General features: G+C 40.8%; 2 protein-coding genes across 9 annotated transcripts in view; one reads left to right on the top strand and one right to left on the bottom strand.

Annotated features, from left to right (window-relative positions):
• Nucleotides 1-18,495, top strand: part of phc2b (polyhomeotic homolog 2b (Drosophila)) — an 83,217-nt gene extending 64,722 nt beyond the window's left edge. Inside the window, exons 10-16 of one of the 2 annotated variants that reach the window (XR_004559415.1) lie at nucleotides 4,104-4,315; nucleotides 10,059-10,191; nucleotides 15,743-15,854; nucleotides 16,352-16,466; nucleotides 17,644-17,968; nucleotides 18,048-18,304; nucleotides 18,355-18,495. Coding sequence is in view for 1 of the 2 variants with exons in the window: in XM_034165757.1 (XP_034021648.1) it covers nucleotides 4,104-4,315; nucleotides 10,059-10,191; nucleotides 15,743-15,854; nucleotides 16,352-16,466; nucleotides 17,644-17,968; nucleotides 18,048-18,202 (1,052 nt within the window). In the remaining variant the exon portion in view is untranslated. Of the gene's footprint in view, nucleotides 1-4,103; nucleotides 4,316-10,058; nucleotides 10,192-15,742; nucleotides 15,855-16,351; nucleotides 16,467-17,643; nucleotides 17,969-18,047 lie in introns of both variants that reach the window. The other variant, XM_034165757.1, reaches the window with a different exon arrangement.
• A 26,570-nt stretch (nucleotides 18,496-45,065) lies between these two features.
• On the bottom strand, nucleotides 45,066-126,457 carry LOC117506208 (ankyrin repeat and SAM domain-containing protein 1A-like). Of its 7 annotated transcripts, XM_034165731.1 has the most exons (13): nucleotides 126,316-126,457; nucleotides 125,282-125,397; nucleotides 89,439-89,537; nucleotides 87,828-87,974; nucleotides 78,171-78,278; nucleotides 73,745-73,918; nucleotides 71,235-71,375; nucleotides 70,979-71,050; nucleotides 69,099-69,182; nucleotides 68,828-68,965; nucleotides 55,815-55,991; nucleotides 50,149-50,264; nucleotides 45,066-45,457 (listed from the first exon to the last, which is right to left on the bottom strand). In XM_034165731.1, the coding sequence occupies exons 2-13, from the start codon at nucleotides 125,282-125,284 to the stop codon at nucleotides 45,160-45,162; spliced, it is 1,557 nt and encodes a 518-aa protein (XP_034021622.1). In that variant the 5' UTR covers nucleotides 125,285-125,397; nucleotides 126,316-126,457; the 3' UTR covers nucleotides 45,066-45,159. The 7 variants fall into 7 exon arrangements, with proteins under 7 accessions (XP_034021622.1, XP_034021600.1, XP_034021631.1 ...); XM_034165709.1 differs by lacking the exon at nucleotides 126,316-126,457 and having other exon boundaries at nucleotides 125,282-125,614; XM_034165740.1 differs by lacking the exon at nucleotides 126,316-126,457 and having other exon boundaries at nucleotides 45,281-45,457; nucleotides 50,149-50,247; nucleotides 125,282-125,611.
• Between the last annotated feature and the right edge of the window lie 17,722 nt (nucleotides 126,458-144,179).

The raw sequence follows: 144,179 nt of genomic DNA, 5'->3' as shown, positions 1-144,179 counted from the left end.
ACTTCTGCACTTTGTCCAGGGACCATCGTGGGTACCCACATACTGTGAGGGCTTTCCAGACACGTTGTTGTTCTTTAGCCCTTCCCTCTGCAGTTGTGGGCACCTGTAGGGCTCGTGTTGAAGAGTCCCGATCAACTCAAGCTTGTGTTCAAGGGGGTGGTTTGAGCCAAAGAGCAGATATTGGTCAGTGTGAGTGGCTTTTCTGTAAACCCCTGTCCGGAACTGCCTGTTCTCTCCAATCGTAACATCACAGTCCAAGAAGGCTAAATGGTTGTTTCTGGCATCCTCACGTGTGAACTTGATATTGGAGTCCACCGAGTTGATGTGTTCTGTAAAGTCCTCGACCTCCTGTTGCTTGATTTTAACCCATGTGTCATCGACATATCTGAACCAGTGACTGGGAGAGATGCTCATGAAAGACGTCAAGGCTGTCTTCTCCACTTGCTCCATGTACAGATTGGCCACAATGGGGGATACCGGAGACCCCATCGCACAACCATGGATCTGCCTGTAGTAATTCCCCCTAAACAGGAAATACGTGGTGTTGAGACACATCTCCAAGAGTTGGCAGATGTGGTCTGGTGTGAGTTTGGTCCTTTCAAGTAGAGACACATCCTCCAGCAGTCTCTGCCTCACCGCTGAGACGGCCTCAGCAGTGGGGATGCAGGTGAACAATGATGTCACATCAAATGACACCATAGTTTCATCTGCCTCCAGCTGCAGGTCCTTGATCTTGTTCACAAAATCTTGTGTGTTGTCCACATGGTGGTCTGAGTTACGCACTAGAGGAGCCAAAATCCACTTGAGGTGCTTGGCCAAATTGTACGTGATGGAATCTGTGCTACATGCAATAGGCCTGAGTGACACATCCTGTTTGTGGATTTTGGGCAGTCCATAGATGCATGGAGTGGCGTCCCCAGGGTACAGTCTGTAGTATGCCTGCCTGTTGAGGAGCTACCTCCAAAACCTGGAGAAAGAGGGACTCATCGACGTGTCACTCAGGCTTATTGCATGTACTCAAGCTGGAGTACCGGTCAGTCATCACAGACTTTGTGGACTGGTGTGAGCGCAACCACTTGTCTCAACACCAGTAAGACGAAGGAGATGATCGACTTCAGGAGGAAACCACCACTGAGGCGCCACTGAAATACTGAGGCACCCTCAGTGCAAGAAGGAACGATACTGCAGGTCGTTCCTCCCTGCTGCTGTCAGACTGTACAATAACACTGTGAAATCACCACATGCAGTATTATGTCCACAAATCATGTGCAATAACAACTCGTTTACAAATCCCAGCACTGTCACCTTATCACATCTAAACTCCATTTCACATATTGTAAACAAGATGCTCCTATCTTTTTTCAATTCCAATCATGTTTATATGTGTGTATGTGTGTGTGTATATGTTCTATTTCTACCTCGTTTTCCTATTTTATTGTATTAAAAGTATTATTGTTATTGCTTATCCTTGCACACGCTGTTTGATGCACATTTTCCTCCACTCGCGCCCATCTTGTGTGTTTTTTAAGAGCTGATGTAAAAAGTGAATTTCTCCACTATGAGATCAATAAAGTCTTATCTTACAAAACGCATACAAAATAATGTATATACATAAAACAACCAAAGAGAGAAAGAGGAACAAAAATTACAATATAAGTAATGTGCTCGGGAGTGGTGGAAGCCAAAAAGGCTTGTAGAGAATCCACTCCTGAACAAAACAAACATAACAGAATACAACAGAATTACACTATAATTACACTACAAGATTATAACAAATCATTGTAAATACTCCTGCAGCATCTTCGCTTTTAGTCCACTTTTATACGTATATAAGGTGATAGATGGATTCACAAGATGTACATTATCATTCCAAGATTTAACACCATGATATCTGATGTGATGCTGATAATGAGTCGCTCTATGCAAAGGTAAATGCAAATGTGCAGCCTGCCTGGTCGGATAATTATGAATTTGATGGTTATGCATAAAATAATATTTAATGAAGGGTAGGCCACTTAATATCATAGAGAGCTCTGAAAACAAATGTACAGGTCAAGAAAATATTTATATGGAAAATAAGAGCTGCAATTTAAAAAAAAAAAAAAACAGAGGTGCACTTGGAGCACAAGGTTTCGAATGAATAGCTATTCGAGCAATTTTTTTTCTGTAGAAGAAATATTTTGTTTATATAAGTTGCAAAGCTTATATAAAGTTGCTGCACCCTTCATCCACGATAACAGCTGTTGGGTTACAAACTAACATGTCAGCACCTGATCATCACTGGGGACTTCTTATTTCACCAGACCCTATTAGCCATCTCCTGTTCAGGGTTCCTGTTGGGCTTTCATGGTTACCGTAGTGGCCATGGGCCAGCCAAGGTCCTCACTGTATTTCACCCCATCAGGCAATCCCCTACTTGATCCGTTGCCCAGGTGTTATGACTCGCATGACGGGTTGGATTTTGACACCCACTGCTTTACCATTAATAAAATGAGCTGTAATTTAGTGATCTACCACAGAATTGAAGGTGCTTTATAATAACTAGATTGCAACAAGCTATAAACAACAAAGCAGACTGGACTCGTGGAAGAACAAACAAGAATTCCACATTCAGCTGCACATCATGTTGGTCAGTTGGGGCAAAAATATTAGACTTCAATGCTTTTTTTATTTCCCCAAATCCATCTTGGACCAGTTAATAGATGATTGGTGTGAACTGAACTTAGTGACACTGAAAACACTTCACTGTTCCAGTTGCATGCTTTTTAAACGGTTGCCTATTGTATGTGTGCACATTGTTTGTGTTGGTCTGAAACGTTTTCCTTCTCTGACCAAAAACAGATTCTGACCGTTTAGAACAGCCCCCTCTATGGATCAAAATGTGCTCAGTTGGAGAACCAACTCCCGTGTCAAGCCGTCCCAGAGTAGTGTAAATGTAGATTAATGGGGACGTATTAAATTTGGTGCGAACGCAGAACACTAATTTTAGCAGGGAATTTGTTTAATCCAGGTTTGGCGTTGAAACGACGTGCAGCAGCAGAGAGATGCTAACGGTAGCTAGCCGTGGGAGGAAGCGGAGGCGGCTCCTCCCTGGAGGAGTTTTTAGTTTGAGCCCGTGAAGCGGCGTAAAGCCGCTCAAACAGCAGGAGCTCCTCGGTGTCTGTGGACCATGATACGTGCGTGTGAAACGAGCTGAAGGTAAGAAAGTGTCGTTAGCCTCGACGTACCGGTGCTAGCAGCAGCGCTAACTGTGCTGCTGTTATTTAGCGGCAGGCTGGCGCTAATGTTTGTAGCTAACTGATTTTGCTATTTCTGACTAATTTGTTCGATTTGTTCTATTTTGTTTGTAATCTGTTGCGTTTGTAGTTCATCTCGCTGATTCATGAGGATCGCATTGGAAATAAGTTTCCTCTATTACGATTTAATGTTGGTGATTATGCCTAAATAAATCGAACTATTCTTTTCATTATTTGTCGATTGTTTGACAGTTTTTTTTTTTTTTTATCGATGTGACTTTTTAAACGTCTCGTTTTTGTTCAGTCGCTAAACTAACATTTGTTTTGTTTTTTACATTACCAACAACTTAAATGCATTTTGTTTCATATTAACTAATAAAATGCTGCCACTGCCACTAGTTTGGTACTTGAAGTATGTCACTGATTAGAAATTCCAGATGAGTTTTTGGTTGTGGTAAAGTACGTACTTTGAGTCAGATTTTTTTTTCCAGTGATCACGTTAATAATATAAAATGGCTTAACACTTTAAATCAGTTTGGTTCAAAATCTGTTTATATCTAATTTAGCCTATTTAAAGTTGGTTTTGAAGTATTTTTTTCTGCTGGTGGAGAGGCTCCTTACTTAAATGACTAATAGTTTTCAAACAGTTTCACATATTGTTCGTCTTTGAGCTACGACAGATCACCTGTTTACATCAGTTTGTCAAACATAAATCAGAAAATGTACAAGCTACAAAAAACTATAATCAGATTATCACCTTATCAAGAATGCTGTTGTAAATCTGCATTGACTGTTTAATGTTAAGATGTTAGGTGTTGAGCACCTGTGCATTCTAAGTAGGCGGCGCTGTGGTCACTTCTTTATCAGGAGGGAGCTCAACCAAGCTGCTGAGTTCTGCACCTGCAACCCCACCCCCTGCCATGACCTCTGGAAACGAGAGCGAGGCGCCCATCGTGACGGGCAGCACGCCTCAGAACGGCGAGAGCAAGCCACCGCAGGCCATTGTCAAGCCTCAGGTCCTCACGCACGTCATCGAGGGCTTTGTCATCCAGGAAGGAGCCGAGCCGTTCCCTGTTTGTGTAAGTGCTCCCGATCAGCTTTCCCAGCGGATACACAGTAAACAACCCAGAGCTGACATGGTCTCCAGTGTGCACACCCGCAGGGAGCTGTCAGAAGGCAAACACAAACTGCAGTCCTGCTACTACATGTAGTGACAGCTCACAGCTTCTGGCACTCTGTTTGATTCAGTCATTAATTACAGTGAGGTGGGAGTGTAGCTGTGAACAGAATACAGATGGATTCAGTCATTAATTACAGTGAGGTGGGAGTGTAGCTGTGAACAGAATACAGATGGATCAGTGTGTAATGAGCTGCTCATTGTGCTGTCAGGTACAGTGCACTAAAATCCTCTCATATGCTGTGTCGCCTTAGTTATGAATATTGCAGGTGTATACCATGTATATGTCAGTGTGTCTGCAGTTAACATTTGTAAACCCCTGTCTGCACTGATCAGGAAACACAAACGTGTTTCATTTATAGATTTTGCTGTCACTGCCGCCTTCTGGATATCTCCTGTAAATGCTCTGGGACTTTGTCTGCATTAGGCTGAGAGCAGTGTGCTGTTTTGTCTGTCCAGCTGTTCAAAACCCAAACAGTCATTTTAAAATCATATTAAGCAAAGAAAAGCACAACATTCTCACTGTTAAATACAAAAAAGAAATTCTTGAAATTTTAGAGGTACAGTTCTTGAATTTTCCAAAATTGTTTGTAGATTGTCTGTTATTAAATTGTTTTAACTGTTATTAATACCACACGCAAGAAGATTGCATCAGTGTGAATTAAACAATTGATAGTGCTAGAACAATTAATTATTGACTACGGAATTTGACGGTTATTCAGCTCAGTGAACCTTTTATTGTCATTGTATACTGGAAACAGAAGTTGCACGTGTCCCTTGATGTAAAAGAGTGTAAAATTAATGTAAAGGTGCTCAGTGTTGTATGTACAGAGCATCCAGAAAGTATTCAACGCTTCACCCTTCTACATTTTATGTTACAGCCTTATTCCAAAATGCAGTAAATTGTTTTTTTCTCTCAAAATTCTACTAACAATACCCCATAATGACATGAAAAAAGTTATTTTTTTCTTAATTTTTGCAAATTTACTAAAAATAAAAAACTAAGAAATCACATGTACCTACATATTCACACCCTTTCCTCAATACTTTGTTGATGCATCTTTGTCAGAAATTACAGCTTCAGGTCCACAAGCTTGGTGCACCTATCTTTGGGCAGTTTGTCCATTCCTCTTTGCAGCACCTCTCAAGCTTCATCAGGTTGGATGGGGGGCATCAGTGCACAGACATTTTCAGATCTATCCAGAGATGTCCAATCAGATTCAGGTCTGGGCTTTGGCTGTGTCACTCAAGGACATTCACAGAGTTGTCCTAAAGCCACTCTTTTGATATCTTTGCTGTGTTTAGGGTCATTGTCCTGCTGAAAGATGAACTGTCGCCCCAGTCTGAGGTCAAGAGCGCTCTGGAGCAGGTTTTCATCCAGGATGTCTCTGTACATTGCTGCATTCATTTTTCCCTCTATCCTGACTAGTCTCCCAGTTCCTGCTGCTGAAAAACATCCCCACAGCATGATGCTGCCACCACCATGCTTCAGTATAAGGATGGTGCCTGGTTTCCTCCAAACATGACACCTGACATTCACACCAAAGAGTTCAATCTTTGTCTCATTTTGTTTCTTATGGTCTGAGAGTCCTTCAGGTGCCTTTTGGAAAACTCCAGGTGGGCTGCCACGTGCCTTTTACTAAGCAGTGGCTTCTATCTGGCCGCTCTACCATACAGGCCTGATTGGTAGATTGCTGCAGAGATGGTTGTCCTTCTGGAGGGTTCTTCTCTCTCCACAGAGGAATGCTGCAGCTCTGACAGACCGACCATCTGGTTCTTGGTCACCTCCCTGACTAAGGTGTTTCTCCCGCGATTGCTCAGTTTAGACTGGCGGCCAGCTCTAGGAAGAGTCCTGGTGAATCTGAACTTCTTCCATTTAATGATGATGGAGGCCATTGTGCTTAATTTGGACCTTCAGAGCAGCAGAAATATTTCTGTGCCCTTCCCCAGATTTGTGCCTCAAAACAATCCTGTCTGAGGTCTACAGACAATTCCTTTGACTTCATGCTTGGTTTGTGCTCTTACATGCACTGTCAACTGTGGGACCTTATATGTAGACAGGTGTGTGTCTTTCCAAATCAAGTCTGATATACTGAATTTACCCCAGGTGGACTCCAATTAAGCTGTAGAAACATCTCAAGGATGATCAGTGGAAACAGGATGCACCTGAGATCAATTTTGAGCTTCATGGCAAAGGCTGTGAACACGTATGTACATGTGATTTCTTAGTTTGTTACATGAATTTGCAAAAATCTCAAAAAACAAACTTTTTATATTGTTATTATCGGGATTGTGTGTAGAATTTTGAGGGGGAAAAAAATGAATTTCATCCATTTTGGAATAAGGCTGTTACAAAATGTGGAAAAAGGGAAGTGCTGTGAATACTTTCTGGATGCACTGTATGAGTATGCATACTATTTTATATTCATCTGGTCCTACACGGTCATATTGGATATTACAGACAGTCAGGTTTATGTAAGCATTGAGTGCATTTATTGCACTGGGATAAAAATAACCTATTCCTGTTTTATGGAATGATCTTCCAACAGAGATAAAACTGTCTGATTCTGTAGAGATTCAATTCCAGACTTAAGGCGCATTTATTTTCCCTTTTGTATGGCTAGCATACTGACATAGTATGGAATTATGCTTCCTGTTCTTTTAAATTCATGTTATTAGTAATGGAACAGGTCTCGGTTTAAACTTTTTCGAAATTGTGGGTTTGCTAATGAAATTTAGGGGTAGCGGCCGTCAGTCACCTTAGTATTTTCTCTGCTTTCCTGTTGAGTTACTGCTGATGAATTATACCTTAGGTATGGTTTTTCAGGATGACTGATTCTGCTCTTTTTGTCTCTGTCCAAGGTGCGGAAGGCGTCACACGGGATTGGCAGCTACGGATCATGGGATGCTGGCCTGACCACGAGATGCCATTCCTGAAGCTGATGCAGCGGATGTTGTTTTGATTTCCTGTTTTCTGTTTCTTCAGCTTTGTAAAAACCTTGTAACTGTTAGAATGACCAAAGCAGTGGGTCACCCCCCTGAGTCTGGTCTGTTTGAGGTTTCTTTCTCAGTATCATCAGAAGGAGTTTTTCCTTACCACTGTCGCCTGTGTGTTTGCTCTTGGGGTTGGTAAGGTTAGACCTTGCTTGTGTGAAGTGCCTTGAGGCAGCTTTGTTGTGGTTTGGCGCTATATAAAATAAATAAATCAAAATTGAAATGATATATTTTTGAATTCATTTAGGGGAGATGATGGCTTAGTGGTTAAAGTGTTTGGCTTGAGACCAGAGGATCTTCGGTTAGAATCCCAGCCTGACTGGACAATCACTAAGGGCCCTTGGGCAAGGTCCTTAATCCACTAGTTGCTCCCGGTGTGTAGTGAGTAGCTTGTATGGCAGCACCCTGACATCGGAGAGAATGTGAGGCATTATTGTAAAGCATGTTGAGCATGTGATGCAGATGGAAAAACGCTATATAAATGCAGTCCATTTACCATTTGTCCAGGTTTTGATTGTCTTGATCAGTTTGCCCGTTTGTTAATCTTTTAAAAAAAAATTTTCTTTTCTTTTTAAATATCCAAATTCTCTAAACTCTGCTTCTTAAATGTGAATGCTTTCTGTTTTATCTTACTCATTTCTTTACTCCTATCTGGCAGTAAAATTAATGTCTCTGAGTTAGGGGCAGCAAGGTATTCGAAGGAATTATCTTGGCCCTGGAAAACACTGAGGCATTTTCTGACAATTTATGGTTGTAACTACTTTATTAATTTAGAAAATGAGTCGGTTATTAAAATAATAGCGAGTTTCTGTCCTGTATAGCATGCAGAAATGCTTTATTTTCCTGGTAAGAAATGGTAAAATGTAGGGATGTGAATCTTACAACAACTCACGATTCAATTTGATTCCGATTCTTGGGGTGATGCTTCGATTCAGAATTGATTTTTGATTGAAAGAGCTCTGAGAAATAGTTATATTACTTAAAAATGTTTAAGAAAATGCAGCTTTACAAGGTTAATCAGGTGATTCTAGATGTAAATTTACTTATCTGCTTTACTCGTTCAGAGTTGGCTGGCAGTTTAGCGAAGTGCTGGTCAGTAGTCGGCAGAAGCCGCTGCTCCGCTCCTTTTAGCTCCGGGTGATGGCGTAGCATGTGGGCTTGCGGATTTGAAGTGTTTCCGAAGTAGTTGACTTTCATTTTGCAGATTCTGCATAAGTCATGTCAAGCTCCTTCTTACGCAGCAAATAATAAAATCCAAAATGCTCCCAAACATTTGCCTTCAGCAAAGACGGTGCTGGCTGAATTAGCTCTTCGTCCACCATGCTAAGCTGCAGCTCACGGATGTTTGAAGCACGCCGGACCCTCCCCTTGCAGGGACGCTTTAGTACGGAGGCCATTGCCTGACAAACAGTACATACAGCGAGTAAGTAAGAAAATGTTTTTAAAATGCTTTTTAAAAATCGATTCTTGGACATTTTGGCACCCCTAGTAAAATAATAACTTCATAGAATGTGTGCACCACGAGTTATGTTAGTCAATGTTGGGTCATTCCATATTGAATCAACAGACTTAGAAACTTTCCAGGCTGACACGGTTGGATTTGCTTCATATGTCATAAATACTGTCATTGTGTTAACTTGTATGTCAAATATTTGTCTTGTATTTTCTTTAGGTTCTGAGATGTGGAGGCTTTGTTAAAGTGCTCATGACTTAAACAAATTTGGTTATTTATTAGGATCCCCATTAACTTTTGCCTCAGCAGTTGTTAATATTCCTGGGGTCCTTACTCAAAAGAAAATCTCACAACATTGCAATGAAAAACCAAAGTATGGGTGTTGTTTTAAAAAGCGTAGTTCCATAAGTCATTACTTTGGAACTGTTCATGCTTAATTTGTATTTGCTGAACTGTGACTTGTGGAAAACCTTATTTGAAAATTCCATCATGCTTTGGAGACCACTAAACTTTCATACTGAAACACGTCATATCTTTAAAGTTTGTATCTAGTTCTTTTTGTAGCAGTTGGGTGCATGTCTCAAAGAAATCAAAATGGCTGCTTTATGGGGCATTAAAATGGAAAAAATATATTTCAAGTGCATATAATAAAGTGTACCCTAAAAACAATCAAGCCATTGGAAAGAACACATTTTAGTTAAATGCACAATTTTGAAGTTTGTGTCTTGAGCGAAACAAAACATAGATTTCACCATTTTAGGTGTTTTTTGTTTTTTTTTCTTCCTCCTTGGTTGGGTTTTCTTCCTTAATTTTAATTAATTTAGTTTATTATATAGCTCCAAATCACAACATAAGTCACCTCAAGACGTGTCATAAGGATACAAGCTAATGTTGCTCACCCACCTTGAGCAGGTACATGGGCAACCGTGGCAAGGGAAAAAACTACCTCGGGTGGGTTTTGAGGAAGAAACCTCAAGCAGAGCAGACTTGGAGGGGTGACAAACTGCTCTGGCCATTTCCTTGGTTGTTATGATTTTGTTTATGTAGCCATGTTCTTCTGTTCCTCATGTGTCTTGGTATTTATTCTGTTTATTTTGGAGAATTTGCTAAAAATCTGTTGATTTGACATGGAATTTCCTCTTGGTATCTAGTTTTATGTGATAGTATTAAAGCTCTCGCTTCTTCAATCTGTCACCAGGTGGAGCGGCTGCCTATTCTTATCAACAGTCCAAAGAAGCTGGACCATCAGCTGTCCTCAGACCCTGACAAAACTCCGGTCAGCAACCCAGCAAACACTACTGACTCTGAGCCCGAGGACATGAACCAGCCAGGTATAACCAGGGTTCTTTATGCAGTGTGGAAAAGCATGAAAAGGTGTGGAATTAGATTTTACTCATTTCCACGTGTGAATAACTATGGGGGAAAAGGAAATTAGGGTATGGAGAAATATTTGTTTCCAGACTTTTGCCACTATGTTGTGCATTAAAATTTAGCCTAAAATTCAGAGGAAATGTTTGGACCTGAGAAATAATGTTGTATTTTGCCAAGTGAAGACAGGCAGTAATGTGATTTTGGTTCTGTGTTGAATCTGGACAGGCTGTGTAGTGTGTTCATGTAGGTTTCCAATAGTGTTTTTTTTCACTGGCGTTATGTGCGTTGGCTGTATCCACGAACAAAAAAACGGGTGCAGCCGAATGGACAACAACATGTGCGTGACTGAGATGTTTGGCCATCTCGGAAGCATTGCTGAGTAAACAAGACTTCACAGAAGCACACCTTGTACTGTCTCACAGGGTGAAAGTTCGCAAAAGCGTTGCGAAACTTCACACAGCCCTGAGATGGACTAAGTAGAGATAAAGATGAAAGTAATTGGTGGTAAAGATCGGCATGAAATGTCATCATTTGCAGCAGGGAGTGAGTTCACTGCCTAGTGTTAAATACATGACATTGCGACTTATTTTCACCAAGCCCCTATACATTGGAGGAGTTGGAAAAACTACAAAAGCTTGGATGCATGTAACCAGTTTCCAGGCTGGATGCAATATGTAAAATGTACGCAGACTGTGCATCAGACTGTGCAATGCACAGTTGCATGAATCCCGAAACGGATGCCCCACACATTCAAAACGTTCAAGATTTTTTATTTATTTATTTTTTTAAGTAAGCTTCCATTTTGTTTGATTCTGCTCGCTGCTGTCTGGTCCTCTGTCTCCTTTCTGCAGGAGGTGGGGACAACCTGCTGTGTGTTTGAGCAGACATCTGTAAAGACCACTAGGGTGGACAACATGGAACAGTAAAGTAGCATGCATCCCTCTATCCAGAAACTTTGTAAGAATAAATGGAAATGATTAACTTTTTAAAATTACAAACTAGGAACCTAAAAGCCAACGTGTACTGAACCAAATTTGTTTCATCACTGCGCGTTTAAGAAGACACCACTTACTATTACATTACATTACTTATCACCGAATTGTGTCACTGCCTACGATGATTTTAATCTGTGTAGAGTGATGCTTTATGACACAATATCAAATAAAAGTATGTAAAACTAACTAACAAAACAATTAAGGTGGTCTGGAGCAGCACATCTGCGGAGACATGTCACAAGACTAATCAAAGAATAAATAAATAATAAGCAGAGTAAACTCATCCAGTGTGAATGATGAGCTGTAATCCAAAAAAATAAAAATTCTGAAAGTTTACATTTAGTCTGTCTCCCAGTGTTCGTGTCTAACGTAGCTCTCTGCTGCTCACACATTAAAGCTACTGTACGTAGAGTTTTCAACACAGCAGCAAACGCTATGTACATCAAAAGTGTTTTTAACATTGTAAACATTATTTATGACTAATATATAACAGATGACATGAAATATAACAAATTACTGAAATACGAAGTGTGCATCATTTTTAAATTGGCTCAAGTTGTGGCTCTTACATTAGTTAAAAATAGTTGCAAATTTGGAGTTATTTATTTGTTCTGCTTCACTTTACCAAATTTCCAGCTAATTCTGAACACGCAAAAGGAATAGGAAGTGGCTGCATAACCGGTAACTAGTGCAGAGGTCTCAAAGGGCCGAGAGGGTGCAGGATTTCGTTGCGACCACCCACTCCACCGGGTGATTTCACTGATTACCATCACTTTGAGCAGATGGAATCAGTTAATCGGTGAAATCACCTGGTGGAGTGGGTGGTTGCAAAGAAAACATGCACCCTCTTAGCCTTTTCTGGAATCAGTTTGAAACCTTTAATTTAGCTGGTTACTTGTCATGCTGCCTATATGCTGGTGTCGCACACCGCATGGTCATCCCTGCCTTCACTGTGCATGAACCATTTTGGAGCGTTGGCAGAGATTCAGATGATCGCCTTGTTTAAACTGACTTTAGAATGATTTAAGAGGTTTTACTTTGTCATCTGATGGTTCCCTTTGATTGCTTTGAGTGTAAAGAGTCAGACTCCTACATGCTCCTGTGGCACTCTGATCGGTCCCCTGTCTTTTATTATGAAATAATGCTGAATTTATATGGAAATGATTGTTGTACAAAAGCTTCAGATATATGTTGCTGAGATAGATGACTGGTCGTGGATACTGAATCGCTGCTGATGCTCCGAGATGGTGGCGCATGCGAGAGTGAAGGAGGGGCGGACCAATTTTTTTGCGTGAGGCGTTCAGTCAGCAACACCAGCATATGGCTATTTAGCCAGTAAACATAATAGAGGTATGGTATGTTATAATTTCACATTGTGAATTGGTGCATATTTATTTATTTTTTTATTTATTAATAAATACTTAGAAATAAATAAAAAAATGCATATTTATTAGGGAACTCGGTCAAAATTGTCAAATTATTGGATTATTATTCATTATATTATTTGGATATTATACGGTCCATATTATATTGAGTGAAATGGTAAATAATGGTCAAACCCCACACTCGGGTAACAATAGTAAGTGTATGGTGTTAAGACAGGACAGGGGGCACTCCTGTCTTGTAACAAACAAACATGGAGATATAAAGAGGTACTGAGCAGCGCAGTCTCTTTTGAGGTTGGGCACTAAAGGGTTAAAATATGACGCAATAATACTACATCCGGGGACAGCCTTATATGTCCCCAACAGAAACATGGCACTTTCTCTGAGTTTTTGGGCAAATTACACAGCAAACAAAGTGAAAGAGTGACACTGGCGGAAAGCGGACATGTTGCAGTTTGTTTATAACCCGGAGTGCAAACATGTCGAGGCAGTTGTACAGGTGAGAGAACACAGCTACTCTGTCGCGGTGTGTAGGCTAACACTTACCGATACGACCTCTCTCATTTGCCTTGTCTTCCCTTCTCCACTGGAAACCAAAAAAAAAAACAACAAAAAAACGGCACTTTTCGCAACTCCTTTGGTGATTGCATCCGAAAGCAAAACAGTACACCAATCTTTCCGTGTGAAGTGATGCTCCGTTTGTGTTGCATTGATAATTAGGATATAAGATAGTGAATAATAACCCAATAATATTTTACAATTTTGAGTGATTGCCCTTATAAATATGCACCAACTCACAATTTGGCTAAATACCAGCTAAATAGCCATATGTGGCATATAGGCTGCATGATCGGTTCCTGACTACGTAGCCACTTTTAAAAGAATAACTACACTCAACAAAAATATGAACGCAACACTTTTGGTTTTGCTCCCATTTTGTATGAGATGAACTCAAAGATCTAAAACTTTTTCCACATACACAATATCACCATTTCCCTCAATATTGTTCACAAACCAGTCTAAATCTGTGATAGTGAGCACTTCTCCTTTGCTGAGATAATCCATCCCACCTCACAGGTGTGCCGTATCAAGATGCTGATTAGACACCATGATTAGTGCACAGGTGTGCCTTAGACTGTCCACAATAAAAGGCCACTCTGAAAGGTGCAGTTTTATTTTATTGGGGGGGGATACCAGTCAGTATCTGGTGTGACCACAATTTGCCTCATGCAGTGCAACACATCTCCTTCGCATAGAGTTGATCAGGTTGTCAATTGTGGCCTGTGGAATGTTGGTCCACTCCTCTTCAATGGCTGTGCGAAGTTGCTGGATATTGGCAGGAACTGGTACACGCTGTCATATACGCCGGTCCAGAGCATCCCAAACATGCAAAAATAAAACTGCACCTTTCAGAGTGGCCTTTTATTGTGGACAGTCTAAGGCACACCTGTGCACTAATCATGGTGTCTAATCAGCATCTTGATATGGCACACCTGTGAGGTGGGATGGATTAGCTCAGCAAAGGAGAAGTGCTCACAATCACAGATTTAGACTGGTTTGTGAACAATATTTGAGGGAAATGGTGATATTGTGTATGTGGGAAAAAGTTTTAGATCTTTGAGTTCATCTCATACAAAATGGGAGCAAAACCAGAAGTGTTGCGTTTATATTTTTGTTGAGTATAGATCCAACATCAGTTTCATTTCAATAGACCTGCAGTGTCATGGATTTCCTTTTATTTAAATTGCCCTTTTCAAATATAAAACTATATAATTTTGGACACATTTTGCTTTCATGACATTTGCCATCTTTCTTAGCACACTGCAGCACACTTGAATACTTCCTTTATATACTGAATTTTGGCCCTCAGTCCTGGGCTTTCAGACTCACATTTTCAATACTTGGGCCTGGGTTCATAAAGCAGTCTAATCTTGTTTAGTTTTATAAACTCACTTAGTTGACTAATTTTTTGACACTAGTTCATGCACAAAGCACTTAGTTGGCTAAAGTTTCACGTTACCAGACTAAAGTTTTTAGCTTGGTACAGAGGCGGCTAATCTTATTTTAGTCACAGAACTTCAGTGTCTTACCTAAAAATGGCAGCTATCATGTACCACCACGTCATGGAACACTCGAGCACCCCTACGTCACTTGTATTCCTCCAAAAGGAGAGCTTCCTCCGCTTTTGCCCATGGTTGCAGCAGCCGACACAACAGTTCTCACATTAGTTACCGGGTGTCGCTGTTGCGCTGAGCAGCGTTGTGTGCCCTAAAAGGCTTGATGGAAGTGCTTTATGTATGTAGAAGAACTGCTAGGCTAAGAGCCAAGTACATCATTCGTCAGTTTGTATGTGTCCGTAATGTTAATGAAACAAAGGCTGGATAGTTTGTGACAACGACCAACTCGGAAGTAAACAAAACTCTCGCTTATTGGGGGTGTTATTAGCAACAGCATTCGCAAGGGGTGTTATGCCCGTGAAAATCGTCGAGTGAAGTACGACGGTTAATCTACAAGTTTAGCTGTCGATGTGAAATGATTCACTATGATAGCGTTACAGTGCTAAAAAATAGAAGCTGGTAAAGAAAAGGGCTAATGGAGTGGTTAAAACATCGATATGTCAGAGATGGCCAACTTCCAGGTTCGTGAGGTGATGTGAAAACACTTTAATTGATTTGTAAGTGTCGAGTAGCCTACTTAACCGGGGCTGCTGATACAGATTTTGGGCTCTACTAAATATTATGATATGCCATAACTTGACATATTATATGGTCATGTGCCACAATGTGTCACAGAGTACATGTTTGCTGTTGGATGTTGAAATAATTTATTTAAAGAAATGAGTAGTTATTCGTATGGTGAAATCTCTGAAGTTTGAACATTCAGTTTGGAACAAGTCTGGAATTTTTGAAATGAAAATGTATAGGAACCCTGTATGTCGACAACATGGTTTTGTCTAAAGCCGGATTGATTTGTGCAGCTCTGTCCTTATTGATTCACTCACGCTTACTTTCACCTCTAACCATCTGTTTACAGATTATGCAAATTTCTTTCCCAGTGTATTTATAGTATTATCTTCCATGATAGAAACACCGCAAAAACAGAATGTCGCTGTTCATATTTATCTTCTGCAGAAAACGAACAAGAGCAGATTCCAAAGCTGACCTGCGAGTACTGTGGCTGGGTGGACTTTGCTTACACATTCAAGGCCTCTAAAAGATTCTGCTCAGTGGTTTGTGCAAAAAGGTAAGCCAGGTTGACTTTTGTAGTTTGTAGTCATAGTAGTAGGTGGTATAAATGATTTATTAAAAAAAAAAAAAAACTTTTTGCTGGTTCATAGCAGGAAGGAAAAGTCAAGGAGATAGATCTTTCCATCAAACATCAAGAAAAATAAGATGCTGCGCAAACAGGCTGAAAATGCCCTATTGCTTCTTCTGGGGCTTTTCCATTTGCTGTCTGGTACTGTACTCCCCCCAGTGGCAAATGAAAGGCAAGCAACTGTCTGTTCACATTGGTCAAATGACAACACACAGCGGCAACCTGAACTTTCATTTGTTGCCAGTTAGAATTTTTTTTTTCGTCTTTATTTTTAATTGCATATATAGTGGTATGTTGCCAGATGTTTAAAACATGTCCTCCATAAGGATTTTTGAATGTAACACCCACTAATAAGTTCACATACAGTTACTGATGTTCCTCCAGTTATATTAAAGAAAATGTACATGGTGGGCTTCTGTCAACAGGTACAATGTGGGCTGCACAAAACGAGTGGGCCTTTTCCACCCTGACAGGACGAAATCAACAAGCCGGTGGCATAGAAGAGCTCAGGGTCGTCCCAGTGTGGAGGCAAAGAAGCAGGTATGACACATCCAGAAACGCATGCACAGACTCTGCCGTCACTGCTTGACAATCTTCAGCTGCCTTTTAACGGGTTATTACACACTTCATTATTTCAACCGTTATTGCTGAGAAGTGGGAAGGGCAAAGGGTCGGTGAGTCATTGTGCCTCGTGTGAAACTTATCTTAAAGAAGAGATTTTTTCAGTTTTGACCGTGAAGATGTTTCACTGTTCACCTCAGCAGTTTTAATAAGTTCTGATGAACTGTCTTTGACACTAAATGTCATTACACACCAGTAGTGAGATTATTTCTCATGTTAGCCTTGAAGCTCATGAATACAAATGTTTAGAAATGGAAGCATTAGCATAATGAAATTATAACCTGTGAAATTTGTCATCAGTTCACCTCTGTGTCAGCAGTAGATGCGCACAGCACTTTTTCCCCCCACTTTGTTAACGAGGTTATATTATACAAGTCTAACAGCAGGATAGCATAGGTCAGGAGGTCTTTTAAAAACAAATATTAATTCACTCGGTCACGAAAGCAGCAGTCACTAACCCTGCTCTTGAAGGTCACCTTCCCTCTATGTTTTCCAGATCTACCTGTTGTAGCCACACCTGATTAGTTGAGGGTGATGTTTCTTCAATCCTGATTGGTTGAGCTGCCCTGACTTAATTAGCAGTGGGTGGATCAGAGACAGTTAGGGCAGGTGCATGGCTGTCTCCAGTGCTTTCCAATATAACAAGCTGTTCCGATGTCACTTGTGAAGTTGGCGCTGTGATTAGAGCCATGATGCTGTGTATCTGCTGCTTTGATTCAGCCTGCGACAGGCATTCCCTGTTTTTGTTTGTGTTTTAAATTGGTAAATCCAGTTACCTTTAGTGCCGTTATTAACACAAAGAGCATATTTTTGTTTGAGCCAGAAGTCTAAAATCAGTGGGAGGTGTTCTTGCTTCATGTCTACCAGTCAAGTGCGTTTTATAAGCCAGGGGGGATAATCGTTCTTGCCCAGGCATTGGGATTGAGCCAACAACCCTTTCACATCCCTGCAGGCATATTAGGGTCATTTTAAGCCATTGTACGGTACAAATCTTACTAACTGCCTCTTGATATTTTCTGTGGCCAACACAATGTCCCTGCAGGGCTTAACTAATGAGCCATTAATTTGGAAAAATGCTGAACTGTCCTCTTTCCAGAAGGTGTCCCATTCACCACAGCAGACTCAGGGGGGTTCGCTCTCATCGCCCCACCCCTCACAACCCAGCCAGGAAGAGTCCAGCCCGTGCTCCGACATGTCCAGCTACGAAGAGTTGCCGTCACCGCTGTCTGCAGCCAGCTCAGGGCCTCTGGCTCTTGCTCCGGCTCCCGTTCAGCTCCCCATCCACCGGCAGCCCAGCAGGGCATCTGAGCAGGAGGGCTGTGCTGGCAGGGACGCACCATCGATTTGTCAGCGTTTCACGCCAAACGACCCCACCAAGTGGAACGTAGAAGAGGTTTATGAGTTCATCTGTTCATTACCAGGTTGGTAACTTAAACGGAGAAGCCAGCGTTACATCCAGAGTTGGTTTTCCTTTGTGTGATCTTTATTTTCTCGATCCAGGTTGTCAGGAGATAGCAGACGAGTTTCGCTCTCAGGAGATCGACGGTCAGGCTTTGCTCCTCTTAAAGGAGGACCACCTCATGAGCACCATGAACATTAAGTTGGGACCCGCGCTCAAGATCTTTGCACGTATCAACATGCTCAAAGACTCTTAGCAGCATCATTGGTGTGAGAGCAGGAACGCAGCCTGAACCCCAGGACACGATAAAAGATGATGGCACTGACAACATAGTTCTGACTGCACTACGATGGCGCTGATGGAGGAATTCCTCTTGATACAGAATCACAAAGTATTCGGCACCCGTTACTATTCAATAACACTGTGGCTGTGTGCAGCGCCTGCTGTTACTTCAGCAGCGTGGACATTACTGAGCAACATTTTTAAGATCAGTCACATCTACAAAGGAACCACAATTAAAGATGTGCCAAAATCCCCTTTAGCATAAATGGGTGATTCTTAGACTACGGGCACTTATGTCCTTTGATCATATTGTATGAAAAACAGAAAAAAGGGGAAATTTCACACTTTTATAGTTATCTTTACAATTAAAGTGTTTCAAGAAATTTGTTCTAGTAGTCTGATGACTTTTTCACCTTTTTTCAGCATCATTATATGCAGATATTGCCGTTTTGTGCTTGTCCCACACCCAGACTTTTGATCTTCAATGATAAAAATGAATGGTAAAAAAAAAAACATTTTTTCTAATGTTTTAAAATATCTCTGAATAAAATATCAGTAAAATAATCAAAACATAATTGGGGTATTCAATGTCATACAACTGTTGTGATTTTTTTAAACAAACTGTAGTTTCCACACTATTGCCGTAATTTCCACCACAACATTGTAATGTCCCTAAACAGTTTGTATGAAAGATTGTTTGGGTAGTTTCTATGGAGATAAACAGTGACATCAGAGCACATGTATATAGCACCAAATCACAACAAACAGTTGCCCCAAGGCGCTTTATATTGTAAGGCAATGGTGTGGTGGAAATTACATTTACAAGGCCAATAGTGCCCGTAGTTAAAGAATCACCCAATACAATTGTTATACAGTTAGCATCCCCTTTAGCATAAATACAGTTACATCCATATGTACACAGTAAAACCCGCCTAAACCGTCGTCATACAAATCTGATATTCACACTCAGTGGACAAAAGCAAAAGTTACAATGCTATTGTGTGGTTTTCCATGTAATAAACACCTAATATAACAGATTTTGCTCACATTGGACAAAATGTCCCATCCAATAGAAATGCATTTTCTTTAAAAATCCCTCACATACCACACAGAGCAGTCTGGACATGCCCAGTAACAGAGGTATGAAATGAAATTCATCACTGGCACTCGCCGCCAAAGTGGGTACCGTATTTCTGTGATTAAAAGCCCAGCCGTTTATTTTTTTCAGACCGTGCTCAGACCCGCTGCCTAAATGAGGCAGGCTGCAATTCACGGCCAGTGATTATGAACAAAATGCTGCTTGTTGCCTTCACTGTAATAGGGTGTTAATGGTGTTCACACATATCCCTGGGTGTGGTGAACCAAAGGGCTTTAGATCAGAGCCCTCCACGTCACTGCAAACCAGCGCATCTTCTAAATCAGAGGCCGCAAAGGGCTGTGGTTTTTCACTTTTCTGGTTTCACTCCTTCCTCTCTCATCATATTTTAGAAGTTTTGCAGTGCGCACACCAATTACATTTTGATCATGGTCAAAAACATTTGGCATAAAAGTACACAAATGTGACCAACTTCAACACACTGAGTCTGAAAAAGATGCTCAAATGACTTGCAATTCATGGTAGAAAATTGTGCGCCTTACCTTTAGTTTGGAGGTTGAATGATTGTATAAAAGCAGCTCATTGAGGGACAAATTAATCCAGAAAGTCATTGTTCCTGCGGCAGATTGCATACAGACACGACGGAGAACTTCAGGATTAACTCACACGTCACTGTCTTTGCATGGCCACAGAATTATAGAGTTGGAGAAGCATAAATCAGGCTTTAGGATTTTAAAGTACCACTCCGCAGCAGACAGAAAAAAGAGTGACTCAAATGTAATCTTTTAATGCACATAATGCTTATTTAAGGTAGGCATTTTTTGTTTTTCTTTGAGATGATGTTTTGACATGGTTATTGAATGAAGCAGGTCCCAATTCAGGATTGCCCGTAGGTTGTTCAGTGCCTCCTGACTGTAGCTAATGCATTACATACATTGCACGGATTTTGTCTGTTTTATACAACCCCTGGCAATAATTATGGAATCACCGACCTCGGAGGATGTTCATTCAGTTGTTTAATTTTGTAGAAAAAAGCAGATCACAGACATGACACAAAACTAAAGTCATTTCAAAATGGCAACTTTCTGGCTTAAGAAACACTCTAAGAATCAGGAAAAATAATTGTGGCAGTCAGTAACGGTTACTTTTTTAGGACCAAGCAGAGGGGAAAAAAATATGGAATCACTCAATTCTGAGGAATAAATTATGGAATCAACCTGTAAATTTTCATCCCCAAAACTAACACCTGCATCAAATCAGATCTGATCGTTAGTATGCATCTAAAAAGGAGTGACCACACCTTGGAGAGCTGTTGCACCAAGTGGACTGACATGAATCATGGCTCCAACACGAGAGATGTCAGTTGAAACAAAGGAGAGGATTATCAAACTCTTAAGAGAGTAAATCATCGTGCATGTTTGCAGAAGATGTTGGTTGTTCAGATCAGCTGTGTCTAAACTCTGGACCAAATACAAACACATGGAAAGGTTGTTAAAGGCAAACATACTGGTAGACCAAGGAAGACATCAAAGCGTCAAGACAGAAAACTTAAAGCAATATGTCTCAAAAATCGAAAATGCACAACAAAACAAATGAGGAACGAATGGGAAGAAACTGGAGTCAACGTCTGTGACCGAACTGTAAGAAACCGCCTAAAGGAAATGTGATTTCCATACAGAAAAGCTAAACAAAAGCATCATTACACCTAAACAGAAAAAAACAAGGTTACAGTGGCTCAAGGAAAAGCAATCGTGGACTGTGGATGACTGGATGAAAAGTCATATTCAGTGATGATCTCGATCTGCATTGAGCAAGGTGATGATGCTGGAACTTTTGTTTGGTGCCATTCCAATGAGATTTATAAGATGACGCCTGAAGAGAACATGTACATTCCAGTCATTGATGATATGGGGCTGCATGTCAGGTAAAGGCACTGGGGAGATGGCTGTCATTACATCATCAATAAATGCACAAGTTTACGTTGATATTTTGGACACTTTTCTTATCCCATCAATTGAAAGGATGTTGGGGATGATATCATTTTTCAGAGGATAATGCATCTTGCCATAGAGCAAAAACTGTGAAAACATCCTTCAAAAAGACACATAGGGTCAATGTCATGGCCTGCAAATAGTCCGGATCTTAATCCAATTGAAAATCTTTGGAAGTTGAAGAAAATGGTCCATGACAAGGCTCCAACCTGCAAAGCTGATCTGGCAACAGCAATCAGAGGAAGTTGGAGCCAGATTGGATGAAGAGTACTGTTTCACTCATTAAGGTCATGCTCAGAGACTGCAAGCTGTTATAAAAGCCAGAGGGTGGTGCAACAAATACTAGTGATGTGTTGGAGCGTTCTTTTGTTTTCATGATTCCATAATTTATTCCTCAGAATTGAGTGATTCCATATTTTTTCCCTCTGCTTGGTCTAAAAAAGTAACCGTTACAGTCTGCCACAGTTATTTTTCCTGATTTCTTATAGTGTTTCTTAAAGCCAGAAAGTTGCCATTTGAAATGACTTTAGTTTTGTGTCATGTCTGTGATCTGCTTTTTTTCTACAAAATTAAACAACTCAATGAACATCCTCCGAGACCGGTGATTGCTAGGGGTTGTATAACAGATTTGGTCAGTCCAAATTCATTACATGCAAGTTTTGCTGTGCGCGTGTGTGTGTGTGTGTGTGTGTGTGTGTGTGTGTGTGTGTGTGTGTGTGTGTGTCTGCATAAATTTGATTGACTGATGAAATCGCAATGGATCGCATTGCATCGCATGCTTGCATTGTTAGGGTTAACCCTAACCCTTGTATCCAATACAGCTGACTACTTGAGGAATTCTGGTAATGTTTCTGTGTAGGCTCTGTTGTCCAGGTGGTTTCCATAGTAGAGAAGCTTGAATCTTCAAATGGACTGGGTTGCTTGACGCAAGGACGTTTCGCTTCAAATAGCAGAAGCTTCCTCAGTCTGACTTCTGTCTTGACTCTTGTAGAGTCAAGACAGAAGTCAGACTGAGGAAGCCAGACAAGCAGCAAGTCAGACAAGCAGCAAGAATTTTAGCTGAGGAAGCTTCTGCGATTTAAAGCGAAACGTCCTCGCGTCAAGCAACCCAGTCCATTTGAAGATTCAAGCTTCTCTACTATAATTCTGGTAATGTGTACAATCCCTTATTCTTAAGGGACTCCCAAATATTTTGACATGGGACTTTTTTTTTTTGCATTTGTGTTTGCAAAAAACCTGGATCCCGATTTCAAATACGGTGCCGATGATGACTGTAGCTACTGCATATACCAAGTTTATTCAAGACTGTCAAAGATGGATCAAGAAGTTACAATGATGCTTTAAAAGGCACCGTGATGTTATTCAGGATTAAACAGGAAGGAATGGCACTCTGTGGAATAGCGCCATCAACTGGTTTATGGGGCTTTTTCACAGTCCCTTAAACATGGAAAACATCACACAATAGTATGATGCGCTTCAAGAAAATGAATTCAGGTCTGATGTCTTCATGGAGAGAAAATTGGTCTTAAAAAAAAGTCAGTTACATGGGTTCGTGCTCATTTTAATTCTGGTATTCCATCACAAGATTTACTACCACTGATGTATAATGGACGTCTGTAACACTCTTCCATCTGATGCATACTGTGTTTGAGGTGCTAAATTACACATCGGGAGCAATTTTGGTACCTTGTTGGATCTTCAGGTCTCAAGCCCACAGGTTTAACTTTGGGTGTGTTGTGTTAGCAAGCAACAGGCTGGACTTATTTTATGCTCGTCTTCTCCAGTCACAGCTGCTTAAGCTTGTAAATTTTTCCAGAGTCCCCACGGGTGCCTTGGTGGCGTCCTCCACCAGTCTCTTTCATGCACAGTTGTTCGGTCTTTGAGGATGACCTGCTTGCAGCAGATTTGTGGCACTGCAGCTTGAGCTGGTGGGTCTGATAACTTTCTGGTGCTTTAACTATGGCTACGAAGAAGCACAAAGTGTTGCAGTTCTTTTAACGTTTACCTGATTTAGATGTAATTACCCTTAAATGAAATGACGTTACACTCGTTCTTTGATTTCAATCCTCACAAATTGCACTGACACGTAGTGCTGTGCAAATATCTTAGGCATGATTATGGGGGAAATCTTGAAGCAAAGTGAAATATTTTTCTGGGTGCTTGGCTTACAGTGTGTGTGTCTGCCCTTTTAGTTCTAAAACGGACTTCTTTTTGTTTTTTGTTTTTTTTCACAGTGGCAGCAGTTGGTGTGCTTGCCTCAAAAAACAAGAAGGTGCCCCCATTCTATGTTAGTCTGGAGGTGCTTCAGGAAGGGCATCCGGTGTAAAAACCTGTGCGACATGAAATCCTTCAAAGAAAACTATCCACTGGGTTATGACCCAACAGTAATCAATTTTTTAATGACCTGAAAAAAAAATTACAACACTGAGTGAAGAATTTATTTAACAAGATACAGTTTGCTTCAAGGCTAATGCCGGGGGGCAGATCAAAATCCACATTGTAGTAATTCCAAAAGTGTGGGCAGCATCAGTCTGGTGTACTCTGAAGGTACTGCAGGTAGGCAATGAGGTGTCATTAAGCTAAAATAAATAATTCTTTCAATTTTGTAATAAAATTTAAAATGACCCAAAACTACTTATTGTTTTTAATGCAATAAAATAAAGCCATGCATTAAATAGCATTATTAATAATTTATTTGACACAGTTGAATATAAAGCGCCTGTCACACCATGACTGAACGTATGAGGAACTGATGCGAACTTTGGATATGTTTTTGTAATGCAAAAACTCGTTTCTTGTTTGCTAATTGCACTTCTTGTCAGCTGATGTTTGCCAAGTCCATTCTAAAGTTTTGTGCATGCTCAAAACATTGAGCAGACATCAGGTATAGCGCTTTCTTCATGGCTGCACGTTTGTTTACCATTTTATCATCTACTTGTTTATAACTTTTATAATACTCATGCGTTTATATCCTGTGGCTCAGACTGCGTTTCTGAGTGGCCAAAGCTCCAGCGCAGTGTGTGTATTCTGCATGAGTGGAGTGAGGACAGTTCCTGATGGAGCAACATGCAATTGTTCATTTAGCCAAGGTCAGACAGAAAAAAAGACTTTTTTTTGTTTTAAATTTAGACGTTACAGCACCCGGCAGATTCTCCAGATTCTGTACACATTTGCATTCAGACCTCTTCAAATCCAGCGACCCCAGCACGCATATGTCTTGAAACTTGGAAAGTTGTTCTGTTGAATGCATCTCTCTGTGTTGCCAGTGCAAATGTGACATCTGTCTATCAGAGCCCCAAATCCACAGGAGACCAAAGGATTGAGCGATATTTGCCACCGAACAAAATATTTAAATGTGCAACTAATTACTTCACTCAAGACATCATGTGACAACACCATAATATTGCTACTACTATAAGTAAGCATCATGTGGTCAGTGTTTCACAGCAAACTACAATCAAGGTTCTTGAAATGGAGCAATATCTCAAGCTGGTGGACATTTACCATGAATGCTGGTACACTTAGGTTTTGCCAAGAGCTTTACAGTGCACCTGGAAAGTATTCACAGCGCTTCACTTTTTCTGTATTTTGTTACATCCTTATTCCAAAAAAAAAAAACAAAGCTGAATGACATGAAAGTTTATTATTTTTTTTATGCAAAATTATAACAAAAAACCCATAAGAAATCACATGTACATAAGTATTCACACCCTTTGCTCAGTACTTTGTTGATGTTCCTTTCGCAGTAGTTACAGTCTCAAGTTTTCTTGTATATGATGCCACAATCTTAGCATGCCTATCTTTGTGCAGTTTTGTCCATTCCTCTTTGCAGCACCTCTCAAGCTCCATCAGGTTGGATGGGGAGTGTCTGTGCACATACATTTTCAGATCTCCAGAGATGTTCAGTCAGATTCAGGTCTGAGCTCTGGCTGGACCACTCAAGGACATTCACGGAGTTGTCCTGAAGCCACTAATATCTTGGCTGTGTGTTTATAGTCATTGTCCTGCTGAAAGATGAACCATTGCCCCAGTCTGAGGTCGAGTGCTCTGGAGCAGGTTTTCATCCACAATGTCTCTGTACGTCGCTGCATTCATCTTTCCCTCAATCCTGACTAGTCTCCCAGTTCCTGCTGCTGAAGAACATCCTCACAGCATGATGCTGCCACCACCATGCTTCACTGTAGGGATGGTGCCTGGTTTCCTCCAAACATGACACGTGACATTCACATCAAAGAGTTCAATCTTTCTCTCATCCGACCAGAGAACTTTGTTTCTTGTGGTCTGAGAGTCCTTCAGGTGCCTTTTGGCAACCTTCAGGCTGGCCACTCTAAAGTAAAGACCTGATTGGTGGATAGCTGTACAGATGGTTGTCCTTCTGAAAGGTTCTTTTTTTTTTCTCCACAAAGGAATGCTGGAGTTCTGACAGAGTGACCGTCAGGTTCTTGGTCACCTCTCTGACTAAGGCCCTTCTCCCCTGAATGCTCAGTTTAGACATGCAGCCAGCGCAAGGAAGAGTCCTGGTGGATCTGAACTTATTCCATTTATGGATGTTCGGGGCCACTGTGCTCATTGGGACCTTCAAGGCATCAGAAATGTTTCTGTGCCCTTCCCCAGATTTGTGCCTCGAGATAATCCTGTCTCAAAGGTCTACAGACAATTCCTTTGACTTCATGCTTGGTTTGTGCTCTGACATGCACTGTCAACTGTGGGACCTTATATGCAGACAGGTGTGTGACTCCAAATCCTGTCCAGCCAACTGAATTTACCCCAGGTGGACTCCAAATAAGCTGTAGAAACATCTCAAGAATGATTAGTGGAAACATGATACACCTGAGCTTTATTTTGAGCTTCATGGCAAAAAATTCAAATACATGTACATATGATTTCTTAGTCGTTTTGTTGTTTAAAGAAATTTCCAAAAATCTTTTTCGTATTGTCATTATGGGGTATTGTGTGTAGAAGTTTGAGAATAAAAATGAATTTCATCCATTTCAGAATTAGGTTTTAACATAAAGAAAGAAAAAGTCAAGCGCTGTGAATTCTTTGTGGATGCACTGTAGGATGTAAACACTTTGTGATTAAAGATGTTTGCGGATGATTTTCAGTGTGTGCCTCGATGTTCTTTTAAGTTTGGGAATAAATGCTTTGTTTTGCACAGTGCTGCATGTCTGGACTTAACGACTTACAAGAGGGGAGAAAACATGAAATGACTGATTTTTTTTTTTTTTATGTGATGGGGTTTTGTGTGTGTATGTGAGAGAGAAAAGATGTTCATTTTTCTGTCTTTTTTTCCATCTTTATTCAGGAGACACTACTGTTGCTACAATGGCTAAAACACAAAGTGTTTAAGCTTTATATATATATATATATATATATATATATATATATATAGTCCCCACCCTCAAAGTAACTTACTAAAATCTTACATTGATTCCTCCCAGTTTCATAGACACTGAGTCATAAGAGGAAGAATTCAGGTTTGCTCTTCTTCGGGCAGCAGTGTCTTCAGTACTTACAACCCTGGCAAAAATTATGGAATCACCGGCCTCGGAGGATGTTCATTCAGTTGTTTAATTTTGTAGAAAAAAAAAAGCAGATCACAGACATGACACAAAACTAAAGTCATTTCAAATGGCAACTTTCTGGCTTTAAGCAACACTTTAAGAAATAAGGAAAAATAATTGTGGCAGTCAGTAACGGTTACTTTTTTTTAGACCAAGCAGAGGGAAAAAAAATATGGAATCACTCAATTCTGAGGAGAAAATTATGGAATCATGAAAAACAAAAGAACACTCCAACACATCACTAGTATTTTGTTGCACCACCTCTGGCTTTTATAACAGCTTGCAGTCTCTGAGGCATGGACTTGAGTGACAAACAGTACTCTTCATCAATCTGGCTCCAACTTTCTCTGATTGCTGTTGCCAGATCAGCTTTGCAGGTTGGAGCCTTGTCATGGACCATTTTCTTAAACTTCCAAAGATTTTCAATTGGATTAAGATCCGGACTATTTGCAGGCCATGACATTGACCCTATATGTCTTTTTGCAAGGAATGTTTTCACAGTTTTTGCTCTATGGCAAGATGCATGATCATCTTGAAAAATGATTTCATCATCCCCAAACATCCTTTCAATTGATGGGATAAGAAAAGTGTCCAAAATATCAATGTAAACTTGTGCATTTATTGATGATGTAATGACAGCCATCTCCCCAGTGCCTTTACCTGACATGCAGCCCCATATCATCAATGACTGTGGAAATTTACATGTTCTCTTCAGGCAGTCATCTTTATAAATCTCATTGCAACGGCACCAAACAAAAGTTCCAGCATCATCACCTTGCCCAATGCAGATTTAAGATTCATCACTGAATATGACTTTCATCCGGTCATCCACAGTCCACGATTGCTTTTCCTTAGTCCATTGTAACCTTGTTTTTTCTGATTAGGTGTTAATGATGGCTTTCGTTTAGCTTTTCTGTATGTAAATCACATTTCCTTTTGGCGGTTTCTTACAGTTTGGTCACAGACGTTGACTCCAGTTTCCTCCCATTTGTTCCTCATTTGTTTTGTTGTGCACTTTCGATTTTTGAGACATATTGCTTTAAGTTTTCTGTCTTGACACTTTGATGTCTTCCTTGGTCTATCAGTATGTTTGCCTTTAACAACCTTCCCATGTTTGTATTTGGTCCAGAGTTTAGACACAGCTGACTGTGAACAACCAACATCTTTTGCAACATTGCGTGATGATTTACCCTCTTTTAAGAGTTTGATAATCCTCTCCTTTATTTCAATTGACATCTCTCGTGTTGGAGCCATGATTCATGTCAGTCCACTTGGTGCAACAGCTCTCCAAGGTGTGATCACTCCTTTTTAGATGCATACTAACGAGCAGATCTGATTTGATGCAGGTGTTAGTTTTGGGGATGAAAATTTACAGGGTGATTCCATAATTTATTCCTCAGAATTGAGTGAGTCCATATTTTTTTTCCCTCTGCTTGGTCTAAAAAAGTAACCGTTACTGACTGCCACAATTATTTTTCCTGATTTCTTATAGTGTTGCTTAAAGCCAGAAAGTTGCCATTTGAAATGACTTTAGTTTTGTGTCATGTCTGTGATCTGCTTTTTTTCTACAAAATTAAACAACTGAATGAACATCCTCTGAGGCCGGTGATTCCATAATTATTGCCAGGGGTTGTAGTTTTAATTTGAGGTGCTACACCTGAAGTGCAAAGTGGAAATTTGTGCATATTTTTTTCCAGCAATGCAAAAAAATAAAAAATAGCTCCATTGACTGATCGTGTAGAACTTCAGCTATTTTTTATTATTATTTATCCACCTTATTTTACAGCCAGAATTTTGTGGTGAACAAGAGTTGAAATATGCAAATGTAAAATTTCATGCCCCCCCCCCCCTTATTTTTTTGACAATATTGTTTGTGGCTGTGAATTTTTTTTTTTTTTTTGTATGTATATCTATATAAGTTCTTGTTTTTGTCAAATGCTTGTATTTATCAAAATAATCTCTTACACAACCTTTTGGAATTATAAATAATTTCAAGTACCCTCTTTTGTCTTGTGTCGTCTTTGTGATTTTGAAGAGAACGTAGTGAATCTGACTGGCTGAAGGTGTTGATTCATTTAAAATCTGTAAAATGCTCATGTCACGATGCACATGCTTACTTGTAATAGTTGGTCATTTGGAATTCATAATTGGCAATCACCAGGTTGAATTTATGAAAGCGTTTCACAGGTGCCGTTTTGCTATTGGCTTCTTCAGAAGCGTGACCTCGGACAGCGTGCAAGAGGAGTGTGAAGAGTTCGCAAAGTGAGTCAATGCCTCCAAAGCAGAGGTCACGTTTTACTGCAGGGATTAATCTGAGAGGCTCCTCTTCTTTCTGCTGCTCTGTTCCTCACAGCAGGTCATCAGTCTCCATCTTCCTCTGTCACATCAAGATTCATGATTCTTTTTTTGTCCCCAAGTGGAAATTTGTCTTGGACACACAGCCAGCCACATAAAATACACTAATCAAGTACAGACATGAGACAAGACGGACCCAGACAACACAATACACTCACAATGACGCATTAGCGACCTGCTCTTTGGTTTGAGTTCAGGATGTTCATGTGATGTAGGGAGGAATGCATTTTTATACCCGTTTATCTGTTTTTAGATGGAACTCGGTAGCGGCGTCCAGATGGAAGCAAGAACATGGGAGGGGTCAGAGGTTATTTTCCTCATCTGTTTAATAACCGCCTCCTCAAATATCTGCTGTAATCATGGATACTCTTAATGGGCCGTGCACACCAGCCGCATCAGTTCTGATTTAGTTTTGACTGACAGATTACTGAGCCACGCAGACATTCTATACCTAATAACACTTTCAACAACAGCCTGATTAAAAAAAAAAAAAAAGCGTGACTTTCTGTTCAACACCAAATCAACCATCTGCACCTCCTCCCTCACCACATCATAAAACCTCCTTTTCAGCTCCATCTTCTGCATCATTTTCCATATACACACTGCTTCTCTGCTCACTCAGTGGGATAAGACACCGGGCTACCATTATGTGGATTTCAACAAACCACTTTGCATCGTCCCAGTCCACCCAGCTGCAAATGGGTACCGACTGGGAAAGTCACCTGCGTCGAGGGGAGTTGTAGACTCATCCATTTCACACCACAGAAGCACCAGTGGTGTTCAGCGCATAAACCGTATTAATGACTTCTTCCTTCCACATAAATGAGCCGTCTCAGTCTCACTTATGCTGGAGGCAGAGCCTTCAGCGGGGTAAAACCATCTTTGACTACCTTCACATTATAGCTTGGAGTGGCCCAGATCACCCTGACACAATATTTTCTGACTTGCAATGTGACCAGAGGGAGGACAGTCTGTTAAGAGCTTCATTTGGGTTGGGCTGGCTGAATTCAGTTGGGTCCCAGAACATACTGGAGGGATTTTACACTACATTGGATTTGGTACGGGAAGAGCTTCACATCCACCAGGAGTCGCTGGATAATAGTGAAGCAGATAACAGAATATTTACAGAGGAGTCTTTCAAAGGGAGAAACAAGCACCAAATTTTTCACAAATACTCTTTAGACCAGGGGTGGGAAACTTGTTCCGGAAAGGGCCAAGAGGGTGCAGGTTTTCTTTGCAGCCACTGATTCCACCAGGTGATTTCACTCATTAAAGAAAACCTGCACCGTCTTGGCTCTTTCTGGAACAAGTTGCCCACCCCTGCCTTAGACATTACTCTTTTGTAAAAGCACATTAGCCACATAAATTTTCAGTAGGCAGTCAGGTGCAGTTGTATGTGAAAGTTTGGGCACCCCTGATGATTTCCATGATTTTCCTTTCCTTCATTGGTTGTTTGGATCAGCAATTTCAGTTAAATATACAGCCAACAGTTATATTTGAGAAGTGAAATGAAGTTTATAGGATTTACAGAAAGTGTGCAATAATAATTTAAACAAAATTAGGCAGGTGCATACATTTGGGCACCCTTGCAATTTTATTGATTTGAATACATTTAACACTAATTATTGGATCACGAAATTGGTACGCTCATTGACCCTGCATACAACTGTAGGGGTCAACTGAAGAATTACACGGGGTCAAAATGTAAAAATGCTCCACTCATATTGAAAACTATACCACATCATTTGTCTGATCACAAAGATTCCAAAAAGGTATAGTTTGGACTATCTGTGACAGAATATTATGGAGTTATGGGGAAAAACAGTAAGAATGGTGATTGTACAGGGGTCAAAAGTTTAAATTGCTCCAATTTTGATTTATTTATTTATTTTTAAGTGGTGCAGATTATTGGTTGTGCTAATAGGATTAAATTGAATAGTTTTGACAGTGTTGAATGCTTGGGCTCCAAAGTAAAGGTTAAACAAGATCAATGTCCATTGTATGATGTGACATATGTTATAACATGATAACTAAGCATCACACATGGTGCAAACTATTCCTTTGATTATGAGACATTTCAACCCCCCTTAAACTATAACATAGTTCACTTGTGGGTTTATCACCAGCCCTACCTGCCATGACAAAAAAAAATTATCTAAAGTGTACCACTTATTTGCTATAAACCAATTAAATGATTAAATTTTATACTCAATTTCATTATAATGAAATTGAGTATAAAATTCTATATATGTTCTATATAACATTCACTGGCAGTCTGCTTTTCCAGTACTTGCTAGCATCTTAGCAGGGTTGCATCATGCTAAATGTCTTTAAAACTCTACATCTGTAATCCTACAGTGGCTTAATTTATCTGGTAAAGGATGTGGACATTTGACGTTGCTGTACTATTTAAAAATTTTTAAGTGGTTCCTCAAAAGCACAGCAAATAATGAAACAAAACCCACAGAATTTTAGCATTTAGCTGACAGTATCACAAGTATACATTCTGACACAATTTTGAAGAAATTATATTTGTTGTACATGTTTTTGTTTTAAAAATCTACTGTTGATTGCCTAAATAAGTTTATTTTCCAAAATACATTGTTTGAAAATCTGTTCACATTGCTATGTTCTGTCTTTTATGGCAGTGAGATAAAGCTACCTTAGCTCCTGTGTTAACATGCTAACTTAAAGCTAAAGTGCAGCTGTTTGCTAGCAAAAAAAAAAAAATGAATGCGCCAAGTTACACAGAGTGCCGCTGTAGTTGATTCTGTGGAAATCTGTATAATGCATAATGAATTCTGTACTGATTTGTTCTTCTGCCCACGTGTCACTCATACACTTTGTTTGCAGAATTTCCTTCAGGCTGTGTTGCGGGCTGGTGCCACTAGAAGCAGCACAGAGATGCCCGCGATGTTGCAGTTGCTCTGTGCTGAATTCACAGTCTGGGGATGGCCTTTAGGTGAATCTTCCACCCTGACCTATCTGTCTCTGGTCCCTCATATATTAGAGCTGTTGGTGAAATTCTATTGTACCTGCATTAATGGTAAATGTCCACTAGGTGGATCTATTGCTCCATTTCAAGAACCATGGGACATGACGATGACCAACCTGTTGCTTATAGTAGTAGATACCAGCCCAACCTCAAGATCCCGGAGAGTCAACACACTAAAAGTGCAAGGAAGAAAATTAAATAACTTTATCATTAATGATACTTTATCATTATTATTAACAACTAAAGTGTTGCAGTTCATATTCAGAGAAAATGAGTGTTTGTGCGTCACCTTGAGTCAGAATCATTTACCAATACAGGAGCCGTGTGAAATGAGAATTTGCTTTGAACATTTTTGCACCATTTTAATATGTAGCTCCAGGTTCCATTAGCAAATGTGTGTAAAATTCATTGTGTGTTTTTTGAAAAATTAAATATATAAATATATTCAGTGTTGCATAAGTTGCTACAGACTGAGTGCCAGTTCTGGATAAATGAGGAGGGTTCCAATGGATTGCAAATCAAATTTCTGTACTGGATCTGTGGGTGCTCGGGATAATGATGACTGCCACGGGCGCTGGCATCCTGCAGGGTGCCAGTGGACACTGTCCGACTGTTGGACAAAGATGGTCTCGATGTTTCAGTCGAAAACTTTAAATTTAGACAATATGACTGCTGAAGGACAGACCTGATATGATGGAGATAAGACAGGTAGACATGTTGAAGGAGAGCAAGGCCAGGTGTGTCAGAGGTGGGTTACAACTGTTGTATCATTGCGTGAAAATGTTGTACACCAAGCAATTGTTCCGTTATCCAGAATCTATGTACGATTGTAGGATGTAGGTTTGATGATACAACTGGACCTGGAAATGAACCTGGTCTAGACGCATCTGAAATAGCAGACCCAGTGAGACAGAGAAGACTGACTGTGTCTGGCTGTACCCGGTCATCATGGCAATCCCTCAGTGCCAAGGATGATTGGTTGCACACTGGTAAACACACGCCTGGTCCGATAGCTGGGAAACCCCAGATGACTGGGGTCTGAGGATCTGTTGCTGTCACAGCTGTTGGGTTACAAGCCAACACCTCCTCTGCCTGATCTGCCGTTGAAGACTTCTTGTTTCACCAGAGCTCCATTAGTCGTCTCGTGTTCAGGGTTACTGTTGGGCCTTCTTGGCTACCATAGCAGCCGCGGGGCATACAAGATCCCCACCGTATTTCACCCCAACAGGCAATCCCCTGCTTGATCCATTACCCAGGTGTCACGACAAGGGTGAGGGTTTGGATTTTGACACCTGTCTGTACCCAATGATCCACTTCTGTCAGTTTTACCAAAATAAAAGCAAAGGACCACACCAACTGATTTGCATATTATATTACGGTTGACCATCTCCCACCATTTACAGCTGAAATGTGGACATTTATATTCAGTGTTGATTTAAATACCGTTGGTTTTGACGCCATTTGGTTTAAGCTTTAAGTGTAACTGAAACGTCATACTTGTGGAAAACTGTTAGGTTTTTTCTTTAACTTGTTCAGCATAACATTTAATAAAGGTTCGTCAGTAAACCTGTTTTTACCTACACCATATGACAACTTGCAGAACATCTTTTTGGCCTTCTAGGTCCTTATGCTGTTATATATATATATATATATATATATATGTCTTCGAATTGCTCAGGTAACATCAAAGCTCAGTCATAGGGTCAATATAATTTGGGTCAAAGGTCTAAATTTGAATTTCCACTTCAGTTTGAACCAAACATGGCACACAAATAAAGGTGAGTTGTAGAATTTCCCAAGTCAAAATTGTCAAAGATCAGTGATTGGGGTCAAAGTGATATCTGGCCTACTTCTACCAGGTCCTTCAGTGGATATCTACCCAACTGGTGATATGGGGATGATTGTTAGACTACGGGCACTTATGTCCTTTGATCATATTGTATGAAAAACAGAAAAAAGGGGAAATTTCACACTTTTATAGTTATCTTTACAATGAAAGTGTGTTAAGAAAGTTGTTCTAGTAGTCTATGATGACTTTTTCAGCATCATTATATGCAAATACTGCTGTTTTGTGCTTGTCCCACACCCAGACTTTTGATCTTCAATGATAAAAATGAATGGTAAAGAAACGTTTTTTCTAATGTTTTAAAATATCTCTGAATAAAATATCAGTAAAATAATCAAAACATAATTGGGGTATTCAATGTCATACAACCGTTGTGATTTTTTTTAAACAAAATGTAGTTGTCCCACACTATTGCCGTAATTTCCACCACAACACTGTAATGTCCCTTTAAACAGTTTGTATGAAAGATTGTTTGGGTAGTTTCTATGGAGATAAACAGTGACATCAGAGCACATGTATATAGCGCCAAATCACAACAAACAGTTGCCCCAAGGCGCTTTATATTGTAAGGCAATGGTGTGGTGGAAATTACATTTACAAGGCCAATAGTGCCCGTAGTTAAAGAGTCACCCATGGATGGAGGGTGACCCTTAAATTACCCTTTAGGTTTAATTTGGGTGAAAGTCGAGGCCACTGGGGTAACATCAAGAAATTTTTACCTCCGTCAGTGAAGTTGGGCGGAGGTTATGTTTTCACCCGTTTGTCTCTGTTTGTGAATAGACTGTATATCATTATTAAACTTTTACAGAGGATTCATATCCTGATAGGCAACAAGTGATTCAGTTTTCAAGGTCAAAGTCAGAAAAAATCTTGGAAAATTGAAAAAAATCCCGTCTACAACATTGAATGAACTTTCAAAAATTCATAGCTCTGTCAGAAAAGATCTGATTGCTTTCATATTTAAGAGTTTTATGTAGGATGGTATGCTTTATTGGCTGGCAAAGTTTTATCTGGATCTGATCTGGATTCCAGATTTTGTGACCATTTAAATTTAACATTGAAAACTGCATTTAATGTATATTTTACATTATATCTTAATCAAACATGCCCCAATCACTCTCATATTTGAAAGTGAGGTGCAGACTGGCACTCACTATCACTTGACAAAGTTTGATCTGGATCTGATCCGGTTTGTGGATTTTGCGTAAATTTGAATTTAATATTGAAAAGCCCATTTGGTGTACATTTGACATTATATCTCAATCAAAAGTGCCTCAATCACTCTCATTTTTCTGTTATGGATTTACCTACACCACCAAAATTGGATGGAGGTTCCAATTTTATGCCTGTTTGTCAAAAAGCAACGACAAATTGTGCATAGCAGAGATAACCAGTGTTCTGTGAAAATTATCTGAAAAAGAACTCAGAATCCAAAAAAGTTGGTTTAAAAAAAACCTGACAACCACAACCACAAAAAACTTTGATTCAAGTGCATAAACTGACATTTGATCACAACCTATTTTAGCTTATGAAAAGTCACTTCTAACAGGACTTTGACCTTGAAAATTTGTGGAATTGGAAACTAGTGTTGGCGGAGGTTTGTGCTCTATGAGAGGTTAACAAATCCATTTTTAGACAAAGCTTAGCACACACTCTCGCTATCTTCCCCAGTGGTCACTCAGTGTCTTCACACCCGCGGTTACTGTTGCTGAGTACAGCAGCTTGTGATGACAAATAAAAACAAAAGCAATCTGAGATTTCGGATGTCTGTCAATCCGGATCTGGATCACCTCCAAAACTCAGTGGAGTCTTTCATGCCTTAATATTGATCTGTGGTGCAAATTTGGTGAGGAGGAATAGTAGTAGACAGTAAATTGATCAGTATGTCCGGCATTTATATTTGTGTATTTATATATTTATATTTGCAAACTGTTTTTCTTTTTACTTGCACTTTGGATACTCTGTGTGCTTCTTACCCTGTGTGCTGCTATACAACGCTGCTTGCAACCTCAATTTCCCTGAAGGAATCTTCCCAAGGGATCAATAAAGTTCTATCTAATCTAATCAAATCTATGAAATAGTTTTGACATAATCCTTCAAAGGCTATGTAAAGTGAAATCCTGAGCCAGAATCCTGAGTCTTCCATGTCCTAATATCTATCTGTGGTGCAAATTTCATCAAAAGCTGTGCAGTAGATGTAGCAGGCAGACAGACAAATAAATAAATAAACACTGATGATTTTATTACGTCCGCCAAGGACGTAATAATCAAAAAATCTTTTAAACTTTCAACTGGTTCCTTTCTTAAATTTTAGTGACCACTGCAGTGTTTCATTAAAATCATTTATTTAAAATTCCCATGGTCACCCTGTGCCTGTTCCTCATTTTCAGCACGTCTGGAGTGTTTTTGAAGGGTTTAATGTCCTTTCTATCAAAACACCCCAAAGTCGCTTTACTTTGTCTTGTTCAACTAAAACATCCACAATTGCCTTTGACCTCCTGTGTGTGTGTGTGTGTGTGTGTGTGTGTGCGCGCGTGTGTGCGTGCACCATGCACTCTGTACTGGCACAAACCGGTACAAATCTGCAAAGCAGACTGCAGAATCACCTGGTTGGTAACACGTATGATTTGTTTCTCGTCCCACTTCTTCAGCAGCTGAAGTATTTTGCTTTCTGCCTCTGCAAAATATCTTTTAAACGTACTTTCTGACAACAGACTTGAGAGGGATTCTTTTATCATTGTATGATTTAATTTCATGTATATATTGCTTTGAAATTTGAAACAGTGTCACATTTTCATTGAGAAACCATAATCTGTCCAAAAACATGGGCAAAGCTTTGCTTGCTGGTACAGTTTAGTGTTTTTTGTTGTTGTCGTCTCTAGACTTTGTTCAATTTCTCTTTATGCTTCTTAATTCCAACAGTTACAATCTGCAATCAACTCAGTATCAGCAGAAATCATAAATGGTCTACAGTGCTGTAAACATGACAGTACCTGCTTTCTGGTCCAGAAGTATGTGCACAGTGACACAATCGTTGTCGTGTTGCCTCTGTGCACCACCACAGTGGAGTTACAATGAAACAACCAAGACATTCTTATTGGGTAGAATTTCAGCTTTAATTCAAGAGGTTTAACATAAATATTGCATTAACCATTTAGGAATTATAGCTATTTTTGTACATACAGGGCTCCTGTATTCAGAGGCCAGACGTAATTGGACAAAATAAATCTATATATATTAGTTAATACAGATCATCAGACAGTTTTCTTTAGACAAGTCAGGGGCGCGTACGTGAACATTTCCAGCTCACCGAATATGCACTTGAATTTTATTTCCATCAGTCATGAAGAAAAGCAAACTGTGTGGTAAAATTTGTCTGGAGTGGAACGTTCTCAAAAGATGGAAAATGGTGAGGGAAGCCAACAAGACACCTGTGACAAGTCTGACGGAGTTATACAGCTGTGACTGGAGGAACTGTGCAACCTTTGTCCGATGTATCGGCAGTTATGCAGTTTCATGATGGAGTGGAACAAAGGAGTTTCTTAAAAATAAGACGTGAAATTCGGCTACAGTTTGCCAGAAGGCACATGGGAGACTCAAGCCTCCATTTCATCTCTTTTCTTGCCTTATCATCTTTCCCTCAGTGCCCCGCTCTCTTGCCTCACAGCAAGGACATCTTGGTTTTGATTCCATCCATGCTCGGTTCCTGTCTGTGTGTTGACTGAGTATTTTCCCGTCTCTGTGTGGGTTTCTTCCAGACACTCTTGTTTGCTCCCACCATCAAAATGTGTACATCAGGTTCATTGTCCTTTCTCTACTCTTGACCAAAGCACTGTCTGCACATCTGGAGTTATACTTGCATGCTGGACATTGGCTGTTCTCTGCTCCCAGTGGTTGGATTGTGTCTAACTATAATTAGGATGGGTTAAATGCAGAAGACCACTTTTGTTGTACGTAATGTTATGTACCATGATCACAAATGCCCTTCTTCTTTAACTCTGTTCCACTTCACTGAGTATGTATCTCTGGTCTATCGCAATTGACCTTCTAATATGTAAAACCAGGCTTCTCCCTACCTGTCTGCATCCAAGACACATCAGGCCTGATTTACTAAAGGATTGCATCTGTAAAAAATATGTGCAAACTTTGTAGCACCCGCAAACAATTGTGTATTAAGAGTTACTAAGGATTATGTCTTACAAATAAGCAAAATAGAACATATTGACCATTTAACACATTTGTTTTCATGAATATGCAATTTGAGGTTATCTACCCGAGTGCACAAAACTGTGCTAGAAGGTTAATGTAGCACACACAGTGCAATCTATCACACTCAAATGTAAATTTAGTGTGTTCTGATAGCGTTTATATTTTCTGCATCTGAAATCTGGGTGGTGACCATGTTAAGAGATTGCAGACATGCATAAATCTGATTCAAAGTCATTCCCTGTGAACTGTTTGGGGTATACATTTCTTTGTTTTCATTCAGTAATCTTTAATGTAGAAAACACCATGGTTAAACAGTTTATAGTGGCCTGTTCATACTGAAATAAAATTAAATATGACATTTATCATATCTTTCTTTTCCTCCTTTTCCCCAGTCTTCCACACTTCCACTGGAATTTTATCTTTTCAGGTTCTCTATGACAGGAAGATGCATTTGAAGATCGCTGCTTTAAGCCAACATAATAATAAATTACCAGCGTATTGCCTGTGGGGATCCACGGGCTCTAGATTGGGTAGTGTTTATCAAATAGGTAGCTGACACTTTTCAAGGCTGGTAATAAATTAAGCAAAGGTTGTATAATGAGTTGGAACGGTGTGTGAGTCCAGAATGTTTTTAGAACATTAGACCTCAACAATTTCTAAAGAGGAACTCAACCCTTTTATTTTCTGTTACTTATATATTTTTTAACATTAATATACTGTCTTATTTATAAATTGTTTAGATTCTTGTTATCACATACACACTATAATAATAATAATAATTATTATTATTATTACTACTACTTCTATTTTGTCATTTGATTTTTAAATGGACCACAATGGAAATAAGTGTTTTCACTTTCTTGTATTTTTAACATTTAAAATTTCAAATTCAAAATTCAAATTTATTAATTCAGATAGTGCCAATTCACGATGAGATTGTCTCAAGGTGTTTCACACAACATAATAATATGTACAATTATATTATGTGCTTACATTGAACTTACTAAATAAAATCACACACGCACGCACTCACACTTTTAATATAATCTACCGCCCTCTGCTGGAATGACGTATGAGTCCAGATTGTAGTTAGCAACACCCATTGTTCAGTGTTTCTTGTGAAGCACTTTGTGATTTTTATCTGTGATAGATGCTGTATAAACACTTACTTACATACTATACTTACATACTAAAATCCTCTTTATTCAGCCTTTATTAAGCCTTCAGTTAATTCAAAATGCTGCAGCTAGAGTACTGACAGGGACTAGAAGGAGAGAGCATATCTCACCCATATTGGCCTCTTTTCATTGGCTTCCTGTTAATTCTAGAATAGAATTTAAAATTCTTCTTCTTACTTATAAGGTTTTGAATAATCAGGTCCCATCTTATCTTAGGGACCTCATAGTACCATATCACCCCAATAGAGCGCTTCGCTCTCAGACTGCAGGCTTACTTGTAGTTCCTAGGGTTTGTAAGAGTAGAATGGGAGGCAGAGCCTTCAGCTTTCAGGCTCCTCTCCTGTGGAACCAGCTCCCAATTCAGATCAGGGAGACAGACACCCTCTCTACTTTTAAGATTAGGCTTAAAACTTTCCTTTTTGCTAAAGCTTATAGTTAGGGCTGGATCAGGTGACCCTGAACCATCCCTTAGTTATGCTGCTATAGACTTAGACTGCTGGGGGGTTCCCATAATGCACTGAGTGTTTCTTTCTCTTTTTGCTCTGTATGCACCACTCTGCATTTAATCATTAGTGATTGATCTCTGCTCTCCTCCACAGCATGTCTTTTTCCTGGTTCTCTCCCTCAGCCCCAACCAGTCCCAGCAGAAGACTGCCCCTTCCTGAGCCTGGTTCTGCTGGAGGTTTCTTCCTGTTAAAAGGGAGTTTTTCCTTCCCACTGTAGCCAAGTGCTTGCTCACAGGGGGTCGTTTTGACCGTTGGGGTTTTTACGTAATTATTGTATGGCTTTGCCTTACAATATAAAGCGCCTTGGGGCAACTGTTTGTTGTGATTTGGCGCTATATAAATAAAATTGATTTGATTTGATTCATACAGGTAGGTGATTTTCCCAGCAGCGGTGTTGAATCCGGTGTAACAGTATATCTTCCCCCACCCTGGAAATCTCCCCCACCGCTGAAAGGCAACATTCCTACAGAGCAGCACTGATTAAAGCTAACCCAAACCTTGACAAGGCCCAATCAGGATAGAGCAGCCTTTAAACATTATTTATCATGGATGAAGCACAGTTTGATTAACAGTGAACAATACTGGTATTCTTTCTGTATCCATCAATAACTATCTACAATAGTAATATTTCCTTAACCCCCTTACAAATATACGCTACAAATATATGGACCTGATTGACACCCTGAAATATTATACAACATCTATCTATGATGGGGTGGGGGGGTAAGATAATGTGACCTGGATATCTAACCCCCCACTCCCACCCTGACAGAAAGAACTCTCTACAATATAAAGTTGTGCTCAGACGGTTACATACCTTGCCAAAGTTTTTGGCGTTTTGCCCATTTTTCAGAAAATATGACAATTTTTGTGCACAGTGCAAATTTTGCATTTTGCATCATCGCTCTTGGCCTCATAGTGGAGTAGAGCAGAGAAGGATATTCTTTTAACAAAACAGATCAAATCCAGGCTTGCATCTCAGATGTAGCTGAACCTTCAGGTCTTTCTTTTTAAGAAAATCCTCCTCTGTACCTCTTCATCATGAAGACAGATAACTGGTGATACAAAATGCAAAGCTTTCACTGTGCATAATTTCTCCAATCACAGCCACATAAGCCCATAACTTCTTTTGAGTTGTCTGGGTGGCTTGGTGGCTTTCCTCATTCTTCTTCTTGCACAGTCACTCAGTTTTTGAGAACTGTCTACTCCATGCAGATTTACCATAGAGTACCATACTGTTTGTATTTCTTCATAATTGATGTAACTAAAGTCTGAAACATATTTAGTGGCAGCTTCACCATCAGAGAGCCTCGTCTAAAAATAACACAAAAGACTCCGAGCTGTCACTGATGTTAAAGGGGGCAACACACGGTATTAAGAACAGGAGTATGTAAACTTTTGATCAGGGTCATTTGGTAGTTTCTGTTGTCATTATGATTCAAAAAGAGTAAACACAGTTGTTTGACAATAAATGACTTCACCCAACCACAAACCATGAGTGACAAAAAGAGTTTCTGTGTTATTATTCATAGTCTCTGAAAAATGGCCAAAAAACAACAATTCTGCCAGGGTATGTAAACTTTTGAGCACAACTGTCACGAGGATGAAATGGGTGATAACAGACGTTCTTTACGGGGGGGGGTGGGAAGATATCTGGCGGGGCGGGGGAGCTAAACTGGGACACCGGGCTTGTGCTCCACACCTCGCACCTCCCATATCGGTGCAGTTCAGCTAAAATTTCCATAAAAATTGTTCATTTTGTGATAAAAGCATGGAATTTTGCACACATATTCTAAATCAACTAATGTTTGTTTTCAGATATGGAGCCATCCTGGAGCTGACCTCTAATGAGCTACAGGGGTCAATAAAGAATTACACAGGGGTCAAAATTTAAAAATGCTCCAATCACATTGAAAACTACATCACATTTTTTGTCTAATCATAATGATTCCAAAAAGGTATAGTTTGGACTGTCTATGACTGAATTCTATGGAGTTATGCGGTAACAACAAAAATTGTGACAAAGGTCAGTTTCAGTTTGTACAGGGGTCAAACGTTAAAGTTGCTCCAGTTTTGGTAAAAATGATGCAAAATATTGGTTGAAATAAAAGGATTGATACATGGAATAGTTTTGACTGTGCTGAATGCTTGATCTTCAAAGTAAAGGTCAAACAAGGTCAACGTCCATTGGATTATATGACATGTGACATATGTTACCCCGTAACATGATAACTAAGCATGACAGTTGGTGCAAACTATACCTTTTTCAATTGCTATTAGCTCAACCAATAATGTGCATCACTTTTTACCAGAATTGGAGCAACTTTAACTTTTGACCCCTGTACAAACTGAAACTGACCTTTGTCACCATTTTTGCTGTTTTTACCCCATAACTCCAGAACATTCAGTCATAGATAGTCCAAACTATACCTTTTTGGAATTGGTATGATCAGACAAATGTGGTATAGTTTTCAACATGATTGAAGCCTTTTTAAATTTTGACCCCTGTGTAATTCTTTATTGACCCCTGTATAGCTCATTGGAGGTCAGCTCCAGGATGACTCCATATCTGAAAACAAATATTAGTTAATTTAGAATAAGTGTGCCAAATTCCATGCTTTTATCACAAAATGAACAATTGTTTTGCTATGCCGCCCCACTACCATGAAACAGTAGCAAAATCATTCAATAAATGACATTTTCAGTTAAAAGGTGTTTGCGTTAGTTTGCGCATAACTGATAGTGGCATTTTGCACTTACGACCATTAACAATCGCAAAATTCTTTTACATACTGCTGTCAACATCCTGTTACCACCTGCTGTCATGTGCAGAGTTACTCTCAGTAAATCACCTCCACTGTTCAGCATTCATTATGGGATCTTGGTAAATCAGGCCCTTAGTCTGCATTGTCCCAGTTCATCCAGCTGGATCTGGGAAGCAGCAGCAGCAGCCTTGGCTGGGGAAGTAACCTGTAATGAACTGATGTCCTGTCCAGGGGAAGTTATAGACTCTACAGCAGGTAACTTTAAGAATAGTTCAAATCCGGTTACAAGCACCAAAAGTTGACTGTGCATACCTTTTGGTACATATTGTAGAAAAATAACTTTAGCCATTTGATTTTTCAATAGGGGGCCAAGTAGGGGTCAATTGAAGAACTGCACAGGGGTCAAAATTTAAAAAAAATGTTCCAATCATATTGAAAGTGATACCACATTATGTGTCTGATGATGATGATTCCAAAAAGGTATAGTTTGGACTATCTATGACTGAATGTTCTGGAGTTATGGGGTAAAAACAGCAAGAATGGTGACAAAGGTCAGTTTCAGTTTGTACAGGGGTCAAAAGTTAAAGTTGCTCCAGTTTTGGTAAAATGTGGTGCAAATTATTGGTTGAACTAATAGGATTAACAAATGGAATAGATCTGACTGTGTAGAATGTTTGGTTTCCAAAGTAAAGGTCAAACAATATCGACGTCCATTGGATTCTAAGACATGTCAATCAATCAATCAATTTTATTTATATAGTGCCAAATCACAACAAACAGTTGCCCCAAGGCGCTTTATATTGTAAGGCAAGGCCATACAATAATTACGTAAAAACCCCAACGGTCAAAACGACCCCCTGTGAGCAAGCACTTGGTGACAGTGGGAAGAAAAACTCCCTTTTAACAGGAAGAAACCTCCAGCAGAACCAGGCTCAGGGAGGGGCAGTCTTCTGCTGGGACTGGTTGGGGCTGAAGGAGAGAACCAGGAAAAAGACATGCTGTGGAGGGGAGCAGAGATCAATCACTAATGATTAAATGCAGAGTGGTGCATACATGTGACATATCTCACCTATATTGGCCTCTCTTCATTGGCTTCCTGTTAATTCTAGAATAGAATTTAAAATTCTTCTTCTTACTTATAAGGTTTTGAATAATCAGGTCCCATCTTATCTTAGGGACCTCGTAGTACCATATCACCCCAATAGAGCGCTTCGCTCTCAGACTGCAGGCTTACTTGTAGTTCCTAGGGTTTGTAAGAGTAGAATGGGAGGCAGAGCCTTCAGCTTTCAGGCTCCTCTCCTGTGGAACCAGCTCCCAATTCAGATCAGGGAGACAGACACCCTCTCTACTTTTAAGATTAGGCTTAAAACTTTCCTTTTTGCTAAAGCTTATAGTTAGGGCTGGATCAGGTGACCCTGAACCATCCCTTAGTTATGCTGCTATAGACGTAGACTGCTGGGGGGTTCCCATGATGCACTGTTTCTTTCTCTTTTTGCTCTGTATGCACCACTCTGCATTTAATCATTAGTGATCGATCTCTGCTCCCCTCCACAGCATGTCTTTTTCCTGGTTCTCTCCCTCAGCCCCAACCAGTCCCAGCAGAAGACTGCCCCTCCCTGAGCCTGGTTCTGCTGGAGGTTTCTTCCTGTTAAAAGGGAAGTTTTCCTTCCCACTGTAGCCAAGTGCTTGCTCACAGGGGGTCGTTTGACCGTTGGGGTTTTACATAATTATTGTATGGCCTTGCCTTACAATATAAAGCGCCTTGGGGCAACTGTTTGTTGTGATTTGGCGCTATATAAAAAAAAAATTGATTGATTGATTGATTGATAACATGATAACTAAGCATGACACATGGTATAAACTATTCCTTTTTAAAATCCTACTAACTCAACCAATAATTTGCATCATGTTTTACCATAATTGGAGCAACTTTAACTTTAGCCCCCTGTACAAACTGAAACTGACCTTTGTCACCATTCTTGCTGTTTTTACCCAATAACTCCAGAACATTCAGTCATACATAGTCCAAACTATACCTTTTTGGAATCTTTGTGATCAGACACATAATGTGGTATAGCTTTCAATATGATTGGAACTTTTTTTTTACCCCTATGCAGTTCTTCAGTTGACCTCTACTTGGCCCCCTGTTGAAAATTCAAATGGCTAAAGTTATTTTTCTAAAATATGTACCAAAAGGTAAACACAGTCAAACTTTGGTGCTTGTAACCGGATTTGAAGGATTCCTCTGCAAATATTCTGTTATCTGCTGCACTATTACTTGAATTAAAGCTGAAAGGATACCCTCCAAACACATCTTGATGGCTTCATTTCAACATCATTGTGGTGGTGTACAGAGGCAAATTTACCCAAAAAAAAAGTTTGGCTGTCAAACCATTTCTGGACCAGACTATACAAGATCAGAAAAATCACATCCGAGGCCAGGAAAAAGACTTGACCTTTGTTAAGACAGGAGTGATACACAAGTCCTGTTGAGCCAGTGATGTGGCACAGCAGGTTCGTCTTCCTCCGTGTGTTGGGGTTCTTATCAGGAGCAGAGGACATACAGAATGAGATCGAAATAATAAAGTAGCTCTGGGTGGCCCTGCGCGGTTCGTATGGCTTACCTCTCCATTTCTATCTCTTTCCACTAACTTAACACACTCACTTTGGCTGCTCCCCTTCAACTCACAGCTTGGTATCCGGAAACTTGAACGCTGGGGTGAGCTACACAAGGAAAACACCAATGTTAAAAGAGCGCATCATGCACAGCCGTATCATGCCACCAAAAGTTGCGTTTGCTTTAAGACAGTAATGCTTTTGATAATATTACGTATCCATACTGGAGCAGGCTCAAAGAATCTCTGTGAGACAGAGAATGGACATGAGGAGATGTGGTGAGCGTGGAGGCGTGGATGGGTGGGATGTAGTGGTGCGACGACATGAGGGAACATAAAAATAAAAAAAAAAGCAAAGTGAGCGAGAAGAGACGAGACACTGCTACAGTACATACAAAGACTGCTCAGGCCAAGTGCAATCAAGGGTACGAGACACAGGACACACTGCTGCCATGCACCGTCGGCGGAAGCTAACGGTTAACAGTCGGAACGGCGTGGCGGTGACGGAGCCACAGTACCGCACACAGACCAGTACGACCAAACACTTGCTCTCCAAAGAGCAGAGAGGACAAAACAGGGACAACGGCCAAAGATGGAACACTTACAGTCCAAAACCCCACGAGGACAGACAAACATACAGGAGACGAGAAGGGGGAGGGGGGGGGGCCCACACACGAGCATTCTGAGCCACAGCGCAGCAGCAACAGCAGCACTTTTTTTTTTTTTTAACAAAACACTGCCTTAGCTTTGCAAATCCCACTCTTATCAAAACCAGAGCAACTCTTAGACTCGGGAATACCTACCCGCGCGGTCGTGACAATATGAATACGCCTTTGGAAAACAGTCACCACTTTGTGCTTTAAATTTGCAAATAAACCAGCATTGGAGAGGTTTTTGTGTAAGTGAATCTAGTGTCTGTGCACTTTTATTGTGATCATTTTTGCCTTCTGGTTGACTCGGGATTCTTCGCGATACCTCTTCACGTTCCATCCCAAAGCGTTGCAGTCAGCCCGCGTCTATAAAAGTGTCACAAAATGTTACAGATTTGCACCTTAAGGGCAAAAGTGAAGGTATTAAAAGGGATAGTGCCTTATGTTTTTGTTGTTGTTGTTGTTCTTAAAACACAGTGTATTTTGACAGAAGATGCTGATTTGCCGTTTCTCAGTGCTACCGTGAAGGCTGAGAGGCACAGGGCAGTACGAGGCCACAGCTAAGACCCTTTCAGTCAAAACTCCGCCATCATCTCTCAGTCACAGTCGGTTTAACATAATGGTGGTGGTGATTGGGGAGGTGGGGGGGGGATCACAAATGATGTCAGTCTTCTAGAAGAGCGGGAAGGAGGCGTGCAATCGGTGGGTGGTGTTCAGGAAAATCAGGAGAGTAGGGATTTAGTTGATTATAGATAACCGAATTGAAGTAAGCCTGCCGTCCTCGGTAAACCGTAGGAAAGTTGTCCTCTTATTTGCGCCCCCCTGGTTCAGGTCTTGGTCCGTTTGAGTTCAGACATCAGTGCTCGATCCGTCGTGTTATATGACTATTGTACATATGTGTAGAAAAACAAAAAGCAAAGGTTGTTTGCTGCATGTTGCTGTTTTGTCTTTCTTCGATTTAAGTGTCCGTCTTGCATCCCATGCTAGCAAAGCAGCCTCCACATAGCGCCTCACAGTGGTAGATGCCTGGTAAGACAGGACAGGCTACAGATGAAGAAAAGAAAAAAACAAAACAAAAACAAAACTGTCTTCAGGCGAAACAACCAAAACATTAAATAATTCAGTAAATTATAAACAAACTGATAGTAAAAAGTAGCTTAAAAAAATCTGATATCAAAATAGCCTTGTGGTATTATTACATGAAGGCTTTATCGTAAAAATGATCAACCTAACTGTTCTTTATTTAAATAGTCTAAAGTTGATGTTCGGGGGTCAAGCCAACATAGATGTTTAGATACAGTGTTAAAATAAAAATGAACATGCTTGCATCTTTTTTTTTTTTTTTTTTTCTTGCCAAAAATAAATTCAAAGTGTCCTGAATGAGGAAGAATAACAGAGTTGCAACCTCTGGGGGCTATCGGGGGGGCTGGAAGCAGATGCAAGTTGTCATGATGAGGAAGAGGCAGTTTGGTTGACAGAGCAGGACCACTGCAAATATGAGATCAGTCCAGGATCATCTGTTCCAGGGATCCACATCCACCGTCGGATGCAGCAGCAACAGGTCAGGGAGGCTGCCAGGGGTGTCGGGAGGCACGGGAGGACTGCGGGAGTGTCGGAGCGGGGTGCTGGGCAGGGCAAAGGAGGGTGCAGGAGTAGGCAGCCCTGAGGGATGCTATACCATCACAGTGAGAAGGCACGGGGCTTGTGTGTATGCATGTGTATATGTATGTGTGTGTGTTTCAGTGTGTGCAAAGAGGAGTAGGAGGAGGCCCAACGATGCAAAGGGGAAAGTAGAGCGGAGTGATGCACAGGGGCGACTGTAGGGGATCCGGCCTCAGAATATGGTGGTCTCATACTTGGTGCTGACGGGGCGTCTTTTGGAGTCCCGCTGGTCCAAAAGCCAGGTGGTGCTGCCCAGGGAGTGCATGTCTGCGTCCATCTCCAGGGGGTCGATCTGCCGGAAGGGGGGTGGGGGAGGGAGGAAGGGAGGAGGGACGAGAGGAGGGCGTGAGACGAGTGGCAGTGGAGGCCATCGCTCCACACTGACAAGTTCTCAGCTCACACACGTGCATGTGGATTAGAGGTCAAGTCCAGTGATCATGTTGTAATCACAGACACTCAGGGCTCAATCCACAGCATGAATGATGCTTGACAGAAAAAATACAAACCAACCTGATACACTGCGGTAGTACACCAAAGCTACGCCTCCCCCCACCCCGCCCACAGTTAAAAAAATATGCTAATTAGCAGCAATCGTCCTGCACAGGTACTATAGTAACACAAGCAATCAACTGACATATTCATACTTAAGAACATTAAAGACTAAGTTATGAGCATAGACCATACATAAAAATACACTGTTCAAACACTCCATGGCGTCACCCATAGGTTTTCTGAAGACCAGGTTTGAAGCTCAAATGGGGCGGTTCCAAATCTCGTCATCTTGGCAGTGTGTGACTCCGCCTAACACCCAGCCACCAACCCATTAAATGGGTAAGGAGGTAGAGTTTGGGCAAGACTGACATGACCTGGGTAGGACAAATGAAGCCTAAACACACACCCCATCTCACAGTGAGCAAACAAGCTAACAGGCTAACAGGCTGACTTCGGTTTGGCTGTCTGGCTAACACATATTTTAGTGAACTGGGTGGTGAATTTCAGAACAAGTGGTTCAGGTGTGCGTATTACAAAGTATCTCCAGCATATCACCCGAGTAACCGTGGAGCTAACATGACTAAGCTATTAATACCTGCTAATGAGTGCTAATGGTGTTAACATGCAAATTGAAGAATAATAAAATTTTCACTCAATGGAAATACTGGCGCACAGACTTCTTAGATAGTCAGTTAGTACAGTTAACCACAAAATAAGGCATATTATGATGCTACGCGCACTCTGATTGGCAGATTTCCGGTCTGATAGTTTCCCATTTCAGACCGTTACCATGATAATCGGTCCAGCTCGCGTATCATGTTTGTTACAAACCACAAAGCTAAAAAGACGATTAGAAAAACCAAGTCGGACATGAACATACTCCGTAAATATCTAAACAGCATCAGAAAAACCACACAGATTGAAAGCTTACCAGCTAACGACTGGACCATCTGTTAAGCTAGTGGATGTGAAGAAAGCCAGCAAACCCAACACGGTCAGCAACACATTTGGGCAATACTGTAAGTTTGCATGTTTATATATATATATATATATATAAAATAAATGAATTATTAACCTTGCTTGCTCGGTCTGTATAGGGATGGACCTCGCGCTCAGTTAATAATCCTTTATTATCTCAGATATTTGTAATAAAATACTTACAAAGGACAAATGGTCCAGTCCACAGTAGCGAGCAGCCACTGTTAGCAGGGTTCTGGACTCACTCGGACATTAACTGTCTCTCAGAGCAACTCCCTCATTAATTATTCATAACTTTTTTGTTTAAATAGCTTCAACTGATAACTTATTATTTGTTCTTTTCAATTACTACCTGTACAGTTGTCAAGAATGGGGAAACTAACTGCAGAAACCAAAAGATTTATGCTATAAACGTTGGACATTTTAATGGGGATTAACCTCAAATGGCTATTCAAAGAACTGCAAGTTTTGATACTTCCCCACGGGCTTCATTTTTTAGCACCAGAAGTTGTGGCTTTGTTACGAGCGCTTAAAGCTTTGTATGTTTTGAAATAAATAAGAAACCTTTTGAGGTAGAGGGAAAATGTATAACTTATGGGTGATGTCTTGATCTCAACATGTCTTAAAAAGGTGGACAAGAAAAATGAGAATTAAATCCATCAGTCAGAGACCATTTAACTATCTTGTTACTAACAACTATGCAGTAAACACTCACTAAAAGCCAAAAGTCTGCATTGAATCACATCTAGAAACCTTCTCTTCCACAAACTGGTTTAAGCCCAGACCTAAAAAAAAAGTAATGGCATCTTCAACTCTGAAATGTAAGGTGAAGATGGCACATGGGAATATAAAGGGATGAAGTTTATGGTTGAAATATTAGGGCTGCAAAACGGGGAGGCAACGTGAGTTGCGGCACCCCGGCACCAAAGATGATGGGCGGAGAAGACAGAGGGGAGCGTGGTCTGTAATCAGATGGCTGATGACTGAGGTTTGAATAGAGGAAAGGAAAGAAAAGGACCTGGACTCCGGGGCTAACAGAGTGCAACGGGAGGAAGGAAGGACGGTGGGTAGTACACGTGTGACAGTGACAGCAGCGGCATTCGAGCAGAGGTGCACCCTGGGAAGTAGGAGGACCAAGAAGACAAGAACAAAGACATGTTAAATAAAGGATATTAAAAAAGAGAGACAGTCAACAAACAAGAAAAAAAGAAATAACCCCCCGATAGAATATAATCTACTTGGTAGTGGCAGATTTGACTTTTCCACATTTATTTTTTAATTCATGTAATATATCTCTTTTAATCTGTTCCGACGTATTTCAGGTATAAAGCAATGTCAGACCAGGATTACGATCTCCCTGGATTGATACTAGCCCGACAACCGGCACTGAACTGGCCTCTCTCTCCTAGCCTGTGAACGGTTGGCGGCTGAGACGCTGACGTCAGCCTCACTTTGGTGTTGCGCGAGCGCTGCTCTCCTATTGGTTGTTTAGGAGTGGGAAATCTCACTCCATGATGGAGGCCAGTATCTGACCTAACTCATAGCCGGGCCGGTTGTCAGGCTAGATTGATAAGTCCAATCTGATGTACAGAAATCAGAAACATTCAGACCTGATATAAAATACCATTGAACGGAACGACACAGATTAATTCCATTTTCTGATTATTTTCATGCTCATGTTGCAGCTTCTCCATACCCTGCATCTTTGCCAAAACAACCAATCTAAAAACTGTCAGAATGGCACATATTTGTAAAATTATTAATGTATAATTAAGTGCATGTGGAGACCAGACAGATTAATACAGTTTTGTCCCATTTTCTGATCATTTTCTTGCTTGTGTCATGTTGCAGCTTCTCCATATCCCGTATTTCTTTGCCAAAACAAGCAATTTAAAAACTGTCAGAATGGCACATATTTGTAAAATCATTAATGTATAATTAAGTGCATGTGGAGACCAGACAGAATAATACAGTTTTGTCCCATTTTCTGATCATTTTCTTGCTTGTGTCATGTTGCAGCTTCTCCATATCCCGTATTTCTTTGCCAAAACAAGCAATTTAAAAACTGTCAGAATGGCACATATTTGTAAAATCATTAATGTATAATTAAGTGCATGTGGAGACTAGACAGATTAATACAGTTTTGTCCCATTTTCTGATCATTTTCTTGCTTGTGTCATGTTGCAGCTTCTCCATATCCCGTATTTCTTTGCCAAAACAAGCAATTTAAAAACTGTCAGAATGGCACATATTTGTAAAATCATTAATGTATAATTAAGTGCATGTGGAGACTAGACAGATTAATACAGTTTTGTCCCATTTTCTGATCATTTTCTTGCTTGTGTCATGTTGCAGCTTCTCCATATCCCGTATTTCTTTGCCAAAACAAGCAATTTAAAAACTGTCAGAATGGCACATATTTGTAAAATCATTAATGTATAATTAAGTGCATGTGGAGACTAGACAGATTAATACAGTTTTGTCCCATTTTCTGATCATTTTCTTGCTTGTGTCATGTTGCAGCTTCTCCATATCCCGTATTTCTTTGCCAAAACAAGCAATTTAAAAACTGTCAGAATGGCACATATTTGTAAAATCATTAATGTATAATTAAGTGCATGTGGAGACTAGACAGATTAATACAGTTTTGTCCCATTTTCTGATCATTTTCTTGCTTGTGTCATGTTGCAGCTTCTCCACACCCAGCATCTTTGCCAAAAAACAAAAAAACAAAAAAAAACAATTTAAAAACTGTCAGAATGGCACATATTTGTAAAATCATTAATGTATAATTAAGTGCATGGGGAGACTAGACAGATTAATACAGTTTTGTCCCATTTTCTGATCATTTTCTTGCTTGTGTCATGTTGCAGCTTCTCCATATCCCGTATTTCTTTGCCAAAACAAGCAATTTAAAAACTGTCAGAATGGCACATATTTGTAAAATCATTAATGTATAATTAAGTGCATGTGGAGACTAGACAGATTAATACAGTTTTGTCCCATTTTCTGATCATTTTCTTGCTTGTGTCATGTTGCAGCTTCTCCACACCCAGCATCTTTGCCAAAAAACAAAAAAAACAAAAAAAAAACAATTTAAAAACTGTCAGAATGGCACATATTTGTAAAATCATTAATGTATAATTAAGTGCATGGGGAGACTAGACAGATTAATACAGTTTTGTCCCATTTTCTGATCATTTTCTTGCTCGTGTCATGTTGCAGCTTCTCCATACCCTGCATCTTTGCCAAAACAAGCAATATAAAAACTGTCAGAATGGCACATATTTGTAAAATCATTTATGTATAATTAAGTGCATGGGGAGACTAGACTGAACCATCCCTTAGTTATGCTGCTATAGACTTAGACTGCTGGGGGGTTCCCATGATGCACTGAGTGTTTCTTTCTCTTTTTGCTCTGTATGCACCACTCTGCATTTAATCATTAGTGATTGATCTCTGCTCCCCTCCACAGCATGTCTTTTTCCTGGTTCTCTCCCTCAGCCCCAACCAGTCCCAGCAGAAGACTGCCCCTCCCTGAGCCTGGTTCTGCTGGAGGTTTCTTCCTGTTAAAAGGGAGTTTTTCCTTCCCACTGTCGCCAAGTGCTTGCTCACAGGGGGTCGTTTTGACCGTTGGGGTTTTTACGTAATTATTGTATGGCTTTGCCTTACAATATAAAGCGCCTTGGGGCAACTGTTTGTTGTGATTTGGTGCTATATAAATAAAATTGATTTGATTTGATTTGACTAGACAGATTAATACAGTTTTGTCCCATTTTCTGATCATTTTCTTGCTCGTGTCATGTTGCAGCTTCTCCATATCGCGTATTTCTTTGCCAAAGCAAGCAATTTAAAAACTGTCAGAGTGGCACATATTTGTAAAATCATTAATGTATAATTAAGTGCATGGGGAGACTAGACAGATTAATACAGTTTTGTCCCATTTTCTGATCATTTTCTTGCCTGTGTCATGTTGCAGCTTCTCCATATCCCATATTTCTTTGCCAAATCAAGCAATTTAAAAACTGTCAGAATGACACAGATTGGTAAAGTCAATAATTTATAATTAAGAGTATTTAGAGACCGGACAGATTAATACAGTTTTGCCCTGTTTTCTGATCATTTTCATGTCATGTTTGTTGATGCCCTTCATGACATGTCATGATGTGTCCTTCATTTCTGTGCCAACCCAGAAATCTGTTGGCATGGAACTAATTTAAAAAGAACATAATGGGTCAGTTGAATAGCTGGAAGGATGGGATGCTTGCATGCATTTGTGTCGGCAGATTAATATAGTATTATATTAACTATCAATGTCATTCATTACATAGCAATAATGAAAGAAACAATCCAATATTTTTATGCACTTGAGCCATAAAAGATGACACCCATGGCTGGTACTAGGACAGATATGTTTTTTCTAAACAAGTGAAACAACACCAAAACATAATATTACAAAACAATATCTGTTGTGTGGGCCGCTGAAGAGGAGGTACTGCTGGCCCACCACCACAAGATGGCGCCCTGCTTGAAGTGCGGGCTTCAAGCACGAGAGGGCGTCGGCTTTGTTGGAGGTGACAGCTGTCATTAATCAACACAAGCTGTCACCCATCACCACCACTACAAAGACCGGACTGCAACTCCACCTCCTCGCCGAGAAATCAACTACCATTCAGGTAATTTCTCTGCTGACTGACACTTTGTGTGTAATAACCTGAACTTCTGTTGCAGCCGTTTTCCTGGAGTGTGTCCTTATCTGAGGGATTGGCGTTTGGTGTGACAGCGACGGCTTCGCCTCACACCCCAACTCAGATAAGTGGTTGACCAGGAGCTGCACGAGTGTGTGTGATTGGAGGTGGAGGTTTTCCCTCCTTTACTTAATACAGACTGTGGGATTACTGAGTGTGCGAACTCACACTCATCTGGACTGTCTCTGTTCTCTGCCAGCAGTACCGGGTCTGACTGCTGAAGACAGCGGCCACCTGGGGCGCAGGGCTTGGCGGCTCCGGTGTTCTTCAGCTCCGTTGGTGGTGGAAGCTGTGTGGGGATCCAGCTCTTCTCTCTCCAGGCGTCTTCTATCGTCGAGCCTGCCCACACGTCACCTGGTGTATGATCGACAGTCCACCATATTGTTATTGTCTGTACGTTGTTGTGCGATTCACAACATTAAATTGTTACTTTTTGGCTTATCCATTGTCCGTTCATTAACGCCCCCTGTTGTGGGTCCGTGTCACGACACTTTCACAACAAATATCAGTGTAAATGGGAATGAGATTGCTACATGTAGTTTTTCACAGGACAAGATGAGACTGGAAAAACTAATCTGAAAGGCTCATTTGGACCCAGTACAGGTGATGGGTAAGAAGAGGATAGTAGCCAAGTTATGATCTTTGCTGGAGAACCAGTCTCACCCATTACAGGACACCGTCACTGCACTGGGTGTTGCACATCCTTCCTTCCTGCTGCTGTTGAACTGGTCAATACTCCCAGTAAGTGTATATATTTGCTTTTGTATATCCCAGGTCAACAACCCGCACAATGCTATTGTTAAATTTGGTGTAGTCACACTCGACTCGTTCTACCCACTGTATATATTATATTTATGTCCTGTGTACAATGTGCATACCATTTCTCTTTGTTTCATTCTCTTGATTTACAATGTGTAGGAATTTGTGTTTGCATCACATTTACTCTGCTTTACTGCTACACAATTACTATTTTATTACTGCTGATGTGACATTGCTAGACTAATAAAGGAGTATCTTTTTTCCTTTTGGAAGGGACCTCAGTTACATTTCGTAGTGTTGCCAAGCTTTCACCAAATTTGCTTTGCCAATTGCTCGTGTGACTGTGCTGCTGTTAATCTACATGTTTGTGTTGCTTTTACTGCTTCTTGAGGTAAACTCAAAGCTGTACACTCCTCTCAGCTCCAGTCAAGAATGACTAGAACTGCAAGAACTTGAAGAGCAATTAAAAAAAAAAAAACTTAAATTAAAAAACATTAAAATAAAGGCAGCATATAAGAGCTTCCCTCTTATCTCCAACCTAAACAACCAGGCAGTTTCATTATGCAGCTCTGTGATTACTTCATATATTACGTGAGCAGGCAGGTAGTAAAACAAAGTGATTTGTGCCTCTGAGTAAGCATGCGGACCAACACTGTGTTTGTGTGTGTGTGCATGTGCATGCACGTGCACACACCGGGCGGTGACAGTGATCACTGAGTGCTCATTATACGCAGCCCGGGAGGATGATGCGTCAGTGCTCAGCTCACGCTATACGTGCACACTTACGCAACACAATCAATAGTGAGGAGGTGGAGGACAGGTCCTACTGGAGCGCTCTGACTCCTCGGTAAACATCTCAGAAGGAATCACGCCAAGACAAGCAGCTGTTTGTCATGTTTTTCCTCAATTGTTTAACATATAAAGAAAAGATCTGCCTGCTTTGAATGACTCACAGAGTCACGGCACCAGCAGGATGAAACTGGTAGTAAAGTACTGACTCATGACTTTCTCCAACACACAGCAAATCTTCTTTTGGAGAATGTACATCGGGGGTTGAGCCACAGAGGGGAAAGTTGGTCACGATGTCTGCGTGCCTTTTTAGTCAGTTGTGTGTACACACATTCAAAGGCGTACGATCATGCCGTGTGTGTCTGCAGAGTTGTACGGTGGTACTCACTGCCGATCTCCGCACGCTGCCCCACGCTTGAGATACGGGACGGCTGGTTTTGGTTTCTATGAACTCCGAGCCCAGAGATGAAGGTTGGATGTAGTGCCTGGCCCTGGACTGGACCGCCATCTGATAGGCCACCTCAAATGCCTGTCCCAGAGTGAGGATGATCTCGTAAGTCTGTGTCTGTGACAATTGGAAAATGGAAGAATAGTTATAGAAAGATCAACAATTATTATTATTCTGAGGTTTTCCTTTGATCTCCACTCTAATGTTCATGCTTTGTAACATCAGTGTTTTCCTCTTCTTGTTTTTCTTTCATTATGAGACAGGCTTTTCTTTGATCTCTGTCTCACCTTTTGACATCATAGACATTTTTCACTTTATCTTTCTTTTTCATTGTGCGATAAACTTCTTTTTACTAATACTGTATCTTTGCCTTATGACAACAGTTTTCTTTTTTAACCTCTTTATAGTGAAATCAATTTCCTTTTGAACGCACATCATAAACATGTAACACTTTCTTCATTATGAGATAGGCTGACTTAGATCAACTGTCAAAACTCTATGCCTAATGACATCGACATTCACCGTTTACCCTGAATTTGAATTTTTTTTTTTTTTGTTGAGCTGTTTCTCTTTGATATCTTCTCTATGTTCTTGCCTTATGACATCATCAACAGTTTCCCCTCATTTTACTTTTTCATTCTGAGACAGTGGCCCCATCCCGATATTCTCCCTCACACTTAGGAGTACGCTCGCGCTAAGTGCGGGAGGGTTGAGGACCACCAAACTGTAAAATTGTGATGTGAACGACGATTCTCATGCAAACATTATGAGCCCTTTTTGCTCACTTACTGTAAGTAATCTCCATAATTTCTGCACACTTTGGCATTGGAAATTACCCACAGTTCATAGCACTGTGATGTCAAACACAGAGTCACTAGTGGACACCAGGAAGTAAACAACCATTATTGCAGACCAACAACAGACCATACTCATAAAAAAAAATGTACAGGTGTGCCCAAATTGAGTAAATAACAATAACAATATAGTAAATAGTAATAAGGCTTACAAATGTTTAAAAACATGAAATCAGTGGAATACAAGCATATTCTTTATTAAACATATACTTAGTTCATCAATCCATTATTTGATTATGTTGTTTTTTTGGGGGGGGGAGTAAATTATTTATTGCATAATTACTTGTAGTTACTTGGTAATTACTAGTTACCAAGAGGCGAGAACATGTTCAAATCGGGGAACTGGGCCCTTAAATGCCTTGGTTGTGAAGAAAGTAATAAAGCTAAAACAAACAAAATCTAAACACGTCTCAAAACCATACTAAAACAAACAAACACAAACAACCACAACAACAATAACAAAAAAACATAATGCCAATGACTAAGACATGCATTTTAATTACATATAAGATTCCTTCCACCAATTTGGATTATATTTCCATTATTAAAATTAACAAACATAGTAAAAGGAATCTGAAGTTAATATGTCAGTTATAGATGATACAAGTAAAACAAAACGATTTATGTAATAGTGGGCTAGTAATCAACTCAATGTCTTTTAAATACATTATATTCATGATGCCATATGTTTATCATGAATAATTCCAATTTGTATTCATAAGAACTGGTTTAACTGATAAATATGCCTTATATTACGTTTATTTAAGTCTGAACTGCAATTCAAACAGATGAACATCTAACATGCAATTAAAATGGGTCAATCTTAAAAGTAGGCCTAAATATTTGTTTTGGTGAGTAATAGTAAGCAAAATGACAGAGTGAATGGAAACGTGGTGTCCCATTCCTACCTTTTTCTTCAAAAAGCTACCTTAAAATCCTTATGTTTCTGTGTAGGCTCTCAGTTGTCCAGGTGGTTTCCATAGTAGAGAAGCTTGAATCTTTGACTGGAGGATGGAGGAGGAGGATGTGGAGGAAGTGTCTCTACTTGAAAGGACCAAACTCACACCAGACCACATCTGCCAACTCTTGGAGATCTGTCTTAACACCACGTATTTCCTGTTTAGGGGGAATTACTACAGGCAGATCCATGGTTGTGTGATGGGGTCTCCGGTATCCCCCATTGTGGCCAATCTGTACATGGAGCTAGTGGAGAAGACAGCCTTGACGTCTTTCACGGGCATCTCTCCCAGTCACTGGTTCAGATATGTTGATGACACATGGGTTAAAATCAAGCAACAGGAAGTTGAGGACTTTACAGAACACATCAATTCGGTGGACTCCAATATCAAGTTCACACGTGAGGATGCCAGAAACAACCATTTAGCCTTCTTGGACTGTGATGTTACGATGGGAGAGAACAGGCAGCTCCAGACAGAGGTTTACAGAAAACCCACTCACACTGACACTTCTCTACTATGGAAACCACCTGGACAACTGAGAGCCTTCACAGAAACATTGTGACCAACTGTGGGCATGAGGCCCTGGCACTGGTACGTAAGCTGGAAAAGACTGCTAAAAAGATAGCTAACTTTAGAAACCACTTAAGATTTAACCTGAGATGGTAAATGGTAAATGGACTGCATTTATATAGCGCTTTTCCATCTGTATCAGACGCGCAAAGCGCTTTACAATAATGCCTCACATTCACCCCGATGTCAGGGTGCTGCCATACAAGGCGCTCACTACACACCGGGCAAACAAAACAATGTTATTCCCAAATGCATGAAGCAAAAGGCACTAGAAGCAGGCCACACAGCATAAAAGATCCAGCACAGTTACCTTAGGAGGATTTTGGGTCTTAGAATTAGAAGGCTTCATTTTAAAATATTAGACCTCCAAAATAATCTTGATAGTCTTTACAAAATGTTAGAAACTTTAGTGGAGGAAGAGGCCCATAATAAGATCACAAAGTTCATAGTTAAAATTTAAATGGCTGAGCATTTAAAAAGTAAGGAGAGGCAAATCAGGAAGTTTCACAACCTTTTAGTGCAGAAAAGGCATACTTTCAGTGGGAGTAGTTTTAAAGATACACCCAGACTAATTAGTGACAACAGGGAAAATTGGGTAAAGAATCTGTCCGACAGGGTTCTTACACAGACAGAAAAGGATGTGCTCACCAAAGGACTAAATTTCTCAGTGACCCCTAAACATATACCGACAGTAGATTACATCACTGCAGTAGAGTCAGCCATTAAACACAACAGTTTGTCAGAGTCAGAAGCTGGGGACCTCCGACTAAGAGTCACAGCAGCGCTTAAAAGTGCTAAGCCTCCTCCGTCCAACATCACAGGAGAAGAACAGAAAGCTTTGGCAGCACTGCAGAAGGACCAAAGCATCCTTATCCTGCCAGCAGATAAAGGCAGATGCACGGTGGTCCTGAACACATCGGACTACGAGGCCAAGATCAACAACTTGCTCAATGACTCCAGTACATACGAACGTCTGAAGAGAGACACCACGAGTGGCTATAAGAAGAAAATCATTAGCTACCTCCAAAACCTGGAGAAAGAGGGACTCATCGACAGGCAGACATACTACAGACTGTACCCGGGGGACGCCACTCCATGCATCTATGGACTGCCCAAAATCCACAAACAGGACGTGCCACTCAGGCCTATTGTATGTAGCACAGATTCCATCACATACAATTTGGCCAAGCACCTCAAGTGGGTAAATCAGACCACCATGTGGAGAACACACAAGATTTTGTGAACAAGATCAAGGACCTGCAGCTGGAGGCAGATGAAACAATCGTGTCATTTGATGTGACTTCGTTGTTCACCTGCATCCCCACCACTGAGCCCATCTCAGCTGTGAGGCAGAGACTGCTGGAAGATGTGTCTCTACCTGAAAGGACCAAACTCACACCAGACCACATCTGCCAACTCTTGGAGATCTGTCTTAACACCACGTATTTCCTGTTTAGGGGGAATTACTACAGGCAGATCCATGGTTGTGCAATGGGGTCTCCGGTATCCCCCATTGTGGCCAATCTGTACATGGAGCAAGTGGAGAAGACAGCCTTGACGTCTTTCACGGGCATCTCTCCCAGTCACTGGTTCAGATATGTTGATGACACATGGGTTAAAATCAAGCAACAGGAAGTTGAGGACTTACAGAACACATCAACTCGGTGGACGCGAATATCAAGTTCACACGTGAGGATGCCAGAAACAACCATTTAGCCTTCTTGGACTGTGATGTTACGATGGGAGAGAACAGGCAGCTCCAGACAGAGGTTTACAGATCAAATTCCTTGTATGTGAGAACTTACTTGGCAATAAACTCGATTTTGATTCTGATTCTGATATAAGACAGATGTGGCAAAATTCAGCATTCTGACCAACTTCCTCATTATTCCGTGAAGGTTTTACTAAATTATTACTGCTATTGGGTGATAACTAATAACCTTAACTGTTAAATCAATACATTTTTTCAGTGACGTCTTGAACCCTTTGAAGTGTTTTTGAGACAGTGATTTTGGCGCTGTTTCAACAAGGAATTGAATACATATACCAATTCAGACCACCAGAGGGTGCTGACAGCAGATTGATTTGAGTGATTTTTAACACTCCTGTGATGTTTGAATTCATTAAAAAAAATTATGCACTGAAAGCCTGGACCTCAACGCTTCCTTAAAAATGTTGCTGTGCTACACCAATGCAGTAGTCGGGGTGATGCATTGCAATCTGTGTTTGTTTGTGTCACGTTATGTTATTGTGAATATCTCATATATATTTTCAGAGAAAAGTCAAAGCAGTTTTTACACGTCAAATAAGTGAGGCTTAAAATAGTGCAGTGCCCTTTTGCAAACTCCGAAAGTTACAGTTCAGTTTCTGCCCCTGCTGTAGCTGCAGAGCCAGTTTGAACAAAGACAGAACATTGTCATCGACCTTTAAAGAATCTGAGACTCAAATTACAGCATCGTCTTTGTCTGTATGTAGAAATGCGACACATAGCAGGAGTCAAACTTCAATCAGCTCTTCAATGATTCAATCAGGCGAGGAAATATCTGTCGGACGCTACATGCACGTTTAGCAGCAGGACACCTGTAATTTTATGAATATCACATGTATATCATCTATTGATTAGTTCACCAGCAGTGGTGCCTTTTGTTCTACCAGATCTGATCTTTTATCTGGATTCACACTGAATTCTACACCTTCATAGATATTATCACTGTAAACACATCTGTGTTTTAAAATAAACACCCATGCAACATTTCCTGACAAAGTAAATAATAATAATAATAATAATAAATAAATAAATAAATTGAATTTATGTGTTCTTTAACATATACTAGAGTAATGAATTTGTAATTTTGCTTGATAATTATTGTATATAGTTGATTAGGATCATTTTAACAGTAATACTTTCATACTTGATGTGCAGAGAACAAATATTATATTTAAACAAGAGCAAAAGGAGATTTCTGACATCCGCCAATCCAGATCTGGATCACCTCCAAAATTCAGCAGAGTCTTCCATACTCGAATATCTATTTGTGGTGAAAACTTCATGAAATTCATAAAATTCATAAATTCATAAAAATTTATCAATAAATTCCTTACGGAGAAGGGTTCGGACTAAATAAGTTCTGCACTTCTCATTCTTTTTTGAATATGCAAACCAAGGCAAGTGTATGATGAATACTTTTGATTTATGCTTGTTACTGTCTGTGAATATTGTTTTTTCTCTCTCTCTCTCTCTCTTTCTCTATGTCCACTCCTTTTTAAGAGTTTATTTATTTCTTAATTTTGCATCAAGTCTGGGAGAATGGGTTGGTGCAGCGCTTTGCCGCATCCACAGCACCTTGGGTACTCGCCTTGGGTACAGGATGACCACCACCCCACATCTCTAAAATAACCATCTATCTGCTGCAGCGAAGTGAAATGCAGGTGTCCCTTGGTTGTCTCCAGCTAATGGGGTCTTCAACACTCAGGCATGTATTTGCTGGATCGTGCATAGGGAAACACGCCAAATGTCAAAGCTGGTGCTCCCTCACAATGCAAGTAGAGACATCCTTATCTTAGTCTCTCCCAGTAACCACTTCCAGCGGTACACAAGGATCCTATAAGAGACCTAACACCAAAGACATCCAGTCATCACCTTAGGTCACTGGTTAGCGTCCCAGTCTCACCTCCATACAACAAAACAAGAAGCACCAGGACCCTTAAATCAAATCAAATCAGTTTTATTTATATAGCGCCAAATCACAACAAACAGTTGCCCCAAGGAGCCTTATATTGTAAGGCAAGGCCATACAATAATTACGGAAAAACCCCAACGGTCAAAACGACCCCCTGTGAGCAAGCACTTGGCGACAGTAGGAAGGAAAAACTCCCTTTTAACAGGAAGAAACCTCCAGCAGAACCAGGCTCAGGGAGGGGCAGTCTTCTGCTGGGACTGGTTGGGGCTGAGGGAGAGAACCAGGAAAAAGACATGCTGTGGAGGGGAGCAGAGATCAATCACTAATGATTAAATGCAGAGTGGTGCATACAGAGCAAAAAGAAGTCGGTTACGACGACAAACTGGAGTCAGGTCGAGATCCCGATGAGGACGACGAGCATGCAGATGAGCTTCCCTGAGACGGTTTCTGACAGTTTGTGCAGAAATTCTTTGGTTATGCAAACCGATTGTTTCAGCAGCTGTCCGAGTGGCTGGTCTCAGACGATCTTGGAGGTGAACATGCTGGATGTGGAGATCCTTGGCTGGTGTGGTTACACGTGGTCTGCGGTTGTGAGGCTGGTTGGATGTACTGCCAAATTCTCTGAAACGCCTTTGGAGATGACTTATGGTAGAGAAATGAACATTCAATACACGAGCAACAGCTCTGGTTGACATTCCTGCTGTCAGTGTTGGGAAGGTGTCGTAACACGGACCCGCAACAGGGGGCGCAAATGAACGGACAATGGATAAGACAAAGAGTAACAATTTAATGTTGTGAAACGCACAACTGGATACAGACAAAAATATAATGCCAATTAAACACAAGGTGACGTGCGGGCAGGCTCGAAGATAGGAGACCTCTGGCGATCGAAGAGCCGGGACCCACACAGCTTCCACCACCAACGGCCTGAAGAACACCAGAGCCGCCAAGTCCTGAGTCCCCAGGTGGTCACCGTCTTCTATTGCAGACCCTGGTACTGCTGGCAGAAGATGAAAACAGTTAATGGTGAGTGTGTATCCACACACCCAGTAATCCTTCACCCACAGGTCTTCAAGGAGGGAAAACCTCCACCTCCAGATACAATGTCACCCGTGCAGCTCCTGTTGGTCTCCTTCCTGGATGGAGTGAGAGACGAAGACCGTCGTCCTCTCACTGTCCGCCAATCCAGCCTTCAATAGACCCCGCAGGAACACGGCTGCACACAGACCTCTGTTTTCAGACAACGAATAATCACAGCAGAGAAAATTACCTTAGACGGTAGCTGATTTCTCGGCGAGGAGGTGGAGTAATAATCCGGCTTTTGTAGGGAAGGTGGTGATTGGTGACAGCTGGTGTAAATGAGTGACAGCTCTCACTCTCTGTTGTCTCGGCGCCCTCTCATGCTTGAAGCCCGCACTCCAAGCAGGGCGCCGACTGGTGGTGGTGGGCCAGCAGTACCTCCTCTTCAGCGGCCCACACAACAGTCAGCATGCCAATTGCACGCTCCCTCAAATCTTGCAACATCTGTGGCATTGTGCAGTGTGATAAAACTGCACCTTTCAGAGTGGCCTTTTATTGTGGGCAGTCTAAGGCACACCTGTGCACTAATCATGGTGTCTAATCAGCATCTTGATATGGCACACCTGTGAGGTGGGATGGATTATCTCAGCAAAGGAGAAGTGCTCACTATCACAGATTTAGACTGGTTTGTGAAGAATATTTGAGGGAAATGGTGATATTGTGTATGTGGAAAAAGTTTTAGATCTTTGAGTTCATCTCATACAAAATGGGAGCAAAACCAAAAGTGTTGTGTTTATATTTTTGTTGAGTGTATATTTAGAAGTGTTTATTAATTGCTAACTTTTACAAAATATATGAGAAACAGATTTATACAGACATAAGCTGTTTTTTGTTTTTTTTTCGAGCAAGCTGCCAGCTGACGTCACCATGCCTCTTTACTCAGATTGGCTGTTGCCATGTGCTTCCCAGCATCTCTTGCACAAGTCGGGGGAAGACTCCATGTGATCTATGACATCACTACGGTCCCTATCATAGAATGTAGGGGTCGCTGCTGAACGTACACAGGAAATTTTGCAGAGTAAAATTTACTCTGCTGGGAAAACATTTGATCCCAGTCCAAATAGAGTGAATTATACTCTATCACAGAAGTAAATCAGGTCAAAACAATGTAAAATCAACTCTTATTGGAGTAAAACCACTTGTATTGAACAGATGTGTTTCAGACTGAACGGTCCTCGTCCGCCCTGCCTCCACTGCGCTTACGTCATCAACCGCAGTTCACTGATAATCACCTCGTTTCTGCTTCAAACTGCACTCCAGTCAGCATCGATCTCAGCGACAGATATCTGAAGCTTTTGTAAAACAATCCTGTCTGCATGAATTCAGCATTATTCCATAATAACAGAAGGAGGAAGCGATCAGAGTGGTGCGGCTGCACAAGCTGTTAGCTGTTGTGTTCACTGCCCGCCGGACATTTCAATGCGTCACCGTTTAAAGCCTCGTTTGTGCTTAAAACTGACTTTAGAATGATTCAAGAGGTTTTACCTTGTCATCTGATGGTTAATAATCCAATTAATCCATTTGATCACTTCGGGTGGAGAGAATCTGTGTCACAGGGGCGGCTGGGCTCCAGCATGACACGTGCACAGTGGAGGCAGGGGGCGGTCCAATGTTTAGGGGGCGGACCGTTCAGTCTGCCACAACTGTCCAGCTGATTCACTCTATGATAGAGTGTAATTCACTCTATTTAGAATGGGATCAAATGCTATCCCAGCAGAGGAAATTTTACTCTGCAAAATTTCCTGTGTATGTTCAAGGCTGTCTGTTCTTTTGAATTACTAATTTTTTTTTCACAAAAATACAAATTTTGATCTTATTGCCAATGTGCTGCAGCCTGTGCGGTTGCAGAGGCAAAAACTCAGGTCTGGGAGTTGTTCGGGGAGGCCATGGAGGAGGATTATCGGTCGGCCTCGAAGAAATTCTGGCAAACCATCTGACACCTGAGGAGGCGGAAGCAGCTCTCCGCCAACACTGTCTATAGTGCGGGTGGAGAGCTGTTGACCCTGACTGGGGATGTTGTCGGGCAGTGGAAGGAATACTTTGAGGATCTCCTCAATCCCATCGTCACGTCTTCCGAAGAGGAAGCAAAGACTGGGGACTCAGAGGCGGACTCGTCCATCACCCAGGCCGAAGTCACCGAGGTGGTCAGAAAGCTCCTTGGTGTCAAGGCTCCTGGGGTGGAAGAAATCTGTCCTGAGTAGCTTAAGTCTCTGAATGTTGTGGGATTGTCTTGGTTAAAAAGCCATCACTTGACCCAGCTATCTTGGCTAATTATAGGCCAATCTCCAACCTTCCTTTTCTCTCAAAAATTCTTGAAGGGTAGTTGTAAAACAGCTAACTGATCATCTGCAGAGGAATGGTCATTTGAAGAGTTTCAGTCAGGTTTTAGAATTCATCATAGTACAGAAACAGCATTAGTGAAGGTTACAAATGATCTTCTTATGGCCTCAGACAGTGGACTCATCTCTGTGCTTGTTCTGTTAGACCTCAGTGCTGCATTTGATACTGTTGACCATAAAATTTTATTACAGAGATTAGAGCATGCCATAGGTATTAAAGGCACTGCGCTGCGGTGGTTTGAATCATATTTATCTAATAGATTACAATTTGTTCATGTAAAAGGGGAATCTTCTTCACAGACTAAGGTTAATTATGGAGTTCCACAAGGTTCTGTGCTAGGACCAATTTTATTCACTTTATACATGCTTCCCTTAGGCAGTATTATTAGACAGCATTGCTTAAATTTTCATTGTTACGCAGATGATACCCAGCTTTATCTATCCATGAAGCCAGAGGACACACACCAATTAGCTAAACTGCAGGATTGTCTTACAGACATAAAGACATGGATGACCTCTAATTTCCTGCTTTTAAACTCAGATAAAACTGAAGTTATTGTACTTGGCCCCACAAATCTTAGAAACATGGTGTCTAACCAGATCCTTACTGTGGATGGCATTACCCTGACCTCTAGTAATACTGTGAGAAATCTTGGAGTCATTTTTGATCAGGATATGTCATTCAAAGTGCATATTAAACAAATATGTAGGACTGCTTTTTTGCATTTACGCAATATCTCTAAAATTAGAAAGGTCTTGACTCAGAGTGATGCTGAAAAACTAATTCATGCATTTATTTCCTCTAGGCTGGACTATTGTAATTCATTATTATCAGGTTGTCCTAAAAGTTCCCTGAAAAGCCTTCAGTTAATTCAAAATGCTGCAGCTAGAGTACTAACGGGGACTAGAAGGAGAGAGCATATCTCACCCATATTGGCCTCTCTTCATTGGCTTTCTGTTAATTCTAGAATAGAATTTAAAATTCTTCTTCTTACTTATAAGGTTTTGAATAATCAGGTCCCATCTTATCTTAGGGACCTCATAGTACCATATCACCCCAATAGAGCGCTTCGCTCTCAGACTGCAGGCTTACTTGTAGTTCCTAGGGTTTGTAAGAGTAGAATGGGAGGCAGAGCCTTCAGCTTTCAGGCTCCTCTCCTGTGGAACCAGCTCCCAATTCAGATCAGGGAGACAGACACCCTCTCTACTTTTAAGATTAGGCTTAAAACTTTCCTTTTTGCTAAAGCTTATAGTTAGGGCTGGATCAGGTGACCCTGAACCATCCCTTAGTTATACTGCTATAGACTTAGACTGCTGGGGGGTTCCCATGATGCACTGAGTGTTTCTTTCTCTTTTTGCTCTGTATGCACCACTCTGCATTTAATCATTAGTGATTGATCTCTGCTCCTCTCCACAGCATGTCTTTTTCTTGGTTCTCTCCCTCAGCCCCAACCAGTCCCAGCAGAAGACTGCCCCTCCCTGAGCCTGGTTCTGCTGGAGGTTTCTTCCTGTTAAAAGGGAGTTTTTCCTTCCCACTGTCGCCAAGTGCTTGCTCACAGGGGGTCGTTTTGACCGTTGGGGTTTTTACGTAATTATTGTATGGCCTTGCCTTACAATATAAAGCGCCTTGGGGCAACTGTTTGTTGTGATTTGGCGCTATATAAATAAAATTGATGATGATGATGATGATTGATACGTCTCTGCAACATCGCCTGGTGGTTGGGGACAGTACCCCTGGATTGGCAGAACGGGGTAGTGGTCCCTCTGTTTAAGAAGGGGGACCGGAGGGTGTGTTCCAACTACAGGAGGATTACCCTCCTCAGCCTCCCCGGTAAGGTCTATTCCAGAGTGCTGGAGAGGAGAATTCGACCGATAGTCCAACCTCGGATTCAAGAGGAGCAGTGTGGTTTTTGTCCTGGACCAGCTTTACACCCTCCATCAGGTGCTCGAGGGTTCATGGGAGTTCGCCCAACCAGTCCACATGTGCTTTGTGGATCTTGAGAAGATGTTTGACTGTGTCCCTCGAGGTGCCCTGTGGGGGGTGCTCCAGGAGTGCAGGGTCCGGGGTCCTTTGCTAAGGGCTATCTGGTCCCTGTACGACTGCAGCAGGAGCTTGCTTTGCATTGCCGGTAGTAAGTCAAACCTGTTTCCAGTGCACGTTGGCCTCCGCCAGGGCTGCCCTTTGTCACCGGTTCTGTTCATTACCTTTCAATCAATTCAATCAATTTTATTTATATAGCGACAAATCACAACAAACAGTTGCCCCAAGGCGCTTTATATTGTAAGGCAAGGCCATACAATAATTACGTAAAAACCCCAACAGTCAAAACGACCCCCTGTGAGCAAGCACTTGGCGATAGTGGAAAGGAAAAACTCCCTTTTAACAGGAAGAAACCTCCAGCAGAACCAGGCTCCGGGCTTTATGGACAAAATTTCTAGGCGCAGCCAGGGTGTAGAGGGGGTCTGGTTTGGGAACCACAGAATCTCATCTCTGCTGTTTGCGGATGATGTGGTCCTGTTGGCTTCGTCAAATCAGGACCTTCAGTGTGCACTGGGGCGGTTTGCAGCCAAGTGTGAAGTGTCCGGGATGAAGATCAGCACCTCCAAATCTGAGGCCATGGTTCTCGACCGGAAAAAGGTGCCTTGCCCTTTTCAGGTCGGTGGGGTGTCTTTGCCTCAGGTGGAGGAGTTTAAGTATCTCAGGGTCTTGGTCACAAGTGAGGGACGGATGGAGCGTGAGATCAACAGACGGATCGGTGCAGTGTCTGCAGTGATGCGGTCGCTGTATCGGACCGTCGTGGTGAAGAGAGAACTGAGTAGGGGGGCAAAGCTCTCGATTTAACGATCAATATACATTGTGACCCTCACCTATGGTCATGAGATTTGGCTCATGACCGAAAGAACAAGATCGCGAGTACAAGCGGCCAAGATGAGTTTCCTCTGCAGGGTGGCTGGGCGCTCCCTTAGAGATAGGGTGAGGAGCTCTGTCACTCGGGAGGAGCTCGGAGTCGAGCCAGCTGAGGTGGCTCCGGCATCTTTTCCAGATGCCCCCTGGACACTTACTGGAGAGGTGTTCCGGGCACGTCCCATCGGGAGGAGGCCCCGGGGAAGACCCAGGACACGCTGGAGGGACTATGTCTCTCAGCTGGCTTGGGAACACCTCGGGGTTCCCCCAGAGGAGCTGGTGGAGGAGTGTGAATCGGGAGGTCTGGGCGGCTTTGCTTGAGCTGCTGCCCCCGCAACCCGACTCCAGATAAGCGGAAGAAAATGGATGGATGGATGGATAAACAAAATTATAGTGCTGCCAAAGAGAATTTTTTTTTATGACTTAAATCTTACAAAAACCCAAAGGCCTTTGAGGTCCACATTAAGGTCATTGAGTCTACAAGCTGTGCCCAAAGTTGTCGGATGGCCATATCTTGCCATCGGGACTCAAGTTTGACATCAGTGGCGTAGCGCCCTATGACTCACCACTTCCACAGTGCTGAAGACATGACAAAAGTGGTGACCGCTCTTCAAATCCTTTGTGATGTAAGCAAAAGTGCAGAGATCATCTGGATCCTGGGCCGCACAAGAGATATTCCTGATCTCGTGTTCTGCGACGATGGTCTAATAGGAGGAAAACGAGAGACAAAGCGAGAGCAGACAAAGTGAGCGCTAACTGGAAACAGCTGCTAATGGATGTTGAAGGAGTCCACCACAGATAAAAGGAGACAGAGTCACACACATACTTTTCCTTTACCTTCATGGCTGCATCGATGAACTTGACCCCTCTGTAGGTGATGGACAGAATGACAACTGGACCTTTTCTTGAATCCTTTGATTTCTGGTGTAAAAAGAATCAGAAGTGTGAGAGGGAAAACATGAAAACAGAATGACTCCTGGCTTCCTCCCATCAAAAAAACACTGAGAGAGTTTTTCCTGGGTTTGCTCATGGGGTGGGGAAGGTTTAAAACCTGCTTGTGTGTTGCACCTTGGAGGGACTTGATTTGGGGCTGTGCAAATAAACTGAACTGAAAAATATGAACAGTGCTTAACAGATGAGATGTTTTGATCTTCATCATGGAGGTGCTGCTTTCACCCATATTGTTTATTTGTTATTATTTGTTTATTTGCCAGAGGAAGTTAATAAACGTTAGTGTGGATGTAGGACAAGAGGCAGCTTTGGGTTTTTTCCTCTCTCACATTAATCTTGTTAGACAGAACAAACAGGATCAAAGTTCAGTGATTAGAATCAACAGTCAGAAATGAGAACAGTTCAACAAGGTCAGCAATCACTATCCAAAGCCAAGACTAGAGCAAAGGTCAGCAATCACACTCAAAGGCAAAGACTAGATCAAAGGTGAGCAATCACTATCAAAAGGTAAGACTAGATCAAAGGTCAGCAATCACACTCAAAGGCAAAGACTAGATCAAAGGTCAGCAATCACTATCCAAAGCCAAGACTAGAGCAAAGGTCAGCAATCACACTCAAAGGCAAAGACTAGATCAAAGGTCAGCAATCACTATCAAAAGGTAAGACTAGATCAAAGGTCAGCAATCACACTCAAAGACAAAGACTAGATCAAAGGTCAGCAATCACTATCAAAAGGCAAGACTAGATCAAAGGTCAGCAATCACACTCAAAGGCAAAGACTAGATCAAAGGTCAGCAATCACTATCCAAAGCCAAGACTAGATCAAAGGTCAGCAGTCACACTCAAAGGCAAACACTAGATCAAAGGTCAGCAATCACTGTCAAAAGCCAAGACTAGACCAAAGGTCAGCAATCACACTCAAAGGCCAAGACTAGATCAAAGGTCAGCAATCACTATCAAAAGCCAAGACTAGATCAAAAGTCAGCAATCACTGTCAGGGGTCAAGACTAGATCAAAGGTCAGCAATCACTATCAAAATCCAAGACTAGATCAAAGGTCAGCAATCACACTCAAAGGCCAAGACTATATCAAAGGTCAGCAATCACTATCAAAGGCCAAGACTAGATCAAAAGTCAGCAATCACTGTCAGGGGTCAAGATTAGTATCAAAGCAGCAATCAGTAACAGAGTTAAGGATCAAAGGTTAATGCTTACAATCAAAAGTCGGGATCAAGTTCAAAGGCCACTGACTACAATCAAAGTTTATCTGTCAGCAGCAGTTTTCATAAATCAGGATCAAAGGTTAGCATGACAAATCAAGGTTCAATTTAAACATCAATGTGTAGCAGTCAGGCTCAAAGACTAACAGTCAGCAACAAAGATCGGAGTTTAATCAAATTTCAGGAACAAAATCAAAGGACACTGATCAGAGCCAAAGTTCAGTAATCAGGATCAAAGGTTAGCATTATGAATCAATGTTGAATGTCAGGATCAAAGATCATATTTTGGATCAAAGATCACAGTAATGCGCAGAAGGAAGGATCACAATTAAAGTTTAGCAATATGAACCCAACGACAAGACCAAGATCATTAGACTTAATGCGCAATAGTCAATGTTTACAATCAAAGGTCATTGATCAGCATCAAAATGCAGCAATCAGCATCAAAGATCAAGTCTAGCTTGATCTTATTCTATTCATTTTCATTAATATTCAAAATTTCAAACGCCACCATGTCCATGACATAAAGATGTTCAGTAGCACTTACTCTAATTTTAGCACAGGCATCTTGTGTGGACTCGATCCCTCGCAGATCCCTGATTATCATTGATCCGAGGTACTAAGAGGAAGAATCATATCACATCAGGGTTGACTCAGTGCAGAACACAGTTCATATTTCACTGGTGCTGCTGTAGAGAAGTCTTTAACACTGAGGATACACTTGGCACAGACAGTTAAACACGTGGGTCTGGTCTATTTCATAGTAAAGTCTCTTTTCTTTGAGGACAATAAAAGTGACTTACAGTTGCCTCATACCCGCAGGAGTCCAGGATGAGTTTCTCAGGCTGGTGATGCCATGCGGACACAGTGGCGTAGGTAGCAGTGTGGTGGCTCGGTGGCCGAAGGTGGAAACGGGACTCTTTGTGTCTTTCGCTATGTCTGTCCTGCACAGGTACAACGTGCATGCAACGTTATAAGGGATGGACAACTTACACCAGCGACACCACCCATAAAACTGCTTCTGTAGTCATGGCAACACAGATTTAAAAAGGTTTTCCATCCACATCTCTGTCTCTGCAGGTCAAACGTGTCCATGAGTGTGAAAGCTTTGTGATCTGCTGCTGAACCCATAAATATACACAAACCGGGTGGTTGGGTCCTCACATGCAGTGTGGACGGTGCTCAGCAGCATCACCTGTTAGGATTCTGATGACCGCCCATACTTAAACTCGAGCTGTGACTAAAGTATATTGACTAAGCTCATGTTGTCCATAATATGTCAGAAATGAGTCAAATAAAATGTCCAGTGCAGTTTCTAGGATCCAAAGACATCTTCAGATGTCTTATTTGTCATCTGGCAGATCGAACTCCAGTATAACTGATGTAAGCCAAAAAATAGTTAAATTATCATTTTTAATCACCTGCTTTTTGGTCTGCTAAACAAATACTTCTTGTCTTCCTTCAAAGATGCTCTGTTCTAATTTGTCTTTGGCCTCTAAGAATCAGCCAATCAGGTTTGACAGTTTGCAGTAATTTGACCTTTAGTAAAGGTTAGCTTTGGATCACGGAGCTGTTCGTGGTTTGTTCTGTCAAAGATGCATTACATAAGTAAAACACGTTTGGAGAGTGCACACCTCTGCCATGACGAGCCACAGACCGGTTCAGTGTGACCTCATTTCTTTACTAACACCGGCTCCAAACTCTAAACATTCAAATTTATATGATCATAACTGCTGCAATTGGGCATCATTTTATAACGCACACTGGCTCGAGAGATTAATTGAAACTAAAGATGGAGCTTAGGCTTAATCTTTCGTACTAGTTTGGACTTTAGTAGTGGTGGATCCAATCTTGGTTGTGTATGAAAATGCTCAGAAGCAAATGCATTTCAGTGTATTTTGCCCTTTTCAAAAAAATTTTCTTTTCTTGAGAAGCGTTGAACAATGCACAAATATACCACTGGTAAGCATAGGCTAGGCTTAGCTCACTTAGTGTAATAATAAAGATGTTTCCAAACCTGATATATAAATATACAACTGGTAAGCATAGGCAAGGTTGTATGGCTTTCTGAAGGGTGTAAAAAGCCATATTCATTGGTAAAACAACTTGATAACGATTTTATCATCCATCCATCCATCCATTTTCTTCCGCTTTATCCGGAGTCGGGTCGCGGGGGCAGCAGCTCAAGCAAAGTCGCCCAGACCTCCCTATCCACACACACCTCCCCCAGCTCCTTCGGGGGAACCCCAAGGCTAATCATGATGGCTTTTAGAACTAACAAATTTAATTTTAATGATCAACCTACGAGGTTGGACACGTAAGAAATTGTTAATAGTGACTCACCAGTATTTCACAGTTCCTCTGACCACACCTCTTCATCGTAGCGCCGCTCCGCTGTCCGGATTGGCTGATTACTCGAGTGGTATGAAAAATACTACCGTCCGCAAAAAGGGTGTATTGCTATTTATTCTTTAGTGTTTTATTCAATCATATTGGCATATCATTTATAGGTATATGATAAACAATTAGACCTTTGGTAAACATCGCTAGGCTTAGCTCACTTAGTGTAATAATAAAGATGTTTCCAAGCTTGATATATAAATATACCACTGGTAAACACAGGCTAGGCTTAGCTGACTCACTGTAAACCCTAAAGCTGGTTAGAGACCTGATATACAATTAGACTGTTGATAAGCATAGGCTAGGCTTAGCTCACTTAGTGTAATAATAAGGATGTTTCCAAGCTTGATATATAAATATACCACTTTAAGCATAGGCTAGGTTTAGCTCACTTTCTGGAAAAATTAATGATGTGTTAAATACCACCACATAGACAGACCACTGATAAACACCACTCACATGCACCACTCACTCGATCGACAAAATAAAGATATTTAGAGGCCCAGTATACAAATAAACCATTGATAAGCAGAGGCTAATCTTAGCGCGTTCACTAGCAATGTAAACCTACTTGCCAGGAATCCTAATAATTTATCTATATTATACGTCACAAAATTCCACTTTAGTTTGTGTTTTGTGTCTGTCTTTAATGTACATATTTGTGATCTTTGTCCAGGCAATCCAAACAACCGAGGTTTGTTCAATAATCAAAATCTGCGAGTCTGCTGCATTACATTAAGTCTGCAGTGTTTCAAAAACATTCACCAAGACTATCGTTGCTAACAGGAAGTGATGTCATGCATTTAAAAAAAAAACACAAGCGCAGCATTTATTCATATATTGCTTTTTTCAGTGAAGAAACATAAAACTGGGCAGCAAGTGAAGATGGAAAGTAAAAGGAGGTGAAACTCACAACAGAGCGTGGCCGCTCACTAAATGAGCGCAGCGATGTGTTACAGTTCTGGTCGAGTCCTCGGCGAGTCCTGCGCTCCAGCTCAGTCAGGGGTAAGAGCATGTCCATGGACCGGCTGGTGTAAGGGTCCGTCTGACCCAGGGGGGACGTAGACTGGGACAGGAGGTCGTGGAACTGCAATTTAAATGTGGGAAATGCAAACAGGAAGGCTTGAAGAGAGCTGTGGAAATGGGCTGATCTTTATCCAAGCTTAATCCTTCAGAAAAGAGCCGGGAAAATGTGTTTTAGCCCGGTTTAATCTTCCTGGGAAATCAGCCTTGAGCATTTTACTATTGTGAATGTAATGACATTGAAGAATCTCATTCCAAAATTAGACATCCACTGCTGAAAGAAATGAATTCATTCGCTCACAAAATGATATCAGCAGGGGACTCTAACTCGTCGTGCAAAGTTGTTTGATATCCATCTATTTTAATTACTGTTTGTTAAGAAAAACCACCGCCTGTCTTTTAACCGAGCAATTTTAGTGACTAATATGGTCGGATAATTATAGCATCAAATATAGAAGAACTGGTGACGAGCATATATGACAATCCTTTAACACAAATCTCAGTGAATCCATCAGTCATCCTCGGTGACAATCATGAGCTATTTTCATCCTCACTCTGGGCATCAAGAATCAGTCTCAGTGCTTGTGCAGTTGTAAATCTTGCTATGCTGGCCATGTTTCTTTGCAAAACAGTAAAATATAATGATTACAGTTGGCAAATTACAAAACCATCTGAAGCTATAATGATGAAAATCTCATAGATCTTCCCGGGGGGTCATAAGTGATCCCACACAAGTTTGGATTATACTTGCCACACAGATCGGCCGATCCTTGCAAAATTCTATGAACAAATGCAGGACAAATAGATTGACAAATTCATGGTAGGAAACTTTTTTCCAATTATAATTAGAAAAATGGTGCACAAAAATAAATGACCCCACTCAGTCGCTTGAGGGTTAATCAACAATATCCTCAGAAATCCAGTACTGCATAGCAAAACGCTGCGTGCAAAACCTGTGAGTTTATTTCAGTGACATTCCAGCCATAGTGAACATATCTTAGACCACTAGCAAAGTCGCAACTAAACCAAACCTTTAACCTACCAGTTTACCAGCATCACATAGAGACTATTTTAGTTCTTGAACTACAGTTACTGAACCGCTTTTAGGTCCTAGACCAGGGTAGGTGCTCTGCCTACTACTAGGTAGTTTGCAGAACAACAGTCTACATTCCTATGATAGGAGGTTCTACCCTAGGAGTCAACAACCCTGCTTTAAGAAGTCACCTGCCACATGTCTTCCAACTCTCCCTCCTCCACCCACTGCTAATTAATTAAAGCTGGTCTACCAGCCAATTTATGGCCATGATTCTTGTCCCAATGTCATAACTGAGGAAATCTGGCCTAATTGTCCAAAAAGTAGGCAGAAATCCTGTTACATCAGACTGTACCAGACTCTTGCGATTCTCTGCACACGACTGTGCAAAATGCTACTTCTACCCACTGGTGCAACAGATATGAGAATATTTACAGAGGGATCCTGCAAATGGTGATACAAGCATCATTACAAGCAACAAGCACGCAACAATCCTCTCTGGAAAAAAGAGGATTGGCCACCTGAATTTTCAATTGGTGGTCAGTTAGGGGTCAATTGAAAAATTACACAGGGGTCAAAATTAAAAGATGCTCCAGTCATATTGAAAACTACACCACATTATTTGCCTGATCATAAAGATTCCAAAAAAAGTATAGTTTGGACAATCTGTGACTAAATGTTACGGAGTTATGAGGGAAAAACAGCAAGAATGGTGACAAAGGTCAGTTTCAGTTTGTACAGGGGTCAAAAGATAAAGTTGCTTCAATTTTGGTAAAAAAAAAAAGAAAAAAAGATGCAATTATTAGTTGAGTTAATAAGGTTTTAAAAAGGAATAGTTGGACGATGTGTCATGCTGTTACGGGGTAACATATGTCACATGTCATATAATCCAATGGACGTTGACCTTGTTTGACCTTTATTTTGGAGACCAAACATTCAATACAGTCAAAACTATTCCATTTATTAATCCTATTAGCTCAACCAATAATTCTTCAATTGACCCCCTACCTGACTGCCTACTGAAAATTCAAGTGGCCAATCGTTTTTGTTTTTCCTTTTTTTTTTTCAAAAGAGGAATGTCGAAGGAGTATTTGTGCTGAATTTCTCAATCTCAATCTCAATTTATTTATAAAGCACTTTAAAATGAATACCAACAACCAAAGCGCTGTACACAACAAGAACAGGCAAGTTAAAATAAAAATAAATAAATAAACAAACCACAGTTAAAACCAGAAACACTAAAAAACCAACGTGTCAAACTGCATTAAAAGCCAAAGAGAAGAAATGTGTTTTAAGAGAAGATTTAAAAGCAGAGAGAGAATCAGCCTGCCTAATGTGCAAAGGAAGATCATTCCACAGTTTTGGGGCAACGACTGAAAAAGATCGGTCACCTCTATGCTTCCTCTTTGACCTTGGGATAACCAACAGTGACAAATTTGATGCTTGTATCGCCATTTGAAGGATTGTTTCAGTCATCTGCTGCACTTCACTCTGCCCAAACAGCTAATGTTTCTGTTGAAATGGCTGTGGAACAGTGTGATATGTGCTCCCTGGTGTACTTGTTGTAGAGGAGGAGCAGGACAGAGGGTCTGCTGGAAGAAATGCAGGAGAAACTCACTATGCAAGAATAAACTAATCAGGATTGTCCCAGTTAATGCATATCACATCAGATTGTCCACTAGCACTTACTTTTCAACAACATTACAGCCAATCAGCACCAACTACGCCAGATTCTTCACTTCTCTGGCATCAAGATTCAGACGTTCAAAATCTTCCAGATTACACACGTTTTCAAGCCCCGATTGGTTGTTTGCACCCAACAAAGTACACAATTGGGTGTCAAATATCAGCAACGAGAGACTGTATTTAGTTAGGTGTCCTCAGCCAGTCAAGAACTAGGAAACACCAGACGTTGATGAATCAGCTGGAACTATAGCAGGTCGACATGGAAAACATGCCAGACAGGTGATCTCTGGGGGTACTGACCCCTGTTCTAACCCTACTTGTTAACATACTATGTTTGAATCAGCACAAAAAGTTCTTTTTGTTCCACTGCATCTAAGGTTTTATCTGGATCCTCTAATTAGTTGGTTAGTTTGTTTGACACTCAGCAGGATTACACAAAAACTACCAGGTTGAATTCCATGAAATACTGTGGAGGAGTGGAACATGGGCCAAGGAGGAAGGAAATTAACTCCAGACTGAATCGAGTTCAACAAGCAGATCCAAGAATTTATTGGAAGTTTGGGAGACAGGCTTTTCTTCTTCTCAGAGGCTATATTAGAATTTAATTATATCTAATCTGAAAATATTAAGTGGATCTTTGTAGAAGCAAAACCTGGCAGACCTATAATAATAATATTTATAAATATTTTGGATTTGAGCCACATAAAATTGGATTGGAACTGGATCCAGTGGGACAAAATACATTTTGGGGGGTAATTTTAAATTAATCACTGTGCACTAAGATACTGGGTGAGAAATGCAACCATGGAAGAGTTGGCTACTGGCCTTGGGAGAGGTTAGGTCCAAACTGTTAGCCATCATTGGGATGAAAGATTTTCCTTTTACCAATTTCTGCCAAAGTTGATATGTTAATGAAGGGTAGCCCCAAAACTGCCCTTTACAGAATTAATATTGGAAAAGTTCAAGGTCAACAAAATTTTATTTTCCAACCCGATTCAGACCAAATGTGGTACACACTCAGATTCAATATGTCATTTTGTTGGAATTTTGTGGATTGGTTAAACTATATATGTATATATATATATATATATATATATATATATATATATACACTCCTAGATGACCTTGATTCCAATGGCTAAATACACATTTTCAGGGCCAAGGAATCCAATGGTGATAATTACAAAAATAAATGTGAACAAACACACATGTATTGGTGGCCATCTTGGATTTGTATATATTTGCAAATGTGCAGAAATTCCAAGGAAATCTAGTAGCTGAACATAGTGAATCTGACTATTATGTGGATTCCAGAATTGTCCAGACAAAGTATCATCTATAAGCTTCAGCAACAACATAGTTCCAGTTCAGGATCAATCCAATTAGAATAGTTCTGCACTTCAGTGAATCGATAGTAGCATAAACAGCGCTAAAAGCTGTGTGGTGCTACGTCGTGCCAACTGTCACTGCAAACCAGCGTGACGGGACGTGATGCCTTTTGTCGATTCTGAGGGTGAGCTCCCCAAATCAGTGCCACCTAATGAGCAAGCTAATGAAGAACGTGATAAATAACGGTGCGTCAGTTCCTACATCTTACCATAATTGGGGAGAGACGGCTGGACTTAGATGGCGCCTCCTCGTAGGGTCGCTCTGCTAGAGAGGCAATGATCCTCTTCCTGTGACCCAGGGGACCGACCTTAATAACCTGCAGGACGATGTCAGGGTACAATATGAAACAGACTGTCACACCAGTATCTCATCCAGAGTCATTTATCTGCACCATCCATCCAAAACGTTCTGACACAGCGGCGGTGGCGTGCACCCCTCACTGGCAGCTGTCCACAGACAAACAGAAATGGCTCCTCGTCAATAATTCAGCCTCAATCTGTTTTGCTGTAAGCTTAAAGTACAGCACTGTCTCCATCCCGGGACACTCTATAATTCACAACCCATTTTAGGACAGAAGGCCCGGACAGCAGACAAGAACCTGATGATTTTTATCGCCGTGGAACAGACTTTTCGCTCTTTTTTTGTTTTTGTATTAAGCGTCTCTAACAGTATCTGTGTCTCATTACATCGTTTACAAATGTTAATTTCAGCGTGAGTGGTTCAGAACCTCAGAGGACAAACCACAGGTTAATTTTTTTGTAGCCAATTCCAATTATCTTAATACAGCCTATTTGCATAATTGACTATTAACATTCATGCTCATCCAGGAAAAAAAAAAAAGAAGATGAAAAAAAAAGACTCTGAGTGATTAATGTTACATTTGCAATTATCTTGCTGGTACAAAATATTCCGTAACAGGTTGGTGTGGTTGTTCATCTGAAGGCTTCAATTATTTATTCGGCTACAATTGGAGGCAGAGAAGCGATCGACCCGGACTCTCAGCTTTCTGCTGCTGTTTTCATTATTCTGGTGTGAAGAGTCCCAGAGAGACCAGCACACGTGAGGTGTAAGTGAGACAAATTTTAAAAAAGAATAAAGAGTCCTGAGGATATACGGGAATGAAAGCCAGCTTGTGGATCACGTCGACGGCTGACGCTATTTGCTGTAAAGCGCCGAAGACAAGAAAGAGGGTGGAAAAAAAATGTAATGGGCAAAGCAAGTTGTGCCAAGACGCTCGGAGGCAGTTCTGCTTCTGTGCACACTGAGCATAATGTGGCCCGTTCTTGCACCCATCTTTGTGCATCGCAGTCTGTTGGACGCCATCCGTCATACGCCATGCTCTCAGTGTGTGTGTGTGTGTGTGTGTGTGTGTGTGTGTGTGTGTGCGGCGGCTGCTTTCTCGCTGCTTTCGCTGGCATTGGTCATTTTCTTACCCACTATCTTTGGTTTTTATCACGTTCAGATGGAAAGACAGCTGAATGGCCATGTGTTATCGGCAACATAAACACCTACGGAACCACAACAAACTACATAATCATGGTGGCGCCTGACATTAGGAGTGATTGGAGCCGTTCTACCCAGCTGGTTAACAGTAACATGTTTTGTGGTGGGGAAATGTGGTCATTTGAGACACCTTAAAACAAAACAGTGGCTAAATGTGAACCTCCGCTCACACTGCATATTGTAGGTTGGTACTCTGTGCATAGTTTTTAAAAAAGGGATTTTTTTTTTTTTAATTGATTCCACTCAATGAAGTGGGTAGACATTATGTTTTCACCCCTTCTATCCAGGCATCCATCCATCCACAATACCTTGTCTGATTGAAACGATTTCTTGAAGGTGTACTGGGGGAGGCTAGAGGAAGGTTCCTTCAAAAAAATGGCCACCATCCATTATGCACATGTCCACTATGGACGCCATCTTAACTTTAATTTCTGTGTAATAACTGAACATGTCATTAGACTGAAACCATTTCTTGGTGGTGGACTGGGGGAGGCTAGAGCAAGTTTCCCTTCAAAAATGGGGGTGGCTGGTCATCCAATATGGCAACCATGGGTGCCAGCTTGATTTTTATTTCTGTGCAATAACTAAAGAATACCTTGTCTGATTGAAACCATTTCTTGGTGGTGTACTGGGGGAGGCTAGGGGAAAGTTCCTTTAAAAAATGGCCACCATCCACTATGGATGCCATCATAACTTTCATTTTTGTGCAGTAACAGAAGAACACATCATTAGGCTGAAAACATTTCTTGGTGGTGGACTAGGGGAGGCTGGAGGAAGTTTCCCTTTGAAAATGGCATTGGTTGATCATCCAATATGGCCACCACAGGTGCCAGCTAGATTTTTGTTTCTGCACATTAACTAAAGAATACCTTGTCTGATTGAAACCATTTCTTGGTGGTGTACTGGGGGAGGCTAGGGGAAAGTTCCTTTAAAAAATGGCCACCATCCACTATGGATGCCATCATAACTTTCATTTTTGTGCAGTAACAGAAGAACACATCATTAGACTGAAACCATTTCTTGGTGGTGGACTGGGGGAGGCTGGAGGATGTTTCCCTTTGAAAATGGCGTTGGTTGATCATCCAATATGGCCACCATGGGTGCCAGCTTGATTTTTATTTCTGTGCAATAACTAAAGAATACCTTGTCTGATTGAAACCATTTCTTGGTGGTGTACTGGGGGAGGCTAGGGGAAAGTTCCTTTCAAAAATGGTTACCATCCAATATAGATGCCATCTTAACTTTAATTTTTGCGCAGTAACAGAAGAACACATCATTAGACTGAAACCATTTCTTGGTGGTGTACTGGGGGAGGCTAGGGGAAAGTTCCTTTAAAAAATGGCTACCATCCACTATGGATGCCATCATAACTTTAATTTTGGCGCAGTAACTGAAGGACACATCATTAGACTGAAACCATTTCTTGGTGGTGTACTGGGGGAGGCTGGAGGAAGTTTCCCTTTGAAAATGGCGTGGGCTGATCAACCAATATGGCCACCATGGGTGCCAGCTTGATTTTTGTTTCTGTGCAATAACTAAAGAATACCTTGTCTGATTGAAACCATTTCTTGATGGTGTACTGGGGGAGGCTAGGGGAAAGTTCCTTTAAAAAATGGCTACCATCCACTATGGATGCCATCATAACTTAAAGTTTTGTGCAGTAACTGAAGAACACATCATTAGACTGAAACCATTTCTTGTTGGTGGACTAGGGAAGGCTGGAGCAAGTTTCCCTTTGAAAATGGCATTGGTTGATCATCCAATATAGCCACCACAGGTGCCAGCTTGATTTTTGTTTCTGTGCAATAACTAAAGAATACCTTGTTTGATTGAAACCATTTCTTGGTGGTGTACTGGGAGAGGCTAGGGGAAAATTCCTTTCAAAAATGGCCACCATCCACTATGTATCTATCTTAACTTTAATTTCTGCTCAGTAACTGAAGAACACATCATTAGACTGAAACCATTTCTTGGTGGTGGACTGGGGGAGGCTGGAGGAAGTTTCCCTTTGAAAATGTCATTGGTTGATCATCCAATATTGGCTACCACAGGTGCCAGCTTGATTTTTGTTTCTGCACATTAACTAAAGAATACCTTGTCTGATTGATTGTCTGGTGTATTGTTGGAGAAAGGCTTCTTTGGGAAATGGTCATAGTCAGTTAACCATCATGGCCACTATGGATGCCATCTTGAATTTAGTTTGATTGCAACCATTTCTTATTGGTGTGTTGGAGGAGGTTAGGGGAAGTATTTTTTTTTCTTAAAAATCAGGATCAATATGCCACATATCAATTGTAATGCAGCAATCTTTTTACACAACTGTACACCATATATCATCTTTACTGTTGCAATAATTTCCAGACATTATTATTATCTTAGCTCTCTTTTCACCACGACGGTCCGATACAGCGACCGCATCACTGCAGATGCTGCACCGATCCGTCTGTTGATCTCACGTTTCATCCATCCCTCACTCGTGAACACGACCCCGAGATACTTAAACTCCTCCACTTGAGGCAAGGACACTCCACCGACCTGAAGAGGGCAAAGCAACTTTTTCTGGTCGAGAACCATGGCCTCGGATTTGGAGGTGCTGATTTTCATCCCGGATGCTTCACACTCGGCTGCAAACTGCCCCAGTGCACGCTGAAGGTCCTCTCAATTTACCGATAGATCTACGTTCCGATCCTCACCTATGGTCATGAGATTTGGCTCATGACCGAAAGGATGCGATCGCGAGTACAAGCAGCCGAGATGAGTTTCCTCCGCAGGGTGGCTGGGCGCTCCCTTAGAGATAGGGTGAGGAGCTCGGTCACTCGGGAGGAGCTCGGAGTCGAGCCGCTGCTCCTCCATGTCGAAAGGAGCCAATTGAGGTGGCTCGGACATCTTTTCCGGATGTCCCCTGGACGCCTCGCTGGAGAGGTGTTCCGGGCATGTCCCATCGGGAGGAGGCCCCGGGGAAGACCCAGGACACGCTGGAGGGACTACGTCTCTCAGCTGGCTTGGGAACGCCTTGGGGTTCCCCTGAAGGAGCTGGGGGAGGTGTGTGTGGATCGGGAGGTCTGGGCAGCTTTGCTTGAGCTGCAGCCCCCACGACCTGACTCTGGATAAAGCGGAAGAAAATGGATGGATGGATATTACTATCTTTAATATAAAACTATACACCAGCTTATAAAACTATACACCAGCTTAACATATGTCATGCATTTCATTGCTCCTGTTAATGGTATTTTGGTTAACTTTGTAAGTAAGATAAGAAATACATAACAGACAGCATCCATAAATTTTACCAGTCTGAAAAAAAAAAAAAATTATAGGCTAATATTCCAAAAAGGATGCTGTCTGTCTGTCTGTCTGTTCGTTCATCTGTGCTCAACATAGATCTTGTCCTATTACTGCCAGAGTCTTCAAATTCAAAGGGAAAATTCTTGGAACAGAGACCTTGGACAAGTTCACAGATGGCTAACCTTGACCCATTTTAAGAGGTTAAAAAGTCATTCTTTTTCCTATTTTTATACTATGATTTTTTTTTTTCAGTGGTGGGGGGTCTTGCTAGCTGCAAACTCCATTTTGTTTGTGTGTAACTATAACCTCTTTGTCATATATTCAGGGTTGGGAGGGTTACTTTAAAAATGTATTCCGATACAGTTACTAGTTACCTGTTGAAAAATGTAGTCAGTAACCTAATCCAAGTACCATAATATTAAAGTAATGTAATTTGATTACTTTCAATTACTTCTGGATTACTCCAATATCAAATATGCTAATATACATATGCTTTGATGGTGCGGAAGGGGGGAAGCTTTTGAAAATTCAAGGTAAAAATTGGCCATTCTCATGTCCAGAAGGCTGGGGAAGTTTGTTGAGTGGACAGTCTCATTCTGGGTTAGCCAGTACATGGCCCTCAGTGAGGCAATTGGAGTCCGTGGACATTTTTAAGTCAAGACTTAAAAACTATTTTTATTCTCTTTCTTATGAGTAGTTTTTATTTTATGTTTTATTATTTTACTTCTGTTTTTAATTAGGTATTTGAATTATGTTTATTTTTATTTTTTTACTGAGACAGCTTTTGTTGTAATTTGGCGCTTTATAAGCTGATTAAATTGAACCTGAACAACATTTTATTGAGTCTTAAAGTAAATAAATATGAAATTGGTTACTTGATCCTTAAACTCTGGACATAATAAACTCTACATGGTGGATCCTTGATCTCTGGACATAAACAGAAATAAAATCTGTTAGTTTTTGTCAAAAGCATTTCCTTTCAGACATTATTTTTGGCATGAATGTCTTTCCATACCTATGAGCTGAGCTCTTGCAGATGTGCTGCAGGTCAGGTTTATAAAGAATGCAGGATGTCTCATTTTGGGAGGAAAAAAACGTTTTAGTCGATTGTAGTTTATTGTCTGTATTGCAACGTTTGTAAGAGGTGTCATTTTATTTAAAGCGGTGATTCGTTTTGAAGTTATTAATTCCGAGCGTTATTAATTCAGAGAGCCGTGCAGCGTTTGAAGCTGTGACAAAACGGAGGATGATTCTCATTTCTCGACTGCAACAAGACCAGAGTCCCAGTTAGTGAGTTTAATCCACACAAAAGTGACTCATGATATTTTAATGGCTTTCCGAGGGGTTAAGAAGTGGACTTACCGCTTCTGAAGAGCAGCGAATCAAAGAGTCACGAGCCATTGAATTGAAGCATTACTTCGATTCCCGCTTCAAACTGGAGTTGCGCTGCAGAAACAGACGCTGTATTGAAAATAAGCATAACGGTCCAAAATTATAGCGTAACGGGCCGTAACGCAAGTTTCCACTAGCTAGAACCCTGGATAATATCATAAAATGCATTAAAATTGTAATCCTGCGAACTAATTCCCATTTTTACTAAATATACCTGTAATCTGAATACATCTTTTTTCTGTAACTGTAGCGAAATACAGTTACCTTTTTTTGTATCCTAATTACGTAACGCCGTTACATGTATTCCGTTACTCCCCAAGCCTGCATATACGAGTATTATGTAAAAGCTATTGAGAAATAAACACTTCTAAAACGAAAATACTGTTTTTGTAACCTGATAACTCCTCTAGAGTGATTTACAAGACATTTTACAGATGTTAGCATGGTGACAACACTGGCTGGTCTAGCTAGCTGCTAATTTAATTCCACTTCATTTGTGTGTAAATATAACAACTTTCTCATATATTATGTAAAAGCTACCAACAAATATACACTTCTAAAACTGAAAATGCTGTTTTTGTAACCTGATAACTCCTCTGGAGTGATTTACAAGACATTTTGCAGATGTTAGCATGGTAACATCACTGGCTGGTCTAGCTAGCTGCTAATTCTGCTTCATTTGTGTGTAAATGTACCACTTTCTCATATATTATGTAAAATCTACAGAACTAAAACTGAAAACGCTGTTTTTGTAACCTGAACACCTCCGGAATGATTTACAACACATCTCATGGACATGGGTGTGCACGTGCATCACACATGGTCAAAGCTAACTTCCACTCTTGTCAAAAGCTCATGTATGCGCAGATTGTATGCACACACACACACACACACACACACACACACACACACACACACACACACACACCACACACACACACACACACACACACACACACACACACACACACACACACACACACACACACACACACACACACACACACACACGCCACCTGCAGACACCTTTAAAATGTAAATAAAATATTGTTTCTGATTGATTGATTTTACATTGCAATATCTACATAAACATACAGACGTGAATGAATCAATGATACACGGATAACACAATAAAGCATAAATGCTTCTTTCCATTGTGGTCCTTGTGAAATTATCATGTGACAAAATAGAGGGGCTTGATTGAACATGTACAAATTGTACATAAATACTGTTTATGTACAGTTTACCATATATATATATATATATATATATATATATATATATATATATATATATATATATATATATACTTTGCACAACTACAAATTATAAAGAAGACAGTACTCATACGGCCAAGGGTATTTTAGCATTGCGTTATATTTATTATTATTAGGGAATATTAAACATGGTTGACAGTGATTTAAATACTTCAAACCATGGTAACGTGTTTCATGTCTAATCAGCACCATGGACAGTGCAGCATAAGAAGCTTTCAACAACACCATGTGCTCTTTAACGGGTTCAATTGAAAAATAAGTGTAATTTTAAGACATTTGTAGAAATACATACTGATAACAATCTTCACTCTTGATCTTCATTATGGACTCTGGCTGAGATATTTTACAGTCACAACCAGCAGCAAACAGTCAAATCAAATCCACATGTAGGGATGCAAGCAGTGATTGTTATCATTATTAGATATTTAGATCATTTTTGGCGGAAAGTAGCTTTTCTGTTATGAGTGGGGACCTCTCCTCATCAACTGCTCCTCTGTGTTGTGGAGTGCCGCAGGGTTCTGTTCTTGGGCCTATTCTATTTTCTTTGTACATTCTGACATTGGGGTCAATTATAACCCAGCACAACCTGTCCTTTCATTGTTATGCAGATGATCTGCAAATCTATCTGCCTTTGAGGACTAATGGGAGTGATGCTTTCTCATCACTATTTGATTGTATTCGCGATGTAAAGCAGTGGTTGTCCCAAAACTTCCTTTACCTCAATGATGGTAAAACAGAGATCATGGTGTTTGAGCGCTCTGGCATACCAAATGTGGTAACAGCAAATTTTGGTGCCCTGGCTAATTATGTAAAACCAGCTGTCAAGAATTTGGGAGTGATATTTGACAGCTGTTTGAGGTTCGATCAACAGATAAATTCTGTTGTCAAAACACGTTTTTAGCTAATTCATTTATATTTATGCTTTCTAACAGATTCAGTTTACTCACAATTTAAGATTCAGTTCACTCACAACTGGTCATATTACATCTGCTGTGACCCGTCTTTGTGTTTTACTGCAATCATTTGCAACCATTTGCTGCTGTTGGTCCTTTGCACTACTGACATTTACACAACTGTCTATGTAGTGTCATCTCACAACCTGCTTTTTTGCCCCTCCTCACTTTCTAGTACTGTTATTGTATTTGCACTACTGCCATTATTGTATATAAGTTTGATTTATATTCCCCAAGAGTGTCTATTTATCTTTATACTGCTATTTTATTATTTTATTACTAAGGTGAGAGAGAAACAAAATCTTGATTCTCCTGTATGTCCTGTACATACAGTGAATTGGCAATCTTTGAATACAGTGACTGTGTCATAAAAGTGCGCTGTGAGGTAATTGCACATTACCTCACATATGATTGTCTCTTCAGTGGCCAAAAAAGCAGTTTACTCAAGTTTTATACCTCATACAATAACATTTATTAGCTCCTTAGCTTCTGCTTGCTAATGCAGTTTGGCCTTAGAAATAAATAGTGCACTAAGTTTTCAAACATTTAATTCCATTGCACGTTTACTTCACCTATGGTCATCTGTACAGTGGCCACAAGAAGCAGTTTACTTAAGTTTTATGCCTAATTAACTGTAAGAGCTTGTGCTTGCTAAGGCAGTGTTGGTGTTATAAGTAAATAGTGCAGCAATTTTTCAAATGTTTAATTACACTGCAGATTTATATAGCCTAGGATCATCTGTTCAGTGGCTACAAGGAACAGTTTATTTGAGATTTGTGCTTTGTATAATAACATTAATTAGCTTGTTCACTTCTGCAGGGGTGGTGGCCAAGTGGTTAATGCGCTTGGTTTCAGTTCAGAAGGTTCCGGGTTCAAATCCCACCCCTGCCACATTTCTCCATGTAATGTGGAGTTGCATCAGGAAGGGCATCCGGCGTAAAACTTGTGCCAATTCAACATGCAGATCCACCTTGGATTTGCTGTGGCGACCCCAAGTGCAAACAAGGGAGCAGCCAAAGGGACTTACTAGCTTGTTCACTTCTGCCCAATAATGCTGAGTTTGCTTTCTAAATAAATAATGTACTGACTAAATTAATTTTGCTTCTTGTTGCATGATGTGTATCAAAACTAAATATAGCTTTTAGTCCTGGGAAATGTATGTTTTTTCCTATCCATGGTGCATATTTGGACAGATGTGAATACCAGAAAATACAGTACACCCAGTACACTACCATCAATCACCAAATTGATCCTGATTTTATATCTTAGCAGTTAATTATATACTCATGTTTTAATGCATCTATCACCAAGAACTTATCTGCCACTTCACTCCAAATTGAAAACCGTAAATCAACCTGGCCACATAGTCAATGTGGCCATCGTGTGAGAAAGAACACCATATGTTCACATCACATCAACACTGGCGTCCAAACACAGTAAGGAAAAGCTTCTTACGTTAATTATCTCCAGTTCCCACAGGTTTTTAACACAGTCAAGCGTACGGTAGCCACTTGTCAGAAAGTTGAGCAGATATTCATGAAGGCCGAGGCCGTCCAACCAGGAGGCGAGAGAGGTGCTGCCGTCACAGCCCATTGCTTTAACCTGCAGTACAAATATGTAGGTGATGAGTTTGAACAACAATCAACTAAATACACAGAATATACAGCATCTATGTTCCAGTCCTCTGTGACTATGTGACTGTGAAAGATGTCATACAACAGCTGCTTCTGCAGTCAGAGCTGGTCGCTCCACCAGCGGAGTGCCACAGGAAAAGCCACTGTTAAAAAAAAGACATGGGCTCAAGCCTAGATTCCCTATGTTTTTATTTTTAACAATGTCTGTCTATGTGAAACCCTGTAGCTATGACTGGAAAGGATGTGCAAAATACAACGTCTGTGCTTCTAAAAAGAAGACATATGAAGACTATACTCTGTCAATGTATGGGCCCAACTGGTCTACAATAAACTTTAAAAATTATTATTATAATTATTATTATTGTAACACTTTACAATAAAGGTACATTAATTAATGTAGTAATATGTATCAGCTAATGGTGAATTAAGAACTAATTGTGTTTAGCAATCATTTCTAAACTGTTAACTTTAAAAGATGTATTAATGTATACATTTAATAATTTATAAACTTACAGAATATCAATAAATGATGAATAAACCTCACATTCACCCTGATGTCAGGGTGCTGCCATACAAGGCGCTCACTACACACTGGGAGCAATAGGGGATTAAAGGCCCTGCCCAAGCGGGGCAAGGCCTTTAATCCCCTATTAATTAATCCCCAAGGCCTTTAATTATACAGTTTAATAAAGCCCAACACCTTAACCACTAGACCATCACCTCCCCTTTAAGAATTAAGAATACATTGTTTTTAGCAATCATTTATAACCTCTTAATTTTAAAAGATCTATTAAGTTATACATTTAAAAATTTATAAACATACAGAACATCAATGAATGATGAATAAACACAGTTCCCTCTTAATTAATTATTGGTTAATATTTATTACTGTTTTAGGTCATGTTAATTAATGGACCCTTATTGTAAAATGTTACCAATTAATTGTTTCATTGATAAAATATCAAGTAATTGAGAAAATGATCATTACAACTTCCCAAATTGTAAGTTAAGTTAATCGTAAGTGAGTTAATTTGTCAGACAGTCTACAAGTCTGTGATGGAAATCAGAGAAAAACAACAAATCCTCGAAGTTTATAACCTGGAACCTGTTAAAATCCGGCAGGTTTTACTACTAAATAAAGTAACTGGCAATTAATTTGTTGTTGACCGATGGACTGTTTCAGCACTAAAATAAAAATGAGCATTGTATTCCACTTCAGTTATTTCAAAACGGGAATAACTGTGCATGCCTTTTCTTCAAAATAATATATACCAGGTCACACATCATTGAAACTGGAATTTTTGATAGCTCACCTGTTCAAGTGAGTGGCACATGCCAGCTGTACCAATGCACAACCAGAAAACCTGTTATCCTTTTTTTTTTTAATGTATTGCCGTCACAGCTGTCAAGTCGCTGTGCTGAAGTTCTGTACCTTTGGAAGGTTGCGTGCCGCGTGGAGGATTTTCTTCCTGTGTCCTGGATCAGTGATCCCCATGTCTCTGAGGTCCTGGTCCTCCATCACGTTACTTCCCTACATGTGAACAAGTGCAAGAGACACACACATATACACACATTCACGCACAAGCACACACAGAGCCGCACTCGTGCACAAGCATGCAAACAAATAATGGGATGCACGCCAGCACACAGACAGTAAACAGTGTGGGGGCACAATAGTGACAAGAAAACAAAAATCAATCATAAATTTTACTTTGTGGTAAATATCAGAGCAATTAAATAAATGTGTGTGCACACATACATGTATTTTCACATGTGATAAACTGATGTAGATGAGTGAGATCAGCTGTCCAGACTCACAAACACATGGAGACACAATGAATATACAGTGAGGAAAATAAGTATTTGAACACCCTGCGGTTTTGCAAGTTCTCCCACTTAGAAATCATGGAAGGGTCTGAAATTTTCATTTTAGCTGCATGTCCACTGTGAGAGACATAATCTAAAAAAAAAAAGAAAAAAAAAAAAATCCGGAAATCACAATGTATGATTTTTTTTAATAATTTATTTGTATGTTACTGCTGCAAATAAGTATTTGAACACCTGTGAAAATCAATGTTAATATTTGGTACAGTAGCCTTTGTTTGCAATTACAGAGGTCAAACATTTCCTGTAGTTTTTCACCAGGTTTTCACACACTGCAGCAGGGATTTTGGTCCACTCCTCCATACAGATCTTCTCTAGCTCTTTCAGGTTTGGAGTTTCAGCTCCCTCCAAAGATTTTCTATTGAGTTCAGGTCTGGAGACTGACCAGGCCACTCCAGGACCTTGAAATGCTTCTTATGGAGCCCCTCCTTAGTTGCCCTGGCTGTGTTTTTGGGGTCATTGTCATGCTGGAAGACCCAGCCATGACCCATCTTCAATGCTCTTACTGAGGGAAGGAGGTTGTTTGCCAAAATCTCACAATACATGACCTCATCCATCCTCCCTTCAATATGGTGCAGTTGTCCTTTCCCCTTTGCAGAAGAGCACCCCCTGAGTATGATGTTTCCACCCCCATGCTTCATAGTTGGGATGGTTTTCTTGGGGTTGTTCTCATTCTCTAAAGATGGTAAGTGGAGTTGATTCCAAAAATCTCTATTCTGGTCTCATCTGACCACATGACCTTCTCCCATGCCTCCTCTGGCTCATCCAGATGGTCACTGGTGAACTTCAAACTGGCCTGGACATGTGCTGGCTTGAGCAGGGGGACCTTGCTGCCCTGCAGGATTTTAAACCATGACAGCATCATGTGTTACTAATGTAATCTTTGTGACTGTGGTCCCAGCTCTCTTCAGGTCATTGACCAGGTCCTCCTGTGTAGTTCTGAGCTTTCTCAGAATCATCCTTACCCCACAGAGTGAGATCTTGCATGGAATCCCAGACCGAGGGAGATTGACAGTCATCTTGTGTTTCTTCCACTTTCTAATAAATAATCAGAACAGTTGTCTTCTACCAAGCTGCTTGCCTGTTGTCCTGTAGTCCATCCCAGCCTTGTCCAGGTCTACAGTTTTGTCCCTGGTGTCCTTAGACAGCTCTTTGGTCTTGGCTATGGTGGACAGGTTGGAGTGTGATTGACTGAGTGTGTGAACAGGTGTATTTTATACAGGTAACAAGTTCAAACAGGTGCAGTTAATATAAGTAAAGAGTGCAGAATAAGAGGGCTTCTTAAAGAAAAATTAACAGGTCTGTGAGAGACAGAATTCTTGCTGATTGGTAGGTGTTGAAATACTTATTTGCAGCAGTAACATACAAATACATTATTAAAAAATCATACATTGTGATCTCTGGATTTTTTTTTTAGATTATGTCTCTCACAGTGGACATGCACCTAAGATGAAAATTTTCAGACCCCTCCATGATTTCTAAGTGGGAGAACTTGGGGTGTTCAAATGCTTATTTTCCTCACTGTACAAATGTGACCATTTGCATCATGATGCACAAATGTGCACGGCAAAATCATGTCAGATTTCAGTTTTGAATCTCGTATCGTGGTGTAGATTGTTGTCATGTTGCTGCCCCTTAAAGAGACTCACATGCATGGTTGTTAGGAAAAAACATAGCAGTTAGCACTATAGGTTAGCATCGTCAAAGAGCTGCAACTGTTAGCTTAATGATTTACGGCAACACAGAAACGTTTGTGAACCCTCGATCTTTTGCATGTTGGAATGTTGGATTGACATCATATTAATAAAGGATTCAGGCTTCTGTATGTGAAAATTTCTACGGGCACCACTTTGTTAGTACATGAAAGGCTGACGCACCTTAAGAAACTGCAGACGTCTTGTTTTGTTCTTTGCCAGCAGCTAAAACGTAGTGCCAAAGGAGTAAATGGAGCTACCTTTGTTGCCGTAGGCCGTGTAATTCTGCAATGTGGATGACTATCACTTAGAGCGCATCATTCTGCAAGGGGGGGGTCACTGAACTGGAATGGAAGATTTTGGAAATGTCGGATTTGGAGTGGAGCAATATGGTTTTCATTTCACTTAATTATATCACATTCAAGCCACTGCAGTCTTAAATAGCATTTTCAGCTTTTCCATGACAAACAACTCCTAATATTCAGACTTTACTTCCAAATTTTCCACCATGACAGATGCAGAATCAGGGAATCACTTTGGGATTTCATGCTGATCAGGTGCAGTCGCAGTCAAAAATTAAACTTTAAAATGCATAGTCTCATACATGTTCTCTAAGAGCCACTCAGAGCCACTATTCTCCCACGATAGTTGAAGAAACCCTCTCGTAGCAAAGAAAACATGCTGTGTGGCTCATTATTCATCCTTCATTATTCAGTGGGACCCAGGCTTTACTGAAAAAAAAAAAAAGAAATCAAATCTGACAAGTGGAATTGGAATTGAAATTTAAGAACTGGAGTCACTGGGAATCAAACCCAAGTTTACTTATTTGTAGTCCAACTCTTTATCCCAGTGAGCTCCCTGTTCTGTACTAAATCAAGGTCCACACTGACTCGTGGTTCTTACTGATTGCTCAAAATGACTGCAAAATGCCTAAACGCATAGAAATGTATATTATGTATCTACATATAAATGTCTTTGTCTTTGTGGCACAAACTGTTAGCACATCCCCAAAAAGGTAGTCCCCAGTTGGAGACCACCCATGCATGTGGAGATGAGTGAGGTAGCGCATCCAGCATAAACCTTGGGTCAAATAAATATGTAGAGCCATACTGAATCTGCTGTGGATAAGAATGTAGTAGTTCAGTCTCATGTTTTTTTTTTTTTTGCTAGTTTTTTTTTTTTTTTTTTCCAGAATATTGTTACGAAATCTGTCACATTTTTGTGATGCTGTCAAGTTTCAGTGACTATTTTTAACCCTAACAGCTTAAGTAGACATAAACCATGAGGTGGTTACTTTAAAGGTATGAAATATAAGAGCTTTATTTTTTTTTTTTTAGTTGTCAAGAATTTATGGTTATTACATTCTTCTTCTTCTTACCTTTATTTAACCAGGAAAAGAGTCTCACTGAGATTAAAAATCTCTTTTACAAGAGCGTCCTGGCCAAGACAGGCAGCAAGGTTACGTGTCAATTTCAGCATTCCACCACACATACAGAATAAACAAATTACCAGCCAATGGAAAAGTTTCAGTATAAAAGTTCAAAAACAACACATTTTTACAAAAAAAAAAAAAAAAATCAGTTAAAACAACTACATGTCAATGTGGCAGCATCTCTGTCATTTAAAAGTCCTTTAAAAGATTCTAAGGAGACCTGCTCCCTCAGTTTTAAGTCATTCTGTAAAAGGTTCCATGCAGAGGGTGCAGCAAACTGAAAGCCCTTCTTTCCCAGTTCTGATCGGACCTTTGGGACTGACAATAAAAAACGGTCGGCAGAATGACGTGGATAGGAACCAATACATTTCCGAGAAATACTCGTATACATCCTTAAGTAACCAGGAAGCTGACCAAGTAAACATTTCTAGATGACTAAATATAGATGCCTAAGCCTGCGAAACGCCAAGGAGGACCAACCAACACGAGCATAAAGAATACAGTGATGTGTAAGAGCTCTGAGGACAGTGATGAACCTCAGAGCTCCATGATAGACAGCATCAAGAGCTCTCAGACTCTGAGCTGATGAGTGCATGTACAATGCATCGCCATAGTCCAATATTGGCATAAAAGTGGTGGCAACAAGCCTTCTCCGGGCCTCAAAGGACAGACAAGTCCGAATTCGAAAAAAGAAACCCAACCTGATTCTGAGTCGATTTACAAGCAGATTAATATGATGTGCAAATGAAAGTGTATTGTCAATCCAAATTCCAAGATATTTGTATTGTTTAACAAATTCTATTTGAATTCCCTGCAAGGTGGTGATTTGTGGCAGGATTTGAAGGTTGGATTTGGTGTTTGAAAACAACATAACTTTTGTTTTGTCTGAGTTTAAGATAAGTTTTAGATTAAGAAGATTATTTTGAATAATGTCGAAAGCTGATTGTAAATGAGTGATGGCTTGAGCGGGTGAGTGTGCAGAGCTGTAGATGATTGTGTCATCAGCGTAAAGGATTAACTAGAATTCGCCAAGGATGTAATAAAATCATCTGTGCTTATTTATTTGTCTGTCTGTCTGACTTTAAGCAGGATTATGACAAAAATACTGAATGGATTGTGATGAAATTTTCACCACAGATAAATATTAGACCATGGAAGACTCCATTAAATTTTGGAGGTGATCTGGATCTGGAATCCAGTGTCGCAGACTGAACGGTCCCCGCTAAAAATTAGTCCACCCTGCCTCCACTGCGCATACGTCATTTCGGGGCTTAGCCACTCGACTAAGACAAACTCTCTTCACCCCAAGCAATCAAATGGATTAATGTGATTATTAACCATCAGATGACAAGGTAAAACCTCTTAAATCATTCTAAAGTCAGTTTGAAGCAGAAATGAGGTTGATAATCAGTGATGCTTTGAAATGACCGACCTGCAGTGAATGCATCAGCTAGTAGCTCATGTAGCCGCAGCACTCTGATCACTTCCTCTGACTTTTATGATGAAATAATGCTGAATTTATGTGGAAACGATTGTTGTACAAAAGCTTCAGATATCTGTCGCTGAGATAGATGATGACTAGAGTGCAGGTTTAAGCAGAAATGAGGTGTTAATCCATGAACCGCGGCTAATGATGCATGCACAGTGAAGGCAGGGCAGACCGATTTTTAGGCGGGACCTTTCAGTCTGCGACACCGAATCCGGACTTCTGGATCACTTTATATAGGCTTTGAAGGATTACGTCTAAACCACTTCACGGATTCTTACCAAATTGGCACCACAGATACATATTTCACCATGGAAGACTCCACTGAAGTTTGGAAGTGATCTGGACATGGATTGGTGGACATCAGAAATCTCTGATTACTCTTGTATTAAAATATGACAGCTGTAGAAATCAGGCAAAAGTCTGGTATTTCCAAACACTATTGAGATATTTGATGCATAAAATTGAATAACAATTCCAAGATGCTACTAAAAGTTTTGGGCAATACGCTCATGAGGGCATGAAATTGAGAATCTAATCATGAACCCTGTATCATATGGCGAATCAAATCGTGAACCAACTGTGTTACAACACTAATAAAAGCGTGCAAAAACACAACACCCACACAGTCACAATATGCAAATCTCAAACGGTGCACGCCAAGTGTAATCAATCTAATGCGGTGTGACTCCGCTGGAACAAAGCATTTATAAAATGCTGCAGCACCTGCAGGATTCCCTTGGAGGTATATAAAAAAATGCCTTAATTGAGGTCAAAGAAACAACAAACACATGGTTTTTCTGAAACTTTGCCTGACAAACATCCCATCTAATGCATGTAGCATATTCACTGTTCCCTTTGCTTTGTCATTTGGTTAACAGGCACGAATGAAGATACATGCAGGACCTTGGAAATGTGCAGCTAAGCATTTTTTCCGTGGACCACTGCAGATTGATTCTTCCTGGCCAAGAATGTTAAAACGTTGTGTAGTCTTTAGTCAATTTGCTCTCACTGGATTGCTTTCAGAGCACAATGCAGCAGAATTCATCGGTCTGCATCAGGGTGCTGTTGCAAGATTACTCACTGATCACTGGAATAAAGGTCAAAATACATCCGGGTCTGATGTAAGGGAGGCCCAAAATAGCTTTGCCACTTTTATTAACACAGTGTGAAGTTTGATGATGCCTCGGGAGACTCTGCAAACTTGTTATTTCATGCTGCATTTGAAACATGTGATGGGAATGTATGGTTCAGTTGTTACATAGCTTATGAGCTGTGGTCGTTTGATTTAATCGGGTACGACTTACAGACGTAGCCACGGTACAAATCCTTCATCTCCCTAAATGCACCCAGTTACTGCAACCGTGAATTAAATTGCTCTACTGTTCCGCCCTACAGAGAAATTGTTTAAAGAATCCAATTTTGTTGTTGTTGTTGTTTTTGCAGAAGTGACTTGGTGCAACAATGATCTAGAAATGAAATGAGACATAATTTATGTGTTACATTATGTATGTTTGGTTATAACATTCGAGAAAACGGGCTGCAGAAATCTGATGCAATATTAACGCAGGAGAGATGCAATGTAAATGCACGATGGGGAACTTCTAAGATGTTTTGCAAGTTGCAGCATTAGTTTTGACATTGGAACAAGGCACAGCCTTGCAACATGTCTGGCTGAAATGGGTGGGCATTAGGGCCACCGGAAGCAAAGCTATTGGCGCCCCACTTCTGCTAGCATGAAAGAAGCACAAAATGCTAATCATCGTGTAAAAATTATGAGAATGGGCACACGGCTGTTCATAATTTATGATCCCTTAAAAGCGGCATCTCAGAGCAGTCATCAGGAGCTTCGCCGGCTCAGGTGAGCGTCTGCTCTTTAGCTCTATCGGACTGCACCAAAGCAACTGTCCAAGTGGTGCTCTGTATCTTCCGTCGTGAGAGCAGGTTCACTTAGTGCTGCCAAATTGAGAATTTTTGACAGTAGTTTTGATGTTGTGATTATTATTAGTCTTTCTTCTTTCACATCATCACAAATCTATTTAAAAGGAACCTTCTTTTTAAATAGCCAATTAGTAATGAAAGTATTTTATGTTCCTCAATGAAGAAAAAGTAGAAGTAAGTCCTATATAGGCCCTTGGGGCCCATTTGGTGCTTGTGCTTATCCTTGGATACCTTAGCATGAAATGGGTGTTAGTCTACGACTCCCCCTGATTGGGACACCAGTCTGTCACAGGTTACTTTCCCAGACAGAGCTGGTACCCATGTGTCGCTTTGTGAACTGAGAAAATGCAGATGAAATGTATTGTCCAAGGAAACAAACAGACAGCATGACTGGGAATCAAACCCAGGTGTACATATTGGTCGCCCAATACCTATCCAACTGACCTATCTTTTTTTGGATGTTAGTGCAGCTTTTAGCACTTTGACACTGTCTTTTTGGTATTTCAGGCTCTTGTTTGGATGGTTTTCACCTGGCTGCGGCAGATAGATGTCTACTTTTGAGAGGTACAGATGGACTGGTTGTCTGCCTAAGTTGTCAGTGGTGGGTACAGTTTAGCCAATCTGTTAACAGATAATTATCGAAGCTAATGTTTTTGCTAGCAGATTAGCTTGTCAGATAAGTTCTAAAACCATCATCAGACCAATTACCTTCCGATACATTTAGTTCCGATAATTTCCAATCCGATAACCTTTTTTTTTTTTTTTTTTGCAGGTAAAGTGAGCAAAGTTTAACGGTCAAAAATGTTTGTAAACTCTAAAATCAAACATTTTAGTTCGTCTGTGGTGTGTTTGTAGCAGATTGGCTGCTGTTGCTTGCTGATGACGTCATCATTAAGCGCAAGATGTGATTGGCCGGTCGATGCAAGGAGCATTGTAGGTAGTGCAGTTCAGGTTCACTTTGGATGTTACACTGTTACCGTCTGTTCGACACAAACAAAACGGACTAATTTTAACATTATTTTATTTTATTTCTTTGTGGCTGACGGGATAATTTAATTGCAAGACTCGGTGGGGGAAAGGAGTTCTCACGGCGCAGCTGTGTGTACAGAGGGACTTTTCTTCACCATTTACACACTGTTTTGGATTTAAAAAAATTACCATTTATTTCTTCAGATGAATTCCACTGAAACTAACAGGTAAGAATTTATATTTACTAACATTTATTTTACTCTGCCAATCAATGCATGCATGGACATATTTCGGTTGTTTAAGCTGCAGGGTTCAAAACGTGTGAAAAAAGCAGCAGCTTTTTAGTTTGTATATATTTCCCCTCTTTGCATCTCTTCTAATGAGTGGCAACATGGGAGCCTCTAAACAACTCTCAAATGACCTGAAAACAAAGATTGTTTGACATCATGGTTAAGGGGAAGGATACAAAAAGCTATCTCAGAGATTTCAGCTGTCTGTTTCCACTGTGAGGAACATAGTGAGGAAATGGAAGACTGCAGGCACAGTACTAGTTAAGGCCCAAAGTGGCAGGCCAAGAAAAATCTCAGATAAGCTGAAGCAAAGGACGGTGAGAACAGTCATAGTCAACCCACAGACGTGCTCCAAAGACCTACAACATGATCTTGCTGCAGATAGTGTAAGGCAGAGGAAGCCTTTTCTGCGTACACGCCACAAACAGAGTCGCTTGAGGTGTGCTGAAGCACATTTGGACAAGCCAGCTTCATTTTGGAATAAAGTGCTGTGGACTGTATACATGGCTGAAAAAGAACACAGCCATCCAAAAAAACCACTTGCTACCTACAGTAGAATTTGGAGGTGGTTCCACCATGCTGTGGGGCTGTGTGTCCAGTGCAGGTACTGGGAATCTTGTTAAAGTTTAGGGTCAGATGGAGTCCAGTCAATATCAGCAGATTCTTGAGAACAATGTTCAAGAATCAGTGACAAAATTGAAGTTAAAGACTGCTCAAAATCTACTAAGGCATTCATGCAGAGGAACAAGTACAATGTTCTGGAATGGCCATCTCAGTCTCCAGACCTGAATATTATTGGAAATCTGTGGTGTGATTTTAAGTGGGCTGGCCATGCTCAGAAACCAACAAACCTGTGATGTTTTGTAAAGAAGAATGGTTCAAAATACCTTCAACCAGAATCCACACTCTCATTGGAAGCTATAGGAAGCATTTAGAGGCTGTTATTTCTGCAAAAGAATGATCTACTAAATATTGATGTTTTTTTCTGTTGGGGGGCCCAAATGTATGCACCGGCCTACTTTTAATTAAATAATTGTTGCACATTTTCTATAAATCCTATAAACTTCATTTCACTTCACAAATATCATTGTGTTTGCCTGCTATATGATATATTTAACTAAAATTTCTGATCCAAACAACCAATGATTTATAAAGGAAAATCATGGAAATCATCAGGGGTGCCCAAACCTTTACATACAACTGTATAAGTACATTTTGTGGTGAGTGGAGCCATAATATCTGGATGTACATACTGAGTAAATTAATAATGGTTTGTTTGCAATCTGCCTTTGCACAATCTGCATTTTAATTTGGTTTGTTGATCAGAAATCAAATCCAGGTAATAGATTCACTGAATAATAAGAGGCGTTCCTGGAGAGAACGTAACATGTGGGTCATCCAAAATCTCCCTGATTTGCCAAAGACACTGCAGGCTGACTGTAACTTAGCAACTCAGTAAATGCAGCCAGCATGCACTGAGCTAAGCTATGTGCCGGAATTTCATGTGCTCTCATAGAGAAGCAGAAAAGTCAAGTCTGGTCTCATCTCAAGTCAACTTTGGCAGAGAACACAGAAAATGACCCGTCTGTGTCCACACACAGCATGGCATGCGAAATTACTGAAAAGGTTTATGGGTCCTACTATGTGTGGGTTCAGATTTTCATTGGTAAGAGTTTTCCTGAATATGATGACCTTACCATTGCCAAAACTTAGTAACTCCCCTTTGGCCATGGATGCATCTGCGTGTCCAAATCAACTTTTTGTCATATTTCTATTGATGAATCAATAACAGAATCTCACAGAGACTTCGTCCAACCACTTTCTGATTTTCCCTCAAGACGGTCATTTGCTCACAGTCCATCCTAGTGGCTGGAGAAGATCACATGGTCCTGGCAATGTAACACTGTGTGATTTGCGGGATGTGTCAGTCTGGGATTGTTACAACATTAAGAGAATCCCAGACTGAATCCCAGAATTCTCTGATTGGAATTTGTAGAAACACTCATAAAATCAAAAACAGCCTTCTCAATGGCTGGAAAACAGATTTTTATTCAGCCTTTCAGAAAAGGAAATAATCTTGAAAAACACATGGAGGAGTTAATTTTTCCCCCATCTGAATCATGCACAGAAATTCCGATTTAATTTTTTTTTTTTTTTTTTTTTTTTTGTAAATGGCAGATGATGAGACGTTTTCTTCATACAATGAAGAGTTTTTTGAAAATAGAAGACATCCAGCTGACTTTGGTAAGTGCTTTTATTTTAGAAATATGTTATTTTGTATTGTAGAGACAGCTATAACAGGTGTTATGTGTATGTTTGATCTAGATGACACATCAACTCTGTTTATCAGTACACGTTTGTTTGTTTGTTTGTTTGTGCTTGACAAAAGTGACTGTACATTTGTCTTACTATTTTAAAAGGATCATAAATCTTTCTCCATTAGTTATTTATGGTATAAAACTAAACATCTGTGAAGGATATGAATTGGTGTATTTTGGCCATGGTCAGCTTTACAAAAAAATGTAAATTAATGTAAACTGAATAAAATGAAGGAAGGAACCTTAATATGGAGCATGCAATTTTTGCACTGAAAATCAAGTCTGTTAGATTTACATGATTTAAATATGTATGTAAATCTGCTGGACATGATCTGAATGTGTCCAACTAAGAAGATTACGTCAGTTGGACACATTCTGGTCAAATGTACATAAGGCATGCTTGCTTTAATTCAGTGTATTTAATGTTAGTTTATCTAAATGACTCAAAAATTTGGTAATATACAATGATGGATAGCATTTTCACTCAAAGCGCTAGAATACATATTTTTATTTTGGACATGTAGTATATATTGATCTTTTTTCATATATTACACCACTTTTGTGATCCAAAGACTTTAATAAGCCCATTATTAATACCACGACAATTCATCCACATGAGTAAAGTTGCAATTTCACTAAATTTCACTAAAGATTTTACTGAAGAGCTTTATGATGGCCACTGCCGGATGTGTACACAGCATGGACTTGTTCTTTTTTTCTCTGTTTGTATGTTTCATGTCTGTCTTTCACTACATTTCCCATGATGCTCTACTGACTCAGAGTGCCACTGATTACAGGTGCCACTAATCAAGTGAATTAACTCCAAGCACTGTTTGTAACATGCACTCTGCCTGATAAAGGTCTCACAGACTGAAAGCTTGCAGCTTCAGTAAAGCTATTTTGCACAGACCTGAATGTGCAGATTTTTTTCCTTTTTACTTAGAAGTTTCTACTAAATCCTGCACCTTTTCAACAGATGAGCGGTGACTCTTCACTACTTTACTGAAGAGTTTCTTAAAATGTATTTCATATTTTCAGGTTTAGAGCCATATTATATTTTTATACAGTGTTAAAAATATATATCTCACATTCAGAAAGCTGAGATTATTCTGAACATTTTGATATGTAACACCTGGGCAATATACTATATGCATGTACTTTAAAGGGGAACAGAAATGCCCACAGACTATTTATAGCATGAATAAACACAAAAAATGTGTTATTTTGATAGTTGAAGAAAGACTAAAGACTATAAAACAGTGGTGTCCAAACTATTCCAGAAAGGGCCAAGAGGGTGCATGTTTTCCTTGCCGCCACTGGCTTCAGCAGGTGATTTCACTGTTTAACATCATGAGTTCATCAGTGAAATCACCTGCTGGAGTCATCGGCTGCAAGGAAAACCTGCACCCTCTTGGCCCTTTCTGGAATAGTTTGGACACCACTGTCATAAAACATCTACAGAAAACCTTGTTTTAGTCGTGGTCTGAGAGGCTTTGATGTCGACCGGCTGCCGCCATTTATGCAGGTCAGGCGGGTGACGTCACTGGTTGGGGGGAAGATGAGCCTCGTTCTGAGATTCCCTGCCAGAGGCACCAACAAAGAGGTTATATATGACGACTAGAGTCCACACTCAATGCTGCCCACTAAACGCCAACGTCCCTTCATGGACAGCGACAGGGAAAAATATTGACCAAATTCCCGGATGTTAATGCATTTTTCAGTGGGGATTCGTGACTGAACACACTTAGAAAAAGACTTGCAAAATACATGTTAAAATGCCATTTTGACCTGGATATCGAGCCAGTAAAATTCATAAACATTAAATCATGTCAGGAAAGTATTAAACTTACTCTGACAGCCACACATTCCCAAATATTAGTGTTGAAAGTTACACGGATCTGATCTGTTCCAGCTGCACTGCTGAACCGAGCCGCTGCTGCTGCTGTTTTCAGCCCAGTGTGGCTCCTAAAACCATTACAAAACATTTATATATTATATTTTTACACAATTATCCTTTATTGACCGAGTTTCATTCATAAAGTAAGCGGTGTGTGTGCACATCTGTGTGTGTGTGTGTGTGTGTGTGTGTGTGTGTGTGTGTGTGTGTGTGTGTGTGTGTGTGTGTGTGTGTGTGTGTGTGTGTGTGTGTGTGTGTGTGTGTCGTCCGTGTCCTCCGACGAGACAGGCACAGGCAGGAAACAGACACGTTTATCAACCAAATATCACGGACAAAGTGACAAGAAGAACCAAAACCTCTTACTTACAGAAGGAAATATTGTCTCCCTTCTTCCTCCATACGGAGGGTATTCCCTGGTGACGTCATGTCTTACCGACCAATCAGAATGCGCAAAAATGTCCATACCTGTGTGCACCTGTCATTATTATATGCATCACTTTGAAACAATCCCTGTAAGCCTTAACTTTCACAGTCCACTAATGCTACTGCATACAAAATTCAGTAGGAGCGGTGTGAGTTTGGTAGTTGGAATTTTTGCCCCCGTTTGACCCACGCATGCGCAGAAGCATTGCGCACTTCGCTTATTCTCCTCGGTCCGTACCTTTAGCAGTCCCGCAGAAGATACGGATGTACGTATCCGTAGACACTTTGTAGTGGCTTTGCCAACATGTGCAGGTTTCCGGCATATTCCACCTGTTTCTTGACGAGACTCATAGAACTTCAATGAGCAAGCTCAGACCAACGTTGAGAGTGGCAAACAGTGGAAATGAACCCTTCTACCTTCTGCTTTACTTTTGTAAAAACCATTTGTGCAGCCTGCAGCGATACAATAAACACCCGAATTGCCGAGTTGCTCGCCATGTTGGATCTTGACTGCACTCGTCCCCAACAGAGGACAACCCCAACCGGAAGTGCCTTTCACTGACTTCAGCCAACGGCCATTTCCATGTCAATGTAGCGGCAATAATATTATCTACACTGCACTCAAACATTCTGCAAGTGTATGAATAACACTTAATTTTTAACAAGGAATGCACAAACAAATTCTCAAAAAGCATTTCTGTTCCCCTTTAAAAGGTCTTGTCTTGTCCTGGTCTTGTTAGGAGAGACGGCATCCATCCCACTTTGGATGGAGCAGCTCTCATTTCTAGAAATCTGGCCAATTTTATTAAACCCTCCAAACCGTGACTATCCAGGGTTGGGACCAGGAAGCAGAGTTGTAGTCTTACACACCTCTCTGCAGCTTCTCTCCCCCTGCCATCCCCCCAATACCCCATCCCCGTAGAGACGGTGCCTGCTCCCAGACCACCACCAACCAGTAAAAATCTATTTAAGCATAAAAATTCAAAAAGAAAAAATAATATAGCACCTTCAACTGCACCACAGACTAAACAGTTAAATGTGGTCTATTAAACATTAGATCTCTCTCTTGTAAGTCCCTGTTAGTAAATGATATAATAATTCAACATATTGATTTATTCTGCCTAACAGAAACCTGGTTACAGCAGGATGAATATATTAGTTTAAATGAGTCAACACCCCCGAGTCACACTAACTGCCAGAATGCTCGTAGCACGGGCCGAGGCGGAGGATTAGCAGCAATCTTCCACTCCATCTTATTAATTAATCAAAAACCCGGACAGAGCTTTAATTCATTTGAAAGCTTGACTCTTAGTCTTGTCCATCCAAATTGGAAGTCCCAAAAACCAGTTTTATTTGTTGTTATCTATCGTCCACCTGGTCGTTACTGTGAGTTTCTCTGTGAATTTTCGGACCTTTTGTCTGATTTAGTGCTTAGCTCAGATAAGATAATTATAGTGGGCGATTTTAACATTCACACAGATGCTGAGAATGACAGCCTCAACACTGCATTTAATCTATTGTTAGACTCGATTGGCTTTGCTCAAAATGTAAATGAGTCCACCCACCACTTTAATCATACCTTAGATCTTGTTCTGACTTATAGTATGGAAATTGAAGACTTAACAGTATTCCCTGAAAACCCCCTTCTGTCTGATCATTTCTTAATAACATTTACATTTACTCAGATGGACTACCCAGCAGTGGGGAATAAGTTTCATTACAGTAGAAGTCTTTCAGAAAGCGCTGTAACTAGGGCAGAGTAGCTACCTAAACTCTGTGAGTGAGATAGATTATCTCGTCAATAGTTTTATATCCACATTGAGGACAACTTTGGATGCTGTAGCTCCTCTGAAAAAGAGAGCCTTAAATCAGAAGTGCCTGACTCCGTGGTATAACTCACAAACTCGCAGCTTAAAGCAGATAACCCGTAAGTTGGAGAGGAAATGGCGTCTCACTAATTTAGAAGATCTTCACTTAGCCTGGAAAAAGAGTTTGCTGCTCTATAAAAAAGCCCTCCGTAAAGCTAGGACATCTTACTACTCATCACTAATTGAAGAAAATAAGAACAACCCCAGGTTTCTTTTCAGCACTGTAGCCAGGCTGACAAAGAGTCAGAGCTCTATTGAGCCGAGTATTCCTTTAACTTTAACTAGTAATGACTTCATGACTTTCTTTGCTAATAAAATTTTAACTATTAGAGAAAAAATTACTCATAACCATCCCAAACACATATCATTCTCTTTGGCTGCTTTCAGTGATGACGGTATTTGGTTAGACTCTTTCTCTCCGATTGTTCTGTCTGAGTTATTTTCATTAGTTACTTCCTCCAAACCATCAACATGTCTATTAGACCCCATTCCTACCAGGCTGCTCAAGGAAGCCCTACCATTAATTAATGCTTCGATCTTAAATATGATCAATCTATGTTTATTAGTTGGCTATGTACCACAGGCTTTTAAGGTGGCAGTAATTAAACCATTACTTAAAAAGCCATCACTTGACCCAGCTATCTTAGCTAATTATAGGCCAATCTCCAACCTTCCTTTTCTCTCAAAAATTCTTGAAAGGGTAGCTGTAAAACAGCTAACTGATCATCTGCAGAGGAATGGTCTATTTGAAGAGTTTCAGTCAGGGTTTAGAATTCATCATAGTACAGAAACAGCATTAGTGAAGGTTACAAATGATCTTCTTATGGCCTCAGACAGTGGACTCATCTCTGTGCTTGTTCTGTTAGACCTCAGTGCTGCTTTTGATACTGCTGACCATAAAATTTTATTACAGAGATTAGAGCATGCCATAGGTATTAAAGGCACTGCGCTGCGGTGGTTTGAATCATATTTATCTAATAGATTACAATTTGTTCATGTAAATGGGGAATCTTCTTCACAGACTAAGGTTAATTATGGAGTTCCACAAGGTTCTGTGCTAGGACCAATTTTATTCACTTTATACATGCTTCCCTTAGGCAGTATTATTAGACGGCATTGCTTAAATTTTCATTGTTACGCAGATGATACCCAGCTTTATCTATCCATGAAGCCAAAGGACACACACCAATTAGCTAAACTGCAGGATTGTCTTACAGACATAAAGACATGGATGACCTCTAATTTTCTGCTTTTAAACTCAGATAAAACTGAAGTTATTGTACTTGGCCCCACAAATCTTAGAAACATGGTGTCTAACCAGATCCTTATTCTGGATGGCATTACCCTGACCTCTAGTAATACTGTGAGAAATCTTGGAGTCATTTTTGATCAGGATATGTCATTCAATGCGCATATTAAACAAATATGTAGGACTGCTTTTTTGCATTTGCGCAATATCTCTAAAATTAGAAAGGTCTTGTCTCAGAGTGATGCTGAAAAACTAATTCATGCATTTATTTCCTCTAGGCTGGACTATTGTAATTCAGTATTATCAGGTAGTCCTAAAAGTTCCCTGAAAAGCCTTCAGTTAATTCAAAATGCTGCAGGTAGAGTACTGACGGGGACTAGAAGGAGAGAGCATATCTCACCCATATTGGCCTCTCTTCATTGGCTTCCTGTTAATTCTAGAATAGAATTTAAAATTCTATTTTAAAGGTTTTGAATAATCAGGTCCCATCTTATCTTAGGGACCTCATAGTACCATATCACCCCAATAGAGCACTTCGCTCTCAGACTGCAGGCTTACTTGTAGTTCCTAGGGTTTGTAAGAGTAGAATGGGAGGCAGAGCCTTCAGCTTTCAGGCTCCTCTCCTGTGGAACCAGCTCCCAATTTGGATCAGGGAGACAGACACCCTCTCTACTTTTAAGATTAGGCTTAAAACTTTCCTTTTTGCTAAAGCTTATAGTTAGGGCTGGATCAGGTGACCCTGAACCATCCCTTAGTTATGCTGCTATAGACTTAGACTGCTGGGGGGTTCCCATGATGCACTGAGTGTTTCTTTCTCTTTTTGCTCTGTATGCACCACTCTGCATTTAATCATTAGTGATTGATCTCTGCTCCCCTCCACAGCATGTCTTTTTCCTGGTTCTCTCCCTCAGCCCCAACCAGTCCCAGCAGAAGACTGCCCCTCCCTGAGCCTGGTTCTGCTGGAGGTTTCTTCCTGTTAAAAGGGAGTTTTTCCTTCCCACTGTTGCCAAGTGCTTGCTCACAGGGGGTCGTTTTGACCGTTGGGGTTTTTCCATAATTATTGTATGGCTTTGCCTTACAATATAAAGCACCTTGGGGCAACTGTTTGTTGTGATTTGGCGCTATATAAATAAAATTGGTTTGATTTGATTTGATAAACAGAGAATAACTAAGGTATGGTAAAATCAAGAAAATGTCCTTGGACCCCACAGAGTTAAAGGACTGTCACCGAGACAAGCGGCAACTTACCAATTTCAGTTATTTTAAAACATAAAGTCATGAATAATTAAGGGTGCGGTCGCTTAGATTGTCAGTTAGTGCGCCTTGTCCAGGGCCCTGCTAGCGGTTGCTAGTTGCTGTGAATGTCGCTATCACTACTGCTATAGCATTTTATTTCAAATATCTGTGATAATATGGCTTCCTGTGCAAATAAATTTACTAACACCATTAATGCATCACTATTTTTGTTGAGGGAAATTTTAGTAGTATTTATTTTCCATGTTAGCACCTTAAGGACCAATTAGCAGGTAAAGATAGTCTGGTGATGTTAGCTCCACGGATGCTGTCACAGTTACTGAGGCAATATGATGGTCATAGACTATAATACCCACACCCAATCCACACATTAAAACTACTACCAGGCATGTAAAAATATGTCTTAATCAAATACAGACTCAAAGTTATCCGATTAGCCTGAGGTTGCGTGGGAACTTCAAGAAAAAGGAGGCATGTTTGAGCTTCATTCGGCCCACCCAGTTTACACGGATCTGACCCACAACTTTACCCAGTTATGGGTTGACCACAGTGTTGTATAAAGTACCGGAAAATCACACTTAAGTAAAAGTACAGATACCCATTTAAAAAATTACTTTGGTAGAAGTTCATGTCACTGATTGAAATGCTGCTCAAGTAAAAGTCTTAAAGTATCTAGTATTTATTGTACTTAAGTATGACAAGTAATGTACAACTAAATGTACTCAAGTATTGAAAGTAAAAGTACAAGTAAATGTTAATAATAAAAAACGGACTGATTGTTTTAATATAAAGTTTATCTAGGCTTGTAAATGACTGGTAGTATTAGTCAAAATACTAAAAATTGTGCACATCACACAAAAACACTTCAGAAACAAGGTTTTTAAACCTAAACGAGAGTAGGCTACTCACTAGGTGTTCACAGGAAACAGTTATTTATTTCTATATATATTTATTTATTTTCATTGTTACTGTCATGTCCCCGCCGTTTCCAGGCTTCAGCCCATATGTCCCTTCTTCATTTAGTTCTGTTCCTTTGGCATCAGCCTCGTTTTGTTAATTACCTTTTTCTTCATGTGGGGTTTTTTTTCCATGTTCTGATTTTTGCTTTGTCACTTTCTTCCTTTGTTACTTTTCACCTCAGTTATGTTTTAGTCTTGTTTTGTTATTGCCTCTTTCTTCACGTTTATTCAATGTTCTCATATTGCTTTGTCACTTTCTTTCTTTGTTACTTTACAGCTATGTTTTAGTTCCATTCTAGTTTATTCACAGTCTGTTTTTATGTTTCAGCATTTAGTGGTTGTTTGCTTATGTTACTGTTCTCTCTTCTGTTAAGTATTTGGGTATTTCTGGTTTTGGTTTTCAGTTTTGTTTTCTTGTAGTTCTTCTGTCTGTTCTAAGTAGGTTTATTGTATTATTTCCCATGATTCACTTATCACGTTCTTGTATGCTTTTCAGTTTTGATCTAGTTAGGGTGGTGTTCATGGTTTTCATTGTACTATCTCTTATTGTCATGTTTGTATCTAATCACCTTTCTCTTGCTCCTGCTTGTCAGTCTCTCATTGTTTCCACAGTCTTTTCCGGATTACTGCACTCTCTGTTCCGCACCTGCACTTTGTCCTCTCAGTCAGCCACGCCCCTTCATCTTGCCCAATTGTCACCGCCCTTCTGCATCATTGGCCTCTTAGCTGTCACCTGACCACGCCCCCCTTTCCAGGCCTTTCCTCCTCCATGTGCACCTCATTTCCTGATTAACACCTGTCCCTATTTAACCTGCGTCTGTTCACTTCTTCCCCGCTCGTTCGTTGATTCACTCACTTACCAGCCTCTTGTGTCGCTCTTGTTTTGCCTAGCCTTGTTTTTGAACTCTGTTTTGTGTTCTGGATCCTGTTTTTTGCCTCTGCTCTGACATACCTGTTCGCTCCTGTTTTGACCTTGCTTGTTCTTTGGACCACGTCTTCAGTTTAATCCTTGTCAAGTATTTTTGCTCCGTGGACTGCCTTGCTGTTAACGATCCCAAGCCTGAATAAACCACCCTTTAAGTATATTTCCTTTTGTCGAGCCTTCATTTGTGTCCTGCCCTCGTCCAGTCCTGACTGAACGAACGAGCCAGACATGGACGCAGCGGGCTCGAATCCGGTCGCCAGGAATCAAGACGCTGATACAATCAAGAGGATTTGTGATGACCTTCAATTTTTTTTTATTTGTTTTCATGACTGTTTCTCTCCAAAAGAGAAATTTGAATATCTTGAGCAGGCATGGGAAATCGTGGAAGCCAATGAATGGCTTTATGAACGCTTCCCTGATCTGCAAGACCTGGACACGATTTTTTCTGGCACTACACTTCCTGACTGGATAAAACATCCAGAGGCCCACCCGTGTTCACAGCCCCTGCCTGTCGATGACGACGCTGAATGGAGCGATTGTGATGATGATGACGAAGACAATTTGTCGGAGTCAGAGCAGTTTGTAGTACAGGACTCGGTAAACGTCTTGTTCAAGGTACAGGACTTGTTTTATGAATACCATGACAATCTGAGTCCACAGAACCGACGTCGCGTTCTGTCGGACCTTGATCAGCTGTTACAAGCCGAGCCTGACGTGGTTCGCTCCTTTCCTGACCTTGAGAACATAAAGGCTCAGTTTAAGCAGGGCCTTCTTCCGCCATGTATCGAAGATCCGATAGAGTTCATGTTTGAATCAGACATCACCGCAGCCTGTTCGACCGCACCACGGCACATAACGATATCAGACGCAGCCTGGTGTGCATCAGGAAAAGAACCGGCTGCACCTGCAAAACCGAAGACACCGGGACCACGACCACGCTCAACACCCAGGCAAGCCCCAGTTACATGGTTTTATCTTTTCTGTTGTGTTTTGTTTCATTAGGTTCTTTTTGTCTATTTCTCTAAAACTGTATTGTAACATTATTAGTCTATTATTATTGACTATTATTGTCTATTATGTAGACTATTATATAATATATTATATAATAATATATTATTATATATATATTAAGTGCAAGCCGAGTGCAAGCTTTTTTGCCAGCTTGCACTCGGCCAAGACGGATGCATTTTTCTCTTCTCCCTCCCTCCTTATCTTTCCTGCTTCTGTGGCGTGTTGTCTGTGAGGCTGCAGCTTTGCGCTTCTGGAAAACGACAAAATGGATCTGTTAAAGTGGTCTCTGAAGGCATTTGACACTATTTTTTCTACAAGACATTTGGGGACGGAGGACCCGACCTGTCCTGCCGGGACGCATGTGATGGGTTACGTGATGGACTCGTGGAGGACATGGCAGGTCATGTGCCTTTACACGCTGTCTGTGGAGGATGTCGAAGATGTGTATATATTTGGCTCAGTGGTGACCGGCTTTCTGCTATGTGGAGCGGGCATAGCGCTGGTTTACCGGAAACTCAAGAAGGTGGAAGCAGCAATAATTGGCCCGTCCAGGCTGCCCCACATGACTGATTCGATTGGAAGGGCATTGTCAGCTCAATCGGCGGGTGTTAACCGCACGTTGGATACCATCTCCGGGAGGATAGCGGCGCTGGAAAACCACTTTGATCATCAGTAAGACCGCATCTCCTTTCTACATTCAGATGTATTGAGAGCCACTCTGTTCTCAGACTGTGGAATCTTTCAGACATCTGCTAATCTGGATATTCATTTGGCTTCCCAAAAACACAGCTGCACTTCAAGGCCGCTGCGATAAAAACCTCCTGAAGGAAGGACAACACTTTTGCCTCACTCCCTGGTCTCTCCATCCCTCAGCTTCTCCAGCTCTGACGTTGACTCTGGACAGTGAACTGTTCAGGGCTGAGCCCCTCCTCTGTCCAGATGGATGAACAAGGCCGTTGACGGTGCCTAAAGGCTGCCTCCGGGTGTTCTGATAAACTGGACTTTCAAATCTTGGTTGTCGTCTTTCGTCTCCTGTCTGTGTGTGTGATCATTGTTTTTTGTGCTGATGGGTTTTTTTTTTTTCCCTGCATTGCTGCTGTGTAATGCAGCAGCTATGAAGATTTTTCTATCCCACATTTTTACCTTGTGTGTGCTTTTATATGTGTTCATGTACCGGGCCGGCTCATGTGTGTTATGTGTGTGTTGTCTGTAAAAAGCTGGTCATGGTTTGCTCAGCCCTGCTGTTGACCTAGGCAGGGAAGTACATCTGTAGCTGGTCTAAAGGCGACTTCTGCTCCTAACTGGCAATTAGGATGGGTTAAATGCAGTAGACACATTTCATTGTGCAGGGAACATGTTCCTATGTGCATATGACAATAAAATTCTTTTGAATCCTTTGAATCCTTGAATATGAATAAAATAAATTTAAAGAATTACAATTTGACTCTTTTACGACAATGAACGCTGAGCCATTAATTATACAGAAAACAAATCAACACAAACGTGCTGATGTGAACAGCTTAATGCTAACTTTAACATTGAAAATGCCATAGACATGTTAACGTGTTAGCATCGGTCCCATTTTTAAGTTATAAAATACATCTCTCAACTGTTTCAGAAGACCATAACAGGTCGGTTTAACATAAAAATATTAAATATTACTCACAGACATATGCTCTTCAGGGTTTTAGTGGGGAAAAAATTAGGATAAAGTGAAATATAGCAATCAATCCATAAATCGTAGATTGAAGCACTGCTTCGACCTGCGAATCCCTGCTTCGATTGGTTCAAGGTTCAAAGCAAAGCTGCGCTGCAGAAAAGCTGATTACAGACCCGCTGCAGGTCTGTAATCAATGTAGAGAAATGATCATTTTCCTGACAAACAACCCCCAAGTGCGCAACTGCAAAAAAACCTATCGGACATGCCTCATGACAAATCGGCGTGACTTCGTTGCAGTCACTAATAATCAGTGGTGTTTCTGGGGGAAAACACGACTGTTTTTGTGGGGTTTTTGTTGTTGTTTTGTAAGGAGTAACGGCATGGTGCATAAAAAATGTATCGGAGTAGAAGTATGCAATTAAGGTCGGAAATGTAGTGAAGTAAAAGTGAAAGTAAGCTGAATTTAAAAAACTCAAGTAAAGTACAAAGTCTCCCAAAACGTACTTAAGTACAGTAGTGAAGTATTTTTACTTTGTTACTATACAACACTCGTTGACCAGGTGTTAGATGGAATCAGGCACTGCCAAGATAGTAAGTGCCCTATATGAGCTTCAAACCAGCTCTTCGGAACCCCTATGGGTAACATCACAGCAGTGTGAGTCTGTGGTGCTAATGAGTGCTGCTGTAATTGTCTTTATAACATCTAGATGCTTTTGTCAGAAATCCTGCAAACAAACTCCAGTTTTTCCATTCATGCAAATCATAAAGTTCAGCATCAACTTAAATTGATCACATCTGAAGTGTGTCTGGACGATTCCAAAAGGGCACAATATTAAACATTCACAACGTCTGTCTGACTAGTCTGACCTTTTTCTTGTTTGCAACCTCCACATCCTTGTAAGTATCCATGGGTAATTTGCCATGTGAAGCTAATGATTTATCTCCTTGATGCACCAAGTCCAGCAGACACATTAGTCGTGGCATGAAATGAACATCAGAATACCTAATGACCCATGGTCATCATCACATTATGCACTCAAAGTCTTGATCAACATGGAATCTTCCGCCCCAATTGCTGAGATGCAAAAGTTGTTGTTAACTACTGTATGGATAACAATAAATGATGTCTCCTGTCAGTTTGTTGTGAGTTCATGAACAAGTACAAGCCAATCTGTAAAGCACTTCATAGTAGGAGGAGGATTTATGATCAAGACTTCATGTGCTCATGTGCTTTACCAGAGGGGAAAACAGATCAGAGAGCAGCACTCCTCAACTGCACTGCTTTGTGGATACAACCGATTTCCTCTCAGCTTACTAGTCTCGCTTAACTGAGCTCAGCTGTGACAAACTGATGTAACATATAGCCCATAGTGCTAACGTCACTCTGCGGTCTGTAAAACGGCAACATTTGCCCTTTGGGCTGAGTTATTTACAGTGTACCTCCATGTTTTTCCACAGTAACGTGACTGGAGCAATGAAAGTGTGAAAGGTTTTTCTGCACTCATTGCCAATTGTCAAGTTTCCCAACACATGTGATAGTACTGTTGGACAGATTGTAGTAATCTTTCAAGTTTATCTGTACATAATTCAATGGAGTCAGTGTTGTAGTCAAGGAACAAACCCTCAAGGCCAAGGTTTTGTATCCCAGGGCACAGGGCCAGGCTTAAAACATCAAGTCCTTGAAACCCAAGACCGAGGACCAGAAAATGAATATGGAATTGTATCCAATATGTGGTAGAGTATGAAAGTAATCCTAACCCTAAGTTGTTTAAGTACCCAAATTGTATTTTGAGGCAATATTCCATATGCCTTGAAAATTACTTAAATTTTATTAAGATGACCAAGGCTTTGAACTTTCAAGGCCAAGGCATCCAAAGCTAATCCATCCAAGACTAAGGACAAGGCATGTACTGTCAAGACCAAGGAATCCAAGGCCAATACCCGGTACAAAATGGTCCTTAATAATCAGTCAACATAATCAACAAGCTTGAATATGACAATTAATTGTCAAATATTTGCAGAACAGAACAGTGTTTTGAATCACTGGGACTTTCTCTTAAAGTCAGACAAAGCTACAATGCAGCTAAATCCTGAGGTGGTCTTCAGCCAGATGTAGCATGAAAGAAGATGCAACTTGAAATAGGGGAAGCCAGGGCACAGTGGATCAGAAATGTTGTTTTGTGGCAGCATAAACACATTATGCATAGGTTTAGGTCATTCTGTTGTGGATTTAATACAGCAAGTTATTGTTTATAAGGCTGTGTTATTTATGTCTCCCCAAGGGTAATTTACAGGTGTTTAAAATCGATTTAAAAATTTTTGATTCACTGTGTCCCAGACACTAATTCACAGGGCACAGTGAATCAACTTAGAATATAATGAAAAAACACGTGATTATGAAGATTTCTTCAAAATTATTAAATATATGCTGATGCATATACAAATTATAATGCAGCAAACCAGCTATGTAATGTGTGAGTGTCTTCAACAAGTAATATTTGTCATCCACTTGAAACTGGGGCTTAGTAAATCACTTTCAATTCCAATCAATTTATTTTCATTTATATAGCGCCAAATCACAACAGAGTTGCCTCAAAGCGCTTCACACAGGTAAGGTCTAACCTTACCAACCCCCAGAGCAACAGTGGTAAGGAAAAACTCCCTCTGAGGAAGAAACCTCAAGCAGACCAGACTCAAAGGGGTGACCCTCTGCTTGGGCCATGATACAAACATAAATTACCGAACAATTCACAGAACAATTCACGGACGAATATACAAGAAATGCTATTGGCGCACAGGACAGGAGGATCGCCAACATGAATACAACGCCCATCTCTGGATGGAGCTGCACCTTAAACAGAGAAAAACAGAATCAGGCATCAGAAAGACAAAAAATACTGTATAATTTGCCAGCATTAAACAACAAGAAAAACAGAGAAATACTAAGGTGATCGCCGGCCACTAGCCCTAAACGTCGCCAAAAGACCCAGAATTTAGGTAAAGTTGAGGCCACAGCCCGCTCCAATTACTAATAAATGAATTACAAGAGTAAAAAGCGTAAAACAAAACTGTACCAGTATGCTAGCCATATGAAAGAGAAAATAAGTGTGCTTTCTAGACTGATTCACTGTGCCCCGGGTGCATGTGACATACATGAGTCATGTTATCAAATAGCTGATAGCCTGGAGAAGACATAACACATGCTCATCAGTTGGACAGGGTAGTCTTCTAACTAAGAACAGGATTTTGGGCCACCTTTCCTCTGTTATGAGAAATAAATACAAAGACACTGACATCCACAAAATTTACTTTTGAGAGGAAAAACTGACTTCACTTGCCCTTAATGTATCCAAAAACAAAACGCTAATTTATAATATATATATATATATATATGGAGCAGCTCTCATTTCTAGAAATCTGGCCAATTTTCTTGGATCCTCTAAACTGTGACTGTCTAGCGTTGGGACCAGGAGGCAGAGCTGTGGTCTTATACACCTCTCTGCAGCTTCTCTCCCCCTGCCATCCCCTCATTACCCCATCCCCGTAGAGACGGTGCCTGCTCCCAGACCACCAATAACCAGCAAAAATCTATTTAAGCAAAAAAATTCAAAAAGAAAAAATAATATAGCACCTTCAACTGCACCACAGACTAAAACAGTTAAATGTGGTCTATTAAACATTAGGTCTCTCTCTTCTAAGTCCCTGTTGGTAAATGATATAATAATTGATCAACGTATAGATTTATTCTGCCTAACAGAAACCTGGTTACAGCAGGATGAATATGTTAGTTTAAATGAGTCAACACCCCCGAGTCACACTAACTGTCAGAATGCTCGTAGCACGGGCCGGGGCGGAGGATTAGCAGCAATCTTCCATTCCAGCTTATTAATTAATCAAAAACCTAGACAGAGCTTTAATTCATTTGAAAGCTTGTCTCTTAGTCTTTCCATCCAAATTGGAAGTCCCAAAAACCAGTTTTATTTGTTATTATCTATCGTCCACCTGGTCGTTACTGTGAGTTTCTCTGTGAATTTTCAGACCTTCTGTCTGACTTAGTGCTTAGCTCAGATAAGATACTTATAGTGGGCGATTTTAACATCCACACAGATGCTGAGAATGACAGCCTCAACACTGCATTTAATCTATTATTAGACTCTATTGGCTTTGCTCAAAAAGTAAATGAGTCCACCCACCACTTTAATCATATCTTAGATCTTGTTTTGACTTATGGTATGGAAATAGAAGACTTAACAGTATTCCCTGAAAACTCCCTTCTGTCTGATCATTTTTTAATAACATTACATTTACCCTGATGGACTACCCTGCAGTGGGGAATAAGTTTCATTACACTAGAAGTCTTTCAGAAAGCGCTGTAACTAGGTTTAAGGATATGATTCCTTCTTTATGTTCTCTAATGTCATATACCAACACAGAGCAGAGTAGCTACCTAAACTCTGTAAGTGAGATAGAGTATCTCGTCAATAGTTTTACATCCTCATTGAAGACAACTTTGGATGCTGTAGCTCCTCTGAAAAAGAGAGCTTTAAATCAGAAGTGTCTGACTCCGTGGTATAACTCACAAACTCGTAGCTTAAAGCAGATAACCCGTAAGTTGGAGAGGAATTGGCGTCTCACTAATTTAGAAGATCTTCACTTAGCCTGGAAAAAGAGTTTGTTGCTCTATAAAAAAGCCCTCCGTAAAGCTAGGACATCTTTCTACTCATCACTAATTGAAGAAAATAAGAACAACCCCAGGTTTCTCTTCAGCACTGTAGCCAGGCTGACAAAGAGTCAGAGCTCTATTGAGCTGAGTATTCCATTAACTTTAACTAGTAATGACTTCATGACTTTCTTTGCTAACAAAATTTTGACTATTAGAGAAAAAATTACTCATAATCATCCCAAAGATGTATCGTTATCTTTGGCTGCTTTCAGTGATGCCGGTATTTGGTTAGACTCTTTCTCTCCGATTGTTCTGTCTGAGTTATTTTCATTAGTTACTTCATCCAAACCATCAACATGTTTATTAGACCCCATTCCTGCCAGGCTGCTCAAGGAAGTCCTACCATTATTTAATGCTTCAATCTTAAATATGATCAACTTATCTTTGTTAGTTGGCTATGTACCACAGGCTTTTAAGGTGGCAGTAATTAAACCATTACTTAAAAAGCCATCACTTGACCCAGCTATCTTAGCTAATTATAGGCCAATCTCCAACCTTCCTTTTCTCTCAAAAATTCTTGAGAGGGTAGTTGTAAAACAGCTAACTGATCACCTGCAGAGGAATGGTCTATTTGAAGAGGTTCAGTCAGGTTTTAGAATTCATCATAGTACAGAAACAGCATAGTGAAGGTTACAAATGATCTTCTTATGGCTTCGGACAGTGGACTTATCTCTGTGCTTGTTCTGTTGGACCTCAGTGCTGCTTTTGATACTGTTGACCATAAAATTCTATTACAGAGATTAGAGCATGTCATAGGTATTAAGGGCACTGCGCTGCGGTGGTTTGAATCATATTTGTCTAATAGATTACAGTTTGTTCATGTAAATGGGGAATCTTCTTCACGGACTAAAGTTAATTATGGAGTTCCACAAGGTTCTGTGCTAGGACCAATTTTATTCACTTTATACATGCTTCCCTTAGGCAGTATTATTAGACGGTATTGCTTAAATTTTCATTGTTACGCAGATGATACCCAGCTTTATCTATCCATGAAACCAGAGGACACACACCAATTAGCTAAACTGCAGGATTGTCTTACAGACATAAAGACATGGATGACCTCTAATTTCCTGCTTTTAAACTCAGATAAAACTGAAGTTATTGTACTTGGCCCCACAAATCTTAGAAGCATGGTCTCTAACCAGATCTTTACTCTGGATGGCATTTTCCCTGACCTCTAGTAATACTGTGAGAAATCTTGGAGTCATTTTTGATCAGGATATGTCATTCAAAGCGCATATTAACAAATATGTAGGGACTGCCTTTTTGCATTTACGCAATATCTCTAAAATCAGAAAGGTCTTGTCTCAGAGTGATGCTGAAAAAACTAATTCATGCATTTATTTCCTCTAGGCTGGACTATTGTAATTCATTATTATCAGGTTGTCCTAAAAGTTCCCTAAAAAGCCTTCAGTTGATTCAAAATGCTGGCAGCTAGAGTACTGACGGGGACTAGCAGGAGAGGAGCATATCTCACCCGTGTTGGCCTCTCTTCATTGGCTTCCTGTTAATTCTAGAATAGAATTTAAAATTCTTCTTCTTACTTATAAGGTTTTGAATAATCAGGTCCCATTTTATCTTAGGGACCTCGTAGTACCATATTACCCCATTAGAGCGCTTCGCTCTCAGACTGCAGGCTTACTTGTAGTTCCTAGGGTTTGTAAGAGTAGAATGGGAGGCAGAGCCTTCAGCTTTCAGGCTCCTCTCCTGTGGAACCAGCTCCCAATTCAGATCAGGGAGACAGATACCCTCTCTACTTTTAAGATTAGGCTTAAAACTTTCCTTTTCGCTAAGGCTTATAGTTAGGGCTGGATAAGGTGACCCTGGACTATCCCTTGGTTATGCTGCTTTAGACGTAGACTGCTGGGGGGTTCCCATGATGCACTGTTTCTTTCTCTTTTGCTCTGTATGCATCACTCCGCATTTAATCATTAGTGATCGATCTCTGCCCCCTTCCACAGCATGTCTTTTTCCTGGTTCTCTCTCTCAGCCCCAACCAGTCTCAGCAGAAGACTGCCCCTCCCTGAGCCTGGTTCTGCTGGAGGTTTCTTCCTGTTAAAAGGGAGTTTTTCCTTCCCACTGTAGCCAGGTGCTTGCTCATAGGGGGTCGTTTTGACCGTTGGGGTTTTTCATAATTATTGTGTGGCCTTGCCTTACAATATAAAGCGCCTTGGGGCAACTGTTTGTTGTGATTTGGCGCTATATAAAAAAAGGTTGGTTGATTGATTGATTGATATATATATTAGGTGGTGGTCTGCTTTTGGGCAGGTCCAGCATGCACAACCGCACACCATCTCTCTCGATCCATCCCATCTCCTTATGATGTGATAGCCACGCCCTTCTTGTATGTTGTCCAGCATTGCCACCTCTTCCTTTCCTCTCCCTCCTCTTTCCATCTGCTCTCCCCTCCAGCACTGTTCTTAACATTCCTTCTGATCTCATGATGCGGCCAATCCATTGTGCTTTCCTCTTCCAGATTGTAACTTTTAGGCTTCTCTTTTCTCCAACTCTCCTCAGTACTTCTTCATTTCTCACGTGCTCTTTCCAGCTGATCTTTTCCATTCTCCTCCAAAACCACATCTCGCAGCTTAGTCTCTTCATGTCCTCTTTCTTCATTGTCCAGGTTTCTGAGCCATAAAGAAGTACACTCCAAACTAAAGTCTTGATTAGTCTCTTCTTCAGGTTTTGGTTGGTCTTTCCAGTGAGTAGCACTTGATGTTTGTTGAACACATCTTTTACCATAGCAATCCTTTTCCTCACTTCTTTTTCGCTACGTCCATTATCTGTGAGCAGGCTTCCAAGATATTTGAATTATTGGACTTGTTCTAATACCTGGCCATCGATGTTGATCTGCAACTGCTCATATTCACCTTTCCCAATCTTCATTACCTTCATCTTGGTCTTGTTTATTCTCAGTCCGTATTGCTCCACCACCTCATTTAGCTTCGTCATGATGGTCTGGAGTCTTTTTGCTGTGTTCGCTATCATTGCCTGATCATCTGCAAATCTCACAGCTTGGATCAAGTGTCCTCCCATCTTCACTCCTTCTTCCAATCCTTCCATGGCCTCCTTCATCATTGTCTCTGCAAAGATGTTAAAAAGCAGCGGAGACAGTAGGCAGCCCTGTCGCACTCCTCTTCCGATGATACATGGTCCAGCCATCCCCTGGTCAGGTCGCACTGTTGCCACCTGTCCCATGTAAAAGGCTTTGATCAGTCTCCTCTCCCTCCAATCTGTTCCCAGGTCTTTCAAAACGGCCATCAGTTTCGTCCAGTCCACCAGATCGAATGCCTTCTTGTAGTCCACAAAACAAACATAAACATCTCGGTTGTGTTCGATGTTATATTCTGATAATATTCTCATGATGGCCACTGCCTCTCTTGTTGCCATCCCTTTCCGGAATCCAAACTGGTCCTATCCAATGTAGTCCTTTGTTCTGGTTCTCAGTCTGTTGTTAATTACTCTCAACGAGATCTTTGATGCATGGGAGATGAGGCTGAGTGTTCGATGTTCTTCACATCTCTGTGCATTGGGTTTCTTCTGCAGCGGCACGATGATACTGCGCAGGAAAGTCCTCAGGCCATGATCCAGTGTTATATATGTTTTGCCACAGAGTGATAAGGTGCTCCTCTCCTTTATCTTGCAGTGCCTTGAGCATCTCTGCTGGGATGCCATCTTCGTCTTCTGCTTTGCCGGTCTTCAGTTCTTGTATGGCATGTGGTATCTCACTTAACAAGATGTCCGGGCCAAGTTGGTCCCTCTCTATCTCTTCCTCTTCTTCCATCTCAATTTGCTCAGGCCTCTCTTCTTTGTTGTAAAGCTCCTCTATGTACTCCTTCCACCTCTTAATGATCTCCTCTGGGTTCTGTCAATAGTACACCTTGCTTACTCATGATGTCTTTGTTGACTGATTCTTGTTTTTTCCAGGTCAGTTTTTTTCACCTTCTGGTACATTTTGTCAATCTTTTCAGCTCTTTCCAAGTCTTCTATCTCTTTGCATTGATCCTCCCAATACTTTTCTCTCGCTGCATCTGTATTTCTTCACAGTTCATTGTTAAGCTTTCTGTACATCCTCTTTCCTTTCTCTGTGTTCACTTTTTTCCACCGTCTCCTCTCGTCCAATCTTTCGTATCATATTTTCTGTCACCACGGTTTCTTGCTCCCCTCCTCTGTTCTCTTCCAATGGTCTCCTCTGCACTTTCAGTAAGTGCTTTCTTTAAGATGTTCCATTGTTCATTTGCACCTGTCTCTGGGTTTTGTTTGCCTCTGTAGTCTGGTTCTGACTTCCGTCATTTAGTTTTTTCTCTGGATTCATACTTTCAGAGCCTTCGACGGTTCCCACTTTTTGTGGATGTTTGTTTTTCCTTTGCCTACTCCGCATGTCTGCCTCTCAAGCTTTACTGCCGAAAAAGTGCCCCTGATGTCCACCGTCTTCTCACAATGTCCTGTGCTAGCCAGATGACATACCGGATAAAATGACAGCTGTCCCGTTTGGAAATGATACAGATACATTCCACTGTTACAGGGGAGTTTTTGTCATGGGCAAAGAGGAGTGGAGGCTTCGCACCATCGCGGCTCGGTGCCGCATGGCCGCACAGCAAACGCCTGTGATGCAGCCTCACAGGACATGTCCAGCACATCCACAATTTCTCGGATAATCACTCGATGGAAAAACCACCGACAGCCTGTCTGAACGCCATCTCAAAGTCATCCTGTGAGACCAAAACGGAGGTGGTTTGGTCTCGCTCCAGTAGCGAATCCATCGTGACACGCAAAGCCTCCGCTCAGCTTTCCATGACAAAATCTTTTTTAAAAGTGAAATCTGCAGAAAATGGTTGATGTCTTAGCTCTTGTGAAAACCAGAGAAATTGCACACAACGGTCATGGGATGCAGACAGCCATCCGTTTCCTCCGTGGAGGAAACTCATCTCAGCCGCTTGTACTCGCGATCTCGTTCTTCTGGTCATGAGCTAAATCTCATGACCATAGGTGAGGATCGGAACGTAGATCGATCGGTAAATCAAGAGCTTTGCCCAAGTGGGGGGGGACCACTGACGGTTTCAGCTCTCTCTTCACCCCGATGGTCCCAATACTTATTTGGGTCCCTCACTGTATATATAATAAACGGTTTTGCAGATATAGCTACTGATTCACTGTGCCTCACATGATTCACCGTGCCCCAGGTTTCCCCTACAGAATATGGCCTAAAAAATATGGTAGACGAAATTGTGCTATGAAGGCCAGCAGTGAATCACCTTGCATGTGGTTGTATATGTATAGGCCTCACTCCCCCAACAGCTAAAGGGATTCTCTGACCACTCTATGGCCAGAGGTCTGGTTTTGTAGTCCACTGGTCAGAGCGTCTGCCTCCGCTCCCTGTGAGTTTACATGCAGAGGAGAGCAAGGGGAGGCAGTCAAACACACAACACAGACCCAAGCAGCCGCCCTTACATGCAGGACATTGCAAAGTTGTACCAAACTAACAAGCAAAATGCTGTCAAGTCAGTAAGTGTATTAGGCAAAATTAGCATACTATGGGAGCACAGCATGCATCCTGAGATCATAAAGAAACACCCCCAACACTGTCCACCAGTGATAATAAGAGTGATTTAGAATAAGCTAGCTAGCTAAAGAAATACTAGCTAGTAGTGAACTATGATAATGTTTAAATGTGACACGCTCATGATAGAAAAAGTGCATTTTAAACCTCTGATTTTGTATATTGTAAGATATCAAGAAGCAAGCAACAACAAAAAAGAAAGAAGAAAAAAAATCAAGTAACAATATTTCAACTTCAGATGCGATTTTGTAGCATAGCAGTTAGCAAGCTGGTGGTAGCTTTGTTTTCAGTGAAAGAATGACAAAGCTCCACCGCTGTCACACATGCTGCAACTGCAGGAACAAACTGTTCAATTAATTGTTGTGATAGCTATTAGCTTATTCAACTATCAAAATAATTGTTAGTTGCAGTTCTAGCTTTTAAATCAAGTGCCTTACAGTGGGGTAAAGAAGTATTTAGTCAGCTCCTGATTGTGGCAAGTTCGCCTACTTAGAAGATGGAGAGAGGTCTGTAATTTTCATCATAGGTACACTTCAACTAGTGAGAGACAAATGAGAAAAAAAAAAAATATATCCGGAAATCACATTGTAGGATTTTTAAAGAATTTATTTGTAAATTATGGTCGAAAAATAAGTATTTGGTCCATAACTAAAGTTCACTCAATACATTGTATATAAATTTTTGTTGGCAATAGATAGAGGTCAAAACGTTTCCTGTAAGTTTTCACCAGGTTTGGACACACTGTAGCTGGTATTTGGTCCCATTCCTCCATGCAGATCTCCTCTGGAGCACTGATTTTTGGGGCTGTCACTGGGCAACATGGACTTTCAACTCCCTCAACAAATTTTCTGTGGGATCGAGGTCTGGAGGACTGCTAACCACTCCAGGACCTTGAAATGCTTTTTACGGAGCCACTCCTTTGTTGCCCGAGCGGTGTGTTTGGGATCACTGTCATGCTGGAAGACCCAGCATGTTGCATCTTCAGTGCTTTCACTGGATGGAAGGAGGTTTTGCCATTAATACAGTAACATGTGGAGGGAAAGAAGAGCTTCTTAAAGAAGAAGTTACAGGGTCTGTGAGAGCAGAAATCTTGCTTGTTTGTGGTGACCAAATAGTTAATCCACCATAATTTACAAATAAATTCTTTAAAAAATCCTACAATGTGATTTCCTGGATGTTTTTTCTCATTTTGTCTCTCATAGTTGAAGTGTACCTATGAGGAAAATCACAGACCTCTCTCATCTTTCTAAGTACGAGAACTTGCACAATCAGGGACTTGACTAAATACTTTTTGGCCCCACTAGTACATCATCAATCCAATATGTTGAATATTCAGTCAACATGTATATATTGATATAGTTACCCCCAAAAATTTCAGAGGCAGGTCCTGAAATTATTAATATTTTTTTTTGGGGGGGGGGATATTAATTTCCAGATGGTATAGTGACCACACAAATATAATACACCGAAGGAGTGGGCATATTGTTCACATAGATTGTGCAGTTATTGCAAGACCAACTTCAATTATACACTCAACAAAAATATAACGCAACACTTTTGGTTTTGCTCCCATTTCGGTGTAGGTTGTCTCAAATGGGCTAGCGGCTTGCTTCCTAAACAGAAGGTCCCTGGTTGAAGATCCCCCACTTCCACGCCCCTCCCATTCTTGCTGTAGATTTGGAGTTATGTGGCATAAACCCTGTATCAATCAGCAGGTTGATCCAATGGTGGATCTGCTATGGCCACAATGAGGAAAAGACAGGAGATGCCAAAAGAATTTTGACTTGTTTTGAGGGCACCTAAAGCAAATCCAAAATACGACAAAAGTATCCAGTTTGCTGACTTTCCTGACAGTTTTGTGAAATATGTTTTTGTTGGTTAAAAACTGGTAGGCTGACGTCGTGCTATGCTATGCTAACAGTGCTTAACATGGACAAAACTACAAGTAACTCTTCCGGATTTCTGCATGTAATGTTACTTCGACAACATCCAACCTGGAGGGATATGTATTGTTGCTATGTTTTGCACGTTTGAAAAGAATATGAGCAAAAGCCATTGCCCTTGTTTTACCTCCTGTTTTGGTTGTTTGGAGTTGTATATCAGGGAGTGTGGTTTGGCGTTTAGAGCACTGGTCTTCTTTGGGATGGTGACCAGCTAGGATTGGTGCCATCCCAGTTGCCCACCCAGCACTGAAAGGGATGCCTGACTAGTTCTGATTGGCGGGTGCAAGGCAATGAGGAAAAGAACTGGCCACCCTACCTCAACACTGCCATGGTCTACTCTAAGTGCTACTCTAAGTGGTACAACCCTCAGTGCTTGAGTGTGAGACTTAACTACTGAGGGTTGCTTTTAAAATTTCTTTTATTCACATTAATAACTTTTTTCTACCACTGATAAAGGTTTGAAAAAGGTTGCCACTGAACAACATACAAGATTTTTATTATTATTATTTGTGTCATCAATGGTGTATTAAGAATTCTAGGTTTATTTTGAGTGGTAGGTGGGTGTATCCACACTTAAGTAGAGTCCCGAAATCTGAGTATTATGTATAATAGGTTGAGGGTGGCTATGATTATATAATAAATAAGGTAATGTGATGAAAAATTTTGGGAAATGGTTTGCGTTTTACTTGTCATTTGTGTTTCCATTTGTAGGAGTCTACATCCTTGAAAGGGACCATATTTTGCAAAACATCGGCTTTTCTGTCTTTTATACAGTTAAATATGGCTTTGCCTTATGTTTGAACACATAGAAACTCGCCTCCTACGACCATCCTTTGAGCGGGAATCTGTTTTAATCTGCGTGACTTATGTCACGGAGAAGGCGTGTAGCAACCAGGGCATTGCTTTTGCAGCAGCATCACCCCACTATCTGCTGCATGGTGGTATTTTATGTACAACCTAGTACATAAATACAGTAGTACAAATAGTATCTACATTCTAGTACAAATAGTATCTACATTTAAGGGTGACTTTCACACTGAAAGTTCAGAACAAGATCAGCACCAAGGTTTGCTTTGGTTTCACATTCTTGCAGTGTTGATTAGTTTGCAGACAGGTGTACATTTAATATCTGTGAGTTATCAATTCCAAGTATATTTACAGTTTGAGTCATGAGAGGTAGAAGTATGTGAGTTCATTTCTGTTCATGTTGTTTGCTCTTGTAATAGAATTAATATGGTATTACTACCAGCAACATCAGTGTTCATGTTCAGTCTGCAAGACTAGTTCCATTTTGTCAAATCTCCAACCCTCACTGTGTGAAAATTGCGTTGTCACCAACAGGAAAGGAAGCGCGCAAATAATCCGGTGAGCCACAGTCATTCTGTTTTGGGAGACCAAAATCAAGGTGAGGTGACGACAAAAAAAAAAAGAAGTCAGTAAGTAGAGGATTGTTCTCGTACTTCGGTATCGTGCTTGGTATTGACAGATTGCACTGGAGGCAGAACTTTTCAGCCAGCCCTCGTTTAATATGATCGCTTCTTTTTGTCGAGTCATGAAGTTAACCAGTATCATGCTCTGCAAATGCGTGAACAGGAGCCATCAAAGAGAAAAGTGAAAAAGAGTGCACGGGAGAGTGGAGAAGTGTGATGCAGAGTGAAAAAGAGAGAGAGAAGAAGAAGAGGAAGTCCAAGCAGAGTGGTGACATGAAAAGACAAATGCAACAAGGTTGACAGAGGTAGAGGACGGGACTGACCAGACCCCCTGAGACAACATGCTGCAGGTGACTCACCATAAATCGTAGGTCATCGAAGCCGTTGAGCAGGAACTTGCTCTCGTACTGCGGCAGCCCCACATGCTCCAGCCACTCGCCCACCGGCTGGTCCAGGGCTTTACCACAGGCCCCATCTGCCGAGAGAGGGAAGCGCTTCAGCAGGGAGAAGCCGTTCAGCCGGTAGCAGCGGCACTCAGAGGACGACACATGGCACTGCCACATCATCCTCGGCCAGCAGAGACAGAGCCGGGTGCAGCAGCACCAGGCGGGGTGAGGGGGAGACAGGGTCCAGGCCAGGGGTGAGGGGCTCCCACAGTACAGGCGGGGGCCCGGCTAACTCAAACACGGGAGAGAGGGTGGAGGGGAGGGGGGTAGGAAATGCTGCAGGCCCAGCTCAAGCCCTGCAAAGGGGAGGGTGGGGTGGGGTGGGGTGTGGGGTCTGAGTAGGCTAATACACACCCACTTGGTGTTGGTGTGACTGAGTAAGAGTGTCAGGCGAGGGTGGAGGTAGTGGGGAGAAGGAAGCCCATCTGAAGCTTGGTGTTGTTAGTTATGTTGGATTGAGCCAATACGGCATCTTCCAACAAACACGGCTCACTAAACATTCCTTTAGTGATCAGATGAGCGAGTGTAAAACAAAAAACAAACAAGTGCCTAGGACAAGACACAATACTACAAGTCATCAAATGAAAATATCACTAAATCACATTTTACGTGTATCACACATTATTCACTATCCCTGTCATTTTCTTTTTCCTTTTGCATTTATAATGACTCCATAAGGGGTGTACACATAAATATTCAGGTTCCTACCAAATAAATTTGGGTTCAACACATACTTGTAAAGCTCTGGCCTGAGTCCCATGGCTTCAATTGGGTCAACCTCTCTGAGAGCTAGGACACGGCTCATACAATTGAAGGTAGCAGGCATCTAAGTACGGTGACGTACTTACCGTGTTAGTATTTTTTTCCGTAAATAAACTTCTTGTTTATACATTTTCTTGCCTTTTACTCCTAGACCCGCGATCAGGTAAACATATTGTAAATCCTACATCACACAAGAAACACGGGATCTCCGCGGAATCCTCGTTCCAAACTCCTCAATTCATGACCGAATCCAAGTGTAGACTCCTTGATGATGAATCTCCAGGTGGCCTGTGCAGGAAGAGGCTGGTTATCCTTGGTGTTGGCCAGCATTCACACACTCCTGCAGGTTTCTCGAGGCTCCTTGCTGGCTCAACCACAGATCGTCATTTCTCAGAGCACTAAATCCACGCTCAGATCTGGAAAACAGCTCTTGATGAGGACCACGGTGCAGGTTAAGCTAGCTGCTTTCCGAAGCAGCGCCTCCCACTCCTGCCCCAGCCCACCTGGTTCTCCTCCTTGCTGGGTAGAGCTCAGGGCAGAGGTTTGCTGCATCCCCTGATTGTCCTGAGACATGCGTTCAACGAGCTGCTCCTGGCTCTCATGCGCTTCCCTTCACTGCTCACAGGGCATAACGTCCTGACGCCGGCTACTTCTACACGGGAGATGGCAAATCAGCCTCAGCTGCTGTTGCCACGTCCTTTCCACATCCACGATGGGCGATAATCATTCCCCCCTCTCATCGGAACAAATGCCTCAAGCTCTTCGTCTCGCCTCCCCCCGTCCTTGCTCCCTGCCTCTCTGATTGCTGTCTCTCGGTCTCATAGTCCCATTCTCGGACTGTGCGATGGCACTGCAGAGCTGCCGTATCTGCCTGATGAATTGGGGTGCTGCTCTACGTAACCACCTCTCCCTCTCTCTCTCCCACTATATCATTTCCCCTCCCTCTGCTTCTTTCCCTTTCTCTCTCCCCTCTTCCTTTCCCTCAGTCTCACGCCTTGCCTTTGCTTCCTTCTCGTAGATGTACAAATGCATACAAACACTCGTCTGTGTCTCTCTCTAACCATTTCCAATGCGTTCTCGCGCACTCCCCGCTGCACTGATTAGAACTGCGCTAGTATACTGCCCGTGCAGAAAGGACATCATCATTGTCAGATTTGGGGGTGGGCAGGGGGTGGGGGCAGCGATCAAGCACAAAAGAGCCTCCTTCTGCACAAAATGACTAGAATGTAGAGTGATGGAGTGATGAAGGTATGAGCTGGACCTCCAAGACCTCCAAATGTTGCTAAATGGACTGCATTTATATAGCGCTTTTCCATCTGCCTCAGAAGCTCAAAGCACTTTACAAGATGCCTCACATTCACACAGACACACTCACACACCAATGTCAGGCTGCTGCCATGCAAGAACCTCAGGACCTTGCCCTTAAGTAGTGATTTTCCGGTCTGGCTGGATTTTGAACTGAGGATCCTCTGGTCTGAAGCCCAACGCTTTAAAACCACTAGACCATCACCTCCCCATTGGGATTTGGAAACAAATCATTTCTAGCCCCCCGTTTATGGGCAGATGCATAAATGCCTTTACATTATGGTCTCAAACTATCCGGCTAGGACTTATGAGGTTTAGTCTGCAGCCATTGGCATGTTAATGCTGCATTCACGTGTTTTTAGAGACAAACTGCCCTAGCGGTCGTTGTAGCAGAATCATCATCATCTCCTGGTTGGTATTAATTAGATAAACATAGACATATGATTTGGGCAGCACAGTTGCTTGGTGGTTAGCACTGTTGCCTCACAGCAAGAAGGTCATGGGATCGATTGCCACCTGTGGCCTTTCTGTATGGAGTTTGCATGATCAAAGATTTGCAGGTTAGGTGGATTGTAAACTTCAAATTGTCCATAGGTGCGAGTGTGTTTGTTTGTCTATATGTGCTATATGTGTCCCTGCGACAGACTGGCGTCCTGTCCAGAGTGAACCCGCTTCACACCTTATGACTGCTGGGATAGGATCCAACCCCCCACAACCCTCAATTGGATTAAGTGGTTTAAGATGAGTGAGAGAGTGGACATATGATTTGAAGTAAGATCTAAGTTGGCTTATATATTTAACAATTGAACAGTCCCCTCTAGAATAACTACGGCACACTATCACACCGAACAAAGCCAATATTTATTAATGATACAGGAAATGTGTGCCGTGTTATTAAGTGGAATTAAATAAATGAGTCATTTGCGTAATTGAATGTGTAATGCTGCCACTCATATTTTAGCAGTCTTGAAAATGGTTGTACACATAGGTCACAATAAATCATAATTTATGTGTTAAAATTGACATGCATCAGTCGTGCATCCACCAAGGTTATAACGAATCTCTTCCCTAGTTTCTTCAGAGGATCCTTGGGAACTGCAAGAATGACTCTGCATCAAACAAGCGGTCACAGGGATCACATATGTACATGCTTCACCTGGCTGCTGCAGATGGATGGTTACTTTTGAGAGGTGGGGATGGATCAGTTGTCTGCATATGTAGTTGCCATGCAAGACCCAAGGCCGGTTCGTGATGTGGTGGATATGGCAACATGGAACACCAGTGCATGTTCTCAGACTTGACATGACTTGTTATTGTAGATAAATCAGCATCTGGACTATCGTTGCATTTTCAGCAAGCGGAAAAGCAGAAGATTTTTAACTTTAGTCAGTGGTAGGCACAGCTAACCAAATAGTTAGCTTTGATAACCGCTAATCCACTAACTTTTATAATACTAAACTGATAAACCACTAAAAAATTTAGCATAAGCTACAGCTAACCACTAACTTTTGTCTCAGGTACACTGTCAGCTACTGACAAGCCGGTTTTGAATTTAATCACCACCAATGCTTCTGATTAGAATCAAAAACAATCACAAACCCAAACACAACAACAACCAATGAGTCAGCATTTCTGTCTTTGTGCGTCCTGCCCACTGCTGCAAAGAAGAGTCATTTACATTGAACATGCCATTGAACAGTGCCCCAGACATGGCAGAAGTCATGAAAAGCAAAGTGGGTTTGACTTATGGTTTTGATTTATAAACCAAATTAATCCACATAATTTATAGTTTATTTAGTTTTTTTTAAGTGAAATTATAACACATATCTTTTAATTTTAAAATAATGCACTAATTCTGAAGGTTTGAACATTAACACACAGATGCCAAAAGGCATGATGGGAAAATGAGCCTCTGCCCATTACTGTGGTTGGTTGGTTTAGTTATATGTAAAAACCAACACACGTTACTGTAACATGTATGTTGGTTTTTACAAATAAATGTGTATTTGTAAAATATGTAATTTTTTTTTAATTTGGAAAAAAAAGGCATTTGCAAAACTGAAAATTCTCTTTGTTAAGTACACTCAACAAAAATATAAACGCAACACTTTTGGTTTTGCTCCCATTTTGTATGAGATGAACTCAAAGATCTAAAACTTTTTCCACATACACAATATCACCATTTCCCTCAAATATTGTTCACAAACCAGTCTAAATCTGTGATAGTGAGCACTTCTCCTTTGCTGTGATAATCCATCCCACCTCACAGGTGTGCCATATCAAGATGCTGATTAGACACCATGATTAGTGCACAGGTGTGCCTTAGACTGTCCACAATAAAAGGCCACTCTGAAAGGTGCAGTTTTATCACACAGCACAATGCCACAGATGTCGAAAGATTTGAGGGAGCATGCAATTGGCATGCTGACAGCAGGAATGTCAACCAGAGCTGTTGCTCGTGTATTGAATGTTCATTTCTCTACCATAAGCAGTCTCCAAAAGCGTTTTCAGAGAATTTGGCTGAAACAATTGGTTTGCATAGCCAAAGAATTCCTGCACAAACTGTCAAAAACTGTCTCAGGGAAGCTCATATGCATGCTCATTATCCTCATCGGGGTCTCGACCTGACTCCAGTTTGTCGTCGTAACCGACTTGAGTGGGCAAATGCTCACATTCGCTGGCGTTTGGCACGTTGGAGAGGTGTTCTCTTCACGGATGAATCCCGGTTCACACTGTCCAGGGCAGATGACAGACAGCGTGTGTGGCGTCGTGTGGGTGAGCGGTTTTCTGATGTCAATGTTGTGGATCGAGTGGCCCATGGTGGCGGTGGGGTTATGGTATGGGCAGGCGTCTGTTATGGACGAAGAACACAGGTGCATTTTATTGATGGCATTTTGAATGCACAGAGATACCGTGACGAGATCCTGAGGACCATTGTTGTGCCATACATCCAAGAACATCACCTCATGTTGCAGCAGGATAATACACGGCCCCATGTTGCAAGGATCTGTACACAATTTGTGGAAGCTGAAAATGTCCCAGTTCTTGCATGGCCGCCATACTCACCGGACATGTCACCCATTGAGCATGTTTGGGATGCTCTGGACCGGCGTATATGACAGCGTGTACCAGTTCCTGCCAATATCCAGCCATTGAAGAGGAGTGGACCAACATTCCACAGGCCACAATTGACAACCTGATCAACTCTATGCGAAGGAGATGTGTTGCACTGCATGAGGCAAATGGTGGTCACACCAGATACTGACTGGTATCCCCCCCAATAAAACAAAACTGCACCTTTCAGAGTGACCTTTTGTTGTGGGCAGTCTAAGGCACACCTGTGCACTAATCATGGTGTCTAATCAGCATCTTGATATGGCACACCTGTAAGGTGGGATGGATTATCTCAGCAAAGGAGAAGTGCTCACTATCACAGATTTAGACTGGTTTGTGAACAATATTTGAGGGAAATGGTGATATTGTGTATGTGGAAAAAGTTTTAGATCTTTGAGTTCATCTCATACAAAATGGGAGCAAAACCAAAAGTGTTGCGTTTATATTTTTGTTGTGTATATGATTCAACGCAACGGCCGTGTGATATTTGGGCAGGCACTATTCAAACTTCCATCCAGTGGATGGGTCAAAATGCATAGATCACTGCCATCTACTGGATTATGAGAAATTAGAATATAGAATATATTACAATAATATTAGAATATATTCATCTGCAAGTTATTTGAGATTGATTGGTATGAATGACCTCATAATGAAGTCATACATCATCAAAAAAAAAACACTTTTGCAGATGTGTATTTACTTGTATATTTATACTGTGGTGTGTAGAGCCTGCAGGGTATGCACTAGTCCTCTAACGATTTCTTCAGGACTCACCTTTTGACTTTCCAAACACAACCAAACTCATGAAGCAGACATGATCTGTTTAAAATACCCCCATTGGCCCCATTATGGATACTTTTGGAATGACTTGGACTAATTCAATCAATTCTTTGACTGTTCATGTAACTTCTGGAAGGACAGAACCTGGCCAGTAATCCAAAGGCTAATTAACCTTTGGATAATTTCAGTTTGGGACTGTGCTGGCCGTCTTACTTTGATGATAAAAGGTGCCGAGGCAGCATTAATTCAAGTCATCAGAAGACATTATGCACTCATCGGAGACACAGAAATGTCTTTACGTGCACACGTCAATTCTCAAGCAGGAGCCCCAGGTCCTGTCTTGTTACCATGTCTCTAGCCTGCTAGCATGACAGAGAAGAAGCAAATTCCATTAGTTCTAGAAGCTCATGTCACATCAAACCTTTCAGAGCCCAATGAAGCCTCCGTGGCATATACAGGACAAAGCCTGGATAAACAAGAGAAGCTATAAAAAAATGCATTTGGATACAAAATTCCAACGAGTACTACACAGGAAGTGGACTCACTGATCACACCACTTCCTGGTGTGATCAGTGAGTCCGATAGCAGTAGAGACTTATTACGCAGGCATCAAAGCTGCTTGTCATCACCTCACACATTCCCAGACGGGTATTCAGCCAGTGGGCAAGGCGGAGAGGGCAAGGGGAGGCGGTGCCAACAGACAGAGGCAATGTGAAAGGTTACTGATTGTACCTCAGTCTTAATTGGCCAATTGTACTCCAGTTGCTGCGCGCTAATGATCAGGTAAAGGGGCAGGTCAGGTCCGTGTGATCGTCAGTCATCTAGACCAGTGCTCGTCATTCGTTATTGAGAGAAGCTTCCATCAGAGGAATGACGAAAGGAAGAGGAATGAATGAGTCGGAGACAGATAAGAGGCCCGAAAGGACTAAAAGAGGAAGAGCTGACGCAAAATATGAGGGAGATAAGATAGTAATAAGAGGTAAGAAGGATTGAAGGGGACTAATTATGATTCACTACGAGAGCGCACAACTCCTGCTTCCCTGCCGCATCCTCCTCCTCCTTTACTCAGACCAGTCAGCTCCTGCACTAACCTATCCAGACAAAGACATCAAAATATCAGCCTCCTTATCCAATTACCCCTATTCATTTGGGAAAGCGGCACTTCCCGCGGTAGTAGGACCTAATTATTGACTGACACAATATCCCGCACTCCTCCTCGAGGTGGAACGGGTTGACGACACCAAGCTGCCCGTCTGTCTGAGCGGATTTCTACACTGGTTCTGGTAGACATCTGTTAGGTCCAGACTCGGTTTCAAGGAACACCCAGGCAGATCTAGAGAGAGGCGTAGCGGCTGTGCCTCGATAAAGCTGCACCTTTTCATCAGAGCTGGAGAAAAATCACTAGCTCCTTGTCAACACAACCAAGCACCGGAGAAAGCCGCAAAGCTGAATTAATTCAGCGAGGTTGAAGGCATGCTCTTTTCCTTTGAACGTCAGCGTACGCCTGTACACAAACAGAGCCAATGCATCCCGTATGCTTTTAGCTCAGCTATCTCACCGCTCTTTATAAGCTCATTTAGTCAGCGCACTCTTGGCACACAGTCGAGGTACCAACGATGGGCACTGAACACTAACAGACTCATCCTTGGCTGTGTAGCATGGCACCAAATTACAGGGATTTTGTTTTTCTTCTTACCAATGATACAACAATCCAATTTGACGTTCATCGAATTGCTTCCGATCTAGCTGTCCTTAGTTCCTGATGTAAACACACTAAACCCTAAGGTTTTCTCTGTCGTGTATCAATACGGCGATAAAGGCGCTATGAGGAGAAGCAGCAGACTATTTGTGCCATCTTTATGTAATCTCTCGCTCACTCCTGGTGTTGGATGTACAGGTACTGCTCGCCATTACGTTCATTCCAAGCGACACATACAAAACCGGGAACAAAAGCTTCCTCTCAACCTTTGGATCGACTGGTGCGCAATCTCCCATTAAAATCCGAGCAGCCGTGACATGACTCAGCTGAATCTGGGACACTTCCAGCATGCCATTCTTACAAACTATAAATAGCATGCACGTATATGTGGTGAAAACAAACAAATAATCAAACAAACAAAGAAACAAACATATTTCATGTTACGTAATGTCAAACAACCTCGGGCGTGAATTATTCTTCTTAATTGCTGGGAAAATAATTCATCTGAGAATATTTGGGTTTGCAGGATGTTTTTTCACATACATGTCTCACCCTTTGCCCTGAAGTAATCATTATAAATTAGAGTTGGATCAGATTTAAGATGCATTTAAGGTGCACTCTATGGAAGGGAATATTTCATTTCATTTGCTTTCATTCGAAAACATTTTAAAGAAAAATAGTTAAATGTTCTTTAATCTTCCTGAGTTCCACCCTTTCATGACTGATTGTGAACATTAACCCATGAAATTAATAATGATGATGATGATGATGATGATGATAATAACAATAAATGTTTCTGAGTGCAGTGGCAGAAGTGTGCAACATGCAAATGTTCTTTCCATTGCACAAATAGAAAACATTCATTATTTGTTTTATATGACACCAAAATAGATCATAGTCAAGGCAAAGTCCATGTGTTGTACATCATTTCCTCATATTATGGGCACATTTTTTATGAAAAGGTACTGCAATTGTTCAGTTCAAAATTTAAGGGGTTTGTTTTGTGTAAAATAAGTTTCCATCAGCTTTTACGTAATTATGATTGTGGTTTGACATTATGCTCACATAAATGTCTGAGCATTTAGAAATGAAACAGCTAAAAACAAAGCTTCTTCTATAATTCTGTGATTTATGTCACTGAGGTCCATGTGTGAGCTCATACAGAGGGGGCGTGGCAATCAGCGGTTTGTTTCCATTTAAAACATGAGACACAGAAACAGGTCCTTACTTAGAGGCCTGTGGCGACAGATACATAATCATAAGGACACTGAGTCTCATATTTTGTCACACACACACGCACACACACACACACACACACACACACCCAATTACAGGCAATATTGTGGAACAAAGATTTTGGAAAAATCCTTAACGAGGTTGAAAATCCATGTCTGGAGTCGTCATTAAAATCTTGGTCAAAAAAATTAAAGATGAATATAAATTACATAATAATATGAAGATTGTGAGATGGTGTGCATACGACCCAACCCAATAGACAACAGATTTCATAGTCGGATACTTAAAGGCATAACAACAAAATATTCTTTAACAGATAAAGGAATAGTAAAGGATATTCAAACTCTCTCATGAACAGTCATAATCTGAGAAAACAAGATTTCTATAGATATTTGCAAGTGCGCCACTATATTAATAAAGAAATAAGTTGCCAAGAAAGCGTGCTCAAGGAAATACTAAATTCACACAGTGCAAAATCAATAAAAGGTCTAATATCTAGATTATATAAAGGCTTTATGAGCAAAAAGTCATATTCAACACAATATGTGAAAATAAAATGGGAAAAGGGTGGCACCATTCTAATGACCGATGAAGAAGTGGCGGGTTACTGTACATCCGTGTGGAAATGCAGAAATTCACATTCCTGGAGAGACTTCAACTGGAAATGCTACATTTGATTTTTTTTATTAATCCAAAACAAAAGACTCATTGTAACGGGGAGGAGCTTAAATGCCTGAGACAGTGTGGAAGCCAAAATGCCGATCATTGGCACATATTTTGGGACTGCCCAATAATAAAACAATTCTGGAAGGACATACTCACAAATATGGAATTTATATTCAGGGTTACAATACCTTTTGAATTTACTTCTTTAATTAGGGGTAAGGCTGAAATGCAATTGAACAATATTTATTCATATAGAATTTTAATAGCTGCTGGAAAAAGGCTCCTCCCTGAACCACCCAATCTTGGAAAATGGATAGAAATTGTGAACGAAATATTCCAGATGGAAAGAATGACTTTTTCCGCTTTGGTTACAGATTAACAAATTTTCAAAGCTTTGGTCAAAATGGTCATTTTAGGTTCATGCTAACCAAAGGTAATTATACAGAAGCCTTGAATGCACAAAACATGTCAGTGTAAAGAAAAGGCACTTGAAATAGTAAGAATGATTTTTTTCTTCTTTTTTCTCATTTTATTTATGTTTATATATTTTAGTCATGAAGATTAAGTCTCTCTGTGATTTTGTCTTTTGTCACAACGCATCCAATATTCTATAGTTTTCTTTTGTTAAAAAAAACAAAAAAACAACGGAATGTCAGGAATGGAACTGGCCAGGGGTCACATACGAGTTCTGTGACCATGAGGGAATATCAATGTACGGCAGCGTTCAGAATAATAGTAGTACTATGTGACTAAAAAGATTAATCCAGGTTTTGAGTATATTTCTTATTGTTACATGGGAAACAAGGTACCAGTAGATTCAGTAGATTCTCACAAATCCAACAAGACCAAGCATTCATGATATGCACACTCTTAAGGCTATGAAATTGGGCTATTAGTAAAAAAAAAGTAGAAAAGGGGGTGTTCACAATAATAGTAGTGCTATGTGACTAAAAAGATTAATCCAGGTTTTGAGTATATTTCTTATTGTTACATGGGAAACAAGGTACCAGTAGATTCAGTAGATTCTCACAAATCCAACAAGACCAAGCATTCATGATATGCACACTCTTAAGGCTATGAAATTGGGCTATTAGTAAAAAAAAAGTAGGAAAGGGGGTGTTCACAATAATAGTAGTGTGGCATTCAGTCAGTGAGTTTGTCAGTTTTGTGGAACAAACAGGTGTGAATCAGGTGTCCCCTATTTAAGGATGAAGCCAGCACCTGTTGAACATGCTTTTCTCTTTGAAAGCCTGAGGAAAATGGGACGTTCAAGACATTGTTCAGAAGAACAGCATAGTTTGATTAAAAAGGTGATTGGAGAGGGGAAAACTTATATGCAGGTGCAAAAAATGATAGGTTGTTCATCTACAGTGATCTGCAATGCTTTAAAATGGACAAAAAAAAAAAAAAAAAAAAAACAGACGCGTGGAAGAAAACGGAAAACAACCATCAAAATGGATAGAAGAATAACCAGAATGGCAAAGGCTCACCCACTGATCAGCTCCAGGATGATCAAAGACAGTCTGGAGTTACCTGTAAGTGCTGTGACAGTTAGAAGACGCCTGTGTGAAGCCAATTTATTTACAAGAATCCCCCGCAAAGTCCCTCTGTTAAATAAAAGACATGTGCAGAAGAGGTTACAATTTGCCAAAGAACACATCAACTGGCCTAAAGAGAAATGGAGGAATATTTTGTGGACTGATGAGAGTAAAATTGTTCTTTTTGGGTCCAAGGGCCACAGACAGTTTGTGAGACGACCCCCAAACTCTGAATTCAAGCCACAGTTCACAGTGAAGACAGTGAAGCATGGTGGTGCAAGCATCATGATATGGGCATGTTTCTCCTACTATGGTGTTGGGCCTATATATCGCATACCAGATATCATGGATCAGTTTGGATATGTCAAAATACTTGAAGAGGTCATGTTGCCTTATGCTGAAGAGGACATGCCCTTGAAATGGGTGTTTCAACAAGACAATGACCCCAAGCACACTAGTAAATGAGCAAAATCTTGGTTCCAAACCAACAAAATTAATGCCTCGCAGATGTGAAGAAATCACTGTGGTTATACAACTAAATACTAGTTTAGTGATTCAGAGGATTGCTAAAAAAAAGCAGTTTGAACATAATAGTTTTGAGTTTGTAGCGTCAACAGCAGATGCTACTATTATTGTGAACACCCCCTTTTCTACTTTTTTTTACTAATAGCCCAATTTCATAGCCTTAACAGTGTGCATATCATGAATGCTTGGTCTTGTTGGATTTGTGAGAATCTACTGAATCTACTGGTACCTTGTTTCCCATGTAACAATAAGAAATATACTCAAAACCTGCATTAATCTTTTTAGTCACATAGCACTACTATTATTCTGAACACGACTGTATTTCTTGCAATTTTCTGAATGTTTCAAAATCAAAATTTGAAGGAAAAAGTGTTAGTGTAAGAATCAGGAATGATGTCATACAGCCTCTGTTGACTCTTGACGTGTCCAACACTTACAGTGATAAAGTTTAAAAAGTCCTCCTCCGTCAGTTATCACGCTGGCTGAAATATGAACTCTCTGAGTTCTCCTTTTAGTTGCCTCGATGAAGGAGGTAACATTTTCACCCAAGTCTGTTTGTTTGTTTGACTGATTGTTAGCAGGATTACACACACACACACACACACACACACACACACACACACACACACACACACACACACACACACACACACACACACACACACACACACACACACACACACATAAATAAAGAAGCAGTTTTAAACTTAATGGAGCAGTGAGACACAAGCCAAACAGTCTGTTTTGGATCTATATCAATGGGATCCAGGAAGCTGAGTTCATGACACAGAAATTCACACACACCCCCTCCCCTCCTGGCGATTTTTGGCCATGATCATTCTGCTGACCTTTACTCATATTCACTGATGTCTCAAAACTGTAGAAATGCTAACCTTTGATTCTGATCCTCAATGACCTTTGATTCCAATCCTGAAGTTTGATCCTGATCACTAAATTTTTATCCAGACCAGTGATGGGATTTTTATGGCTGAACTGCTGTCATATTCACTGAGCTTTGATGGTAATTGCTAAACTGTGGTACTGAATACTGACCTTTGATACTGCTCCTGACCTTTGATCTGATCATTGAAATTTAATATTGACTAATGAACTTTGATCCAGATTGTAGATCTTTGATTCTGATTGATCATCTATAATCCAGTTCCTCACCTTTTATTGTGATAATCTATGATCATAATCACTCCTCTTTGATCCTGATTTTTCATCTTTGATCCATTCGTGAGCTTTGATATTATTCACTGATCTTTGAGCCTCAATTTAGATTTTTAATCCTGATTGCTGAATTGTGGTCCAGATCTAGTTTGATCCATATTTCTGGCCTTTGTTCTGAATCATTCTTCTTTGATGCTGACTTTTTATCTTTGACCCATTACAATCTTTGGTATTGATCACCGATCTTTGATTGTAAGGCTCTATCTTTAATCCTGTTCCTGACCTTTGATCATGATAGCTGACCTTTGATCCTAATCACTGCTCTTTAATCCGGATTTCTCATTTTTTAATCCATTTATGACTTTTGAGACAGATCACTGATCGTTGAGCCTGATGATCGAGCTTTCATCCTGTTCTTGACCTTTGACCAACGTACGTATCTGAATTTTGATCATCATCACTACTTTTTGGACCATTTTCAACCTTTGACATTGACCACTGACCTTTGATGCTGGTGATTGATCTTTCACTCCATTCTTGACCTTCGGCTACCTTGGTCACCAAGGTAGCTGAATTTTGTTCATCATTACTCTTTGATCCATTGACCTTTGATGCTGGTGACAGATCTTTAATCCTGTTCCTAACCTCTGATCATGACAGCTGACCTTTGAACATAATAACTGCTCTTTGATCCTGATTCCCCATCTTTGATCCATTTAGGACATTTGATATTGATCACTGATCTTTGCGCCTGAATATAGATTTTTAATGCTGATGGCTGAATTATGGTCCAGCTCCAGTTTGAGCCATATTGCTTGCCTTTGTTCTGACTCCCTCTTATTTGATCATGATTTTTCATCTTTGATCCATTTATGACATGTGATATTGACCACTGATCTTTGAGCCAGTTAATATAGATTTTTAATGCCGATGGCTGAATTATGGTACACATCCAGTTTGGTCCATATTGCTGGCCTTTGTTCTGACTCACTCTTCTTTGATAATGATTTCTCATCTTTGATCCATTTATGACATTTGATATTGATCACTGATCTTTGAGCCAGTGAATATAGATCTTTAATGCCAATGGCTGAAGTATGGTCCAGATCCAGTTTGATCCACATTGCTGGCCTTTGTTCTGACTCACTCTTCTTTGATCATGATTTTTCATCTTTGATCCATTTATGACATGTGATATTGACCACTGATCTTTGAGCCAGTTAATATAGATTTTTAATGCCGATGGCTGAATTATGGTACACATCCAGTTTGGTCCATATTGCTGGCCTTTGTTCTGACTCACTCTTCTTTGATAATGATTTCTCATCTTTGATCCATTTATGACATTTGATATTGATCACTGATCTTTGAGCCAGTGAATATAGATCTTTAATGCCAGTGGCTGAAGTATGGTCCAGATCCAGTTTTATCCACATTGCTGGCCTTTGTTCTGACTCACTCTTCTTTGATCATGGTTTTTCATCTTTGATCCATTTATGACATGTGATATTGACCACTGATCTTTGAGCCAGTTAATATAGATTTTTAATGCCGATGGCTGAATTATGGTACACATCCAGTTTGGTCCATATTGCTGGCCTTTGTTCTGACTCACTCTTCTTTTATAATGATTTCTCATCTTTGATCCATTTATGACATTTGATATTGATCACTGATCTTTGAGCCAGTGAATACAGATCTTTAATGCCGATGGCTGAAGTATGGTCCAGATCCAGTTTGATCCAGATTGCTGGCCTTTGTTCTGACTCACTCTTCTTTGATCATGAGTTTTCATCTTTGATCCATTTATGATATGTGATATTGACCACTGATCTTTGAGCCAGTTAATATAGATTTTTAATGCCGATGGCTGAATTATGGTACACATCCAGTTTGGTCCATATTGCTGGCCTTTGTTCTGACTCACTCTTCTTTGATAATGATTTCTCATCTTTGATCCATTTATGACATTTGATTTTGATCACTGATCTTTGAGCCAGTGAACATAGATCTTTAATGCCAATGGCTGAAGTATGGTCCAGATCCAGTTTGATCCACATTGCTGGCCTTTGGTCTGACTCACTCTTCTTTGATCATGGTTTTTCATCTTTGATCCATTTATGACATGTGATATTGACCACTGATCTTTGAGCCAGTTAATATAGATTTTTAATGCCGATGGCTGAATTATGGTACACATCCAGTTTGGTCCATATTGCTGGCCTTTGTTCTGACTCACTCTTCTTTTATAATGATTTCTCATCTTTGATCCATTTATGACATTTGATATTGATCACTGATCTTTGAGCCAGTGAATACAGATCTTTAATGCCGATGGCTGAAGTATGGTCCAGATCCAGTTTGATCCAGATTGCTGGCCTTTGTTCTGACTCACTCTTCTTTGATCATGATTTCTCATCTCTGATCCATTTATGACATTTGATATTGATCACTGATCTTTGAGCCAGTGAATACAGATCTTTAATGCCGATGGCTGAAGTATGGTCCAGATCCAGTTTGATCCAGATTGCTGGCCTTTGTTCTGACTCACTCTTCTTTGATAATGATTTCTCATCTTTGATCCATTTATGACATTTGATATTGATCACTGATCTTTGAGCCAGTGAATATAGATCTTTAATGCCGATGGCTGAAGTATGGTCCATATCCAGTTTGATCCAGATTGCTGGCCTTTCATGTGATTCACTGCTCTTTGATCCTGGTATAACTCATATTGGTGCAGGTATGCACTGTACCAAGTGTCCTTCTAGTTGTCCTTTCTCCGTGTGACGACACATGCTGCTGTCTGTGTTCTTTTAAGCTGATGAAGCCCACTAATGCGCTGCTCCACATCACTGTGTAATGAAACATTATGGGAGATTAAGTGATGGAGGTGGCTTCACAGTGCAGCGTTATCTAAACAAACTGAGCTGACGCCAGCTGGCATCTCCCTCTGCACTGCCTGAAGGACACTTGATGAAGCGCTCTACCATTTCAAGCCCTGCTGAGTGATACCGCGAGTCCAGAAAAGAGGGAATATGGCAGTGAGGCAGATTTTGAATTACATTTCTCAGAAAGTATGTAATAATGAACAGCCATGATGTGTCAAATAGATGCCGACTTAAATCACTGCGACTTGTGGGACAAACAAAATGATGCTCCATCCTTTCTGACAGTCTGTTAGAATACCTCACGGAGGACATCGTCCACATGCTGTCAAACATGTTTTTATCGTTGATATTTCATATTTCTCTCTGATAAACACTTTGGAATTTGAGACTGATTGCACTCAAACTTTTTCTTACACTTTAGATTCATCTGGAGTTGGGTAGAGGTTGGTGAGGAGTAGCACCTCTCTTTTTTTTCTGGTTTAGAGGTGTCCAGAATAATTTAAAGAATCACAGAATCTTGATCCAGACCTGCTGTTAAGGATTTTATATATATATATATGTTATCACTGTTAAACATTTGTACCTTTTGTCTTCTTTCTGATGAGAACGGTGTTGTGCTGTTTGCACTTAAACCCGAGAATGTACGTGTTATTCAACCTTGTTGGAGCTGGATGTACTTATTATTATTATTACACAACTTGTTTTCGTAGCCGCTAACGACTGGGAGTAAAAGAACTGAAGGTTGAATTTTGACTGATTGTGATGTGATGCTTAGTGTTCCAGGCAGATGCAGAACAGCTGATAACTGCAACAGACGAACGAGATGTGCTGACCTCCGACGATAAGAGTAAAGAAAGAAACTGTTTTTCCTTACAGCTGCGCTTATTGACGTATGTGTTTATGTTACGGGAAGAAACTTGTCTCGCGTTGTCCCCCCCCCCCCCCCTTAGGGCAAGTTTTATGATGTGATGAGGGATTCACTAATAAAAAGAGCGAAGCGCAGGCCAGACTTTAGTGTAGTCTTGGTGTACAGCCTGACTGCACTCCGCGCGTAAAATTTGACTTTCTGTCTCACTGGTGTTTCTTGACTCTGTTTGTCTTGTTAAAGGTTTTAAAAATGTTTGGAGGAGAAAATACCCAACATTGACTGGGGGCTCGTCCGGGAGGTCTGGGCGTGCTTTCGTCTACATCAAGACAATTGTGCGGCTCACCATCCTCAGGTAAGGGTATCAATGTGGATGGATTCAATGTTGTACAGCGCTCTACCGTAAGATGTGGTTGTGATAATAGCAAGGACATACACGAAAGATGTCTTGCTGGGGACAAAAGGCTCATGTTTGTCTGCAACAGAAGTGCAGAGACTGTATGTGGAACTTTCAGTGTCAACTGATGGAATAGAACAACATTACTGCTACTTTGAACAGCCATAGAGGCTGCAACAACAGCCTGTACTCATGGTGGTAAAGCACTTGCTACTGCATCCAATTTAGATGAGTAGTAGGCAACTGGCCTCAATTTTGAGCCATACACTTAAACCAAAACACTAGTCATGAACTTATTCTTACAATCAACTGTTTGAATGAATGGTTTACTATAATCTGGTAGTGCCAAAACTGTGGATGACACTAATGTTTGTTTTACTTTTACAAAGGCTTCCTCAGCTTCTTTGTTCCATTCCAACACGGTTGACATTGAAATATCATCCTTGTACATCAAATCAGAAAGTGGACTAGTCAATTCTGCATAGCAGGGAATCCATGCCCTGCAGTAATTAGTCAGTCCAAGAAATGACATCATCTGCTATGCAAAATTTGAAAAAAAAAAAAAAAAAAAAAAAATAGATTGCAATTGCGATATCATACCCCCTGATGAGACATGCGTCACGCCATGGCTCATAATAGCTGCCCATTTAAACATATTTTTTGGCAATATGGGTTTCCTATATGACACTCCTCCGGATATGACCACAAAAGAAACCCATATTGCCAAAAAATATGTTTAAATGGGCAGCTATTATGAGCCATGGCGTGACGCATGTCTCATCAGGGGGTATGATATCGCAATTGCAATCTATTTTTTGTCTTTATGGGTTTGATGCATATGCAAAACAGCATTGTAGAGCATGCATGACATGTGCAAAACACAACTCACAAGGCAATTTGAGACCCCAAAGAGGCAAATTTCCAACACCACAATATCCCTTTCAAGTGATTCATATGGATTATATACAGCTGAGTAAACATGAAGGGAAGGAATTTTGTTTAGTCATAATTGATGCCTTCTCAAAATGGGTAGAATTGTTCCCTACAAAACATGCAGATGCACTTACAGTGGCTAAGGCATTGTGCAAAGACATCATTCCATGATTTGGAATACCAGAAACAGTCTATTCAGATAATGGAGCGCATTTTGTTAATACAATAGTGCAATACGTAGGAGAAGCGCTACAGGTCAATCTCAAAAATCATTGTGCTTATCATCCACACAGTGCCGGATTAGTGGAAAGGACAAAGGGCACAATAAAAATAAGATTAAGGAAATGTATAGAAGAGACAAAACGAACCTGGATTGAATGTTGGACCTAGTAAAATTGTATATGAGAATAACACCAACACCATCAGGTTTAACACCATTTGAGATACTTTATGGACGACCATATCGTCTACCAATTTTGACATGGATACTAAAACAGCAGATGAGGAACAAACATTAGCAAATTTTATGAAAAAGACATTAACACAGAAAGAGATAACTTAAACACATTTACTGCCGAATAATTTTGATCTTCCACAGGACGGCCTTCCAGTAGTCTAGCCAGGAGACTGGGTGTTCATCAGAGTCCAGTCCTCGTTGGGAAGGTCTATACCAAGTGCTGTTAACAACACCAACTGCAGTAAAGATAGCGGAGAGATCAACGTGGATACATCACTGTAAGATACAGCGTGTGTTGGCGGCCTCCACAGTGGAAGGGGAAGTCTGGCTACAAAGGGAGTCTATTTAATTAGCAATAGATTGTCTCAATGCCAGTGAAGCAGGGAGATCCTTGCACTATTAGGTGAGGTGGTTAACAACACTGTATCCTAGCAATCATGACTGAACTACAGCAGACCCCGGAGCGG

This window comes from Thalassophryne amazonica, chromosome 3 (genome assembly GCF_902500255.1).
Source record: "Thalassophryne amazonica chromosome 3, fThaAma1.1, whole genome shotgun sequence".
In the NCBI taxonomy this organism is placed as follows: domain Eukaryota; kingdom Metazoa; phylum Chordata; class Actinopteri; order Batrachoidiformes; family Batrachoididae; genus Thalassophryne; species Thalassophryne amazonica.
This window is presented reverse-complemented; position numbering and strand designations above follow the sequence as displayed.

Coding starts and splice junctions, on each gene's coding strand:
- LOC117506208 (XM_034165709.1), bottom strand. CDS start 125,488: ATGATGTGGCAGTGCCATGTGTCGTCCTCTGAGTGCCGCTGCTACCGG. Junction 78,279..87,827: donor GGGAACTGGAGATAATTAAC/GTAAGAAGCTTT, acceptor ATCGTCCTGCAG/GTTATTAAGGTCGGTCCCCT. Junction 71,376..73,744: donor GTGAGCGGCCACGCTCTGTT/GTGAGTTTCACC, acceptor GTACCTGTGCAG/GACAGACATAGCGAAAGACA.